This window comes from Pristis pectinata, chromosome 3 (assembly GCF_009764475.1).
Source record: "Pristis pectinata isolate sPriPec2 chromosome 3, sPriPec2.1.pri, whole genome shotgun sequence".
NCBI classification, from domain to species: Eukaryota; Metazoa; Chordata; class Chondrichthyes; order Rhinopristiformes; family Pristidae; genus Pristis; species Pristis pectinata.
The window spans coordinates 15,923,851-16,068,029 of NC_067407.1; the positions used below are offsets into that span (position 1 = coordinate 15,923,851).

The 144,179-nt window shown below is 41.2% G+C and overlaps 3 protein-coding genes and 1 long non-coding RNA gene across 6 annotated transcripts; 2 read left to right on the forward strand and 2 right to left on the reverse strand.

The window, feature by feature from the left end:
- Positions 1 to 10,720: 10,720 nt before the first annotated feature.
- abcd3a (ATP-binding cassette, sub-family D (ALD), member 3a) lies at positions 10,721 to 68,166 on the forward strand. Its single transcript, XM_052011535.1, has 23 exons — positions 10,721 to 10,856; positions 13,802 to 13,835; positions 13,942 to 14,040; positions 27,025 to 27,113; positions 28,988 to 29,057; positions 29,273 to 29,370; positions 36,439 to 36,562; positions 38,120 to 38,176; positions 38,504 to 38,646; positions 45,399 to 45,468; positions 53,472 to 53,541; positions 56,250 to 56,347; positions 56,490 to 56,581; positions 57,793 to 57,884; positions 58,445 to 58,508; positions 58,846 to 58,909; positions 59,888 to 59,965; positions 60,058 to 60,123; positions 61,908 to 61,997; positions 62,527 to 62,646; positions 65,880 to 65,984; positions 66,538 to 66,594; positions 67,718 to 68,166. The coding sequence occupies exons 1-23, from the start codon at positions 10,747 to 10,749 to the stop codon at positions 67,793 to 67,795; spliced, it is 1,968 nt and encodes a 655-aa protein (XP_051867495.1). The 5' UTR covers positions 10,721 to 10,746; the 3' UTR covers positions 67,796 to 68,166.
- A 4,819-nt stretch (positions 68,167 to 72,985) lies between these two features.
- On the forward strand, positions 72,986 to 99,489 carry acp5b (acid phosphatase 5b, tartrate resistant). 3 transcript variants are annotated; one of them, XM_052012197.1, is made up of 7 exons: positions 72,986 to 73,265; positions 77,536 to 77,729; positions 78,275 to 78,402; positions 81,308 to 81,499; positions 84,654 to 84,801; positions 87,043 to 87,243; positions 97,462 to 99,489. In XM_052012197.1, exons 1-7 carry the CDS (start codon positions 73,172 to 73,174, stop codon positions 97,474 to 97,476), a joined length of 972 nt encoding a protein of 323 aa, XP_051868157.1. In that variant the 5' UTR covers positions 72,986 to 73,171; the 3' UTR covers positions 97,477 to 99,489. The 3 variants fall into 3 exon arrangements, with proteins under 3 accessions (XP_051868157.1, XP_051868158.1, XP_051868156.1); XM_052012198.1 differs by lacking the exon at positions 97,462 to 99,489 and adding an exon at positions 76,817 to 76,911 and having other exon boundaries at positions 87,043 to 87,310; XM_052012196.1 differs by lacking the exon at positions 97,462 to 99,489 and having other exon boundaries at positions 87,043 to 87,310.
- LOC127568452 (uncharacterized) lies at positions 77,737 to 91,933 on the reverse strand. The gene is made up of 3 exons (XR_007956010.1): positions 89,564 to 91,933; positions 84,582 to 84,747; positions 77,737 to 77,987 (listed from the first exon to the last, which is right to left on the reverse strand). It is a non-coding gene; the product is annotated as an uncharacterized LOC127568452 (long non-coding RNA).
- A 5,300-nt stretch (positions 99,490 to 104,789) lies between the features above and the next one.
- Positions 104,790 to 130,055, reverse strand: f3a (coagulation factor IIIa). The gene is made up of 6 exons (XM_052012069.1): positions 129,650 to 130,055; positions 127,301 to 127,412; positions 110,785 to 110,975; positions 109,503 to 109,681; positions 106,950 to 107,103; positions 104,790 to 105,435 (listed from the first exon to the last, which is right to left on the reverse strand). The coding sequence occupies exons 1-6, from the start codon at positions 129,711 to 129,713 to the stop codon at positions 105,299 to 105,301; spliced, it is 837 nt and encodes a 278-aa protein (XP_051868029.1). The 5' UTR covers positions 129,714 to 130,055; the 3' UTR covers positions 104,790 to 105,298.
- Between the last annotated feature and the right edge of the window lie 14,124 nt (positions 130,056 to 144,179).

Sequence of the window (144,179 nt, forward strand, 5' to 3'; positions counted from 1 at the left end):
GCTTGTCTTTATGAAAAATATACCCCACTGATCGACAACTGATCTCAATTTGTGATTGCAACATTATTGTACGCCTAATTGTAACACTGAATCACATCAGAATCAGGTTTATTATCACTGACATATGTCATGAAATTTATTGTTTTGTGGCAGCAGTACAGTGCAAGATATAAAGATATAAAAATTACTATAAGTTACAACAATAAATAAATAGTGCAAAAGAGGAATAACAAGGTAGAGTTCATGGGTTCATGGACCATTCAGAAATTCAATTTTGAATTCAAGGACTATGGCTTGACATGGAGTCATACAGCCCTTCAGCCCACTGTGCCCGTGCTGGATATCAAGCATGAATCTATACTGATCCCATTTTCCAGCACTCAGCCCATGGTTCAAATACTGCTTTAATGTGTGAGGGTGCATTCAGATTTCAACCACTCTCCTCAAATCCCTTCTAAATCTTTTATCCTTTATCTTAAACCTATGCCCCCTGGTTATGGTCACTTTTGCCAAAGGGAAAAGTTCCTCACTATCAATCCTATCCATGCACCTCATAATCATGCAATACCTCAATCAGATCTCCTCTCAGCCTTCTCCACTCCAAGGAAAACAAACCCATCTTCTCCCGTCTTTCTTCATAATTGCAATGCTCCATCCCAGGTAATATTCTAGTAAATCTCCTCAGCACCCTCTCCAATGCAATCACATCCTTCCTATCATGTGGCAATCAGAACTGCACACAATACTCCAGCTGTGCCCTAATTAATGTTTTATATAATTGTACCATAACCTCCCTGATCTTATATTCTATGCCCCAGCTAATTAAGGCAACTATTCTGCACACCTTTTTAACTATCATGTATCTGCACTGCCATCTTCAGGGAACCTTGAACATGTACACAAATGTCCCTTTGATCGTCAGTTCTTCCTAGGGTTCTACTATTTAGTGTGTCTATCTGAGCCTGATTGGTCCTCCCTCACGTTTTTAGGATTAAATTCCATCTGCCACTGCTATGCACATCTTGCTAACTCATCAATATCATTCTGTAGCTGAAGACTACCCTCTTCTCACTATCAATAGCACCACCAATTTTTGTGTCACCTGCAAACTGACTAATCATACCTCCTTTATTCACTTCCAGATAAGTAAGGTATGTAGCAAACAGCAAGGATCCCAGCACTGATTCCTGTCATACACCACTTGTCATAGGCTTCCACTCACAAAAACTCGACCATTGCCCTCTTTCTCTTATCACTGTCAATTTTGGATCCAATTTGTGAAATTGCTCTAGATCCCTTGTGAACTAGTCTTCTATGTGAGACTTTGTCGAAGGCTTTGTAGAAGTGCATGCAGACTACATCAACCGCACTACCTTCAATGACACACTTCGTTACCTCTTCAAAAAATTCAGTCAAGCTACTCAGATAAGATCTCTCCTTAACAGAGCCATGCTGACTGTCCTTGATTAATGCTAGGCTCCAAAGTGCAGCTTAACTCTGCCCCTCAGAATTTTTCCTATCCATTTCCCTACCAATGATATTAAACTCACAGGCCTGTTGTTACCTGGCTTCTCCCTGTTTCTCTTCTTGAATAAAGGCAACACATTTGCTGTCCTCCAGTCATCGGGCACTTCTCCTGTGGCCAAAGAAGGTGTGAAATTTTCTACCACAGCTCCAGCAATTTCCTCCCTTGCTTCCCATAGCAACTAGGCCTATGTCTCATCATGCCCAGGGGATTTATTCACCTTTAGGCCCACTAAGATATCAAATACCTTCTCCATACAATGGTAATCTGTTCTAGAATTCCACCATTCTCCTTCCTTAATTCTCCAACTACAGTGAGGTTCTCCATAATAACTTACAAACCCCTACACTCTCTGGTTAAAATTCCTCATCTTCCTTCCATCAGTTACTTAAAATACAAGCCCCCTCCTTTTCGTGGCATTGGTAGCGCCCCCATAAATCTCCACTGCACTTTAGTGTTATCATGTCTTTCCTATAATACCGTGACCAGGAATTGTATGTAGCACTCTAACTGTGGTCTAAATAGTGTTCTTTATAATTCCTGTATAACCTCCCTGCTCCTATACTCTAAACATCAACAAATCAAGGAAAACATCTGTATTACCTTCTTAATCATACTATTGACCTGTCCTGCTCCCTTTAAGGATTGTTTTGTTGCACTTTCCCAAAAGCATTACCTTAAGCTTCTCATGGTAAATTCCATTGCCATGTTTCTGTCTAGTTGCTTTACAGTATAGTGTATCTTCCTATAGTCTAAAGCTTTCCTTATCACTGTCAATGACATGGCCAATTTTTGCTCCATCTACAAACCTCTTTACTAAGCCCCTTAGAACTGCTGTCATTAATATATAATTCAAGAAGCAAGGTGCCGAGTCCTATGGAACCCCACTAGTTACTGCCTTCCTGCCACTCAGCCAAATTTGGATCCAACTTACACTCCCTTTTGCATCTCATTAACCTTTACTTTTTTGTCTAGCCTGTCAAGTGGGACCTTGTCAAACTAATTGGACACAATCTTCCCTTAACAAATCCAAGGTAACTGTCCTTGATTAATCTGTGCGTTTATAAATGATGGTTCATACTACCCCTCAGAATTTATTCCAATAGCTTGCCCACTGCTGAAGTTAATCACTGACCTGCAATTACTAAATTTGTCCCTGCCTCTCTTTTTAAACAAATATAAAACATTAGCAGCTACCCAATCATCTGACACCAGTCCTGTAGCCAAGGAGGACTGAAGTGATGGTCGGAGCCACTTGCTTCTTCCAGCAGCTTGGGATATATTTCATTTGGACAAGGAGATTTATTCACTCCTCAGTACTTACTCTTATACTTTGTTTATCCCATTCATTAATCCTGCATTCTTCTTCCTTAATTGCAACATTGGTATTGTCCCCCTCTTTTGTGAAGATAACCACAAAGTATTCATTAAAAACCTTTCCCATATCCTCTGCCTCTTTACATAGGTTACCCTTTTGGCCCCTAATAGGACCTACACTTATCTTTGTTATCCTCTTGCTCTTTACACACTTATAAAACACCTTTGGATTTTCTTTGATTTTACTTTTCAGTAATTTTGTTCTTTAGCCCAACCCCTATAGTTTCTTTTGATGATCCTTCTAACATATCCCTTCCGACAACCCTGATACTTTCTTAAACCAATATTGCCACTTTCAATTTTATCTCCATCTCTATCTTGTCTGACAACCAGAAATGTTAAGCTGTCATTCTTGTCCCTCTGTAAGTCATGTTTCAGTAAAGCTTACATAAAATACTTCCATACGTATATCTGTGCCTTCGGCTCATCTGCCTTATATGCTATATTCCTTGCTTTTAAATTAATAAAGTTAATATTCTGAAACATTATTTTGTCCTTGTGTTTTCAAAAGTATTACTCATAACTACAAAATTGTTTCACATTCTTATCAAATCGCCTCATAAAAATGTGAGCTATTTATTGGGAGTTTTTGTTGTATATTTGAATCTGTGTGTATGGAGGTTATGGATGTTCTAGCTGTGATAAATTTGTGTTTCTAAAGATGTTTTATATAAAGTGATGGGAGTACTGACTAGTGGCATGTAGAAAATTTAGGTGGCACGTACTGGGATTTAAAAGTAAAATTGTTCTGAATTAGGCATTTGATATTTATGCATGTAATTTAATGTTTCAGATACTATGTTTCATTTTGGAATCTTTGCATTCAATGGATTTAATGAATCATCAGACTTTTTTTAAAAGTTAAACAACAGATGTATTTATTATTTAGAGCAGATCTTTCTTGTGCTATTCACTCGATTGTTTATTTTTGTATAGCTTAAACTCTCACCAATTTGCTTTGTCGAAAAGTGGATGGGCATGATGTTTCTATCTTTCAGTCAGGCTTCATGACTAGGTCTCTGTGAACATTCATTTTGATGCTATTTTAATTAATAATCCAATTAAACTAACAGTAACACTTGTGGATATTTAAAAAATATTCTCTCTCTTTATTCTCCTACTATCCTCCTCTGAAAGTACCAACTAATGTGGAGTACAGTACCTTCTTATTGTTCAGCACCAATTCATTTGTCCTGCAGATAATTATTTGATTCAGGCCACCTGAATGTACTTCTTTTACCTAATATCCAGTCTTACTTTCCCCAGGAGTTGTTGGATCTTGAACAGTCTTCCATCTTCCTTAAATAAAGTCAAATAATTAAGTACCAATTGAGGAAGAATCACCATATTAGTAGTCAACTAACCATATATATACATATATCTATCTATCCACACACACACACACACACACACACACACACACACACACACACACACACACACACACACACACCCCACCCCACCCCCCCCCCACCCCCCCACCCCACCCCCCCCCCACCCCCCCCCACCCCCCCCACCCCCAATCCATAAACTGGAAAGTAAAGAAATGACTAGCAACAAATAGTGTCCATAGCGATATCTACCAAATGACGCAGCTTTTGATTAATTCCAAAACATTTTAAAATAATTTTCTGCTTTGAACTCCTGTGACTACACCACCACCGTCACCTCCACCATCAACCCTTCCCAGACACCTCTCCAGTTCTCTGTCCATCTTTGGAGACAGTGATGCACCGCCAATGGTGGGAGGATGCAGTTTCATCTAATACTTAAACAGGTAATTTCCAGTATAAATCTGAATATCAAATCATAGAATCTTACATCACTTAAGGATGCCTTTCTGTTCTCCATTTGGTTCCACTTCAATGCACTGCTCTTTCACTGCTCCACAAATATTTCCTTTTAAATTCTTTTCTGTAAAGTATTATTGAATCTGCTTTGGCAACCCTTTCAGCTCATGCATTCCAGATCATAACAATTTGCTGTATGTAAAGCATCTTTCCTTGTTTCTCATTCGGAGTTTTTGTCAATTTTATTAAAAATGTTTGAGAGTGATATAGAAATGAGAGAAGATATTTTTATTGGGATTGATTGCATGCATGTGCTCTGGTCCAATTATCCCCTGCACTCCAAGCGAGATTTGGACTCGACTCAATGTATGTAACATCATGGAAAATCAATTACTGTAACATTATCAATAGTTTATAAAACCTTGCAGAAACTACAGATGGAAGGCAGTCTTGGTGCTAAACAAGCCCAAAGATCTCAATAAATATGCAGGCATATTAAGCAGATGTAGGGCAGTGTATTGAAGAATTAGAGTTATCTTACCATATTACATTCACAAGTAAACAGAATTTGGCAGATGATTCTTTACAAAATCTAATCATGGATTAGATGCTTTCATTTTTGCTTATTTAGTGTAGTTTAACCATAATTTACTAGCCTTTAGATTGTACAAAGTTAAGTATGTGACAAATGGTAGTTGATTGTGTCTTTGTGGCATGTACCAGTTACGGAAATATAGGGTCAGGCTACAGGGGGAATGGGAATGCACAGCTGCAGTTCCTGAGTCTGGCATGATTCCAAGATGGGGTCTTAGTCGATGAACTGGAACTGTTTTTTTTTCTCTCTTTTCATTGTTTCAGTCTACGCTCTGTGGAATAAACAGGAATTTCACACAACTCACCCAACATTCCTATGAGTCACTTTTCAAAAGATGATCTTCAAAAAATGAATTTCACAAACAATACAAATATTCACTCTATTGTCATGTCATTTTATAAATTGCAGCACTGCAAGTTGATGTTAGCAATGTAAATCTTGCAAAGATGCTGGTTTTAACAGACACTTTACAGTTAATCAGGTCTCTGAGTTTTTGAGTGGCAAATACCTGATAATTGACAAGTCTACCTTTAAATTAATTTGCAAATATTATTAGTATCATAACATAAAATGTTGACTTAATGTTTAGATTGATATAATTGAATTTCTTACCTTGGTACACATGAACCTATTTTTAGTAAATATTCCAATGTGAAGAATTACTTTGATTATACGGAACTAAAGTGCTGCAGATGCTGTAGATCTGAAATTGCCACAAAAATGCAGAAATATTTAATAGGTCAGACAACATCTGTGGAGAAAGAAACAAGTGATAACATTTCAGATCAGTGGCTTGCACTGTTCTTCATTGAAATGGTGTCATGGAATCTTTCACAACAATAAGAGAGGAGAAATGTCCATGATTTAATGGCTCATCAATAGCACCTATGACAGTGCAACATTCCTTGGTTTTGCACTGGAGTACTAGCCAAGATATTTGTTGAAGCATCTGGAAGAGGGCTAAAACTGGGATATGAGGGAACAGAACGAGACACTAGGGACCTCCTTAATCAATCATATTAGAGAACATAGATAGCATGTAATTAGATTGGGTATATTTAATGTCACATCAATTGTGGAGAGAGAACTAAAGAGCAAGAAGATTGGCTTAGAACAAAGAGAGGGAAGGAGAAAGAAAAAAAGAAAAGTGTTAAATTTTTTATAGGTTCAACAGCAATTAAAGCCGAATGGAATAAATTTCAAACACTGGCTGCATCTCTAAAAGGATCTTTAACAACTTATCTTTAAGATTTTAAATAGCTTCATGATGAGTAGCATGGGAGACTAAGCTCCAACAATATAAAACATTGGTCAGACTTCAAGAGGGATGGAACCTTTGAGGGGGTTCACGAAGAAGAGAAACAAAGCAGAAAGTTGAATATTTTCTGTTGTCTGATTTGTCCTTTAAACTGTAAAGGTAAGGAATGGCAGGGCAATTCAGCTGAAAGGAGCATGTATTCTCTGCAATGCGAGAAAACCGGATGAGTACGAAGTGTCCATGTATCACTTAAGACCAGCCCTAACTTTCTGCACAAAGATCACATCTGGGGAAAAACTTCTGGACTTCACATGTATCTGAGAGGACTATTTGCCTCACCATTACTTTGACAATTACAGGTCTATGTGTTTCAAGTGTCTGAACACAAACTTAGTGCCATATTCATCATCAGGCTTTTTAAAACAATTGTTCCCTTTCTGAGAAGGTGCTACCACAGCGGACCTGAGCAGCTACAATGAGAGAGAGACTGGTGAATGGGTACAACGTGCAAGAGGTAGGTGAGAGCAGAGACGGCAGACTTGCAGCAAAAAATGGACTGAAACTGGCAGTGGTTTGAGAGTGTTATGTCAGTGTTTAAAAGTGACAAAGGAGAAGGCACCAGTTGATAAGTGAGTAGCTGGTGAATATTTTCTATTGCCTAATTTCTGCTTTATAAGCTATAAAGGTAAGGAATGGAATCAGAATCAGGTTTATTATCACTGACTTATATGATGTGAAATTTGTTGTTTTGCTGCAGCTGTACAGTGCAAAGACATAAAAATTACAAAAGTAGATAAATAGTGCAAAAAAATAATGAGGTAGTGTTCATGCATTCATTGTCCAATCAGAAATCTGATGACGGAGGGGAAGAAGCTGTTCCTGTCACTGAGTGTGGATTTTCAGGCTCTTGTACCTCCTTTCCAATGGTAGTAACAAGAAGAGGGCATGTCCCGGATGGTGAGGAAAGAATCCAGGTGTCTTGGATGGAAGGTAATTTGAATCAGAGTCAGAATCAGGTTTATTATCACTGACATATGTCGTGAAATTTGTAGTTTTGCAGCAGCAGTACAGTGCAAGATATAAAGACATAAAAATTACTATAAGTTACAAAAATAAATAAATAGTGTAAAAGAGGAATAATGAGGTAGTGTTCATGGACCATTCAGATACTTGAAGCTGCTCACCCTTTCCACCGCTGACCCCTCAATGAAGACTGGTGTGTTTTTTCCCCAGCTTCCCCCTTCTGAAGTCCACAATCAATACATTGGTCTTGCTGATGTTGAGTGCGAGGTTGTTGCTGTGACACTACTCATGCAGCCAATCCATATCACTCCTGTACGTTTCCTCACATTACTAACATTGGGGAGGAGGTACAGGAGCTTGAAGACCCACACTTAACACTTTAGGAACAGCTTCTTCCCCTTTCTGAAGTCCACAATCAATACATTGGTCTTGCTGATGTTGAGTGCGAGGTTGTTGCTGTGACACTACTCATCCAGCCAATCTATATCACTCCTGTACGTCTCCTCACGTTACTAACATTGGGGAGGAGGTACAGGAGCTTGAAGACCCACACTTAACACTTTAGGAACAGCTTCTTCCCCACCGCCATCAGGTTTCTGGACGGTCCATGACCCATGAACAATGCCTCATTATTCCTCTTGTTGCACTATTTATTTTTGTAATTTATAGTAATTTTTATATTTTACACTGTACTGCTGCTGCAAAAGAAAAAATTTCACGACATATGTTCTTTGATAATAAACCTGATTCTGATTCCGAAGATCCTTGAATGTGGCCGCACAGGTAGACACCATGGTAAAGAAGGCATATGGCATGCTAGTATTCATTAGCCAGGGCAATGAATACAAGAGCAGGGAAATTATGCTCCAACTATATAAAATATTGGTCAGACCTCAAGATGGATGGGACCTTTGAGGGGATTCACGAAGAAGAAAAACAAAGCAGGAAATTGAAGCTAGAAAAGTAGTGAGTGAAATAAATAGAGGAATCAAAGGCAAGCAGCAAATGAAATTAAAGTACAGAGGGAATTTAAAAGGGAGAGATTAAAGGAATGCATTTAAATGCACACAGCAATCACAACAAGTTTGAACAGAAGTAAGTGGATATAATCTAATTGACATTATGGAAATGGGGCTGCAAGGTGACCAAAGGTGGGAACTAAATGTTCAAAGACATTTAACTTTAAGGAAGGATGGGCATAAAGGTAAAGAAAATGGGGCAGTGCTTTTGATAAGAGATGTGATTATGATGATAATGAAAAACAATTTTGGTTTGGTAGATCAGAATGTAGAATTAGGATCAGTTTATGTGGAGCTAAGGAACAGCAAAAGGTATTTTAAACAGTGGGGGTTATTTATAGGCCACCAAATAGTTGTAATATTGTTTAATATTGAGCATCACATAAACCAGGAAATAAGAGATGAGTGCAAAAGGGTTAGTACATTAATGCAGGTAGACTGGACGGGGTCTTTGGAGAAGAGTGACCATAATATGATAGAATTTTACATTGAGCTTGAAAGTGATGTGGTTCATTCTGATATAAGGGCATTAAATCTAAAGAAAACTATGAAGGTAGAATGGCAAGTTGGCTGTGGTTGTTGGGAAACTACAAAAGGTATGACCAGGGATATTTAAATATATATACATAAAAAGGTAATATAGCAATGGCTAGCATTTAAAGAAGTATTACATAATTTGCAAGAAAAATCTATTTTTTTTAAGGTTCAAAACCCCAACAAGAAAAGTGCTCAGTGGCTGACAGAAGAAACTAAAGATTGCATTAAATCAAAGGAAGAGGCTTACAAAGTTGCCAAGAATAGCGGCTGGCATAAGGATCGGGAACATTTTACAGCAAAGGAGGACCAAGAAATTGACAAAGAAAGGCTGGTTGGAGTATGAGAGTAGACTGGTGAGAAACATAAAAATGAACTGGAAGAATGTCCATAGCTCTGTAAAAAGGAAAAGATTAGTGAGGTCAAATGTAGGTCCCTTGCAGATGGAGGCAGGAAAATTTATAATGGGGAATCAGGAAATGACCAAAAAAAATACTGTGTGTGTGTCTTCAGGGAGGAAGACAAACAAAAACCTGCCAGGGACACAAGAGAATCAAATGGTTTGGAAAGAACATGGAACTAAATGAGGGGTAGACCATTTGGAACTGAGATGGGGAGAAATTTCTTCACTCAATGAGTGATGATTCTTTGGAACTGATTACTCTGAAGGCTCAGCTACTGAGTTAATTCAAAACAATAATTTCTCTTAAGAAAATCAAGCGATATGGGGATAGTACAGGAAACTTGAGCAGAGGTAAAAGATTAAACATGATTAAACACGAACAGCAGAGCAGTCTCAAAACGCCAGATGGCCTACTCCTGCTCCCAATTCTTACCTTTTTTGTTTTCCCATGAACCGAACTTTACATCAAATGACTTTAAAAAGTAAACATAAATCAAAATATCATTACACTCCAAATCCCTGCTGTTCGCTGATGCTTGAAGATCTCAAGCGTGCTGACACCGCCACCACCCCCCCCTCTCCAGGGCCACACTATCACAATCCCTGCTGTTCACTGATGCTTGAAAACCTCAGGCATGCTGACAAACTCGCCCCCCCCAAACACCCACCCCCCCAACACATACACACAAAACAACCCCCCTCCACACACAAACACAACCCAACACACACACCCCCAACACAAACAACCCCCCTCAACACACCCCCCACCTCCCCTCCACACACACACCCCCACCTCCCCTCCACACACACCACCACCACCCCCCCCACACACACTACACCACACACACCCACCAACCCAACACACACACACCACCAACCCCCACTCCCCACCACCCCCAGCTCCTCTCCAGGGCCACACTATCACATTTAGAGGCGACCAGGACAAAAAAAACAAACAAAATATATAATATATAGAATGTCACTAAAGATTAGTAGTCCGCGACTTTAATGCACGCACAACTTGAATCTGCTGCCTGGGAACCGGAGCAATGCAATGATTAAATGAAAAGGGAATACTCTGGGAAGAAGGTCACGCTTATTTGTGGTTGCTTGCCCCATTGATTTAGATGCAAGTGAAAGCGTCCCCTGAGCGGCGGCGATTGATTGACAGCTGGAGTGACGTCTGTCCCGCCAACGCTCGCGACGCTCCCCGCTTAACGCCATGGCGGCTCTCAGCAAACTCCTGACGGTGAAGAACTCGGCTCTGGGGGCTACCGCCGTGCTGGTGCTGCTCGCACTCGCCAGGCGACGGAGGAGCGGCACGCTGCACAGGTACGGGGCCGTGGATCGGGTGCCGAGTCATGGGCCGGCGCTGGGATGCCGAGTGGTGCTGATGGAGGCCGCGGGTTTAAGCCGGCCTAGTCGCCTGTGGGTGAGAAGGATGTGTTTGCACCGGCTGCAGAGAATGAATAGGCAGCGGCGCCCGCTCCACAGTCCTCGTCTCCCCCCTGACTAAACAAGGGCTTGAAGAATCTGCTGATTTGGTTTTTGTTAACGCGTTACGCAGCAATCAATAATCAACCTCGAAGCATTGTTTTCATACCCCCTTCCCTTTGAAGGATGGCGGTCATCCATTTGAGATGGTCCACTTTTATGGTGCTTAATTGTTTCAGATTTGTTAGTTTTTAAAATATAATTTAACATTTATGGGGGGGGGGGATTGCAAACTTTAGGACTGCAAATTTTAACACGTCAGAGAACACTTGATAATACTGTTTTCTGGTGCCCTGCATTTGGTTATCTCTTGATCTTATCGCAGTGATTCTGTCCTTCTGTGCAGACATTTTAATAATATGTCAATCTGCAGCATCCTCAGAGCATCTGAATTATTTTTTAAATGTATTTTGTGGGATGTGGGCATTGCTGGCAAGGCTAATGTTTATTTCCATAATTGTCATCTGAGAGGGTGGTGATAAGGCATCTTCTTGAACTGATATAGCCCTTTGGTGTAGTTCTGCTCACAGTGTTGGGTAGGAAGTTTCAGCATTTAGAACCAAGAATTTAGGTCCAGTTGAGTTTCAGGTCCCTCACTATATTGTTGGTAGTGGTTGCAGTAACTGTAATGTTATTGAATGTCAAGAGTAGTTGGTTAGAGTCTCTTTGGTTGAAGGTGGTCATTGCTTTGCACATTCATGGCTCAAATGTTTGCCACTTGCCAGTTCATGAGTAAATGTCATCTAAATTTTGCTGCATGCAAGTGTCAGCTACTTCATTTGCTAGGGAGTTGCAAATGGAATTAATAAGTTATCATCAAGCATTCCTAATTCTGACCTTATGGAAGGAAGGTCATTGATGAAGTAGCTGAGGATGTCTTGCAGTGATTTCTTGGGGGTAAGGTGATTGATTTCCAACTATGATCATCATTCTTTGTGTGAGGTTTGATTCCAATCACTGGAGTGTTTTCCAATTAAGATAAGATATCTTTATTAGTCACATGTACATAGAAACACACAGTGAAGTACATCTTTTGTGTAGAGTGTTCTGGGGGGCAGCTGGCAAGTTTTGCCACGCTTCCGGCGCCAACATGGCATGCCCACAACTCCTAACCTGTACGTCTTTGGAATGCGGAGGAAACCCACGCAGACACAGGGAGAATTCCATTGACTTCAGTTTTACTGCAATGCATTGATGCTGCACTTGGTGAAATGCTGCCTGGATGTCGAGGGCAGTCATTCTGGAATTCAGCTCCCCCCTCCCCATGTTTAAACAAAGCTGTGATAATGCTTGGAGTTCTGTTGTCTTGATGAAACCCAAACAGGGCATCGGTGAATATTGGTAAGTTCCACTTGATAGCACTGTCAAGGAATGCTTCCATCATTTCGCTGATGATTGAAAGATTGATTGGATTTGTCTTTTTTTTTGTAAGTTGGTCAAATGAGGGCAATTTCCCACATTGTTGGGTAGATGTCATTGTTATAACTGGATTGGAACAGTTTGGCTAGTGGTGCAGCTAGTTCTGATTAGACAAAGGTTCAGTGTGTTTCTTAATTTGGATGAAGTGTTTAAGAACTGAGGAACCAAATGTGTAGAATACATTAAAAGATTGTACCTTTGTTGCTTCTGATTTGCAAGACATTGCAATGTAGAGTAAATACCTTCATGAATGTCAAATATCAAAACATTTCTAGTATGAGGACTGGCATGTTTACTTTAATGGAAGACTTGACGTTGAGCTTCTGTGATAAAGTTCAGAATGTTTAAGCTGCTTGGAGATAGTGATAATTTGGCACATTTTCTATATTTTGCAATCAACTTCTGCGCTGTTTTCATAAAAATGATCAAAACTAATATTTTAACCTTCTATACTTTTCCTTCAACAATTCCAATGCTAGGTAGCATGACTGCCTCTTCTCAACCTGTCCCATTCATCTAGAAATTTTGAAGTTCTTATCATTTCCAGTTTAAAAGTTATATTTCTATTTTAAGTGAATTAACTGTTGGGCTCCTCTCGTTGCCTGCTTGCTGCCTAGCACCAACCACAAGGGGTTCCTGTGTGGGACTCACTTCAGGATGGTGAATAGAAAAGTTTGAGGTACAACAGTGAGTAAAACTGAACAGTTAATCAGCCATTCAGCTAGGAGGGATAGATGCAAGATAAGATTGATTTATTAGTCACATGTACACTGAAACACACGGTGAAATGTGTCTTTTTGCATTACTGAGAATGTGCTGGGGGCAGCCCGCAAGTGTCACCACTCTTTCGGCACCAACATAGCATGCCAACGACTCTTAACCTGTACGTCTTTAGAATGTGGGAGGAAACTAGAGCACCTGGAGGAAACTCACGCAGACACGGGGAGAACGTACAAACACCTTACAGACAGCGGCGGGTAGATAGAGATGGTGGGCTTGAGTGGGTACTTTGGGTCCTTTAGAGTCTGATGTTATAAAAGGGCTGAGGGATGTGACAAAGGAACAGGGAAAAGTAGGTAATGAGATGCATATTGGAGTTGGGAGCAGAGAAGCTGGACAAACAGGCTGAATTGCTACACTCTGACATGGCATTCAACAGGTAATTCAGAAATGTAGTTCCCAACAAGATGGATGAAAGGAAAGAAACAATAAAGCAAAAAGATGACATCATATTATGTTTACTTTTCTAGAAGATGACTTTGTTAGTTTACCCACTGAAAATATGGAATTAATGCTAATATTATTTATTCCTAAATATGAAAGCTTCTGGTTAACACTTTAAATTGTTAATCTTTTCATTACAGTAAGCTTGATGGAAAAGGTTCTCTTCATTGTGAGGTGAGTCAATTGTGAAAATATATTGCAATTTTAGTTATTTAAACAGCCTTGATTGCTCAACATAGTTGCTTGGAAAAAATGTGCCCCCTCTTTTTATTCTCTCCAGAAAGAAGGGAAAAAAGAGAAAGCAGTTGTAGATAAAGTTTTCTTTGGAAGGATCTGGCGAATTTTGAAGATAATGGTGCCTGGAATGTTTTCACAAGAGGTAAATATTTTGTATTTACTCACTTGAATAATGTAGCAGTTTCATAAATTGGGCATATTAAAGTGAAAGTAGGTAGATATGACAGACTTGCTTCTTCATTAATTGGGCAAACAATTAACCCGTGGCATTCATTTCAGTTATTCAGGGAGTAAGTTCAATTTGTTGCTGGTTTCCTCTCCTATTAGCCAAGAGGTGATGCAAACTGGTGGCTAAGCAAAGATCTAATGATAAGAAGGAAAATTCCCCCTCAGTTTGAGCTTCATTTAGATTTATTTTGATTATTTCTCTTTTAGATCATAGGAATTGGTTTAACTTTTAAATTAAAATGTGGATCAACTAGCAGCTTCTGGAGATTAGTTGTAGGCCACTTATATTTTAATGACCAGTGTTCAGATATATCATATGTTAATTGAAGTACTTAATTGTTGTGAACTAAGTTAGATTCAGTTTTGAATTTCTTCTTTCTCCTCGGGGCCTGCTCACCATTTAGTAAGATCAAGCTGATCTGATCCTAACCATAGAACGATACAGCACAATACAGGCCCTTCAGCCCACCATGTTGTGCCAACTTTCAAACCACTCCTAAGACTATCTACCCCCTTCCTCCCACATATCCCTCTATCTTAAATTCCTCCATATGCTTATCTAACAATCTCTTGAACTTGACCAACGTATCAGCCTCCACCACCACCCCAGGCAGCGCATTCCATGCACCAACCACTCTCTGGGTGAAAAACCTCCCTCTGACGTCTCCCTTGAACTTCCCACCCATTACCTTAAAGCCATGCCCTCTTGTACTGAGCATTGGCGCCCTGGGACAGAGGCGCTGGCTGTCCACTCTATCTATTCCTTTTAATATTTTGTATACCTCTATCATGCCTCCCTCATCCTCCTCCTCTCCAATGAGTAAAGCCCTAGCTCCTTTCGTCTCTCCTCAATCCATACTCTCTAATCCAGGCAGCATCCTGGTAAATCTCCTCTGCACCCTCTCCAACGCCCCCACATACTTCCTATAATGAGGCGACCAGAACTGGACACAGTACTCCAAGTGTGGTCTAACCAGAGTTTTGTAAAGCTGCATCATTACTTTGCAGCTATTAAACTCGATCCCACGACTTATGAAAGCAAACACCCCATAAGCTTTCTTAACTACCCTATCCACCTGTGTGGCAACTTTCAGTGATCTGTTGATATGAACCCCCAGATCCCTCTGCTCCTCTACACTGCCCAGAATCCTGCCATTTACCTTGTATTCCGCCTTGGAGTTTGTCCTTCCAAAGTGTACCGCTTCACACTTCTCCAGATTGAACTCCATCTGCCACTTGTCAGCCCAGCTCTGCATCCTATCAATTTCCTTCTGTAAGCTTTGACAGCCCTCCACACTATCCACAACACCATCGATCTTTGTGTAATCTGCAAACTTGCTAACCCACCCTTCCACCCCCTCATCTAAGTCATTAATAAATATCACAGAAAGTAGAGGTCCCAACCTCTAATTTTTATGAAAAAGTAGAATTTTTTTAATAAAAATTTTTATGAAATTTTATGATATTTTTTATGAAAATCTAAATGAACCTTAACTCCACATTCCCGTCTGCCTACTGTAACCTTTCAGCTCCTTGCATGTCAAGTATCTATCTACTTCTGCCTTTAAAATATCCAAACACTCTGGCTCCAGCACCCTTTGTGGAAGAAAGTTCCAAAGACTCGCAACCCCTGAGAGAAAAAAATTGTGCTTCATCACTGTCATAAGTATGTGATTCCTTATTTTTAAACAATTACCCTTTACTCTAGATTCTTCCATATCCATCCATCAAGATCCCTGAGAGGCATAAGTTTCTGAAATCTAGTTTTTAAAAACTATTTGGACTAATGAATAAATTTGTAGTTCTAATGCTGGTTACTGTATAGCATGTACAAAGTGGTGAGGATGAAGCTACAACTGCTCGTCCATTGAAGTTAGTGTACTGCAGGGAAACTCAAATTTGGTTTCTAGTTTTTGGTAACATTGAATAATATCAGTCTAACCTTAATATAAGGTTTTATAAATCCAGGATATAAATCTTGGAAGAAATTTGCCAAGAACCCGGCTTCTATTTGCAATTCTGTTGTAAGATGTTCAAAGATGTATTAAGTGAAGTGACAATCAAACTTTGCCAAAATGTCTAATAAAGGATTTCCACTGTCTAATAGAGCATTTGCAAATTATGTTATGACAAGGGGAAAATATTATGCTTGCAGCAAGCTGCTGTGTCAGAATATTACAACAGTGCCCAGAAATTTCATTGCATGGAATTGCAAAAAGAAAGTACTCTATAAGCTATTCTTACCACATCAAAATTATTTTGCTTGGAATTGCTGGAAAATTAGGAGATCATGGACCTGACTGTATGATATGGTCAGAGCTTCACAACGTGAAAATGTACAGCCAGCTGAAGTACTTCAGAAGTGTATTCACTGTAAACCTGGCAGTCGAGTTGTACATAATGATGGATGCTGTTTCAGTGATGTCAGTTGTAGAATAAATATTAGCCAAGGTAGTGAGTAGGAATCCCTGTTGCTTGCAATGGACTCATAACCCTAATTCATTCACTTGAGATGGAAGATGGGCCTTCTGTTTAATTCCTCATCTGAAAGAGGAACCATTGGCAGTCCCATACTCTTTCATACATGCCAGCCTAAGGTCCCTGGAAGGGGACTTCAACTGTCAACTTTCTGAGTCATGTTGTGGGTGTTAACCACTGTCATGTCAACACGTTTATTCTCAAATTTTGAAAAATAATGGGATTTGCCATTTGTGATCTCTTCCTTCTTTCACTTAAATAAAAGTCTAGTTTATATTTTACGTATTGATACTCATAAAATGTGTGGAGGATATTTAAAAATAATAGCAACGGCACCAATTTTAACAAACATTCATCCTTGGAAATTTACAGGTGAAAAATACTATTCTAATGTTGAATCTTTCCTTTTATCCCTTCTATCTTTAAAAAAAAGTGTGTTTAGTCCTTTTGATTATAATAATTAAAGTAGCAAGAAATGCATGATGTGTTCTGAGCATCAGATCCTTCACCAAATTACATGCTTTTTGTAATGATACAAGCAGCCTCTTGTGTAAAATCACAAGATAATTAAGAATGAAAAAGATATTTTGGTTCATCCATTCAGAATGACCCTAAAATCTCTCCATTGCATCACCCAATCAGTTCTTAGGTGACATCAGAATTCTTGATTGGATTAACGAATAAAGCAGCACAATCTGAATGCCTTCAGTGAAGAATAATCTCATTATATCTCTGCTAAATTGGTCTTTTATTAGTTTGAATGTGTGGCTCACTTATTTTACAATTATCCTGTTTTTAAATCATTTCCCCCATATAACAAGCAGGTCACAGTTCTCTCTGTGTAGTTCTGCAGCCATTTTTGTAGTTTAGATATTAATGATTATTGAAAGGTTTAGAGAAATTGGTGTAAACAAAAACTGGGGATGTTCTGAAATTGGAGGTACAGCTATTTCTTTTAAAGCCCATGAGATGCATAGAAAATGGCAGATGGAATTCATTGTAAGCATTAGGTGATAAATTTTTGTGGGAAAAAATGAAAATCACCACACTCTAATTTAAATTAGTATTGTTTTTTTGGAGGCAAAAGAACAGGATTATGAGTATGCAAAGTATTAATGAAAGCACCTTATATATTGGTTAAGCTTTTTTTTTAAACTAGATTTCTAGTTTGTTTGTCCAGACCTATAGAATATAGAAGCAAGAAGTAATGTTAAACCTGTGCTTAAACCTTAATTAGACATGAATTAAAAATTGCAGAGCATTGAGTTCCACACTAAAGGAAAGTTTGAGGTTTTATGGAGGGTATATTGCAAATTTACCAGCATACATTGAGAAAATGAAACAAGAAAGGCCTTGAAAGTTGAGTCTTTATTTTGTCGGAACAGCACAGTTGGTGGTGGACTAAGGGACAGGACCTTGCTAATTAATAGACGCGTTTATAATAAAACAATAATAGGAAGGGTATTAGAAGCAAGCTGTTAATAGGAGTTTAGTGGTTGGAAATGAGGAACTATGGAAACCAGATTAAATGTAAGAGATATTGAATGGAGTGACACATTGGCATAGCAGCTAGTGCTGCTTCTGTACAGCTGCAGGGACCCTGGTTTGAAACCTGTCTTTGATGCCACCTTGTGCAGAGTCTGCATCTTCTCTCCATGACCATGAAGGATTGTTCTGGGCGCTCCAGTTTTCTCCCATGTCCCAAAGACAGGCTGATTGTTTAGATTAATTGGCAACTGTAAATTCCACCCCCCTCCCCCCCCCCCCCCCCCCCCCCCCCCGTGTAACTGCCGGGTGGGAGAATCGTAGGGGTTTTAATGGGCCTGTATGAGAGAATAGGTTACAGGGAAATAAATGGGGGAATGGGGTTGTTCTGGGAGCCAACGTGAACTTGATGGACTAAATGGATTCCTTCTGTGTTGTAAGGAAATATGAAATAAGTAGAGTGAATCATGTTACAGCTGTACAAGATATTGGTGAGACCGTACCTGGAATATCGTGTGCAGTTCTGGTCGCCGTGGTATAGGATGGAGGTGATGAAGTTAGAGACGGTGCAGAAAAGACTCACAAGGATGTTGCCAGGACTGGAGGGCTCATTGTAAGAAGAGACTGGATAAGCTGACACTGTTTCCCTGGAGTGAAGGAAGCTGATGGGTGACCTTTACAGAGGTTTATAAAATCACGAGGAGCACAGATGAGATGAATTGTCACATTCTTTTTCCTCGGATAGGGGAGCCTAAAACCAGAAGGCATAGGTTTAAGGTGATAGGGGAAAGATTTAAAGGGGACCCGAGAGGTAAGTTTTTCACACAGAGGGTGGTGGTTTATGTTAAGATATATATTAGTCACATGTACATCAAAACACACAGTGAAATACATCTTTTTGCGTTACTGAGAATGTGCTGGGGGGCTGACCACAAGTGTCACCACTCTTCTGGCACCAACATAGCATGCCCACAGCTCCTAACCTGTACGTCTTTGGAATGTGGGAGGAAACCGGAGCACCCCAAGGAACCCACGCAGACATGGGGAGAACGTACAAACTCCTTACAGCCAGTGGTGGAATTGAACCCGGGTCACTGGCGCTGTAATAGCATAAAGATAATAGCTACACGACTGTGCCACCGCAAGGACGAGCTGCCAGAGGAAATGATAGAGGTGTGTACAATTACTTTGTTTAAAAGAAAAGCATTTGGCCAGGTACATAGTTAGGAAAGGTGTAGAGGGATATGGGCCTAATGCAGTCAAATGGGATTATCTCGGGAAGACATCTTGATCAGCATGGATGTGTCGGACCAAAGGGGCTGTTTCCGTTATGTATAACTCTATGAATAGGACTAATTGGATTGCACCCCAGGAAGCTGGCATGGACCTGATAGGCCAAATGGCCTCTGTTATAATGAGAAAACAAGGAGAAGATGATCTTCTTTATGCAGACATGAAAATGGGCACTGAATGAGTGTGTCCTATAAATGTATGGAACTTTATTGCAAATTGTTGTGTGGATTCCATCTATTAGGAGGCACAGTGGATGTAATCCTTACTATATAATAACTCCAAGAAAAATTCAGGGAGCAACATCAACCATTACTCATGCCTTTTTCGACTTTACAAACAAGAGACACAATTGAGAATCCTTTGCCATATTTTGCTGCTCTCAGAAATTCGTCTTCTTTCCAGTGCAGACAGGTCACACAAGTCAGGGTCACTACTTTCCCCGTTTTCCATGCTGCATCATTGCATCTCACCTGCAAAGTATTTTCTGCTGGTGTGTCGCTAATCTACAGAATGATTGGGAAACTTTGCCAGCAATACTGCAGAAGCAAGGGCTTCTTCACTGAGATGCAATGTGCGTCTGACTCTTGGGTTTCAGCACTAAGCTTCCAGTGATTGTTTAAGGAAGTATACAAGAGAACAGGCCTTGCACTAAACATCTGCAAAGCAAGGGACCTCTGCTAATCTGCCCCTATTGCAAAACTACTTAAGAATAAAGGTGCATGATGATACTCTGGTAAAAGCAGACTATTTTCAACATATTGGGGGGCAGATTTTCAGGAAAGGCAGGCATCATTTAAATTTACCACTGCTTCTGGTGTGCCAGCATTTGGCCTTCTGAAGAAAAGTGTGTTCAAAGATCAAGACTTCAAACCAGGTACAAAGCTCATGGTCTGCTGGACAACAGTGGTCCTCACCCTCCAGTATGCTTCAGAGATGGAGATTACCTATAGCAGGCACCTTGGGGAACTGGAGAGGTACTAGCAATGTTATCTCAAATCCTCTGGCAACATAAGTGACTCAACATCTGCATCCTTTCCTAGCCCAAATGTTGACACTCCAGTCATACACAGCTGGCTCCAATGTGCAGGCCACATTGTTTTGCCTGCTCAACATCAGACTCCTAAAACAGGCACAGCAAGTTTGGTTACTGCTAGAGATTACCAGGAGAACAGAGGAAATTTTTCAAGAATGTTTTCAAAGTCTCCTTGGGAGAGCAAAAATAAAACGTCCTCACTGACTGGTGAGAATTCCTGCCTAGTGACTGATTAAGATGCAAAAGGAACATCAAGCATGACAATGAGAACCTCATTTACCTTCATTGGAACATGTAGAGCCCAATGCAAACAGTGCACCACCTCCCATGCTAACCTTGCCTTGTTAAGTACCTCCAGTTCCATAAGTGGTAGAATCTACATATCCCACATTGCCTTCATCAGCCACTTCAGAACTAGAGTCGAATGCAAGGCTACCTCGGCCCCGAGGGATTACCTAAGAAGAAAGAGTCATAGCATCAATGTGTGAGCAATCAAAGGACAGTCTTTCATTGTTGGGTTTTACAATCCCTTCTGAAACTTGATCTATATATGCAAGCCTAGCGGCCTTGCCAAGAATGTATTCTCTCAGAAGCTAAATTTAGCTTTTTAAAATACCAAGATACCAAGGAAGCTTAATTTTAGATTAAATATGAGAATGTTAATATTGCTTATGAGTTAAATATATAAAAAAAGTTAACTGACATGTCTAATATCTTTATTTAATTCAAATGCAAAATACTGGAAATCTGAAATAAAAGATGCTAGAAATACTCAGGTAGTGGAGAGAGAAAAACAGTGTTATCATTTTGGGTCTGTGGTCTTTCATCAGAACTACAACTTTATTTATTCACTTGTAATTAAAGCTTCTGGAAATAAAACTTTATGTTTAAACTCAAATGTATATTTAAAGTTATAATTTCTATTGAAATAGTCATTACAATTGATGACTAAATCAAAGATTTGCAATGTACTTTGCTTTTTGAAAAAAAAATCATAACTTCCTAATTTCTTCCATATCTATTAGAGTCAGGGAAGAGCACCTCTTTTTGTGTAAATTTTAGTGGGAAGCCTATCTTGTTTGATGCTGTATAGTAATGATTTGTAAAATCATTCTTAATTGATTAAAAAGACTTTCATTGGGTTAGTACCAAAGGGATGCGTGGGGAATTAGTACCCTGAGCTCTTGGCTAATTTAAGGAAAATCAATTTTAATTTGAACATCAAGAAAATGAGCAAGAATCTAACGTAAGGTCATGGAGTCATATAGTACAGAAACAGGTCCTTTGGCCCACCATATCTATGCTGACCATCCAGTATCTATACTAATCCTATTTACTAGTACTTGGTCTGTAGCCTACTACAGCTTGTTGATTCAAGTGCTTATCCAGATGCTTCTTAAATATTGGGAACGTACCTGCTTCCACCACCTTAGGAGGTGCGATCCAGATTGTAACACCTGGGTGAAAAAAGTTCTCCCTCAGATCCCCTGTAAACCTCTTATTCCTCACCTAAAACCTATGCCCTCTGATCTTCTGTAAGGAGGAAAAGTTTCTTACTATCTACCACCTTTATGCCTCTTATAATTTTGTATACCTCCATTAAGTCACCTCTCCGTGTCCAAGGATTTAAAAAGAAGTTCATCAAGTCTCTCCTCACAACCAAAACGTTCCATCCCAGGCAACATCATAATGAGTCACAGCAGGCCAGGGAGCATCCGTGGAGAAAAACAGGCAGTCAACCGAAACATTGACCTCCTGCTTTTCTCTATGGATGCTGCCTGGCCTGCTGAGTTCCTCCAGCATCATCGTGTTTTTTGTCTAGATTTCAACATCTACAGTCCTTTGTTTCTCTATCCTAATGAATCTCCTCTGCACCCTCTCCAGTGCAATCACATCCTTCCTATAGTGACCAGAAATGCACATAATATTCCACCTGTGGCCTAATAAATGTTCTATAAAGTTGTATCAAGATTTCCCTGTAATTATGCCTGGGTAATGAAGAGAAGCATCCTGTATATGTTCTTTACTACCCTATCTACATTTGCTGCCACCTTCAGGGATCTTTGGACTTGTATACCAAGGTCCCCTTTGTTCCTCAGTGTTCCCTAGGATTCTACTATTCATGATCTATATTTTCCCCTTATTTGAACTGCCCCACTCCCTACCCCCAATTGCATCACCTCACACTTATCAGGATTAAATTCCATCAGCTGTGGTTCTGCCCGATTTACCAACTGATCAATATTGGTATTGGTTTATTATTGTCACTTGTACCGAGGTACAGTGAAAACCATGTCTTGCATACTGATTGTACAGGTCAATTCATTACACAGTGCAGTTACATTGAGGTAGTACAAGTAAAAACAATAACAGTACAGATAAAAGCGTCACAGCTGCAGAGGAAGTGCGGTGCAGGTAGACAATAAGGTGCAAGGTCACAACAAGGTAGATTGTGAGGTCAAGAGTCCATCTCATCGTATAAGGGAACCATTCAATGGTCTTATCACAGTGGGATAGAAGCTGTCCTTGAGCCTGGTGGTATGTGCCCTCAGACTCCTGTATCTTCTGCCTGATGGGAGAGAAGAGAAGAGAGAATGACCCGGGTGGGTGCGGTCTTTGATTATGCTGGCTGCTTCACCAAGGCAGCGAGAGGAAAAGACAGAGTCCATGGAGGGGAGGCTGGTTTCCGTGACGCGCTGGGCTGTGTCCACAAATCTGCAGTTTCTTGCTGGCCTGGGCAAAGCGGTTACCATACATGCATCCAGATAGGATGCTTTCTATGGTGCATCGATAGAAGTTGGTGAGTGTCAAAGGGGAATTATTACCTAATTTCTTTAGCCTCCTGAGGAAGTAGAGGCACTGGTGAGCTTTCTTGGCTGTGGTGTCTACGTGATTGGACCAGGACAGGCTATTGGTGATGTTCACTCCTAGGAACTTGAAGCTCTCAACCCTCTCGACCTCAGCACCATTAATGTAGACAGGTGCATGTACACCGCTCCCTTTCCTGAAGTCAATAACCAGCTCTTTTGTTGACATTGAGGGAAAGGTTGTTGTCATGACACCATGTCACTAAGCTCTCTATCTCCTTTCTGTACCCTGACTCATCGTTATTTCAGATATGGTGTACTATGGTGGTATCATCTGCAAACTTATAGATGGAGTTAGAGCAGCATCTGGCCTAAATCCATGAGCATATAGGGAGTAGAGGAGAGGGCTGAGGATGCAGCTTTGTATGAGGACGCAATATTGTTCTGTAACTTAAGAATATCCTTCTTGATATCAACGACCCCACCAATTTGTGTGTCATCTGTAAACTTACTAATTGCTGCTCCTACATTCACATCAAAGTCATTAATCTCTACAACAAACAACACCAATTTCTGTGGTACAGTGTTCTAATCACAAAAACCGCCCTCCATCACCCTCTGTCTCCTATTACCAAGCCAATTTTAAATTCAAGTTGTCAAGTTGTCTTGGATCCGAAGGATTCTAAACTTTGGGACCAGCTAAACATGTGGGACCTTGTCAAAGACTTAAGTTCATGTAAACCTCGTCAACTGCACTGTCCTCATCAATAAATGTATTTAACACATCAAAATATTCTATTTATTTAGATAGGATCTCTCAACAAATCCATGTTGACTGTGCCCGATCAACCCTTGCTTATTTAAGGGCGTGTGTAAATGTCTCTTAAACTTAATGATTATATCTGATTCCACCACTTCCTCTGACAGTGGGCTCTAGATATCAACTATTCCGTGTGTGTTTTTTAAAAAAAATCCCCTCAGATCCCTTTTAAAACTCTTCCTTTCAGCTAAGCCTATGCTCTTTTGTTTTTGATGTCCCTGACTTCGGGATAAAGATTCTATCTACCCTGCCTCTGCCTATTTGTAAAGTTGCAAAACATCCCATTTTACATGCTATGCCCTGACCTCTGAAGGCAAGCAGACAGTATGCCTTCCTCACCATCCTATCTATCTGTGTTGGGATTAAATTCCATCTGTCAAGATTTGGCCCAACTTTCCATCTGATCTAAATTCTGCTGTGGCCTTAGATAATTTTCCTCCCTATCCACAACTGTACCAACTTGCATGTGCACCACAAACTTACTAATTATGCCTCCTACATTTATATCCAGATCATTATAACACAAAGAACAAGGGTCCCAACACTGATCCCAACAGTGTTGTAGACTTCTAATCACAAAAGCATCCATTTACTCCTACATTCTGCCTCAGAAAAGCATCCTTCCACCAGTACCCTTTGGATCCAATTAGCCAGCTTGCCTTAGATCGCATATGCCTTAACCTTCTGGATAAGCCTACCATATGGGACCTCGTCAAATGTCTTGCTAAAGTCCATATAGACAACATCGACTGCTTTGCCTTTATCAACCTTCTGAGCTACCTCAAAAAAAACTCAATCAAATTAATGAGACAGAATTTTCTCCACACAATGCCATGCTGACTGTCCTTGATCAGCCCCTGCCTTTCCATATGTGTCTTAATCTATCCCTTAGGATTTTCTAAAGTACTTACCCTTCCACTAAATAAAGGAACAATGTTAGCTATCCTTCAGTCTTCCGGCACCTCTCCTGTGGCTAATGAAGATGCAAAAATCTCTGTCAGGGCCCCAGCTATCTCCTCCCTTGCTTCCCATAACTACCTGGAATAGATTCCATTTGGCACTGGGGATTAATCAACCCTTATGCACCCCATGACTTCTAACACTTCTTCCATTTTATTACAAACCTGTGCTAGATTATCCACACGCTCCTCCCTGAACTCATTATCTTCCATGGCCTTCTCCTTGGTGAATGCAGATGAGAAGTATTCATTTAGGATCCTGCCCACATTGCCTGGCTCCACACACAGATTACTCCCTTTGGGGACCCACTCTTTTCCTGGATACCCTCATGGTCTTGATATACTTAGAGAATACCTTGGGATTGTCTTTAATCTTACTTGCTAAAGATATTTCGTTGTCCTTTTTTACCCTTAAAATTTCTTTCCTAAGTTCTCTCCTGCACAGTCTATATTCCTCAAGTCTCCCTTGATACTAGTTGCCTTTACCCCTCATCGAGCCTTCAATATCCTTTGTCATCCAAGGTTCCTTAACCTTGCCATCTTTGCCTTTCATCCTTGCTGGAATTTTTTCTGGAATTGTCTCAAATTATGAAACAGTTTGGAAAAATTCCTGTGTCACACCACTATTTAAGAAAGGTAAAATAGTAAAACCAAAGAATTCTGGACCAGTTATTTAAAGTCTAATGTCAAGAAATTACTAGAGGCTCTCATTAATGTTATAATACATAAATTCTTTGAAAATTTTGAATTAATTAAGGGCTATTTTGGTTTGTGAAGGGGGATGTCATGTCTCATGTCTTTGTTTTAATTAAGAAGATTGAAGTAGTGAACAAGACATTGTCTATGGATGTTATTTATATGAACTATGAGAAGGCATTTGATGAAGCCCTTCAGGAGAGAATGTTGGCAATTTGTGCTATTGAAGGTAATTTATTGTCTTAGAGGGGGAATTAGCGGAGTGGTAGGAGAAATAGTATGGACAATGAACAGATAATTGAATTGTTAGGATGTGATCAGTGTTGCCCTCAAGAATTTGCATTGGGGCTGCAACTGTTCACTGAATTTTTAAGTAATTTAGCTGCTGGAATAGATGACAAATAGATTGCTGGTACCGTAAGTTGCGTAGATAGTATTAAAAGAGATAATAATTGAATAGGCAAACCTGTGTCTTGAAATTGAAGCTGGACAGAAGTTGGTGCATCAGTAAATTAAAAAAAAGACTTCTGGCAAAAATCTTGGAATTTGCATAGGTGTTAGGTAATGGAATTGTTGAAAACTGACTTGGGAGCATCAACTGTGGGTGTTTCCTGTTTCTCCCCAGCCACAACCCTCGTCCTTGCTCTTTCAACTTTAGGAGCTGTCCCAGGTCAAACCAAGAACTAAACTTGGGATCTTTCTAGTCTGTTTAGTTCAATGCAGAATTTTACTTACCAAACCCACAGGGGAGTATTCAGGGTCCTATACAAATTCTATTGCTTATATTATGTAGTTTATGTACATGCTTGTCTTAAAAATGCAAAGAATTGAAAAAATTATTTTGCTTCTATTCCCAAATTTTGATAAAATGTAAATTAATTTTCCCTGCTCTGCATTTTCCTCCAAATTGTGTATATTTTCCAAGCCAGGAAGGGAATGAATAGAGAATATTCTGAGCTACTTGTTAATGTGGGCCTCAATCTAGTTGCTTGGCTGTGATTATTTTCTCTTTCTCTCTCTCTCTCTCTCCCCCCCCCCCCTCCCTCTCTCCCCCCCCCCCCCTCCCTCTCTCCTCCCCCCCCCCCCTCTCTCTTTCCCTCTCTCTTCATCTCAAGAGGCCTCAATGTGGTATCACGTTGATTAGGTTGGGGGATCAGAGAAAGAAACTATTCTGCAGCTGGTATCATCGTGTTAGAACGGCACTTGTAAACTAGGAGAAGTAGCTGAAGAGGATGTGAACCTTTGAAACCAATAGATGGGTTGGGAGGGGTGATGTTTTGTTTGAGCAGTTGAAAGCTTACTTGGATGCCTGTTTTACTCATTCTAGTCTGCCTACCTGTTACTCATTGCGGTGATGCTTGTTGCTCGAACTTACTGTGATGTCTGGATGATTCAAAATGGAACCATGATTGAAAGGTATGACTGTGGAGGGTGTTACTTGAATCAATACCTGCATTTGGGTACTCTAAACTGGGATAACACAGAAAGGAGCAAAAAATAAACTGCTGGAAGAATTCAGTGAGTCAAAAGCAGCATCGGTGGAGGCAAAGCGATGGTCGATGTTTCAGGTCAAGACCCTGCATAAGGACTGAGATTGTAGAGGGAAGATAGCCAGTATATAGGAGTGAGAGGAAGTGTTGAGACAGAGGCAGGTAGGTGATAGGTGGAACCAGATAAGGGAAGGATGGTGGGCAGATGGAGCCAGGTGAGGGGAATGATGAGTCTAGGTAATGAGGGAATGTGGAGGCAGGTGAACAAAAGGAGAGACACCCTGGGTATGGGAGAGGAACACAGGGAGTGGGCTACTTGAAACTGGAAAATTCAATGTTCATACCATTGGGCTGTAGGCTAGCCAAGCAGGATATGAGGTGCTATTCTTCTAGTTTGCGTTTGGCCTCACTGAGGGAATGGAGAAGGCTGAGGACAGACAATTCGGTGTGGGGATGGGAAGAAGAGTTGAAGTGACATGCAACTGGAAGGTCAAGCCGACCGTTGCAGGCAGGTGCTCTGCGAAATGGTCGCCTAGTCTATGCTTAGTCTGCTTATGTTGAGGAGACCACATCCATCCCTTTGCCTCCACAGATGCTGCTTGACCCACTGAGTTCTTTCAGCAGTTTATTTTTTGCTCCAGATTTGCGCATCTGCTGTCTCTTGTGTCTCTAAACTCAGAGAGGAACCACTTTTGATGCCTTCACTGCCACTGTTATCAGAGTGTTTGTCCAAAATCTAGAACTGAATGAGATATTTCCCTTAAATTATCAGGGAAATTTAAGGGAACTAAATATTTATTGAAGCCAATATCATTGGGTTTATGCAACAAATTACATTCCCTTGCCACTGACAGTTTCTGTGACAGTTGTCTGAAGCTGAACCATGGCGTTCATAACCTTGGTGTCACATTTATCATTGAGTCTTCTCTAAGACTCGAGAGGTACCGCCTCTAAGACTGCCTATTTCCGACTCTGTAACATAACTCCCCTTGGCCTTGCCTCAGCTCATCTGCTGCCAAAATCCTTATTCATACTTTTTATTAACTTTAGATGCAACTACTCTAATACATTCTTGGATACCCTCCATCGTGTTACTTTCCATTAACTTGAAGTCATCCTAAGCTTTGCAGCCTGTGTCTTAGCTTGCATAAAGCTGCATTTATCTATTAGTCCTGTTCTTGTTTCCAATTGATCAATGGTGCTATTTTAAAAAAATCCGTCTTTCTTTTCCTATCCATTTAAAACAAGTATGAATTTACAGATATAGGATTGTATCATCTCGTCATGGGGCCGTGATCTGCAGCAGCAGTGCCTGGGCTTTAGCATGAAATGTTTGATTATACACAAGTAGATATAATGATTCAGTGATGTTGGTTGTAATTCCTGTCTTTGCATAACTTTTTCTACATATGGATAATTTCTTTATGACATCAAGTATTTTTATTTTATAGAAAGCCCTCTCATTTGACAGTTTTATCCTGAAGACTTCTTAGAAAGTGTGAACTTCAGAAGTTGTCAACTTACAGTATAATTACCGTTAATGTGTAGGATTCACTGCATATTATTGTGCAGGATTTTGATGTTGAATGAGTGAAGAGATGTTTGAAAAGCCTTTCTGAGGGAAGCTCGTGATGCAAAATATATGCCATTTATGGAAAAGCAGTGGTGGCACATGATAATGACTGAATATCTTCATGCCAATTGTTTAGTTTCTCTGAAATACATACGGTTTAATCAACATTTATGTTTGGATTACATAAATTTTGCTCTGACAGCCTGTATGTATGTCATGGTTTGCAGTGCAATTATTGGTCGGAGCACCAAAGATTTCAAGAGATATCTATTCAACTTTGTTGCTGCAATGCCAGCTGTAAGTATATTTTTTGTTATTTTTAAATCAATAATGGTAGATAGCTCAGGGTCAAAAGTGAATACATGCTTTGCTATGACCACATTCCTATCATTCCACAGTTTACTTTGTAATCAGTACATTTTAAAGGTTACAAATGATAGTGCTCTAAATTACAGCTAGTGTTTCTTTAATTCTGCTTTTGTATGATTAGTTCTCTATTTATATTACTTCAGATATCTTTGGTAAATAATTTCCTGAAATTGGGCTTGAATCAACTGAAACTTCGATTCCGAATACGGCTCACCAATTACCTGTATGAGGAGTACTTAAAGTAAGTTTCTGGCAAATGTAACAATGTATTGTGGTTGCTATATTTGTATAGATAGAGATCAAAGTCAAAAATAAGACCAAAAAAAAGACTTTTCTAATACTGCTTGTATTTTGGAATACTTTATAAAGGATCGATTTTAATCTATAGGTGGGACCTTCTTGGGATTTGGCATCAGAGACCAGCCTGGAGCAGGTCTCTTCCAACAATTAATTGCAAGTTTAAAAAGCTGTTACAGACATAGGATTCTTTAAATTACCATACATTCCTCTGTCTCCCTTCCAGATTTTACAATCATTCGAGACAGGCACCAAGTATGTGAATTTGACGGATTTCCACATTAAATTAACAGTGGTTTCTGGGGCTGGGCGGGGATGAACTGTGTCTAGTGTTGCAACTTAGGGGAGAGGAAGTGTTTATCCACTGGCTTTTTGAAACAAACACTGAGCCTTTTACGTTTTGTTTGAATGGTCTGGAATATTGTCTTCAGAATATAATGGTCAGATTTCAAGAACAAGCTGCTCCTGTGTTATGTTTTCTTTTCACTCTTCCACTTGTTTAGTATTTTTCATATAGTGCCTGCTGTTACAAGAGATTGTTTGGCCATTGCTGCCCTTGGATCTTTTCATATACATTGGGGCTAATTGTGGCCTCATCCACACTTTGAAGCCCCTTCCCATCCAATCACCACAAGTCCCAACCACAATCTGTCCCTTAATGTTGGAATAAAATGCTGGCAATCCTAGTTTGGAGGAGCTTGGGGTAGCAGATTTCCTTACCTGAAGAACTTCATTAAACCAGAGAAATATTTATGACAATCTAGTAGCTTTGTGGTCACTATACTATTTTAATGTGAGTTTAGGAAAAGTGTAGTGATAATGATATATAGCACATTTTTCAGAAGATCAAGAAAATAGTTCTTAGAAGTTGCATCTTGCTGTAAAAATTGTAATATCAGCAGAAATGTTATGCAACGTGACAGATCAGAGCGTTGTAGGCAATCCTAATTGCTTTCGTATAAAATTGACAGCTCTGCTTCAGGAGTTAGACCAAATCAATATGTTGTCTTGTAAGTCATGCTCCATTAGAAGTGCAGGTGCCTAGAATAAGAGAAATCTCTGATCAAGTACACTGTCTCCTCCTGAGTATTTGGCTGCAAATGAAGAAGCCAAAGAAATGTTGCTTAATTGGTGTGAATTTACCAGTGCTGTTACATGGCACAGAACACTACAGCACAATACAGGCCCTTCGGCCCACAATATTGTAGCGACATTTTATCCTGCTCTAAGATCTATCTAACCCTTCCCTCCCACATAGCCCCCTATTTTTCTATCATTCATGTGTCTAAGAGTCTCTTAAATGTCCCTAATGTATCTACCCCCACAACCTCTGCCAGCAGTGCCTTCTACGCACCCACCACTCTCTGTGTAAAAAAACGTAGCCCTGACATCCCCTTTATACCTTCCTCCAGTCACCTTAAAATTATGTCCCCTCGCGTTAGCCATTGTCACCCTGGGAAAAAGTCTCTGACTGTCCAGTCGATCTATGCCTCTTATCATCTTGTACACCTCTATCAAGTCACCTCTCATCCTCCTCCTCTCCAAAGAGAAAAGCCCTATCTTGCTCAACCTATCCTCATAAGACATGCTCTCCAATCCAGGCAACATCCTGGTAAATCTCCTCTGCACCCTCTGTAAAGCTTCCATATCCTTTCTATAAAGAGGTGACCGGAAATGAACACAATACTCCAAGTGTGGTCTGACCAGAGTTCTATAGAGATGCAACATTACCTCGTGGCTCTTGAACTCAATACCCTGACTAATGAAGGCCAACACACCATACGCCTTCTTAACAACCCTATGGACCTGCGCGGCAATCTTGAGGGATCTATGGACGTGGACCCCAAGATCCCTCTGTTCCTCCACACTGCTGAGAGTCCTGCCATTAACCTTGTATTCTGCCTTCGAACCTGATCTCCCGAAGTGTATCATTTCACACTTATCTGGGTTGAACTCCATCTGCCACTTCTCAGCCCAGCTCTGCATTCTATCAATATCCTGTTGTAATCTACAGCAACCTTCTACACTATCCACAACACCACCAACCTTCGTGTCATCTGCAAAATTACTAACCCACCCTTCCACATCCTCATCCAAGTCATTTATAAAAATCACAAAGAGCAGGGGTCCCAGAACAGATCCCTGCGGAACACCACTGGTCACCAACTTCCAGGCAGAATACGCTTCATCTACCACCACCCTCTGTCTTCTATGGGTGAGCCAATTCTGAATCCACACAGCCAAGTCTCCCTGGATCCCATGCCTCCTGACTTTCTGAATGAGCCTTCCAGGAGAAACCTTATCAAACACCTTACTAAAATCCTTGTACACCACATTCACTGCTCTACCTTCATCAATGTGCTTTGTCACATCCTCAAAGAATTCAATCAGGCTCGTGAGGCATGACCTGCCCCTCACAAAGCCATGCTGATTGTCCCTAATCAGCCTATGCTTCTCTAAATGCCTATAAATCCTGTCTCTAAGAATCTTCTCCAGTAATTTGCCCACCACTGAAGTAAGACTCACTGGTCTGTAATTCCCAGGGTTATCCCTACTTGCTTTCTTAAACAAAGGAACAACATTTGCCACCCTCCAATCATCCGGCACTACTCCTGTGGCTAGTGAGGACGCAAAAATCGTCGCCAAAGGTGCAGCAGTCTCTTCCCTAGCTTCCTGTAATAACCTTGGGTATATCCCATCCGGCCCTGGTGACTTACCTATCCTAATATCTTTCAATAGTTCCAGCACATCCTCTTTCCTCACATCGACATGCCCTAGCGTATCAGTCTGTCGTACGCCATCCTCACAAACATCAATGTCTCTCTCTCTCTGGTGAATACTGAAGCAAAGTATTCATTAAGGACCTCCCCTACCTCTTTAAACTCCAGGCACATGTTTCCTCTTTTATCCCTGATCGGTCCTACCCTCACTCCAGTCATCCTCTTATTCTTCACATATGTATAGAACGCCTTGGGGTTTTCCTTGATCCTACTCGCCAAGGACTTCTCATGCCCCCTTCTAGCTCCCCTAAGTCCAGTCTTACACTCCCTCCTGGCTACCTTGTAACTCTCCACAGCCCTGTCTGATCCATGCTTTCTAAACCTCAGGTAAGCTTCTTTCTTCCTCTTGACAAGATATTTTACATCTCGTGTCAACCACGGTTCCTTCACTCTATCATCCTTACCCTGCCTCATGTTACTATAAAACTTTAAAAACCATTGGACTTTTATGGTATAACTTAACTGTACACGTACTTCCAAGGTATTGAATAATTTGAAGAATTAGGCCTCTATTATTCCATTCTCTTTAGTTCTGTTCCATTTCTGTCAAAATTCATTGAATTCCGTATGCAGTAAATTTCCTCTGCAATCTGTGTCATTATGAAATATTTTCCTTATTTCCTTTTCCAAGTTCCTTACTTTTGTCTTTTCAATTTTGGTGCTTTTAAAATTGCTGAAGGAAATACTTGACAATTTATAAAGATGGAAAGTTAACACATCATGCAGACCACGCAGCATGCATCCTAGTTTGTTGCCTGAAGTTAACGTGACTCTGGCTACATCAATGACTTAATTCGTTGGGCACTGATTAGCTCCACAGATTGGAAGTTAGCAAATATTGTTGATGTTTCAGAGGTAATTGATTCAAGTTAACCAGGGACCAATTTAACCTTTCACCAGTACAGGTTAAGGTAATAGTGATCATGCTTTGGGATAAACTATCAGCTCTCCTTTCAGTTATATTTAAATTTAACATGCCGATGATGTCTACAATTACATGGCCTACTCATGAATGACTTTAACTTCACTCCTAGACTGACAGATAGAAGCTCAAGTCAAAGCACTAAAATTGCTTCTTTTATAACTTATGATGCATTGTGGGTTTGATTTGCAAAAACACAATAGGGTAGAAATTAGTCCTTGACCATATCTGCCAAACAAACCTTATCAGGCCATATGTACATATAGCACAATGCAGACCTACAGATATGGTTGTTAAATTTGCAAATGACACAAAGGTAGGCAGGTAAGTAAGTCGTGAAGAGCACTTAAGATAGCGGCAAAGGGATATAGATTGGTTGAGTGAGTGGCAAAGACCTGCCAAATGAGAAATTGTCATTTTGGCAGGAAAAATGGAAAGGCATGTTATTTAAGTATTGAGGGGTTGCAGAGGTCTGAGATGCAGAAGGATCTGGATGTCCTAGAGCATGACATGCAAAAGGTTAGTATGCAAGTACATCAAATAGTTAGGAAGGTTAACAATGTCAACATTTATTGGGAGGGAATTAAATACAAAAGGACAGGAATGCAAGAGGCCGCAGATGCTGGAATCTGGAGCAATTTTTTTTAAGTTGATGAGAGTAAGAACAAGTTCCACCAGGGGGATGAGAGTGTTAGTGGATGGGAACTGGTTGGGGTTTTGTCCCAGAAAGAAGAAGAAGACCCTAAGACTTTACTGATGGGGGATTTTTTTTAGTTATTGAGAGTAAGAAGAGGGCCCAGATGCAGGGTCATGACCCAAAACGTCAACTAGCCCTTTGCCTCTACAGATGCTGCTCAACCTGCTGAGTTCCTCCAACAGTTTTTGCTACAAGAGGAGAGAGATTTTGTTTCAATTACATAGGAATTAGTCAAATCCCAGTCTATTGTGTAAAGTTTTGGTCTTTTTGTTTAAGGAGGAATGTTAATACATTGGAAGCAATTGAGAGGAGATTTACTAGACTGATACCCAGAATAGGTGAGTAGTCATAAGGACAGGCTAGTCTTTTTCAGCTGGAGTTTAGAAGAATGGGGGGGGGGGGGGCAGATTTGATTGAAACTTACAAGATCTTGAGAGATCTTGACTGGATGGATATGGAGGGAACGTTTCTTGTTATTTGAGAATCTAGGACCAGGGGTCACTGTTCAAGAAAAGGGCCGCCCCCATTTAAGACAGAGATGAGGCAAAATCTTTCTCTCAGAGGCTCAAGAGTCTTTGAAACCTGTCATGGAAGCAGAGTCTTAGAATATTTTTCAGTCAGAAGTATTTGTATCCAAGGGAGTGTAAAGTAATTGAGGAAGACAGGAATGTGAAATTGAGATCACAGTCAGATCTTATTAAATGGTGAGCAGGTTTGAGTCCTACTCCTAATTTTTCTGTATGTTTTCTGTAGGTTAATTTATGGCATGTTTAATGCATGGTCTGAAGACTAATTTCTTCCTTAGTGGGAAATGGCATATTTTGATATTAAATCTTATATGGCATGTTTAATGCATGGTCTGAAGACTAATTTCTTCCTTAGTGGGAAATGGCATATTTTGATATTAAATCTTAACCTATGTTGAATTGTCACTCCATCCACCGTTATGAAGTGCTTCAAGAGGCTGGTCATGGCACGCATTAACTCAGCTCCCAGACAACCTCAATCCACTGCAGTTTCCCTACTGCTGAAATAGGTGCATGGCAAATTCCATCTCCCTGGCCCTACACTCATCTCTGGAGCATCTGGACAGTAAAGACACCTATGTTAGACTATTATTTATTGATTACAGCTCCACCTTCAGTACTATAATTCCAAGCACACTCATCTCCAAACTCCTAGACCTGGGACTCAACATCTGCCTTTGCAACTGGATCCTTGACTGCCTGACCAACAGATCGCAATCAGTAAGGATAGGCAGCAACACGTCCACCACAATTATCCTCAGCACTGGTGCCTCACAAGGCTGTGTCCTCAGTCCCCTACTCCACTCCCTATATACTCATGATTGCGTGGCAAGATTCTGCTCTAACTCCATCTCCAAGTTTGCAGATGATACCACTGTAGTAGGCCGTATCTCAAATAACAGTGAGTCAGGGTACAGGAAGGAGATAGAGAGCTTAGTGACATGGTGTCATGACAACAACCTTTCCCTTAATGTCAGCAAACCAAAAGAGCTGGTCATAGTCTTCAGGAAGTGGGGTGGTGCACATGCTCCTGTTTACATCAACGGTGCTGAGGTCGAGAGGGTTGAGAGCTTCAAGTTCCTAGGAGTGAACATCACCAATAGCCTGTCCTGGTCCAACCACGTAGACGCCATGGCTAAGAAAGCTAACCAGTGCCTCTACTTCCTCAGGAGGCTAAAGAAATTTGGCATGTCCCCTTTGACCCTCACCAATTTTTATTGATGCACCACAGAAAGCATCTTATCCAGATACATCACAACTTGGTATGGCAACTGCTCTGCCCATGACCACAAGAAACTGCAGAGAGTTGTGAGCACAGCTCAGCACATCACGGAAACCAGCCTCCCCTCCATGAACTCCGTGTACACCTCTTGCTGCCTTGGTAAAGCAGCCAGCATAATCAAAGACCCCACCCACCCTGGACATCCTCTCTTCTGCCACACACCACCCCCCCCCATTGGGCAGAAGATACAAAATCCTGAAAGCATGTACCACCAGGCTCAAGGACAACTTCTATCCTGCTGTTATAAGATTATTGACCGGTTCCCTAGTACATTGGGATGGACTCTTGATCTGTATTCTACGTTCTGTTATTGTTTTTGCATGTACTAGCTCAGTGCACTGTGTAATGAATTGATTTGTATGAATGGTACGCAAGGCAAGCTTTTCACTGTACCTCAGTACTTGTGACAATAGTAAACCAATTCCAATCTACCTCATTATGACCTTGCACCTTGCTGTCTACCTGCACTGAACTTTCTCTGTAACTGTAACACTTTATTCTGCAGTCTGTTATTGTTTTACCTTGTACTACCTAAATGCACTGTTGTAATGAAATGAACGGTATGCAAGACAAGTTTTTCACCGTACCTCAGTACACGTGACAATAATAAACCAATTTACCCTTGAGCAATTTCCTAGTTAGTTATAAACAACAGTTGAGCCCAGAAGTGTGTTGTGCAGTTTATTTAGTTGATTGAATTTAATGGACTAATATAAATTTATATAATAATCAATGAAAACATTTCATGTAAATAATAATTATATAGACTGTTAATTAACCACATACATTGTTTTCTCCTGACAGAGGTTATACATACTATAAAATGGGTAATCTTGACAACAGAATAGCAAATGCGGATCAGCTGTTAACACAAGATGTGGAGAAATTTTGCAACAGTGTAGTGGACTTGTATTCAAATCTCAGCAAGGTGAGTTGTACTCATCAATATAAAATACTCTTTATACTGGAAATATGAAATAGAAGCTGAAAGTGCTGGAAATGCTCAATGTCAGGCATCAAGTGTGGAGGGAAGAAAAAAATGAATGTTTCGGGTCAATAACTTCTCACTAGAACCCATTTGTGTATCACTTCCCTTTATCCTCCCCTCAGAATTCACACAAATTATAGACAAAATAAGATGATTCTAAACTAGTTGTGTTAGCTCAACCACCAATGAAATACTTAGATCAGTAACTAAATCAATATAAAAGATCATTTTAAATAATTATTTCAGTAGTTAGATATCTGTATATTTAAACATGATTATCACGAAACCCAGGGACTTTAAGCTGACACAGCAACAGAGGGCACAATGAGTCCGAGAGCAATTATATTGGACTGGAAGCTGCAGTATTGTAGATTCCCCACACCATTTTATTACTTCCTATGAGATGGAATATTCTAGTGCTCTCATGATCTCTAGCTATTCTTTCCCATTTAGAGTGTTGACTCTCAGTGGATACAAAACCATATAAGATGACACATCATTGAAGTGGCACTAGTCAAAGTCAAGATTGTAGTTTTCTACAATGACCTATCCCTGTCCTCTTTACAATGATCCTCATGTTCTCTGTGATGATCGTATGATTAAAACTCTTTTAACATCTCCCTTCCTGTTCTTTGTTCCATTATTATCTATCCAATCAAGGCAAGGTCATTTCCATGATTCTTTTACATGTTCATGCACCTTTATGCTATTTTCCCATGTACCTATACTACTTTATCTAAATGGCGCACCTTGGCAACATCATACTCTTCCAAAGAATGCTTGTGACCTCAAAGTTGATTTTGCTTGCATTCCCTCAACCAAGAATATACATTGTATAAGCACTCTGGCTTGTATTGCTAGAGTGTTTGTGCAATATACATTCTTAGCTGAGGCACAATTTTCTCTGGTTAAACAGAAGCCAGGAACCACTGTTTTTGCCACTAACTTCATACCTTTGCCTTTGATTTCATTCTCCTTTACTAAACTCCATTGTTATCGGATGATTGGCAGTGCTTGCAATTTCAATGTCCAAATCAACCTGATTCTGAGATTTCTCCATCACAAAAATTGCCTACATAAAGTAACCCTGTCTACTTCTATCTCCTTAACATTGCCTGGTCTGCTGCCAAAACCTTCACCTATAACTGACGTTTCCCTATTTTCACTTTTGTTACATTGCTCTTGCTGGCTTTCATCCTCCACCTTCTGTAAACTTCATCTGATGCAAATTTCTGCTGTTTATTTTTATATAATTTCCAGTCCAAGGGTCTTCAACCAGATTTTTTAGAAAAGCCTGTTCCACATGTAATTTTGTATTCTGAAGAAGGCACTGCATCCAAAGCATAAACTTGACCTCTCCACAGGTAGTAACAATTTGCTTATGTATTTTGGATTTAACTCCAGCATCTGCAATATAATATTGTGTTTTTAATGTTGATTCACTATGTTCTTTTCAAGCTATTTCACAAGCTAATTTTTGGCCTGTTTCCTTTCTAGCCACTCTTGGACATCATTCTGTATATATTTAAATTGACAAGCGCAATAGGCGCTCAGGTAAGTTGAGTATGAATTAATTTTAACTGATTGACACTGAAGATACTTCATTTAACTTAGAACTATGATAACTTTTTTTTAGGACATCATTTGGAAAAAGCACAATCAAAAAAATTTAACTAACACATAATACTCATAGAATTAAGTAGAAATGATAAATCTTCTAGATTTTAATACAGAAAGGCTAATAAATGCATTTGAGTAATTTAGTTTTGTTATAATTCTTTATTTCTTTTTGCATCTGAATTTTGGGAATATCATCCTTATGTTACTGCAAAAAAAGGAAAAGTATATTATTTTAATATAGATTTATTGTTCTCTCTTTAGGGACCTGCAAGCATGATGGCTTACCTGATATTTTCAGGTCTGATCCTAACTCGACTCAGGAGACCAGTTGGTAAAATGACAGTATCGGAACAAAGATATGAAGGTGAATACAGATACGTCAACTCTCGACTTATTACAAATAGGTGAGAAGATATTATGTAAAACTAGTACCATTTAATTTTAGCCTTTAACATTTTTTTTAGACATTAACTTTTAGATATTCAGATTTTTTGATATTAAAGGAATCTTGGGATATGGGGTTAATGCATGAAAAGTCGTGACGAGTTGAAGGATTTACCATGATTATATTAAATGGCTGAGCAGGCATGAGGGGCCAAATGACGCACTTCTGCTTTATGTCCTCTCCTTCTAAAGAATTCCTTTAACTGTTTTCAGTGGAGCTGTTGTGCTAAAACATTTCAATGCAAGGATACATATGTCTTTACCTCCCTATCCCACTGTCCCTTAACTGTTTTCATTTTTTTTTTCTTGAACCAAGTGCAGAAGTTGTGTGAATGATGTGTTCTGGGATACTGCTGTGCTTCTCCTACGGCATGTTGAAAATAGGAAAGTCCAGGACATAGTCTATACTCTTCTCTATAATGGATTAGCCAGTTAGTGCTCAAGTATATTGTTAAATTGAAGTATGAAAATGCTTAAAGCTAAGTATAAAAAGCTTGCTATTTGTGGGTGGGGAATGGGGGCATGAGGCAGAACAAAATCAACCAGATAATTCTGCAAGGCTGGAAACACAGAAGTTTTGTCATACTTGGGTAGGACTTTGGATCGTGTTGGAACTGCCAGCTTCTACCCTTGTGACCACGTGGAAATTCTAGACTCCTGAGTGAAGCAAACACTCATCATCTCCTCACAGGACAATTGTACTCTGTTGTTGGACTCCTCATGCCAACTGGGAAGTGTAAACATCTGCAGATCTCTCAACATCTAAGTTGAGAAATATCCCTACTGAAGCTGCGCCTGGTCCAACAGACCCATTTATTTTAACAGGAAGAAATGACTGTAGGGAAAAGCACAAGTACAAAGTAGTTTCAATTTTTTTATATAAAAATATATCAACTGCCAGAAACATTAAAAAAAGAGTTATTGACCTGTTTCTCTCTTCACAGATGCTCCCTGCTAAATGTGTCTTGTATTTTTTTTAAATTTTATTTACAGCGTGGTAACAGGCCCTTCCGGCCCAATGAGTCCACGCCGCCCATTTTAAACCCAAATTAACCCACCCGTACGTCTTTTGCAATGTGGGAGGAAACCGGAGCACCCGGAAGAAACCCACGCAGACACGGGAGAAAGTACAAACTCCTTACAGACAGGGACGGGAATCAAACACCGATCGCTGGCGCTGTAATAGCGTCATGCTAACCGCTACGCTACCGTACCGTGGATGCTGGAGGAACTCAGCAGGTCACATAGAATCTCCACAGATGCTGCCTGACCTGCTGAGTTCCTCCAGCATCTTGTGTGTTGCTCCAGATTCCAGCATCTGTAGTCTCTTGTGTCTCCATCTGGCATTTTCTGTTTTGTTTCAGATTTCCAGTATCTGCAGTTTTTTGCTTCAATTTCTCTTTTATAAAATTGATTCAGATGTACTTAATTGTTTCCTGGTGTATTCAATTGTTTCCAAGTGTTTTGCATGTTTCAACTATTTTTACTCCTTTAAAATGTTTAATATTTTAAAGAAATACTCTTGTATTTTACTAGCTTTGGAATGTCTTTAAGCCTGGAACATGGTTTAACTATCTTTGAAGGAATTCTAGGTGTGGAGTTTGTCACCTGGATTATTGTGTTTATTATGCTGAAAAAGCAGGGATGTCCTCGAAATGGAGATACAAAAAATTCTGCACATGCTGAAATCTGGAGCAATACACAAAAAGTACTGGAGGAACTCAGCAAGTCAGGTAGCATCCATGGAGGGAAATAAACAGTTGACGTTTCGGGCCAAGACCCTTCATCAGGACTGGAAAGGAAGAGGGCAGAAGCCAGAATAAGAAGGGAGGGGGAGGGGAGGGGAATTGAAATCAGTAATAACGCAAGCAGGGGATCGGTGAGTTAGGTGATAGGGGAGTCCAGGTGAGAGGGGGATGGTAAGTGGGTGGGGGAGGGGGAGAGGGAGAAGATGAAGATGTAATAAGCTGATAGGTAGAAAAAGCAAAGGGCTGAAGAAGGAGGAATCCAGTAGGAGAGGGCAGTGGACCATGGAATAAAGGATGATGGAGGGGAGGAGAAGAGATGGGCTGGTCATCAAGATGGGGGAAGGGAGCTACAGGAATAAGGGAAGACAGAGGAGTGGGGGTGGGGGGAGAAAAAGAGGTGGGGTTACTGGAAGTTAGAGAAGTCGATGTTGAGGCCATCAGGTTGGAGACTCCCAAGCCGGAATTTGCAGTGGCGTTCCTCCAGTCTGCGCCTGGCCTCAACGTGGCAGCAGATGCCATGGATAGACATGTCAGTTGTGGGAGTGGGTTGAAGTCAGTGGCCACCAGGTATTGCATTATAATTGTACTTCTGCTGCTCATTAAAATTGCAACAAGAAATATACCTATTGAAATTTTCCTGTTTTAATTTCTGGGTCAGTTAGATGCATTAACTTAAAGCTTCTGTAAAGTGCAACTAAATTGAAATCAGTAATAACGGGCAGACTATATTTCTGGTTTTACCATATTGATTGTGAGGGCCCTGTAATGCACTTAGTCCTGCTGATCAGTTGGTAGTTATCTTCCCAGTAGAAGATTGTTCTCAATAAAGGAACCTTTAGGAGACATTGATCATAATATGATGGAATTCACCCTGCAGTTTGAGATGGAGAAGCTCAAATTGGATGTGTCAGTATTACAATTGAGTAAAGGTAGCTACAGAGGCATGAGAGAGGACCTGGCCAAAGTTGACTGGAAGGGGACCCTAGCGGGGATGACGGTAGAGCAGCAATGGCAGGAGTTTCTGGGAGAAATTTGGAAGACACAGGATCATTTCATCCCAAAGAAGAAGAAGCATCATTCTAAAGGGAGGATGAGGCAATTGTGGCTGACAAGGGAAGTCAAAGACAGCATAAAAGCAAAAGAGAGGGCGTACAATATTGCAAAAATTAGCAGGAAGCTCAAGGATGGGAAGATTTTAAAAACCAATAGAAGGTAACTAAAAAAGCAATAAGTGGAGAAAAGATGAAATATGAAGGTAAGCTAGCCAGTAATATAAAAGACTATACCAAAAGTTTTTTAAGATGTATAAAGAGTAAAAGAGAGGAAAGAGTGGACATCGGACCACTGGAAAATGACACTGGAGAAGTAGTAATGGGGAACAAAGAAATGGTGGATGAACTGAATAAGTATTTTGTGACAGTCTTCACTGTGGAAGACACCAGCAACAAGCCAGAAATTCAAGAGAGCCAGGGGGCAGAAGTGAGTGTAGTCGCTATGATTAAGGAAAAGGTGCTTGGGAAGCTGAAAGGTCTGAAGGCAGATAAGTCACCTGGACCAGATGGACTACACCCCAGGGTTCTGAAGGAGGTAGCTGAAGAAGGGAGGGAGGCAAAAGACATGAAATTATACATTTGTGAAAGGATGATGTTTTGGGGTATTTGGATGCACATGATAAAATAGGCAGAAGTCAGCATGGTTTCCTTAAGGAGACCTTGCCTGACAAATCTGTTGGAATTCTTTGAGAAAGTAACAAGCAGGTACCACACATGAGCTGCTAAACAAGATGGGAGCCCATGGTATTACAGCAAAGGTACCAGCATGGATAGAAGATTGGCTGACTGGCAGAAGACAAACAGTGGGAATAAAGGGGCCTTTTCTGGTTGGCTGCCGGTGACTAGTGGTATTCCACAGGGGTCAGTGTTGGGTCTGCTACTTTTCATGTTATATGTTAATCATCTCAAAGATGGAATTGATGGCTTTGTGGCCAAAGTTGCGGATGATACAAAGTTAGGTGGAGGGGCAGGTAGTGTTGAGGAAGCAGGAAGTCTTCAGATGGACTTGTACAGGTTGGGAGAATGGGCAAAGTGGCAGCATAAGGAAGTGTGCGGTCATACACTTTGGTAGAAGGAATAAAGGCATAGACTATTTTCTAAATGAGAGAGTTCAGAAATCGGAGGTGCAAAGGGTCTTGGGAGAGTGCAGGATTCCCTAAAGGTTAACTTCAGGTTGAGTATGCAGTAAGGAAGGCAAATGCAATGTTTGCATTCATTTTGAGAGGACTAGAAAGCAAGGATGTAATCTGAGACTTTGTAAGGTGTTGGTCAGATCACATTTGGAGTATTCTGAGCAGCTTTGGGCCCCATACCTAGGGAAGGATGTGCTGGCATTGGAGAGGGTCCAGAGGAGTTTACAAGAATGACCCTAGGGATGAAGGGGTTAATGTATGGGGAGCATTTGATGGCTCTGGGCCTGTACTCGCTGGAGATTAGAATGATGAGGGGAGATCTCATTGAAACCTATCGAATATTGAAAGGCCTGGATAGTGTGGACGTGGAGAGGATGTTTCCAGTAGTGGGAGAGTCTAGGACCAGAGGGCACAGCTTCCGAATAAAAGAATGTCCCTTTAGAACAGAGATGAGGAGGAATTTCTTTAGCCAGAGGGTGGTGAATCTGTGGAATTCATTGCCACAGATGGCTGTGAAGACCAAGTCATTGGGTATATTTAAAACGGAGGTTGATATAACGGTGTCGATTTCTTGATTAGTAAGGGTGTCAATGGTTACAGGGAGAAGGCGGGTAAATGGGGTTGAGAGGGAAAAATAAATCAACCGTGATTGAATGATGGAGCAGATTTGGTGGGCCAAATGGCCTAATTCTGCTCCCATGTCTTATGGTAAATTGGTTTATTATTGTCAGGTGTACTGAGGTACAGTGAAAAACTTAGTTTTGCATGCCATCCATATAAATCATTTCATCACATCAGTACATTGAGGTAGTACAAGGGAAAAGCAATAACAGAATGCAGAATAAAATGTAATTCTTAGAGTCATAGAATTTAGATTTAAAAGAATAGAACAATTATAATAGAAGTAATGAGTAGATCTGCAGAGAGCAGCTTGAACGAGTCGCCACACTCTGGCACCATCTTACAAAGAAGAAGCTCAAGGATCTGAACAGGCTTTGAGGACAGCTGGCTATCTGCCTCTGATTTTTTTTTTCTCTTGCTTCCATTACCTTCGTGGGTTGACCAAATTAACAAGTCAGCCAGTGGATGGCCTGTGGGAGAGAGAAGGGAGGAGGTCACGACTGGGACAAGGAAGAACATAGAACATAGAAAAACTACAGCACAATTCAGGCCCTTCGGCCCACAAAGCTGTGCCAAACATGTCCCTACTCTAGAAATTACTAGGCTTACCCATATCCCTCTATTTTATTCAGCTCCATGTACCTATCTAACAGTCTCTTGAAAGACCCTATCGTATCAGCCTCCACCACCGTTTCCGGCAGCCCATTCCACGCACTCACCACTCTCTGAGTAAAAAACTTACCCCTGACATCTCCTCTATATCTGCTCCCCAGCACCTTAAACCTATGTCCTCTTGTGGCCACCATTTCAGCCCTGGGGAAAAGCCTCTATCTACCTGATCAATACCTCTCATCATCTTATATACCTCTATCAGGTCCCCCCTCATCTTCCGTCTCTCCAAGGAGAAAAGGCCAAGTTCCCTCAGCCTGCTTTCATAAGGAATGCTCCGCATTCCAGGCAGCATCTTTGTAAATCTCCACTGTACCCTCTCTATGGCTTCCACATCTTTCCTGTAGTGAGGCGACCAGAACTGAGCACAGTAAACCTATGTGGGGTCTGACCAGGGACCTATATAGCTGCAACAATACCTCTCAGCTCCTAAATTCAATTCCCCGATTGATGAAGGACAATACACCATATGCCTTCTTAACCACAGAGTCAACCTGCGCAGCCGCTTTGAGCGTCCTATGGACTCGGACCCCAAGAACCCTCTGATCCTCCACACTGCCAAGAGTCCTACCATTAATACTATATTTCGCCAACATATTTGACCTACCACTTCTCAGCCCAACTGTGCATTCTATCTATGTCCCTCTGTAACCTCTGACAGCCCTCCAAAATATACACAACACCCCCAACCTTCGTGTCATCCGCAAACTTACTAACCCACCCCTCCACTTCTTCATCCAGGTCGTTTATAAAAATCACAAAGAGTAAGGGTCCCAGTACAGACCCATGAGGTATACCACTGGTCACTGACCTCCACTCAGAATACGACCCTTCAACAACCACTCTTTGCCTTCTGTGGGCCAGCCAGTTCTGGATCCACACTGCAATGTCCCCTTGGATCCCATGTCTCCTCACCTTCTCCATAAGCCTTGCATGGGGTACCTTATCAAACGCCTTGCTGAAATCCATATACACCACATCTACTGCTCTCCCTTCATCGATGTGCTTAGTCACATCCTCAAAAAATTCAATCAGGCTCGTAAGGCAGGATCTGCCCTTGACAAAGCCATGCTGGGTATGATGGATCGAGGGGAAGCTGAATGCTTCCTTGAAGAACAAGAGAGAGCACGATTAGTCCTCCTGGCCTACATAGGATGCTGACAAAGCTGAATCCTGCTTTCCTTTCAATGCCATGTTTTTTGACCCTGAAAGACTTGCAGGCCAACTAGAACATTTAAATTGGAACTCATTTAAATATGCAGTGAAGTGGTCTGCCTTTCCACAGCATGCTACTTGGACAGCTAGGGAAGCTGTCCTTGTTAAAATGATGGCCGGTATGTGTATGTGATGGGGTTGAATTTCCTGTTTTCTGTTTGTAACTCTTTCCTGCTCACTGATGGGGAGGTGTTCAATATTGAGAGAGAGAGAGATGGAGAGAGCTTGCAAATAAGAGTTCAGAATAAAACTATTGGCACTTATATTTTTACAGTGAAGAAATTGCCTTTTACAATGGAAACAGTCGAGAAAAACAGACCATACACACCACTTTCAAAAGACTGGTAAGCATCCTATTTATTTTGTACAAATATTTATAAAAGTTGTAGTTCAATAGATTACGTAGTTAGTTTTTAACTTCATGAAGTGTGAGAGAATTTTGACCAATTTCTGATAATATTCAACAACACTGGAGGCTTTTCTTAGATTGTCATGTTTGTTATCTTTTAAAAGGAGCCCTGTTCTCATAATATTAAAGAGGCCCTTCGGCCCACGATGTCTGTGCCAAACATGATGCCAAATTGGACTAAATCACTTCTGCCTGCATACGGTCCATGTCTCTCCATTCCCTGCATGTTTACGTGTCTATCGAACAGCTTCTTAAATGCCACTATCATATCTGGTTCCACCACCTACCACTCTCTCGGTTTAAAAAAAACTTACACTGCACATCTCCTTTAAACTTTCCTCCTCTCACCGTAAATGCACGTCCTCTAGTATTTGACATTTCTGCCCTGGGTAAGAGATTCTGTCTGTCTACCCTATCTATTCCTCCAATAATTTTAAAAACTTCTGTCGGGTCTCCCCTCAGCCTCCTACAGTCCAAAGAAAACAACCCATGTTTGTCCAACTTCTCGTTATAGCTCATACCCTCTATTCTAGGCAGCATCAGAGTACAAAGTTAATGGCAGGATTCTTGGTAGTGTGGAGGAGCAGATGGATCTGGGGGTCTATATCCACAGATCCCTGAAAGTTGCCTCACAGGTGGATAGGGTAGTTAAGAAAGCTTATGTGATGTTAGCTTTCATAAGTTGAGGGATCAAGTTTAAGAGCCGCGAGGTAATGATGCAGCTCTATAAAATTCTGATTAGACCACACTTAGAGTACTGTGTCCAGTTCTGGCCGCCGCATTATAGGAAGGATGTGGAAGCGTTGGAAAGGGTGCAGAGGAGATTTACCAGGATACTGCCTGGTTTAGAGAGTATGCGTTATGAGGAGAGACGAAAGGAGCTAGGACTTTACTCTTTGGAGAGAAGGAGGATGAGAGGAGACATGATAGAGGTGTACAAAATATTAAGAGGAATAGATAGAGTGGACAGCCAGCGCCTCTTTCCCAGGGCACCAATGCTCAATACAAGAGGGCATGGCTTTAAAGTAATGGGTGGGAAGTTCAAGGGAGATATCAGAGGAAGGTTTTTTACCCAGAGAGTGGCTGGAGCATGGAATGTGCTGCCTTGGGCAGTGGTGGAGGCAGGTACATTGGTCAAATTCAAGAGATTACTAGATAAGCATATGGAGGAATTTAAAATAGAGGGATATGTGGGAGGAAGGGGTTAGATAGTCTTAGGTGAGGTTTAAAGGCCGGCACAACATCGTGGGCCAAAGGGCCTGTATTGTGCTGTACTGTTCTATGTTCTATCCAGGTAAACCTCTGATGTACCCTTTCCAAAGCTTCCATATCCTTCCTGTAATGGGGCGACCGGAATTGCACACAATATTCCAAGTGTAGCCTAACAAAATAGTAGTTAATCTTCTGCTTCTAATTAAAATCTCAAGTGGAAATATGCAAGATTTGAATATTCCAGTTTTATTTTTTGTGTCAGTTAGGCGATTTTTCTTTGTTTTTATTAGTGTTTGTTAAAATCAGCTATTTTCAGTTCTTCAAAAAAGCTCCAGTCAATACATTGACAACTGTTGATTTCTATGATGTGCAATTAAAATTGACTGTAATAACAATTGCAGATTAGTTCAGGCTTTGCATTAACAGTTTCTTCAACAAAACACTTATTTTGCCAGTCTTCTGCTCTTCTGCTCCTTTTACCTTTGTCATATCACTGACCAGAACTTTCCATAAAGAAGCCGGGGGTGACATCGTGGCACAGCTGGTCGAACTTCTGCCTCACAACTCCAGTGACCCAGTTCAATCCTGACCTCTGGTTCTGTTTGTGTGAAGTTTCCACCAGGTACCCCGGTTTACTCCCACATTCCAAAAATGTGTGGGTTGGTAGGCTAATTGGCTATTGTAAATTGCCCTTAGTGTATAGATGAGCAGTTGAATCTGAGGGGGAGTTGATGGGGAATGTGGAAAGAATAAAATGAGTTAAAGTAGGATTAGTGTAAGTGGTTGGATGGTCGTCAGGGGCTCAGTGGACCAAAGGGCCTGTTACCATGCTTTGTCTCTTTCTGACTGTAACTGGAGCTCGTTAGTAGACCACACGATCACTTTGAAAGCCATGTGCAGTATCATAAAGCAAAATGAATGAAAGTGTAAAATTTGCATTGTTGATATTTACTTTTGGCATGGAGTTTGTTGGTGAGGAAATATAAAGCACAATTTTCTAGATTGGCCTTTGGGATTATGTATTTCAATCTTTTGGATTAAAAATCACAAAATCAAAGTCGTAATTGTATACTAGTCTAATCTGCTGTCAGTTTCTAGTCATTCCTATACGGTTCATTTCAGTTTATGTGCCAAGTTTAATAGGATAAAGATTTGCAATGAGCCATTCGGCTTTCAGTTAAATATTGCCCTTCTCGATGCAGTTATTTAGTCTGTACCAGGCTTTCCTTTGAACCTTTCAGCACAGATGTAGACAGTTTGGCCCATCATGTTTGTACTGGTCCCTCTTTAGTGGAACCCCAAAGTGGTCTGAATTGACATAAGAACGTAAGAACATAAGAAATAGGAACAGGACTAGGCCATCTTTATTAGTCACACGTACATCAAAACACACAGTGAAATACATCTTTTGTATAGAGTGTTCTGGGGTCAGCCTGCAAGTGTTACCACGCTTCCGGCGCCAACATAGCATGCCCACAACTTCCTAACCCGTACGTCTTTGGAATGTGGGAGGAAACCAGAGAACCTGGAGGAAATCCACGCAGACATAGGGAGAACGTGCAAACTCCTTACAGACAGCAGCCGGAATTGAACCAGGATCACTGGCACTGTAATAGCGTTACACTAACTGCTACACTACCATGCCTGCCTGTACACTACTGTGCCTGCCTGTACACTACTGTGCCTGCCTGCAAAACATTATGGAAGTTCTGGCCATGGACTCAGATCCACCAACCTGCCTTTTCCCCATAACCCTTAATTTCCCTACTATGCAAAAATCTATCTGTGTCTTAAATATATTTAATGAGGTAGCCTCTACTGCTTCCCTAGGCAGAGAATTCCACACATTCACTACTCTCTGGGAAAAGCAGTTCCTCCTCATCTCTGTCCTAAGTCTACTCCACCAAATCTTGAGGCTATGTCCCCTTGTTCTAGTCTCACCCACCAGTGGAAACAACCTTCCTGCCTCTTTTACCTATCCCTTTCATAATTTTATATGTTTCACAAGATCACAAGACAAGGGAGCAGAAGCAGGCCATTCGGCCCATCGAGTCTGCTCCAAGGAAGGGGAAATAGAAATGAGAAATGGGGAATGGGGGAAGAAGAAGAAAAAAAACTATTCTAATCCCAATTTCCGGCCTTATCCCCATATCCCTTGATATCCTGACTATTTAGATATCTATCTATCTCCTCCTTGAACACCCCCACTGATCTGGCCTCCACTGCTGTACGTGGCAAGGAGTTCCACAAATTCACCACCCTCTGGCTAAAGAAATTTTTCCTCATCTCTGTTTTGAATCTGTACCCTCTAATTCTAAGATTGTGCCCTCTGGTCCTGGACTCACCCACCAAGGGAAACAGCCTAGTCACATTTACTCTGTCCTTTCCTATCAATATTTTAAATGTCACTATGAGGTCCCCTCTCATTCTTCTGTACTCCAGTGAGTACAGTCCAAGAGCCGACAAACGCTCCTCATACGTAAGCCCTTTCATTCCTGGAATCATCCTCGTAAATCTCCTCTGAACTCTCTCCAACATCAACACATCCTTCCCAAGATGTGGGGCCCAAAACGGCGCACAATATTCCAAATGAGGCCTCACTAGTGCCCCGTAGAGCCTCATCAACACTTCCTTACTTTTATACACTATACCTCTCGAAATGAATGCCAACATAGCATTCGCTTTCTTTACCACCGATCCGACCTGGTGGTTAACCTTTAAGGTATCCTGCACGAGTACCCCCAAGTCCCTTTGTACTTCCGTGCTTTGGATTTTCTCTCCTCCTAGATAATAATCTGCCCGCTTATTTCTGCTTCCAAAGTGTACAACTGCACATTTCTCTACATTGAATCTCATCTGCCGTTTCCTTGCCCATTCTCCTAAACTGTATAGGTCCCTCTGCAACCTCCTATCTCTTCAATACTCCCTACTCCTCCCCCTATCTTGGTGTCATCTGCAAATTTAGCCACGAAACCATTTATTCCATCATCTAAATCGTTAATGTACAAGGTAAAAAGGAGCGGTCCCAACACCGACCCCTGCGGCACACCACTAGTAACCGGTAACCAACCAGAACGAGATCCTTTTATTTCCACTCTTTGCTTCCTGTCAACCAGCCAATGCTCCACCCATTCTGTTATCCTACCCGTAATTCCATGACCTCTCATCTTATTAATCAGTCTCTTGTGAGGCACCTTATCAAAGGCCTTTTGAAAGTCTAAATACACAACATCTACCGCCTCTCCCTTATCCACCTTACCTGTGATTTCTTCAAAAAACTCCAATAGGTTGGTCAGGCAGGATCTTCCTTTCACAAAACCATGTTGGCTAGGACCTATCTTGCCTTGCGCCTCTAGGTATTCCATAACCCCATCTTTGAGGATAGATTCCAATAACTTTCCCACCACTGACGTCAGACTAATAGGTCTGTAATTTCCTTTTTGCTGCCTCCCACCTTTCTTATACAACGGAACTTCATTTGCGACCCTCCAGTCCTCCGGAACCACGCCGGAATCTATCGATTTCTGGAAAATTATCGCCAATGCCTCCGCTATCTCTAAAGCCACCTCCTTCAGAACCCGGGGATGCACCTCATCCGGTCCGGGAGACTTATCAGTCTTTAGCCCATTTAGTTTTCCTAGCACCTTCTCCCTAGTAATCTTAACTGAACTCAATTCCATTTCGTGAGACTCCTGACTAACCGGCACATTGCTGATGTCCTCCACGGTGAAGACCGATGCAAAATATTCATTCAATTCCTCTGCCATCTCTCTATCGTCCATTATAATAGCTCCTGCACCGTTATCAATTGGTCCTATATCAACCCGTGTCTCTCTTTTACACCTTATGTATTTAAAAAAAACTCTTAGTATCCTTTCGAATGTTATTCGAATGTTTCTGTAAGATCCCCTCTCATTCTTCTGAATTCCAGCGAGTATAATCCCAGGCAACCCAATCTCACCTCAAAGACTAACCCCCTCATCTCCAGAATCAACCTGGTGAACCTTCTCTGCTCTGCCTCCAAAGCCAATATATCTTTTCTCAAGGAAGGAGACCAGAACTGCATGCAGTACTCCAGATGTGGCCTCATTAGTACTCTGTACAGTTGCAGCATAACCTCCCTGCTCTTAAATTCAATCCTTATAGCAATGAAGGCCAGCATTCCATTTACCTTCTTGATGATCTAATCTGATCTTCTATTTTTCCTTCGAAAGTGGATGACCTCACATTTACCAACATTGTACTCCATTTGCCAGACCCTTACCCACTCACTTAACCTATCTATATCTCTCTGCAGACTCTATGCATCCTCTGCACAATTTGCTTTTCCACTCAATTTAGTGTCATCAGCAAACTTAGATACGCTGCACTCAGTCCCCTTTTCCAAGTTGTTAATGTATATCGTGAACAGTTGCAGGCCCAGGATCGACCCCAGTGGCACTGATTGCTCACCACTGATTGTCAACCAGAGAAAGATCCATTTATCCCAACTCTCTGCGTTCTATTGGTTAACCAATCCTCTATCCATGCTAATACATTACCCCCAACTCCATGCATCCTTATCTTATGGACAAGTCTTTTATGTGGCACCTTATTGAACGCCGTCTGGAAATCCAAGTATACAACATTGACCTGTTCCCCTCTATCCACTACACTCGCTTTATGTTCAAAGAACTGCAGTAAGTTTGTCAAATAGGACCTGCCCTTCCTGAATCCATGCTGCCTGATGGAACCACTTCTGTCCAGATGTATCGCTATTTCTTCCTTAAATGATAGCTTCAAGCATTTTTCTGACTACCGACATTAAGCTAACTGGCCTATAGTTACCTGCCATTTGCCTACATCCTTTTTTAAATGGTGTCATGACATTCGCTGTCTTCCAGGAACAGATGTAGGATAGCATTTTCCCTTGTAGGTTCAGTAACATGCTCTTCAAGAAAGCTGTCACAGATGCATTCTATGAAGTCCTCTTCAAGACTGCCTCAACCAACTTGATTCGCCCAATCTATGTGCAAGTTAAAGTCCCCCATGACAACTGCCATTCCATTCTTACAGATATTTCTTGGTTTATTGCCTATGCCACTGTAACGTTATTATTTAGTGGCCAATAGACAACTCCCACCAGTGATTTGTTTTTCCCTTTCTCTACCCAGATAGATTCAACATTCTGCTCTCACTATCGCCCTGATCTCATCCTTAATTAAGTGCTACCCATGAACTCTACCTCGTTATTCTTCTTTTGCACGATTTTATTTATTTATTTCTTGTTAACTTATAGTAATTTTTATGTCTTGCACTGCACTGCTGCCGCAAAACAACAAATTTCATGACATATATGTCATTGACAATAAACCTGATTCTGATTCTCCCTTACCTTCCTGCCTTTTCTTCCGTATTACCTGACATCCTTGGATATTCCCAATCATCTCCACCCTGCAACCACATTTCTGTAATGGGTACTAAATCATACCCTTTTGTACTGATTTGTGCCACAAGTTCACTGACCTTGTTTCAGATACTACGGTCATTCAGATGAAGTGCCCTTGCACTCATTGCCATTTTGGAATCTAGTAATCGTTGTGTCTTTTGCATTTGATTTTTCTGTAGTCCACTCTTACTTTTCACTTTTCTAACTTTTGTTTTGGTCTCTGCATTGCTTCCCTCTGTTTTTCTGCATGGATTCCCATCCCCCTGCCATATTAGTTTAAACCCTCCCCAAAAGCAGTCTGTTGTCATCTTCAACTTTTAGTATACAATTCTCTCAAAATATGCAAAATCTGCTTCAATAAGTGCTTGTGGCAAAACATGCTTTAGCAACTACATGTTACAAAATTCTGCCTGCTTTCTCCAATTCTTCAACCATTTGAATTGATGATCCTACATTGCAAACTCAGCAATCAAATAAAGTGTCTTTCTTCAGTCATATTAATTGTGGCAGCGAGTCCGCATTGGTTCATGCAATACATTTATAATACCAATGCCATTTAATAATTCCTTATTTTAATAAACTTTAGAGCCTAACTTTCAGATGTGTTAGATACAAACGGAATTAGTGGATATGGTGTTAGTGCAGAAATGTGGCACTGAGGTAGGAGATCAGCCTTGACCTTGTTAAATGGCAGAGCATGCACGAGGGCCCAAGTGGCCCAATCCAGCTTATAATTATTATCTTCTTATGTATATAAATGGATTATTTCTTAACCCGTTCAAACTAACAATGTTATATTTTTGATACAGATGCATTATTGTAACAAGCTTCTACTATAATACTATATTTTGAGAGTTAGGCAACTTGTATGAAAACTGTTCTGGTAGTGTAGCTTATGATGTATGTGATCTTTGTGATTTTTGCTTATCCTTTACACTTTAATTTCGCAGAAAGACAAATGACCTACTTGTAGTGCTTAAAAACTCGGTCTGTTCAGTTTATTCTCACTGTGCATTGTACATTCCTTTACTTATATATCACAATAGTTATGATTTGATTGCCCATGAAAATTAAAATACTCCTGTCTGGACTTCAGTCATCTAATACATTAGCCGATTTGATTCAACATTTCTCATAGATTTCACACTATTTTAGTTCCTTTAATCCATCTTTTTTTGTCTGCAAGTTTGATCATGTACCTTGCATCATTTCACTTCCTGATCTATTACTGGGCCATGGTTGCATCTTTTTCTTTTACCAATACAGAAGGATTTGTACATTGCCTTTTTTCTCATTAGGTGGATCACCTGCACAATTTCATTGTCTTCCGTTTCACCATGGGATTTGTGGACAGTATAATTGCCAAATGTAAGTGTACACACAGTCAGAAATTGTTTTTTTTTTTCAATCCTAAACTATTCCAGAGAATTTTCCCAAAAGTACTCTGCCATTTCAAAATTTGAGAAGATCTTGACATTAACTGTGATGTTCACTATAGAATCTAAAGTCATACTCTACTAAGCTTAATTTAAGATGGTTATTGTGTCTTAAGCTGAAATTGATTTCCTTTATAGAACAGAGAAATGTTGCACGTAGAAGTCTTCAAGCCTTCCAATGCCTTCAAGTAGGGGTTCAACAGTTTGGCACTCCACACACAATTGGAATATACTTGCATCCATGGACTTAAGTTAATAGGATTACTGGTTAAGAAACTCATAACACGGTGTCACACAGAGAAACTGAATAACATTGTTCAAGTTTCAAGCTGCTAACTTTGAAACACTTAGGTATCTGGAAAGATTTTGGCATTGAAGTTATACTTTGTAATTTGTCCATTAGTGCAGAGACCACAATGTAATCTATTAGAGATTGGCTATCTTGTATTCAGACATATTGCAAATTTGACTGCTTTAATTAGTGTCTGAAAACCTTTAAAACTTATGTTCACTGTGACCTCTGTAGTTAGAAAATATATTTGGCGAACAGCCTGTCATATCAATATTTCTGAAAGATGAGCTGAATGTCAAGAGAAGCCTTTCTAATCTAGTTTCTAAATCTGAATCTAGCAAAGTGGTATCAAAAAGGTTGAACCTGGTTTGTTTGTTTCTTGCACTCGAGACTGTTACTCTTTTGCGATGGAGTGTGAAGGAATGCTTGTAGCTGCAACAGGTTGTGGCTAGACATTTATTCATGAATCTCCAGAGAACAGTGCTATACTATTGAAAATCATGTTAACTTGGAATAGAGCAATCATGTGCATATTTCTTGGTCCATTAGTGTCCATTGGGAAATCTGTTGGTGTGATATTTTGGTGTGACAATTTGCTCTGCTTGCCACTTTTACTCTGATGTAAAACTCTCCCAAATGATATCAAATGTAGTGCAACACACAAAACTGCTGTGAGATTTTCAACCTTTCTGGTCTGAAAATTGACGGGTCTTATTTAATTGTGTCCATTCATAAATTGGCAACACTCCCCTGTAGCTGCAAGAATGTTTCTTGTATGGTGTTATATCCCTTTAAGAGTTGCTAGCGACGATTGGAGTTGCTATGTTAGATTGTGAGAACTTGTAACAGGAAATGCAAAGCTGAAACCAACAGTGCCAATTTCTACAGGGCCTTTCTTTTCATGGGGCTTCTACACACAGTGGTATAGAGACACACAACATTGTTCTATTGTTTATCAAAAAATGGTATTGAGTAATTTCTTGACCATATTCTTGAAGAAAGGTACACTTTCTTCAATGTAATTTCAGCCAAATGTTGCTGCTTGAGAGTGTTTGTTTCTCAGTCTTTTGCATGTTATATTGGTGACATTTTCATTCAAAGTTGCTGAAGGGCCAAAGGTAGGCTTGAGCTCTTGACAGGGGAGAGTGAAAAAACCATTTGACCAAAATAGCAGTGTCTGGTATGAATTTCTTAACCAGTTAAGTTGGCTCCAGAATGTTGTAATTGCAGTGCATGATTCTACCGCAAAGATCAAAGAACAGGCTGATTTGCTTCTCAATGAAAAATGATGACTGAGATAATTGATTCCTTTAGAAGAATGTTATTGAGCTGAGTCCATGTTCCAAGCTGCCGGCCGTTGACTTTGCAATGATTACATTGTCTTGTCAAATAATAATAAATTCATGGGGACAACCTGAGGACACATTATGAATTTAAAATGCAAGTGAATGGGTATGGAGAGTAGCCAGGACAAGATCTTCCTTCCTTCAACTTCTTAAAATTTGTTTTTTCCCTCTGCTGCTGTTGGTAGAGAGCAGGATCTGAATACCATCGTCTGCAGAAAGTATACGAACTCAATTTATGAAGCTTTTGCTGGAGGCTATTCAGAGACTAATACCATGTTCACCATGTATTATACAGCATATGATTAAACAAATAGAGGGTTGTAATGTTAGATCTGAGGTGTAGATGGACTGGCATAACATAGAAACAGGCCTATTGGCCCACTATGTGCATGATGACCATTGAATACCCATTTACATGAATCCCCTTTTCCATCACTATCCATAACCATCTATGTCCTGGCAATTCAAGAGCTTGTCTGGATATTGTCAAAGGTCCCAATATCAATCCCTGTGGTACACCACTGGCCACAGGCTTCCAACCATAAAAAGAACCCTCTACTATCGCTCTCTACCTGTTATAATGCCAGTTTTGGATCCAATTTGTCAACTTGTCTTGAATCTCTTGGGCTCTAACCATGTGGGTGCTTTATCAAGGCTTTCTGAAGACCCTGTAGACGGCATCAACTCTACTGCCCTCATCAATCTGCTTCAAAAAATTCAATCAAATTAATCAGACAGGATCTCCCCCTAACAAAGCATTGCTGACAATCTTTAATTAATCCATACTTCCAATCATGTGTTTGTCCTTTTTTTGGTTTCTTTTAAGGTAATTATGTAACTAGGAGTGAAAATGTTAGGATACAAGCTGTGCGTTTTTAAATTATTGTTGGATTTACTTAACATATTACTTGGATTGATAAAATATGTTTACAAAGTATATTGTATTAAAGCATTGACTGGATCTTATAAAATTAACCGGTTTGTTTCCATTTTTTAATATAGATCTTGCTACTGTTGTGGGTTATCTAGTAGTAAGCCGACCTTTTTTGAATCTCTCCCATTCTCGCCATCAGAAAAGCAGCCATGCTGAACTACTGGAGGTATGTGTGGTTTAGATTTCTCAACTGCAGGTAAAGCCAGAAAGGATGGTTTATTTCTTGAAAAAAACAAAACAAAAATGTTTTTTGTTCATTTTGCTAAAATCAAGAATTCTTTTAAATTGATCAGACTTTGCCTTCTTAGGATTACTATCAAAGTGGTCGTATGTTACTGAGAATGTCTCAGGCTCTTGGGAGAATAGTGCTGGCTGGTCGTGAGATGACAAGATTATCTGGGTAAGATTGGTGTTTCCAGCTAGATTTACAGTTCTTATTTCTATGTCTTTTCCATTAGTTTACTATTAATTCAAAATTGAAATTGGTATGCTGTTTCACATCTTCAGAGGAAAAATGTACAATAATCTGAGAACGCAGTTGTTCGGTGACGTGTTACCTGCGGCATATAGGAAAATATATTGATTGGAAGTAGGCCAGTCAGCGTCTTGAGATAGTGATGCATCAATTCAGATCATATCTCATGTTTAGCAATAATCTGTTTATATGACCAACTTCATAAACACTGTGGCTACAAGAGCAGTAGGGTGTTCTGTGGCAAGAGACTCTACTCCTCACTCAAAGCTTTTAAACTATCTTCTGACAGAAGTCAGGAGTGTGATGGAATACTTTCCACTTTCCTGGATGAAAACAGCTTCACTTGTACTGCTGATATGGTTAACAATATTAAGGGCAAAACTCCCATCCACAATTCTGTAAGCATCCACTTCCTCCACCACTTCCAGTGTGTACCATTTACAAAGATGCACTAGCAAAGCAGCCTATTCAGTTTTTCTAAGATCTCAGGCAGCATCCATATCTGTTCTGCATCCTCTCTAGTGCATTCATGTACTTCCTATAGTGTGGCAAGCAGGACTGCATACAATATTCCAGCTACAGCTGAACCCCGCTTTTATAAAGTTGTACCATAACCTCAGTGGTCTTATGTTCCATACTCTGCCCAATGAAGGCAAGTATCCATATGCCACCTTCATCATCTTTTCTATCTGTGCTTCCACCTTTAGAGATCTATGGACATCACATTCAAGTTTATTGTCCAACACCAAGTACACCAAGTATTGTACATGAAGTGGAAAACTTTGCAGGAAAATCTTTTACAGGAATGAGTTCCTAGCCATTAGTGGACAGTCGTGAGAAATACAGACTAGAAATGTTGATGTGTCCTATAAGAGGCCCAGACCGTCCACTGCTTTGATTCCATTAATGTTAGCAAACAAGACTTCTGGTCAAGTAATAAAGTGTACTCTAAATAAAGTACACTGGATAGAGGAATTTTTTACCTTTGAGAGAGGTAATGATCCTTGTATTTTACAGTTAATAATACTTGTTCTGCTTTAATATTTTTATTCTATCAGTCTTTTTAAAACTGGCAGCTTTTAGGTCACTGTAAAAATCTTATCAAATCTTTAAAACCTGTTCTGAATTCTATTTAGTTTCACAGCTCGAATCACTGAATTAATGCAAGTCTTGAAAGATCTGAATTGTGGAAAGTATGAACGCACAATGGTTTCTCCACAAGATAAGGGTGAGTAATACAGCACACGGAGAATTATTTGCTTGCTGGAGGACCGGTTTATGTAAACTTATACTTTGGCATAAACTATACCCTATAATTGGGTTTGTGTTCTGATGTTTTGGTTGATTAGTAGTTTGATAGCTCTGTGGTTCTGGATACTTGATCTGTGCTCTGTTGGTTGAAACTAGCCAGGGTGGCTTCGGTAACTCTTCAGTCTGGGGAAAGAAACAATCAGCCAAGGTTTACGTTTCTGTTTGTAATACTATATTGCTGCAAAAGAATGTGCTTATTTATGAACACCAGGCAAGGAAGAGATCAACTTCCACAGGGGAACACTCTCCCCACAGTCATCTTGTGACCTCTTGCACAAAGTATAAATCACTGCTGGCCCTTCTAGAACCATGTTGGATGACAAGTTGATGATTGCAGGAACAGACAAATTACTGGGGAGCAGAAGAATAGCTGAACGCAAAGAACCCTAATTTTTCCATGTATTTTTCCCTTAAATATGCACTTGCAAGATATATTGTACTTAAAGTTTATACACAATCTCTAATTTTCCTATTAAGGTTCAAAAGGTCAGCCTTTGATACCAGGGAATGGGGAAATCATTATTATGGATCATATTATCAAGTAAGTGTAAAGCTGTATACTTAACTTGTAGACAACAGTACAAACTTCACCAAGTCTGACCAATATTGGCTTTCTTTTACTTAATTATTAACAGTTGTTTTATAATTTTGCTTGTGGAAATCCTTTTATATACACCTCATTTACAAATATACAGGCCTAATCATTTATCCATCAGGAACATAATCTTTTTGAAGTCTCTAGGTTTGTTGATTTTGTTAAAGTTTGCACGATATTGAGGCAGAGTTTGACAGAGAAGGTTCATAGAAAAAAAACATTTCTGGCTTATCTGGTTTTCCTATGCTATTTAGTAGTAAAATGAAATGATTTTTCTTGTCAGATTTGAGCATGTGCCATTGGTGACACCAAATGGAGATGTCTTGATTCCAGATCTCTCTTTTGAGGTAAAGAACATATCTGTTATACTTCACTTCCTTTTGCTGTGTTACCTCTCTGTTACTGTGTTCATTTCTCCTTTTCATTTGAACTGAGACCAGCCTAAACCTTCTAATATTTGGTTTGCTTTGTGACTTACATAAACATAGTTTGCAGTCTTACTTGTGAATTGAGTGAAAAGTGACAATTATTGTTGAGAATAATTAACTGGAATGGATGGACAGACCACACATGCCGTGCTAATGAATAATAGTATAATTGTATGAGAAAGAGCATAGAAGGCTAGTTATTAGTCAGGCAATGGTACTAAGTGCGGAACCAACAACGTGTTACATAACAAGTTACATAAATCTGTAGTTGTAAACTATTACCTTTAAATAAATCGATTGTTTAACTTCTGTTCTTTGGCAGTAGAATTGTCTGAAATTTCAAGTAAATGTTGAAAGTTTTAATTTGAAAATGTCGAAACATTTTAGGGAATTAGCCTACAGGGAGTCCTCAGGTTGAGACAGGGTTCTGTTCCTGAGAACTGTTTGTAACCTGAACTACTTGTAAGTCCGAAATGAAGCAAAAATCAGGATCATAGAAACAGTGACTGAGAGTAAGCAAGAGTGGGAAGAGTGGCTGCCAGCCAGCCTCACTGACTCAGTGAGTGAACAAGTCCGCTTAGCGCTCCCAGCTCTGCTCACTCAACCCAGCACCTCAATTGTTGTGGCTCAGGGAAGCTGGGTATGGGGAGAGAAGGCTCATGGAAATGCTCCATTCCCACCCGACAGAAGATGCCTGCAGCCCTGCAACAGCCGGCAACTCCATCCTGCTGGTCTCCCAAGCGCTCACTCATATGTACAGGGTGATCATAAGTCAGGCCTTTGGGAAGGACCTGTATTGTGAAAAGTAATTTGTGTTTTACTCAGATGGACTGTGGAACTGTTTTCATTAAAGTGCTTTTTAAGGCAATTTTTATTAACTGTGTTATCATTGTTCAGGTCAGGTCAGGAGCAAATGTTCTTGTCTGTGGTCCAAATGGATGTGGAAAGAGCTCACTCTTCCGTTGCTTAGGAGAGGTGAGTGCAGATAAATTATATTGAATGTTAAAATATTTGCTTCTAAGTAGCATTAAGTTGGTAAGTTAAGCTATCATTTTTCATTTTGATAGTTATGGCCTCTTTTTGGAGGACGTCTAACAAAACCAGACAGAGGGAAGCTGTTTTATGTACCTCAGGTAGGACTGACTGATTCTTTTCAATCTTGGCACATGTTAACTATGTAGATCTTTTGCTTTCACACAAAAGCTTCCATCCAGCTCCATAGATTATTCATCTACAGTCTCTTACAATGAATGTATACTGCTGCCCCTTCAGATTTTATTAGTGTAATTGTTCTTAACAAATACAAGGGGGGAAAAGCTGTTTTTGCAAAACGTTCAATTTTCCCATTTATTCTGGCTATTTGAGGAAGTTCCATTCATTTCAAATGAAATTTGAGGATGAGTTATTGATCCTTAGAAATGCCTACAAAGGCTCATGTCTCTTAACAATAGTAAATGGAAGTGAAGCATTTGCATGTTCTCCTTGGCCTGCTTCATATTTTTTCAAATATTCAGAGTTGCTGCAGAACATGAAGGAGAATGATTGATGTTCAGAGGTGAATAATAATCATTTGGACAACTGCTGATAATTAGCCCAGTAAATACAGGAAAGATGGTGAGCTCACAGTGTCTGTCATTAGAAACTGTTTTTTTCAAAAACAAAGCAGCAGTTTGTGATACACTCCTGCTGTGGTATGAGCAGTTGTCACAATTTGCTAGATGTTTTCTGGCACTCCTCCATTTAGCCTCAGCAAAACCAAGAACAATAGTTCCTATCTCGACATGAGGTTCCCTCTTATGCTTCAAAAACTTGCTAGATTTGCACTTTGAATCCTAAAAATCCTCGAATCTCCGCCAATTTCTGTTTATTTTTAGAAAGAATATTTGGTCAGTTTTAATTCAGGAGTCAAATTTTTAACCATCAGGATTGAGTTTCATCCAAATGTGCTGTGTAGGTTGTCACAGTAGGTCCAATCTGCATGATTTTCCATAATTGGGTGCATCCAAAAACCAAAATGTTTTCTTGAATTGCAAACTAGGCTTAGCAAATCTTGGTCAAGTAGTCAAGTGCATGGCAGGGATTATTGAGTGGAAGTATCTAAATCTCTAAAATTCATTGAACAGCTTAGAGAAAATGATGTACTTAGATTTTTTAATCTCACCAATTTAGCATTGAGTTTTCATATTCAAAGCAAAATAATTTTAGTTATTCTCGAGCAATAGTTTAACATTTAAATATTGTTCAGAGTAGGTGACAGTTGTTTTGTAAAAATGTGTACTTTAAACCATTTATGTGCAGCTTACAGTGGGTGTTTTGTGTTCTCAGAACCAGTGGTCCCTAACATCTAACTATTTCACTCAACTAACACAGAATAGGATAACAGTATTAAGTCGTACATAATATCGGATAACTTGTACACTGTATTAGAATGATGTCAATTAATACAAATCTCCTAATCATTGACATCCATCCTACAAATCATTTATTTCTCATTTTGTTAAAATAAACAGATCTTCTAAGAAACATAAATGAAAGGCTATAAATTGCCATGCATTTTACATCCTGCCTACTTTAACTGTAGTTAGCCTTTCTCATGCTGTGTTTACATTTTAAAAGTATATGAAATTGCAAAGGTATGAAAATGCACTTTATTAGTTCAAGTTTTCTTAGTTATCTGGAATTAAATTTTCAAATAATATGTTTAAAAATTCTTTAACATATTCAGAACTGCTCACCAAAATTGAGACGTGTGTGCATGTAACTACAAAATATAAAACTTAAATCTAAGTTGTTTTATTTTAAAATAACTTTTGAATGATGAATTACTGTGCTTTTATTTAAAAATTGGTTTGCTAAAGATTCTAATGAATCAATTTTGATTCTCGTACTAAAACATCAAATATTTATTATTTTACAGCGACCATACATGACTCTGGGAACTCTGAGAGATCAGGTGATCTACCCTGACACACTGGAAGATCAGAGGCGGAAAGGAATATCTGATCTGGTATAACAAATAATACTACATTATTAAGTTAGCTGCTGTTTCCTCCTATATTCTTGCTTCTGCTACCTGAATGCAGCATGTATTAATGTTGGATTGAACTGGATGATGAGGTAGTGAAGAAAATGTAATGCTGTCTGTGGAAAATGGAGATCTGGAAAAGGTTCTGATGAAGGGTCAGTGAACTGAAATGTTAAATCTGTTTTTCTTTGCAGAGATGCTGTCTGACCTGCTGAGTCTTTACAGCATATTCTGTTTTTCCTTCAGATTTTCAGCATCAGCATTTTGTTTTATTCTTGATTTCTCAGTCACACCTCTCTGTTCTCCAATGAAAAAGCGTTTTTGTTTATTTGCAGTGCTTAGCAAGTAATCATCAAGTTATATATGTTTGAAAAAATGTATTAGGGCACAGAATTGGACTTAAAAAGTAGAAATAAATTATTTATCATTTATTATATGCACACCTGCATGTGTCCCATGGAAATTAGTAAATAGTAAATTTAATTTGATTGTGCAATTGTATTTGTCATAGGTCCTGAAAGAGTATCTGGACAATGTACAGCTTGGCCATATCCTGGAACGTGAAGGAGGCTGGGATTGTATTCAGGACTGGATGGATGTACTCAGTGGAGGGGAAAAGCAACGAATGGCTGTATGTTTATCATTTCATTTATGATTTTAAAGCTTTCGATGGAAAAGCAGGTATTGTTATATACCTGAGGTTTGCATCACCAGAGTGAAACATGAAACTGTCCCATAATGATTTTGAATGCATCCTTTTTTAATGTTTGAATATTACAAAATATTACATATTGGCTGGTTTATATTTCGGTCATGAAAAAGCATGCAATGTAAGGGTGCAAAATTCAGATCCATAGTGTATTTTACTTGCTAGACATGTTGTTGTAGCCCGAAAGTAGCATTCGGTATATCCACACTTTTTTTAGGTCTAGTTGTGTTGGAGGCCATATGGGTACTGAGGTGCACTTGGAGCTAACGTCCACCAAAGTGCAAGGAGTAAACAGATTATGATGCCGATCATCATCAGTGCAGTTTTCATGTCTGAACTGATATTGGGGGCTCACCACTGCAGATAATGCCCTCAATCATGCAAGGCTGACCAGGCATTCAGTAAAAGGAGAGATCCCCTGCAGGTGGTATTTAAAGGGATCAGCAACTACTTTCAAGATAGTTGTTAATTCTACGTGTTTGGTGCTTTGTGTAGTTCCTTGGGGTTATTAAGGTCTACAGGCAGTGATGTGGCAGATATTAAAGGACTTTCCCCTGGCTTTTATGGATTCAGGACTGACCATTTGCCCCAGATATGGGTGTCCATGAGAATCTTTCTACTTCTTTAACCCGATGACATTGGAATGCAGCACGAGCAGGAGAATGGATAAAGGTTGCTGGAAGAGGAGGAGAAGGGCTATCATTTGGAGGCTGTATCCATGCAGAATCTTCAGTTAGCAATTCTACTAACTGAAATAAGCGAGAACAGTATGTGAGACATCAGCATAGAAGTCCTCACTAAAATCTGCCACCATATGTAGCCATGATGTCCCTCCTCTATAAGAGGTACAATTCCTCCTGCTTTAGAAATAGTGGGGTTAGGGTTAGGGTTCAACGCATGTTACTATCTCAGTTTGTTTTGCCAGAGAAGGCTAATTTAGTCCCTAATCATTTCCTCTAAAGTTCATTCTCCGGTTATTATATCCTACCACTTCCTGCTGGTACAGCCCTTATGGCTGCTCTTTTCTGTCCAAGAGGTACAGACTTGAATAGCTAAGGAGAGAAAACTGATTTGCTCATTAACTGGAAAATCTGGCTCGACCGCATAAAGAACAGTCAAGCCTTAACTGACAAGGCTTTTCATTCTTCAAAGTACATCTGGAATGCAAAAATCACCCTTGCCTTCATTGCCGTATTGCACGTCTTCTTTAACTCTTCTCCCTGTTCACTGACAAATGTAAGAAGTTCAGGGATTTTAGTCACTTAAATTGAGAATATTGGTTAGCTGCTCATGTCTTGCCCATTCCTTCAGCAGCACCCAAGCCAAACTTGTATTGTTCCCCAAAGCCCTTAATTGGAAATTGCTGAGCATTCAACTTCCCTTCCTGGACCACCTGTAAACATGTAATAATAATGGTTCTCTTTTCTTAGGTACTGTCTCCCACCTCTTCAAATCTGCCATTGTTATCCCTGTCCTAACAAAAATTGATGCAGTCCCTTCATTCTTGCAAATTACTGCCTTATTTCTAACCTCTATTTCCTTTTCAAAGTCCTTAAACATGTGTCCTCCAAATTCATTTCCATCTTAGCCAGCACTCTTTGTTTGAATCCTCCAATCAGACTTTCAGCAGTGTCACAGTACTAAATGGTTTATATCAGAGTTCCAGATGACATCATTTGCGACTAAGGTAATGTATCTTTGTCTTTAAACCTGCCTGCAGCCCTTGACAAAGTTGAGAAAGCACTACCTTCTTCTACAACGTCTCTCCACCTTCACCAGGTGGGTGGGACTAAACTCTCATTTCAGTCCCACCAGAATTAACAGTCAGAATCAGAGAATTAACTGCACTGGTTTCTTTTCCCACACTCCCACCATACCTTTGGGGGCCCTCTTCAATTTCTTGTCGACATGCTACTCAAGAAAATAGCATAAGTTTCCACATGCATGCTTGCTCACCACCACTTCTCTGCATCTAAACCTCCTTCAACTAGATATCACAAGGACCAGATCCATTGTCTTCAGTCCCATCACAAACTCTGTTCCCTCACCACCAACTTCATTCTCCGTGGCAACTGTTTGAAATGGGATCAGACTTTATCCATTCCTGGTGGCTTAAATTGTTCCCAACATGAACTTTGGAAAATATAAATGTACTGTCATTAAGACTGCCTGACTTCATCTCTGTAACATCTCCCACATCTAACAGGCTTTGCTACAAAATCCACACTGACTTGCCTTTTGGATAATTCCTAATAACATTTAAACAGCTTATATAAATGTGCTCATTTCTTTATCTTCCCCACCCCCCTTCCTCCTTTCTCCTGAAAACAGATCATCCAAGACTTTTCTCATAAGCCAGCTAGCAGCATAGATAGAGGGTTACAAATGTATTATTTATCTATGTTTTATTATGGCTAATGTATACCTGAATGAATTTAAGGGGAGAATTGTGTTAACATATTTTTGCCTCATCTAATTCTTTCCTTCTTATTGTTAATTTTTCTGCTTTGATGTTCTGTCCTCCTGCATCCAGATCTCACATTGCACACTGAAAATGGATTTATGCTCTTGCCATTTTGTACAGGCTGTCAGAGGTTTACATGTTGAGCATCTACTTTTGCCACCATCCATTCCCTCCATCTTCTGCCTTGTGGAAATACTTGATCTTTGTTCATTAGACCTTCCTTTGTTGACTTAGATGAGTTCAAGAACTGTATGGTGAATGCGTCTTTTCATCCACAAAGGACAAAATACTAACTGTCAATCTACACAAAGATTGTGTTACAGAATCTCTCTTATCTGTACATTCAGAATTTTCTGAGTTGTAAAAGAGTTTCTTCCAGCAAGATAGGCAAAGTAAATGATCTGATTTAGGATCTCTATTCCAGCACTCTCATTCTTTCTGTGAAGTTTCACTGTTCAATGTATTTACCACTGTAATAGTTTTCCATAAGGCTTGTGTTGCAATCACTAGCTGAATCACATGCATAATTTTCTTCTTCAATTATATGTGGATTTTTCCCCAAGTAATCTTTACTATTGTTAAATCTGGAGGTCAAATGGCTAATTTGATTGAAAAGAATATTTGATTGAGGAAACAGTGGCTTCAGTGTTCACCTGCTAACATTGTTTCATTTCATTTATTTTTAACATAGATGGCTCGATTATTCTACCACAAACCACAGTTTGCAATTTTAGATGAATGTACCAGTGCAGTTAGTGTTGATGTTGAAGGCTATATCTACAGCCACTGCAGAAAGGTAAGCCATGATGCTGAAGGAAACATTACATAAAATTCATTTTGCATACAAAGTACTTACATTAAATTTCTTAATACTTCAATAAGTTCTCTTTAATTATAACTCGAATCAAAACTAAAATTTCAATCACATGTATCAGTCATTAATTGATGTATTGTTTATATAATGTTTAATTATCACTAACAGGAGCCTGAAAGTGGTTTAAAATACATCCTCTCTCTTCCCCCATTGCCCTTCTTCCTGTAGAAAAGACTTTCTCATGCCTCAAATGCATCTTAATGATGGTGCAGCTGAGAACATGCATGCATTTTTGTGAGCATTGCAGATGAAAAGCTAACTGTTACCTCTGTTGTTTAGTTTGTTTGATCTCCATTGCTTTGTGTTCCCATAATGAATTTTAAAGCATAAGCTTTGTAGTGTGATCTTTTTATATACATTAAATTGTACTAATTAAACTTCTGTAAAAGGCATGAAAGGTACAATCTTTGTGTAGATTGACAATTAATATTTTGACTCTTGTGATGATTGTAATCCATATGATTTTTTTCTAAAGGTTGGCATCACTTTGTTCACTGTGTCACACAGAAAATCTCTCTGGACTCACCATGAGGTTAGTAACGTAATGCCAACTAACTGGAAATACATAAGAAAATCCACGAAACAAATGGGGAATCCTTCTGCTAAAGAAATAATTAAAAGATCTTAACAAAGATACATTTCATCCTAGAGCATAATATTAAACAACTATCTTGTGGGAAACTGTCTCTGAGAGAGAGCGACCAGCAGACAGGATGAGTATTGCGTTCATTGCCAGATGTAATGGCAGAGTAGAATTTAGTTGGAACAGAATAAACTAAACAAAACAGAAGTGCAAGCACAAGGGCAGTTTATTTAAATTGAATTAGTTTAATCCCACTGGCATTTTCAGGCTGAATATTCACATGTTAACCTTCCACAGCCAAACTGGTATTATCCTCATTGCTTTGACTGTCAGGTACTATAGTTTCATTTGACCATGGACCATGAAGATCACATTAGTTAGCATCGTCTAATTTGGGTTCATGCCCTTGGAAATGCAAACCTAAAATAGGCACATTGGAGCATTTCATTTAATAAATATGTAATATTGTTCAGGTTCAAATCCATCTGAAAAGCCATCTTTAAGACAGAATGCAACTGTTAGATTCTTATCAATCTTAAGCAACTTAAAGTTAAACCACTCTTCCTGCAAGCTGTTGCAGCAATTGAGTAAATAGTGATACTTAGATGGGCTGCATTATGAAATGGGAGATAATATCATGATCAATTGTATGTGTTTGTGATCATGCATGCACCTTGTGAGCATTGCTGAAGCAAATATTACAACCTATACATTTTGTAGGAACAAAATAGTTACTTTAAATTTCTTAATAGCTTAATAAATTCTCTTTAATTGTATCTCAAGCTGCAATTAAAACTTGATTTAGATGGTTTAACCATTTACCAGGAGGAATTGGTGTGTGCTTATATTTAACTATCACTGTCAGTGATTCAAAAAAACACCCTCCTTTTCCCAACTGTTCTACCTCCGATGGGAAAGACCTGCTTGTATCTAAAATGTTTTGCAGGTCACCAGTACTAAATTCATGATTGCTCATATTAATGATAAAAGCTAACAATGTAATCTGTGCTTGGAATTTTTATATGATCTATGCTTTTATGATTTATTACATTGTTTTTCTTTTTGTTCTCAGCATTATCTGCACATGGATGGTAGAGGCAATTATGAATTTAAGCCAATTACTGCAGATACAGTAGAATTTGGTTCTTAAAATCCATCTGTCGATCTGTTTCCGACACAAGAAGAGGATTGACTTACAGAAGAAATCTGTACAATATGCATTCTACCCTGCACTAAATATTTCAGTTTGTAATTAATTCTCAGTTGTAAGGTATTGTAATAAGACTGAACAATTGATTAATTTGTAGTCTTGTTGAGAGCTGTATATTTGGAAATAATTAATATTGAGACCTGTAGATCCAGTAATGTTCACCTAGGAAATGTTTGAATTAATACTTTAATGAAGATGACTTGTAATGTTTTATGTACAGTATAAATGAAGTAATCTAGGAATGCACTACATGATGGCATGTTCTTGTTATGCAATAATTTGATATCTACAACTCATTTCCTAATGTTTTACAAAAAAAATAAAGACATTAAATATTAACTTTTGTGTGTCAATGTTGCATGAGTAAATATTTTGAACTTTGATCACTAAATTACTAAATTTGCGGGCAAGTGACTGAGGTGACAGTGGGAGAGCACTTTGGGACCAGTGACCATAGTTCTATTAGTTTTAAAGTAGTTATGGAAAGGGACAGAACTGGTCCACAGGTTCAATTTCTAAATTAGGGCAAGGCAAATTTTGAGGGTATGAGACAGGAGCTTGCAAAGGTTGGTTGAAGTAGCAATACACATTTATTGCATCCGGTGCAGCCTCCTCTACATCGGTGAGACCTGACGCAGATTGGGTGACCGTTTCGTCGAGCACCTTCACTCCGTCCGCTCCATCCTCCCGGTGGCCACCCACTTCAATTCCACATCCCATTCCCATACTGACATGTCTATCCATGGCCTCCTCTACTGCCACGCTGAGGCCAGGCGCAGGTTGGAGGAACGACACCTCATATTCCACCTTGGGAGTCTCCAACCTGATGGCCTTAATGTTAAGTTAGATTTCTCTAACTTCAGGTGACCTCACCCCTTTTTCTTCCCCCCCCCCACTCCTGTCTTTCCTTTTTCCCATGGCTCCCTTCCCCCGCCTTGATGACCTGCCCATCTCCTCTCCTCCCCTCCATCCTTTATTACGTGGTCCACTGCCCTCTCTCACCAGATTCCTCCTCCTCCAGCCCTCGGCCTCTTCTACCTATCACCTCTCAGCTTATTACATCTCCCCCTCCCCCACCCACTAGCTTCCCCCCCTCACCTGGACTCGCCTATCACATGATCTCACCTATCCCCTGCCTGCGTGTACTCTTCCCCCTCCCCCCACCTTCTTATCCTGGCTTCTGCCCTCTTCCTTTCCAGTCCTGATGAAGGGTCTTGGCCTGAAACATCAACTGTTTATTTCCCTCCATGGTTGCTGCCTGACCTGCTGAGTCCCTCCAGCACTTTTTGCATATTGCTCCAGATACATCCAGCATCTGCAGAATTTCTTGTGTCTCTGTTGGTTGGAGTTGGTTGTTTGTGAGTAAAGGGACCACAGGCAAGTGGGAGGGTTTTAAAGGTGAGATAATGAGAGCTCACGGTCTGCATGTTCCCATTAAGAGTGAAGAGCAAGGCAGGTAGGAGTAGGGAGCCCTGGATGAGAGGGATATTGAGGCTCTGGCCAGGAAAAAGGAGGCAGCATGGGTCAGGTACAGGTAGCTGGGATCAAGCGAATTCCTAGAGGAGTCTAAGGGATGCAGAGAAGATTCAGGAAAATCCAAAGAGATTTTATGTATATTAAGGGAAAAAGAGTAACTAGAGAGAGAATAGGGCCCCTCGAAGACCAAAGGGGGAGCCGCAGGAGATGGGCAAGGTCCTTAATGAATATTTCTCTGTTTTTACCGTGGAGAAAGACATGAAGATTTCGGAACAAGGAAAAGTAAATGGGAGGTCTTGGGGTAGTCCACATTACAGTCGAGGAGATGCTGGATGTCTTTAAAGGTATGAAGGTCGACAAATCTCCAGGTATATCCATGAACACTTTGGGAGGTTAGAGAAGAAATCGCGGGAGCCCTGGCTGAGATATTTAAATCAACATTAGCCATGGGTGAGGTGCCAGTAGACTGGAGGGTATTGAATGTTGTGCCCTTATTTAAGAAGGGTGTCAAAGAGAAACCTGGGAACTATAGGCAAGTAAGTCTAACATCTGTGGTAGGTAAGTTACTGGAGAGGATTCTGAGGGATAAGATGTATGTACATCTGGAAAGACAGGTTGATTAGGGGTAGTCAGCGTGGCCTTGTGCATGGGAGATCAGTTCTTACAAACTTGATTGAGTTTTTTGATGAGGTGACCAAGAAAGTTCATGAGGCCAGGGCAGTAGTTGTGATTTATATGGACTTAAGTAAGGTTGCAGATGGTAGGCTGCTCTGGAAGGTGAGATCACATGGAATCCAGGGAGAACTGGCTAATTGGATACATAATTGGCTTGATGGTAGAAAGCAGAGGGTGTTGGTGGAAGGTTGTTTCTCGGACTGGAGGCCCGTGACTAGTGGTGTGCCTCTGGGGTCGGTGCTGGGCCCATTGTTGTTTGTCATCTATATCAACAATTTGGATAAGAATGTACAAGGCATGGTCGGTAAGTTTGCAGATGACACTAAAATAGGTGGTATAGTGGACAATGAAGAAGGTTATCAAAAATTACAGGGGGATCTTGATCAGCTGAGTAAGTGGGCCGAGGAGTGGCAAATGGGGTTCAATTCAGATAAGTGTGAGATGTTGCATTTTGGAAAGTCAACTCCAGGTAGGACTTTAACAGTGAACGGCAGGGCCCTGGGGAGTGTTGTAGAACAGAGGGACCTTGGAGTACAAGCACATGGTTCATTGAAAGTGGAGTTACAGGTAGGGTGGTGAAGAAGGCTCTTGTCACACTGGCCTTCATAAGTCAGGGCATTGAGTATAAAAGTTGGGAGGTCGTGCTGTGGTTGTACTGGATGCTGATGAGGCCACACTTGGAGTATTGAGTTCAGTTTTGGTCGCTCTGCTATAGGAAGGATATTATTAAGGTGGAAAGAGTGCAGAAAAGATTTACAAGGATGCTGCCAGGATTTGAGGGACTGAGTTATAGGGAGAGGCTGGACGGGCTAGGACTTTATTATTTAGAGCGTAGGAGACTGAGAGGTGATCTTAAGAGGTATATAAAATCATGAGGGGCATAGATAGGGCGAATGCACTCAGTCTTTTTCCCAGGGTTGGGGAATCAAGAACTAGAGGGCATAGGTTTAAGGTGAGAGGGGAAAGATTTAAAAGGAGCTTGAGGGGAAACTTTTTTACACAAAGGGTGATACGTATGTGGAATGAGTTGCCAGAGGAAGTGGTTGAGGCAGGTACAATAGCAGCTTTTAAAAGACAGTTGGACAGGTACATGGATGGGAAAGGTTTAGAAGGCTATGGGCCAAATGCTGGCAAATAGGACTGGCTTGGATGGAGCATACCATAGAACCATAGAACAATACAGCACAATACAGGCCCTTCGGCCCACCATGTTGTGCTGCCCTTCGAACCACACCTAAGACTATCTAACCCCTTCCTCCCACATATCCCTCTATCTTAAGTTCCTCCATATGCTTATCTAACAAGCTCTTGAACTTGAACAATGTATCAGCCTCCACCACCACCCCAGGCAGCACATTCCATGCACCAACCATTCTCTGGGTGAAAAACCTCCCTCTGACATCTCCCTTGAACTTCCCACTATTGTGCGCAGTTTTGGGCCCCACATCTTAGGAAGGATGTGCTGACATTGGAGAGGGTTCAGAGGAGATTTACGAGGGTGATTCCAGGAATGAAAGGGCTTGCGTATGATGAGCGTTTGTCAGCTCTTGGACTGTACTCACTGGAGTACAGAAGAATGAGAGGGGACCTCATAGTGACATTTAAAATGTTGATAGGAAAGGACAGAGTAGATGTGGCTAGGCTGTTTCCCTTGGTGGGTAAGTCCAGGACCAGAGGGCACAATCTTAGAAGGTACAGTTTCAAAACAGAGATGAGGAGAAATTTCTTTAGCCAGAGGGTGGTGAATTTGTGGAACTCCTTGCCACGTACAGCAGTGGAGGCCAGATCAGTGGGGGCGTTCAAGGAAGAGATAGGTAGATATCTAAATAGTCAGGGTATCAAGGGATATGGGGACAAGGCCGGAAATTGGGATTAGAATAGTTTTTTTTTTCTCCCCATTCCCCATTTCTTTTTCCTTTTTCCTTGGAGCAGACTCGATGGGCCGAATGGCCTGCTTCTGCTCCCTTGTCTTGTGGTCTTGTGATCTTGTGATTACCTTAAAGCCATGTCCTCTTGTTTTGAGCATTTGTGCCCTGGGAAAGAGGCGCTGGCTGTCCACTCTATCTATTCCTCTTAATATCTTATATACCTCTATCATGTCTCCCCTCATCCTCCTTCTCTCCAATGAGTAAAGCCCTAGCTCCTTTAGTCTCTCCTCATAATCCATACTCTCTAATCCTGGCAGCATCCTGGTAAATCTCCTCTGCACCCTTTCCAACGCTTCCACATCCTTCTTATAATGAGGTGACCAGAACTGGACACAGTACTCTAAGTGTGGCCTAACCAGAGTTTTGTAGAGCATCTTGGTCGGCATGGAACAGTGGGCCGAAGAGCCTATTTCTGTGCTGTATAACGCTATGACTATGAAATGTTACATGAAGTATTGGATGTGGTTTGTATCTTTAACTGAAAACATATGTCATCCACAAAACACCTGGCACATGATTTCTTTTTTAAAAAAAGCTGCTAGAACTCAGATTTGTCTCCCATCACCTTTATCAGAGGTAATGCAACAGTCCTCGGTTTTTCCCAGCAGCAATCACACCTGCACATTTCAGTCAATATATGGAAACAAGAACATAAAAAATGTTGGGAATTTCCAGTGAAAGAAAATACCTTCCAATTGATTTCAGAGTGTCCCCATATATAATAAGGCCAAATGTGAATTGGATTTAGAATTGGTAACTTATCAGGAAAATGTCCTTGGCCAGCAAAAGGCAAAGAAATATGAAGGGTACTAAAGAACAAATGAGAACACCTGACAATCTGTGACACTGTAAATCAACATTCTATTGCCTTTGTTCTTGAAACCTATTGCAACACCCAATTATGATGCAATATTCTATGAGCCAAAACAACGTTATTTTACAACGTAATGAAAATTTTCTGAGTTGTGATATTAGTTTTACCACTTTAGTCATGACTTCCTTCATAAAAAGGAAGAACATATTTCAACAGTATATTTCTGGAAGTCCTGTCCTAACCGTCTTAACAAGCAGGCTGACTGCTAGGGTCAGTTCACTGGCTGCTACTGTTTGTTGGGTTCATGATTGTAGAACAACTGTTATTTTCTTTTAAAATTTTTGCATCATTTTTCTGCTTTGGAGTAAAGAATCAAGTACAGGTAAAATCAGGCTACACTACAAGTGAGTTGGGCACAGTCACATGCTTCCCTGTTGCTTGATCATGGGCCGGTTTCAACAAATGCTTTGCATGGCAATAGGTTATTTCCAATTAGTACAATCCTATCCACAAAGAGGTAAGTGGTGTTTGCCTTACTTATTGTGTATATGTTAACGTATGTTTTCTGTAAAGCAGAAAGTTCTAATTGCAACATTTAGAAATGCTTTGTTCAGAGGAAATTGCACAAGATAACAAAGGCACTTTTCGGTAAAATACCTCTAAGTTATTTGCCTAAAAGGTGCAACTAAAAGTGCAAGTTCCTTTCAATGTTATCAAGCATGTGTACCATAAAAAATAAGTAACATTCAAGAATATATTTTGCTTAAATTTATTTGAAATCAGATGTATGCTGCGTTTTTGTAATATATGTGTGGCACTATAAACATACCGAAAGGGATAGACTCAGAACAGATCCTGGAGCCTAGAAGTGAACTTCCATGAGGTGCTGCACACCAGCAGCAGAGTCATACAGCACCACCATTTGTAACCTCACGGCCGGGTGCATGGTGGTGGTGCTGCTGCCTTGCAGCTGCAGCAACTCAGGTTCAATCCTACCCTCCAGTGCTGTCTAGGCAGCGTTTGCATGTTTCCCTATGACTGTCTGGGTTTCCCGAGTACTCCAGTTTCCTCCCATATTCCAAAAAAAATGCTGGGTGGCAGGTTAATTTTCTATTGTAAGTTACACTTATAGTAGGTAAATGGTAGAAGAATCGGGATGTTGCTGATAGTCCATATAGAATATCGGGCAATTTTACAGATGCCCCATAGAAAGCATCCTCTCCAGATACATCATGGTTCGGTATGGCAACTGCTCTGCCCGTGACCACAAGAAATTGCAGAGAGTTGTAAACGCAGCCCAGTCTATCATGAAAACCAACCTCCCCTCTATTAACTCTGTCTACACTTCCCGCTGCCTTGAGAGAGCAGCCAACATTATAAAGGACCCCTTCTAGCCCAGTCATTCTCTCTTCTCCCCCCCCCCCCCCCACTTCCATTGGACAGAAGATACAAAAGCTTGAGAACACGTATCATCAGGCTCCAGGACAGCTTCTGTCCCACTGTTATCAGACTCCTGAACAAACCTCTTGTACAATAAAGATGAACTCTTGATCTCTCAATTTATCTCATCATGGCCCTTGCACTTCATTTGTCTACCTGCACCACACTTTCTCTGTAACTGTAACACTATATTCTGTATTTTTTTTTCCTTTCTATACTACCTTGTACCTTTGTATGGAATGATGTGTCCGGATGGCATGCAAACAAAGCTTTGCACTGTATTTTGGTATAAGTGATAATAATAAACCAATTACTAGTCCAGGGATAGGATTTTTCTGAGAACCACCATAGACTCAATGGGCTTCTGGCTTCTGGCCTCCTATGTTGTAAAGAAATATTAGAAAAATCCCTCACTTTACCATTATGCAGAAGGGTATACTGCAACCAGCAACAGTTGTACCTAAAAAATGAGGTGCTGACCTGGTGCAGCAGCAACACTGCACTAATATCTGTTAAATGGAAGAAACAGGATGCAATAGCAGAATTAAATGATCCCACAGTCAATGGATCTGCTCACATTTCTGCAGCCCTGCTACATCCAGCTGTGAATGAGGGTTGACAATTGCACCATGGTTGCTGTGTATGCCATCTGCAAATTGGCACTTCAGTTACTTAAGATATTTATTTATTAGTCACATGTACATCGAAACACACAGTGAAATGCGTCTTTGCATAGAGTGTTCTGGGGGCAGCCCGGAAGTGTCGCCACGCTTCCGGCGCCAACATAGCATGCCCACAGCTCCAAACTCGTACGTCTTTGGAATGTGGGAGGAAACCGGAGCATGCGGAGGAAACCCACGCAGACATGGGGAGAACGTACAAACTCCTTACAGACCATGGTGGGAATTGAACCCAGGTCACTGGCGCTGTAATAGGGTCATGCTAACCACTACACTACTCTGGCAGAACCTCCCGATCCCATGATCTCTACCACCAGGGTGGACAAGTGCTTCAGATGCAGGGGAACACTATCACTTGCAGGTTCCTCTGAAAGTCCCATACCATGCTGTCCTGGATTGTTACTGAGTCTAAATTCTGGAACTCCCATTCCCAACACTATTGTGGGAGTTCCTTCACTAGAGGAACTGTGGCAGTTCAAGGAGGTGGCTCACAATCATTATTATCAAGAGCAATTAGGGATGGACAATAAATGCCGCCTTTGCCAGTGATTCACCTCCACCGCCCCCCCCCCCAACACATCTGGTAAAATGAATAAATATTTAAAATAAAATGTGCTGACTCCCAGCCTGTTTCTTGCAAGGACACCATTCCATGCTTTGTTTTCACATCTCCATTTCTCCATTTTTGGTGATGCCATCTTCCAAATCAATACTTGCTATGTGTCCTTCTAATTTACCTGAAGGTTCCCCTCCACGTGACCAACAGAGCCATTGACCGTGCCCACTCCATTTCCTATTCCTGCTTCCTCTCCCCTTCTCACCCTCCAACCCACCAGCTTCCATATTCAATGGTGTATCCTCCTCCATTTTCGCCATCGCTGGTGTAACCTACTGCCTTTTCAGCATTCCACAGGGTTTTTTCTTTTTGCAACAACCTGGCCCATCCCCTCCAGTCCCTCTTCTCTTCCCGTGGTCAGGAGGTGCACCATTTGGTCCTTTACCTCCTCTCCCCAACATCCATGGCACCAAACGTATCTCTCCAATGAAAAAGTGATTCATTTGCACTTGATTTTAATTAGAATACTGCATTTGCTGCTTATGGTACAGTCTCCTCTATGCTGAGGAGACCAGATGTTCACACTGCAGGCATAACTCTAAACTTCTGCCCCCTTGCTACTCTGACTACAGCCTCTTATGTTGTTTGAATAAAAGTAAATGGAAATTTGCTGACTAGCACTTCATCCTCCAGTTCAGCACTTTACAACCTTTCAGACTCAGCACCAAGTTCAACAATTTTGGATCTTAACCATAGCTCCATGTTTTTTATGAACAACGATCGTAAATAATTCTCCTGGTATTGCAACCTAGTCGACGTACCATTTATTTCCTGATCACTCTGCATTTGCCTTTGATCATTCCTTTTAACATTTAACTTCTCCTATGCCCACCTCACCTTCCCTTTGCTTTCTTCCTCCCTTTCCCTTTCCCTTGAATCTCTAAATGGAGCTAATCCTATTTTCTTGTATCCCTTTCAGATATGTATCCAGTAATTCTTCCTTAGTATCTTCCTTACCACTTTCCTCAAAGCAACTTTGTCTCTCCATTTTGTATCACAAATATCTCTAACCTCCTTCCCTCCTTCCCATTATTACTTTTTGATACTAATTACACAGCAGTCTGAATAAGGGATGGACTGAATAATTTAGTCCTGGTATAAACGTATTTTTTTTGTGTGTTTGACTTTTAGATCGCATTTTTTGCCTTTTACAGTGGCTACTGTAACCTACTTGCCATGCACTTCCACTGTCAGCCTCTGCTGTTGCAGTTTGTATAGGCCCCTCTCACCTCCACATTTCCCATCTCTTGCTGCAGTTGCTGTGCTTTACATCACATGATGGAAAAACAATTCCTTTTGGAAAGGTAATAATATGTCAAAATTGCCTTCCAGTGAGTGACAGCAGTGTGGCTTTGGTAAACTGGATGGTAAAGGTGGCAGGGTTGTTCTCATCTGATGTTGAAACACCTTTCCAGCAAGTGTCACTGGTGAGTGACTAAGAGTAGCAATACTGGCAAATTTCTGTCCACTGTCTTCTAATGGCACCTGGTGTCAAAAATGAATTTCATTTAGCTTGTCCATACAAAATGTTATCAGTATTTAATAAGTTATAGTTATCCCTTTAACATCAAACTCTTTCACGGCAGCCCTATTTAAAGGAATTTAGTCAATAAAAGCAATAGTTTGGTTTGATGGGGTTCTATTTCTACCTTGGTCTTGTCAAATTTGCATTTATCAGTACAAAAACAGGGTGGAAGACAATACCTTTTTCACAGCCAACGCTGTAAAGTGAAACATGTCGAATAATATCAACAGAATGTCAAAGAAAATCCTCTTGGGCAACAGGCTATTTTTCAGTTCAGAAACAATGAATTAGATTAATCAATCACACCCTTGTACCTTTTTTTAAAGGTTGCAGTATTCAAATGTGAACTCCTTGTAACACATTGAATCAGATCCAGTGGTAAAGTGTTAATAATTGTCAGTAAAATTATTCACCAGCCTCTGAGTAGTTAAGAGTTGTCAACTGCTATGAATTATTTTGTTTGCTGATTCTGCACTTCACAACGCAGTTATAACTGGGCTTATATTTTGTTCTTTTTAACTGTAAGACAATGCCATCCGATTTATTGCCTTTGGAGATGGGGGAGGCCTCCCTGATCCACCATATGTGACTGACGTCCAGAGAGCCACAGCACATGAGATGGGGAAAGTTGCCCAAAAGTCAGGAGTAGATTTTGTGCTTAACGTCGGAGATAATTTTTACTTCCATGGCGTAACAAGCGTAAATGACTTCAGATTTAAGGTAAGTATTGTTGTTAATTCATTATAATCATATTTAAGAGGAGGTGAAACCTTTGCCCTTACAATAAACTGCTCTCAAGAATGCATTTCGGCTGAGGATTTACAGTAATGGTAGATTCCCAAAATATCTCAACGTGATGTTTGCATCTCCATTGCCGCTCATGTTCAGCTTGGAAAGTCGCTGAGGCCACACAAGTTCTATCTTGAAGTTAATTAGATAAGGCATCTGGTTTTACACTCCATTTTAATTATGTTCCTCCTGAAAAGAAACAAAACTCCAAATAATTATCTACATGTTGTTCATTACTAAAGTATTGGTGCCTCAAAGTTAACTTCTATGCTGTGAAATTTTCCCCCAATTGAGGAAGTTCGCCTGCTTGAAAAATCTTTGCAATTTTTGAGTTACAGTTTTTATTCAAATTAGTCTCAGTAAACTACTTTCTTAATGTGTTTTTCTTAAAATTTCCCTGTCATTTAGAAATTAAATCCCTTCCTCCATTACTGATATACGAAGTAGCTGATGTAGTTTTTTATTTGTTTGAATAGGAGACATTTGAAAATGTGTTTACAGCTCCCTCCATTGTCAATATACCATGGTACATTCTGGCAGGGAATCACGATCATTTGGGTAATGTGTCAGCACAGATCGCTTATTCAGGAATTTCTAAGAGATGGTAAGTGATTTGAACATCTGCTTGTTAATGCTAGTTAGTATTTATAATGAAGTGGTATCAATTGCTGTGCACATTTTCTTGGTGTCATCTTTCTCAGCAACCTCAAAATGGACACATTCAATCATTAATCTACTCCACGGAAATGATACATACGTGGCTGAAGCATCCAAAGAATCTGCATCAAATGGAAAAGTTTGCTTTATGAAATAAACAGATGTGCAAACCTAAGAATAATTTTAGCCTCCGCACCCTCCTGCTGTGATAAACTACTGAGTTTTTTAAAAAAAAACTTAGTCTTATATGTGAAAGTTAATAAGTTCATGATTATTCCTCTTAAAAGGAATGTCATTTAATCAAGATATAATATTCTGTGGACAGACACCAGCCCTCTCACCTCGCCTCCCCAAATTTTAAACGCAATATGTAAAGGTTTTTGACAAGATTTTGTGTCTTATTCCTGTATGTGTAATCTAAAAACCTTTAGATTCTCACTTGTTACATTTTCCTACAATCATGGGAAATTGGTTTCATTCTCTGCTACTCACTCCATGAAGTCATTTTTTTATTGAGTTGTTCGTGTTTTTGTTGTACAGTGAGAACTGGATAAGGCAGTGAAATGCAAAGCATCCTGCCAAGCTGGGTATATTTGCTGGGGTACACCTCTATATTGGTGGACCAAAGATGGGTTTTTGACTGTTTCAGGCAGGGGAGAAGCTCCAAGCACAACCCATTTGAGAGTCTGCACCTACTCAGGTTGTCATGAGAACAAACCAGGAAAAAAAGTATTGTGACACTGAATGTGCCAGTTAAATGAAGCATATGTTTCCTTCTCACAATGTATGCCATTGACGAGTGGAATTCAAGAGGATGGAAGTCATGTTATAGTTATGCAAGCTCCTAGTTATATCACATCTATATATAAAAACATTTTCCTAATTCCTTCAATTTAGGGAGGATATTTTGGAGAGATGGCAGCATTAATTTATTCGATGATAACTCGATTTTAAGATGTGTTCACAGGCCAATTCTACCTTCAGCCACCAAATAAAATCTCAGGAGATGGACCATTTATAGGTCGGTGTTCATTCCTCAGCTGTATTGTGGTTGAAGGTTTGCCACTGCTGTTTATTCTTGGAAATCCTCTTCAGTTCTCACATGAGTCAGCTACTTGGATGAACTTCATATCATCTCAGCTGCCTTGGAAGCCTTTAATGGAGCCATGTATTTAAAATCTTATTCCCTTTCCTGTCTGTTCTTCCCAAGATCCCATCAGCAGCTCATAGATTATTGCAACGAGCTCTCCACTTGCCCCCATGACTCTCTATGGAGTGAGTGGGAGGAAGAAGGATCGCAGTGGCCAAATGAAGAAGAGCAAATTGAGGGTGAGGGGAGAGGAAGATGACCAGACAATGAGCTCATGTGAGTTCCATGAGCTACTGATCAGGGACTGACTGGTCTTTCCTTTGTTGGGGGGGGGGGGGGGGGAAATAATTACAAAAACAGAGCCTCTCAGAACACCTTCTGAGTTTGTTCGTCCGTGGTCAGTGGCTGTTGGTGACATCGAGCACTAGTGCACCATTGATTTCTTGCAGCACAGGCTGGCCAGGAGAGTGAGTTCCCCTGCAGGAGCAGTGAGTGACCAACTGTGACAGGGGCCATTGCTGCTGAGATCCTGCCCCACCGCTGCCAAGTTTGCCCGAGGTCCAACCCAGGATTTTCAATGTGGGAGGAACGGCCCTCAGATGGGTCATGAAGGATAAGAAATGGGTCACTTTTACCATTCCTTTAGATACACCAGTGTGCCAACTGGTGAACCTGTCGTTGATGAACCATCCCAACCCTCATTCACACTCAGTGAACAGGTGCCCTCTCCTAGATGCTTAATAACATCACAACCACTGTTCTTAAGAAGCTAGAGGTGTCCAGGAAATTCCTGGGCACTGCCAACACCCCATCCAGCACGCCGAGTATAGTTTTTATGTATTTTCGCTTCTTTTGTGAACTTTCTAACCAAATGATTTCAATATTGTTTAAGCCTTGCTGTGATCCCTGCTGCGCCCTTCCCAAGGGTATTGGGGACCAGTGGTCTAGACTGAATGGAGCAGTGAGCTTCATCCACAGTGCATTTATTGCACGTTATTTTTCATGTTTCCTGATAATATAGGAGGCCACTCACCCCATCAAGTCTGGGTTAGCTCTCAGAGCAATCCCATTCTCCCATTTATTTCCCTGCAACCTATTCTCCCTCAGGTGTCCATCAACTCCCCTGATTCCCCTGCCACTCATCTACACCAGGGGTAACTCATAGCAGCCAATTAACCTACTAACTAGCAGATCAGATCACTGCTACTCAGACCACAGGCATCAGGTCATGGAGATCCATTGTAGCTTCTGACTTTCAAATAGATCACAGAAATCAAATGCTCAGCCAGAGAAAGCACTCTGAAGATTGTGGAAAACAGTCCCCAGTGGAGCAGCTTTAAGCAAACATTGAAAGAAAGCCAGACTATTTTCTGTAAGAATTGCTTGGGGGGATGTTCCTCCTGAAGTTCAGGCATCTGGCACCAGATACTTCCCAGTGAGCATGGGAGGGACCATTTGCCACCTGCAGAATTGTCCACCAGCCCATTGGATGTGGGAGGACCACAGTGTGCTAGCCCTCAGAATAATTCACCCCATTTTGTGCCCAATTAAAGACGGTTCTGATGTGTTTTGCAGCTTCTAAAGTTGACAGCATTTTATACATCTGTGGGAAAGCTCCGGCAATTAGAATGCAGTCTGCATGAAACGGCCAATGTGGCTTTTGTTCTCAAGAGTCCAGCGCTGAGTTTAGCAAGAGTTCAATTGTAAAGACCAAAACTTTCTACTAAATATGGAATTGAATGGTTTATACCCTTCGTCACAGGAACTTTCCAGATCTCTACTACGAGTTGACTTTCAAGATTCCTAATACCAATGTTTCTGTCACCATTCTGATGATTGATACCGTTGTGATTTGTGGAAACACCTACGCAGGCAACCAGCCAATAGGACCAGAAAATCCTCATTTAGCTCAGGAACAGCTTGAGTGGATCCGGGAAAAGCTGGCACGTTCCAGGTAACTTTCTGAAATCCAATTTATAATAAAGAAAAATCATATCCAGAGTGGTGTTTTACAGAATAGAGCATACCTCTCCAAAAGAGATCAAATTGAAGGCCAGATAGCGTGTAGTTAGTATCCATACAGGCAGGTGCTGGGGAGGAGGGGAGAGCAGATCCACCGGGGGATGGGTCAAAGGTAAGGAGAGAAAGGAAAAAAAAGTAGAAAAAAAGAGGCTAGGAAAGGGAAGAAGCATGGTGGGAGAGGGGAGTTGTAGGGAAGGGGGGTGGGGATTACTTAAAGTGGGAGAATTCAATGTTCATGCCATCAGGCTGCAAGGTTCCAAGATGGAAAATGAGGTGCTGTTCCTCCAGTTTGCGCTTGGAATTTTCCTGGCAGTGGAGGAGGCCGAGGACTGACATATCAGCGATAGTGTGGGAGGGGGAGTTGAAGTGACTGGCAATGGGGAGATATACATCGCGGTTACAGAGTGCAGGTGTTCTGTGAAACGGTCACTTAGTCTGCGTCTGGTCTCAGCAATGTAGAGGAGGCCACACTTGGAGCACCGAATGCAGTAGATGATATTAAGGGAGGTGCAGGTGAATCTCTGTCTCACCTGAAAGGACTATTTGGGTCCCTGGATGGAGGTGATGGAGGTGGTGTAGGGGCAGGTGTTGCACCTATGGCGGGGGCAGTGGAAAGTTCCCGGGGTGGGAGCAGGATGGGTGGGGATGGAAGAGTGAACTAGGGAGTCACAGAGAGGGCGGTCCCTGTGAAAGGCAGAAAGTGGTGGGGAGGGGAAGATATGCTTGGTGGTGGGGTCCCGTTGGAGATGGCAGAAGTGGCGGAGAATAATGTGTTGGATACGTAGGCTGGTAGGATGAAATGTGAGGGCAAGGGAGGCCCTATCCCTGTTGGGTCTGGGAGGGGTGGATTCTGGGTTTGATGGTTTGAGAAACTTTAAATGGAAACACTTCACTCGGGTGACCCATTGTGTATGAGGATTCAAGTGCCCCTCTGCAAGTTCAGACATCAGGTGCAGGACCTGATTTACATACTTGCCTGAGCACACTGGGAGGACCATTATCTGGATTGGGCTAGATCTCTCTGGGTCTGGTCTTCCACCTTGTTTCATGCCCATGGTCCCTGGCCACGTGCACTTTGCAGGTCTGGGTGCAGGGGGTTGATCTCACTGGTTCTCTATGACTCTTCAACTGGGAGTTGGCAGCAAGGCCTCAGTGCCAACTTGACCTTAGACGGCATGGCCTGAGGCTCACAATGACGGCAGGCAAAGCTGAGGGTAAAGCTTAGGCTTGTGTCAAAGCCCATAATTAATTTTAACAATTTTATCTAAAATAGTTAAAATCAATCTAAATTATTTTAAAAATTGCTGAAAATAAAATAATTAATTAACAGATCAAGAAACTCAGAAGCCATTAAAAAATTAAATAAAAACAATTTACTTTAGAAAAATTACTAACTTTAATTTTTGCTTCTAAATGACCTGTAACTTACTGCCCATGAGAGTGTTGGAAGTGGAGACGATGAATGATTGTGCAGGCACTTGAGGGAAACAAACTTGCAGAGCCTCATGGATACAGCAGGGTATTGGCACTGCTTTACAGAGAGCCAGCATGGACACAAAGGGCCAAATGACCTCCTTCTGTACTGTAATCATACTATAGATCTCATCTGCTGGCTGAGAATCCCCATTAAATTGAATGCAGTTTTCCATCCTATGCTTGCCTGATGTGGCATGGTTTCAGAGATGTTATACTGCAGAATAATACTCAGGAATCCCAGGATGATGGGGCACCATAGCTGGATTCTATGTGGAGCTCATGGACAGAGCTCAGTGATGGGTGTGGCAATATCTGTCACTCAGTAAATATGGGTCCCAAAATGAGTTAGGGACTTACTCCTGTTGGAATGGCTGAATGCCAATGGTCCTCTTCAGAAGGTTTGATCCCTTGGGGCAAATGGTAAGCAGACAGTGGTTTGAGCACTAGATATTTAGGTATTTAGTGTAGCAGTTAGCGTAACGCTATTACAGCGCCAATGACTCGGGTTCAATTCCCGCCACTGTCTGTAAGGAGTTTGTACGTTTTCCCTGTGTGTCTGCGTGGGTTTCCTCTGGGTGCTCTGGTTTCCTCCCACATTCCAAAGATGTACGGGTTAGGAGCTGTGGGCATGCTAGGTTGGCGCTGGAAGAGTGGACACTTGCAGGCTGCCCCAGCACATTCTCAGTAATGCAAAAAGATGTATTTCACTGTGTGTTTCAATGTACATGTGACTAATAAATAAATATCTATAGATCTGAGAACGTGCTGGGGCAGCCTGCAAGTGTCACCACTCCTCCGGCACCAACATAGCATGCCCACAGCTCCTAACCCGTATGTCTTTGGAATGTGGGAGGAAACCCATGCAGACATGGGGACAACATACAAACTCCTTACAGACAGTGGCGGGAATTGAACCCGGGTCACTGGCACTGTAATAGCATTACACTAACTGCTATGCTACCGAGCTGCCCTAACTAGGTATGGAGCAAGGAATGACATTATCAATAAATAGTACAGGAAGAGGCTATTCAACTTATTGTGCTAGCTCTACAACAGGAACCAGTTACTTTAACATGAGGCAATCTCTCTACCCGAACCCTGTGCTTCCTCAGCAAACTATAATGATATGAAGGCACTTTCCAAAAGACTCTATTGGGATATCATGTGGAATGGCAAAAGGCAGTTGGTCAGTCACCCTAATTTCATCAAACCCATGATCAGAGGAACAAGGATGAGCAATCCCAGCTGCCTATTCTCTGGAATTCCTTCCATAAAACTCTCACTCTCTCCCATCCTTTTTATGCTTCTTAAAACCTACTCTTTATCATCTGGTTGCTTGTCCCAATGCTTTTTTACATGGCTTTCTGTAAATGTCTCTTGATAAAGTTGCTCTCACTCACTTTGAGACACTTTACCATATTAAAAGAATGCAAATTATTGTTATGAAAATCTCAATACTTGTGATATTATTCAACGTCACAGACTGTGCAAGCATCCAGGAAAAAAAATAATAGAATGGTGTATTTTGGAATTCATACCTCAAACCCCTTCAATGAATAATGGAGTTTACACCTGTTAAATCCACTGCCATCTGCGTGCTTTTACTTCAGGTCTGACTACTTGATAGTTGCTGGTCACTACCCTGTGTGGTCTGTAGGGCATCACGGTCCGACTCCTTGTCTCATGGATCAACTGAAGCCACTTCTAAAGAAATACAAGGTGACAGCCTATATCAGCGGCCATGATCACAGCCTGCAGGTAGGAAACACTGAATTTATGGATACCGGTTTTGAAGTCCCTGATCCCAACTGATCTCAGAAACATGTGGGGCTGAGCTGTACTTAGGTGGAAGACTGCACAGGAGTGCCAGTCACTGACAACCTTACCTGGAGAGGAGATGGGTGCCACTGTACCACTGCCTGAGAATTCAGGATATTGCAATAGACCTGGGGTTGACTTTGATTTTATGTAAATTCTTGGCAGTTGCATGATTTTAATTTGTGAATCTTGGAATTGTGAATTGTGGAATTTTGTGAATACACTTCCTGCAACCATCAGCTTCCTGAACTGACCTGCACAACCCTAACCCTATCTCAGCGATGGAACATTACGGACCTCCTCTTACACTACCATGGACTTGTCTCCGATTGTGTCTTTGCTTTTTGCACTCAGGTCTTGTTTTTGCAGTCTTTTTTTCCCATCTCTCTTCACTGTCCTGTATAACATGTGTAATTTATATTCTGTGTGTTGTCTGTACCTATGTGCCTGTGATGCTGTTGCAAGCATGTTTTTCATTGTACCTGTACCTCACTGTACTTGTGCACATGAAAAGAAATTTGACCTGACTTGGGTAGTATCGATGTCGATAAGAGTCAATGCCCTTATTGAGAATGCTCCTACCATGGTTTTTTTTGGCTTTTTTAATAAGTTAAGTTGTTATTTTGATTTTACCAGTACTACAAATATCAAATGTACACATGAATCCACTTCTGTTATCCTTACTACCACATTAGCAGTATAGCATACCTCGTTACAACTCAGAGCTTTCTGTGCCTTCGTAAGGCTCCCAAGATTTCAGGGTCCACTAACCAAAGTGCTTTCCCTCTCAGGTAGAGGGAACAGCAATTTTTGTGTGAAGTAATACTACATTTCCATTACTTAATTAACAGATCTTTTCTAGTTTAATTACTCCTGCAGTTTTGGATCTTTCCTTTCCCTCACATATGTTGCAGGGTCAGGCTGCTCTGGAACAAATTCCATTCATTTGTGTTCAAGAATGTCCTGCTTGGTGTTATGATTTAGATCAACCTCAAAGGCTGATAAATAAAAAAAAAGAAATAGAAGCAGGAATAGGTCACATAAAGAAGCCTTGGGACAAGCAACCAGATGGTGAAGAGGTAAGCTTTAAGAAGCAAGATGGTAGAGAGGTTGAGAGTTTTACAGAAGGATTTGGCAGCTGGAGTTGCTCATCCTTGTTCCTTTGATCATGGGTTTGATGAAATTAGGGTTTCTGACCCACTAGACTTTTGCCATCCCACATTATTTCCCAACCGTAATAGACAGAGTCTTTTGGAAAGTGCCTTTATATCATTATTTTTTGCTTAAGAAACACAGGGTTAACGCAGAGAAATTGTCAAACTGAGCTAAAGCGATGACTGGAAGAAATGGGCGGTTCTGATACAGACAGAAGAGAAAGAGTGAGATAACTAAAGGGAGAGAATTCAGTATTGAATCCAGAAGGCTGCAACGTGCCCATACAGATAATGAGGTGTTGTTCCTCATGCTTGCATTGGGCCTCATTGGAACAGTGCAGACAGATAGGTGAGGCTATGACAGTGAATCGAAGTGGCAGGCAACTGGAAGTTCATGGTCACTTCTGCAAACAGAATACAGGTGCTCCGCAGACTATTGGTACACTCTGGCCTGCTGGGCATGTCCTTGCTACTAGCAACAGAATACACAGACAAAATGCATAACAGGACTAGCTTAGATGGGAATCTTGGTTGGCATGGACCAGTTGGGCTGAAGGGCCTGTTTCTCCACTGTAGGACACTATGACTCTATAATCTAATTCTAACTACTATTGTAACTGCTACATTAACTCATTTGGTCTCGGCCTATTAAAGATATTCCTTTTGTTCTACCTGTCTTCTCCACTGCTGAAAACTAAATAGTTTTCTCTCTCACTTCTGATGAAGGATCTCAGACCTGAAACATTAACTCTGCTTCTCTCCCCACAGATGCTGACTGCCCAGCTGAGTGTTCCAGCATTTTTAAACTTTTATTTCAGACTTCCAGCATCTGCAATTTTTGATTTCCCTATATAATTGCAGTAAGAGTTCTTTATACCTTGAATCAAATCCTCTCATAATAAAGGCCAAAATACCACTCAGCTTCTTAATTGCTTGCTGTTTACGAGCTGGTCTGTAGGAAGTCCTTGATGATTGTTGAGAAGTGCTGGTGAGATGGTATTTTAACACGTTCTGCTTTGCTCTGCAGTTTATTCGTGAGGATGATGGGACTGCATACATCGTCAGTGGAAACGGGAGTATCATCGACAAGTCCACGGCACACAAGGAGGACATTCCCGCAAGCTGGCTGCAATTCTACAATGCTGAGATTAGTACCTTGGGTGGATTCACACTGATCCAGATCACTCCTGAACAATTGTTTGTATCATACAGGCAGCCATATAACACGGTAGTTTTCCAAACCACATTACCTAGGCGTAATTTTTAAATCCAATGAAAATTAGACTTAAAAATTATACTTGTTTAATTTTCATAATTTCCATCATATGGCTCAATTGGTTCCTAAATCTCACATCTTAACTCAGGAAGATGGGAATGATAAGTTTTCACTATTTAGTTCCCTAGCATTTTCATGTATTCCAAGCCAAGAAACAGCATTGCTAGTGAACAGAGAAGTAACAAAACCCACCATTGGATCTGGTCCCTGGACACTCATGCAAATGCGCACCATGGTCCGGTGTGCAGACTGGGTCCTCACAGAGGCCTTGCCAAGTTTAAACTAGTTCAGACAGAGCCAGTGGTAGTATGGCTGATGTTCGTGCTAGCAGTCTTCCTGCCACAGGGCCCTAATCCTGACCCTTGCCCTAATGTATGGCAGCTTCAGCCACAAAGGGTTTTGTGGTTCAAGATGTGCCACTGATGGGCCAAAAATGTCGCAGACCAAGGGTAGGCTTTGCTTTGCGTCTAACATCTTGGTCAGCTTGCTTGTTGCACCTCCCTTCTGATACGAAAGGGGATGATGTGGCACAGAATTGGGAGCTATGGAAAAGGAGATGATAACATGACTGGAGTACAAATGGTTTGGATATTATCAGCCTTTGACAGTAGGTCATCAGCTTCTTATACCTTCATCTTATAAACCACACTAAAGGAAGCCATTCAGCCCACTGAGTCTATGCCAGATGCCAGGGAAGCAAATTCTTTAGTACCACTCTCACACAGGGTTGTTATTTAAAGCACCACTTTAAACCCATTGGTGATAATAATAGGATAATGATTGAACTTCTCAGATAGTAGAGGTGATTATTCATCTTCTCTCTGTAACTGGTCAGTATTGAACCCACAACTTGAAAATTCAGACTTCAGAAATATCAGTTAGGGAACATATGATTTTCCAATATTTGCCCTTCACATGTGAAGACCCCACCAGTAGCATAAAGTCTGAGTTTGACCCCCTGTATTTTAAAAACCTCACCCTTTCTAAGACAGAAATGACACTGAATAGAACTTTGAATGTCTTCTGAGAACTTTAATCATAGTGTAAGTTACCGCTGCAACCTGTAAGTCAATGTTGTATCCCTTACTGTAGCAATCCAATTGGTCAAATACATGCTTGAAATTAAGCATTAAATTAGTGTAATTATTTAGCTCCCATTTAAGCTTGTTCATAAAGTGCTCAAATCTAAAGGTGAGTTGTTAGGAAGAGCCTTGTAACTGGTAACATAAGGCCATATTACTGGGTTAGTAATTCAGAGGCCCCGACTAATGTTCCAGTGTTTATATCCCACCACATCAGTGGGAGAACTTAGAGTCAGACAAATAGTTCAATAGATATGGAAAGGAAGAAGTGGGTATTGGTAGCGATGACTGTGAAATTCTAGATTACTGTAAAAGGAATGGTAATGTACTAGTTTTCCCTGGTCCAGCTTACATACATTTCCCAGGTGACACAGACCCACTGTTAATGTGGTTAACTCTCAATGGCCCTGTGTAGTCATAGAAATTGTTCAAGTAGGTGGTTCACCAGCATGCATCTTCTCAGACAACTACGGGCGGCAATAGTTCTGCTTTTTCTAGCCATACCACACAAATCTTTGAACATGTTTAAATATTATTCAGTCTAAGGTTTCAAAGGACAAAACTCTGGTGTAAGGCAGTCAATTCCTCCACTCCAGTGGGACGCACAGACAATCTACCCTGGGGTTTGGGCAACTGGTATTTAGTCCTTGTTCTTGAAATCTTGCCTGGACAGCACTCTGGGAGGACTGTCCCCAGCTGGACCGCAGTGGCTTGAGAAGGCAATTTCAGTAACTTGGGGATGTGCAATATACACTGACCCCTTGCAGTGATACCCACATGTTGTAAAGAATAAGGGAGAAATACTCTCCTGTAAGTTACTCATTGGTGACCTTTGTTCTAGATCCGAGTATTATGGTCCTGAAATCAGAACTCATAAAAATTTTGCTGATATTGCTCTTCCCCTAACTAATCTTCTGAAGAAGGGAGTAAAGTTTGTTTGGACAGATTCTTGTCAAGAAGCATTTGAGAAGCTGAAAGCCATTTTATGCTACCATCCTGTGCTCAAAACACCTGACTTTGAAAAGCCATTTTCATTAGCAGTAGATGCCAGTGATGAAGCTGCAGGAGCTGTGTTATTGCAGAAGGGTGACCTTGATGATCTGCTTTATTAACAAGCCAGTTAGCTTTATTAACAAGCCAGTTTTGATAACATACTTTGACATCCTAATGATAACATTTTCATTACTTACCTGAAATTTTGGCACTGGGATGTGTCTCCTGTTTATAGAAATTTGCAAACATTCAAACTGAACTGAGTGCAAAGAAACAAAATGCAATGGCTAATTTTTAAAAGTTAAAGATGTTCACTAATTCCTTACAACAGAGATACATGTCATTTGTTAGAACTTCTACCTAGGGCCCATTGCTCCACCCTCATTACTAGTTTCCTTTTCCTGTTGTTTTTGTTTTAAATCAAGAATTGGACTCTGAACTCTTTAAAGTTCACAGATGTAGAGGGAGCACATTGTGCAACGCAAGCTGATAATCTGGTGCAGATTTTGCCTGGTTGCTGTCAAGTTCTCTGGAAAGAAGAGTCACATGGTACAAATGCTGGCTCCCACAGTGTCAACCCAGTAGACCGTGATACAAATCCTTGCAGCCTTGGGGTGACTACCAAAGTTTTAAGTGAGGGCTGGTTGTGGATGAGTGAAGGTGGGTCTGTGAGAGGAGGAGGGTGATATGAGGCACAGTTAGTTAATTCTGGGGAGATTAACTGAAGTAAGTCACTAGGTAGGAAGCATGGACAAAATGCCACATCTTACCATGGCATTGTAGAGTGATACAAGCTGTCTTTTGAGTTATCTCATCTTTGTACTTGCACATTGTGTGTGTGTGTGTGTGTGTGTGTGTGTGTGTGTGTGTGTGTGTGTGTGTGTGTGTGTGTGTGTGAGAGAGAGAGAGAGAGAGAGCTAGAGAGAGAAGGAATGAGGGAGAGAGTGAGAACAGAGAGAGAGAGAGAGAGAGAGAGAGAGAGAACAGAGGGAGAGAGAGAGAGAGGAAGTAGGGATAAATGAGATTACACCCCCATAAATCAGCAGTTTACAGAATGGATGGTGTGTGTTTTTTAAACCAGGGATTTGGCAAAACCTTGCTGTCATATCTGGAAAAGCTGGATGCAGGAAGACAGAGCATTAACATCTTACTAAATGGGTGAAACAAGTTGGGCTAACATTGTGCCCTTTCATAATGTTTCATAATCATTCATAATGGTCATGTGAGCAGGAACCGGGAAGCATGGGTAATCCGGAGAGAGCTGCAGATGGAGACTGCAGAGTAGAATGCTGGCAGAGTGAAGGCATGAGGTACGATCTGTGATTTCAGGCAGTGAGGGAAAGGCAGAGATGGCCAGATTTCAAACGGTTTTGAGCTGGTGGCCTTCCTATTTTTAGTTGGCTCAAACTCATCACAAAATGATTTAATGCATCCGAAAACCTGGGGATGGAGTAATTAGTTGCCCTGTGATTAGTGCCAAGATGTATGTATTGACTCAGTCTCCAAATTAGCAACGTCATGTGTCAAAAGTTATTAATCCCTTGAGTTCTCACTTTATTTAACTCGTTAGTAAATCTTTTATGAATATGCAACATGCGCTGTATTTTGTGCATCTCATTTTTGTGTTCAACTGTCTCTGGCATTTTAAGGGTTAACTTACTGGCCACACCCGCCCCCCCCCCCCCCCCCCCCCCCCCCCCCCGTATTGCTTCACTGCCAGCAGTAAAATCAGAGAAGATCTATTTTCTGCGGTGATAATTCTGTTAATGCTCCATGACACCATAAACATTCTCCCTCATATCAGTCTAAGTAGCAAAAAGGTCCAAGTGGAGTGGTTGTCGGGCAGGCATTAGCTGGCCCTGTGCTTTAGAGACAGGGTGTGGGAGCTGTACCAGCCAGACCCATGCATGGTTTATGTGGAGTCTGTCAGCACTTGTAAAGTAGCAGCTCCATTTACACAATTTCCTATTCTCAGTCCTTGCAACTTGCATATTTTTCTGAGACTGCCAATCACCTTCCCTGGCTGCTGCTCCGTGGATCTGTTGTACGTGTAACATTGTCAACCTGTCTACCATCCACAATTATTTATCTGCTGTTGACACATCCACATTCCTTTCAGGAGCTGCTCATGGCTTGTTTTCCACTAAAGCTGTCTTATCAGCCAGCACTTTGGCTCCTTGGAGCTTTGGTGTGGCTGCCTGTCTGCTCGCTTAGCACATGCACGCTTGACAGAAAGTTTTACATTAATGAGAAACATGGGGTATGAATCACTAGCATAATGTTGGCTGCCAGTAACTCCCTGGTGCTGGATACCTACTGTGGAGGAGAGTGCTTGAAGATGGGGAGGTCTCACTAACCATTCAGATGGCAGCATGGTTAGATGCAAAGAGGTTAGAATCTTTTTGGTAAACATTTCCCATGTCAGAAATATTGCCTAATTTTGTCAAATAGGAAATGTAGACCAATAGTTGCAAATAATCCATTGTATCTCAGATTCTCATAGAGATGCATATTGTGCTAAAACTGTTACCAGTGACTTTTAAAAAATTTTTAATAAAGTACTTCTTATCATATTCAATGGGTGTTTGGTGACTCAGGTTACAAGCTGTCTTTGAGTTACTTAAATGCCTGCAATATAGTCATCCTCCATCTTGGCAATGTATCCTGAGCTGTCCTGGACATGCTCGAGGACCTCTACAAGAGGCAGTGTCTCAGGAAGGTGACATCCATCATTAAGGACCCCCACCATCCCCCCTTCTCATCGCTGCCATCAGGCAGGAGGTATGGGAGCCTGAAGACCCACAGTCATGGTTCAACAACAGTTTCTCCCCCACTGCCATCGGGTTCTTGAACTGACCTGAAAAACGCTAACACTACCTTGAACTATATTTCTCTTTTCTCTCTCTCAACCTACACTAATGTCGTTCTGCTTATTTTCTCACGTGAGTTATGTATAATTTATGTTAACTTAAGTTTATGTCATCTTATGTTTGTCATGTACTGTGCTGCTGCTGCAAAAACCTAATTTTCATGGCATTCACATGCTGGGTATGCATGCCTATGACAATAAACTTGAACTTGAACCAACAGCCATTGTACAGCCAAGAACTGGCATTAGTTGGTGCTGCCCCTTACAAAGTTCTCTTGGTTAAATCAGTGATTCACGTATCAGAAGGAAATGTCAATGTAGAAACTTAAAACCATAGAAAGCAGGAGCAGGACGAGGCTTTCAGCCCAGAGTTGGGCCTGCTCCACCATTCAACACGAACACGGCTGATCATCCACTGCTGTACCTTATCCCTGCCTTCTCACCATACCCCTGGATTCATTTAGCATTAAGAAATATATCTACCTCCTTCATGAACATTTTGAATGACTTGGCCTCACTAACTTCTGTAGTAGAGAATTCCACAAGTTCACCTCAGAAGAATTTCTCCTCATCTCTCTTCTAAATGGCCTACCCCATACCCTGAGGCTGTGCTCCCTAGTTCTGGAATCTTCAGTCATCACCAGCATCTTCCCTGTGTCAAATCTGTCTCATCCTGTTAGAATTTTATAGGTCTCTGTGAGGTCCCCCTCTTGGTTTTTCTAAACTCCAGTGAATTCATCTTTCCTCAGATCACTCCTATCATTCCAGGAATCAGTACAATCAATCTTTGTAACACTCCCTCCATAGTAAGAACATCCTTCCACGGAGGAGACTAAAACTGCAGATGGAGTCTCAGCAAGGTCCCGTACAGCTGCAGCAAGACATACTTACTCCTGTTCTCAAATCCTCTTGTAATGAAGACCAACGTATCATTTACCTTTCCAACTGCTTGCTGCACCTGAATGCTTGCTTTCAGCAATTGGTATACAATGACACCCAGATCCTGATTCACCTCCCCTTATCCCAATCTATCACCATGCAGATGATCTATACTTCTGTTTCCTGAACCAGAGCGGATAAGCTCACATTTGTCCAGGTTATACTACTTCTGCCATGCATTTTCCCACTCACTCCAACTTGTCTAAATCTCATCAGAGCTTCTTTTCATTCTCCTCACAACTTATATCTGCCCTAACTTTTTGTCATCTGCAAACTTGGAGATGTTACACTCAGTCCCCTGATCCAAATTATTGATGTGTATTGTGAGTAGCTAGATCCTTGCAGAACTGATGATCCCTGCAGCACCCCACTAGTCACTACCAGTACAAGATCCATTTATTTCTACTCTCCATACCAATTTTCAATCCACATCCACCAATCCCATGTGCTTTGATTTTGGACATCAACAAAGGCCTTCTGTAAGTACAAATATGCCACATCCACTGGTTCTCCCTTATGCATTCTACTAGTTACATCCTCCAAGTACTCCAGTAGATTTGTTATGCATAGTTTCCTTTTCATAAACTCATGCTGATTTTATCGAATCCTGCTAATGCTTTCCAAGTTTTCTGTTAGTAGGCATTTGTTTTTAGAATAGACTTGAGCATCTTCCCCCACTCCTAATGTTTGTCTTACTAGTCTGTTATTACTTGCGTTTCTCTCCCTCCTTCTTCAAATTATATTTATCTTTGCCACCCCGTGCCTCAGAGTCTAAGGAACTTTGGAAGATGACTCCTACAACAAGATTGTCAGTTACATCTTTTTCATTGCACAATAGCCAGTCTAGTGTAGCCTGATCTCTGGTTGGTTCCTAATAAGGCACCACATGCACACTGCAGGGATTTGTTTTCCATTGTGTTATTACTAATTTGTTTTGACTAAAATACTTGTATGTTAAAGGTCACCTGTGACTACAGTTGTACTCTTATAGCATGCATCTCTAACTTCCAGTATAATTCCATCCCCTACGTCACTACTTCTCCCACTTTCACCCCCACCAACATTTCTCATCCCTTGGTGTTTCTTAGTTCCACCCATATAGATTCTACATCATGATCAAGGGATGGTGAAGTGGGAGCTTTATTAACTAAGTTGCTTGGCCATCAAGTGGTATTGCGCACAACAGGTAAAGAACATGAGATATGGCAGCAGGTGTGGGTCAAATGGCTCCATCGAGACCGCTGGTTCATCCAATAAGATCATGGATGATTCTTGATCTCAACTCCATGTTTCTATCTGCTCCCCATATCTCCTTTGTGTCCAATCATCCATCAATCTTGGTCCTGGACGTAGTCAACAACCAAGCAATCAATGGGGTAAATTCCTTGACCCTCAGTGTAAAGAACATTCTTCTCATTTCAGTCCTAAACAGTGGGTGTTTTATTTGAAGCAACCTCTCAGAGTCTCGTACCTCTCATTCAATTTACCTCATCTCCTGAAGTCCCATGCAAATAAGCCCAGACCATTCCATTCCTCCTCAATGGAAAATCCAACCATCCTAGGAATTAGTGCAGCAAAAGGTGGACTACACCAGTGTTTCCTTCCTCCAGTAGGGAAATCAAAGCTGCACACAGTTCTCCAGGTGTGATTTCACCAAAGCCTGTACGACTGCAGCGTTAATCCTCATAAACCTTCTCTATACAGTGTGAACATGCGATCAAAAACAAGAGTGTATATTGTAGGCAGTTAATACTTAATTAAGCAAACAGATGCAGCATGTAACTGTCCGCACCCTCACCAATAATATTGACTTTCCACAGCCTTGATCTGATAAATCTGTTGAATCGGTTTTTGGGAGTGTTGTGACTGCTATACCATAAAGTTCCACAAGATGGCTGCAGACGGTGCCGTTGGGTTGATAACCCGAGGTGTTTGCAGCACTGATAAAACAGAATCCGTTTTGAGATCTTAAAAACTTTCAAAGTGCGCCTGTAGTTAATTGGAATATATGGATAAAATGCACAAAATGTTTAAGGAACAGCAAATAGCTGTCTGAGAGTTCTACCCTTTGCTGGTAATTTTTTTTTACTTTGTCTGTTCTAATGCAACGTGGAGCAGTTGTAAATCGCTAATTCTGGTGTTTAGCCTTCCTTCAGGTGCCGAGTGAGAGGAGCAGTCACGTCCATGATAAGATCTTGAGAAATCCTAAAATTATTTCCATGCAAAGTACAATCTCCCACCAGGGAAACACAGCATTGCATAAAACGCCAGAGGCTACAGAATGTGGATTGCACATGCAGCAATAAACCTCACCTAACTTGTTTGTCGCCTTCTGCCGTGGTCTAGAGAAGAGCCACCACCTTCATCGTCTCCTCGCCTTATGACGAGAGGATCCTCAGGTGTATGCAGGCTCTCCACCAGAACAATAGAATCAGAGAAGTTTACTGCACAGGGGCTGGCCACTTGGCCCGTCTTCTTCGTGCTAGCCTGAAGCAGACGTCAGGCTCATCCCACTTCCCAGCTCTTGGCCAGTGGCCATTGCAGGTAACAGTCCAGGGACTTTTTAAATGTGTACAGTGTTTCTGCTTACCGCACCCTTTCAGGAAGTGAGTTGCAGATCTCCACAACACTGAGTAAAAAAAACAGCTCCTGTACAAACCGATCATTTACCTTGTATCTCCTTGACTGATGAAACCCCTCAGATGCGTTACCTCACACTGCCCCTCCTGGCCTTCCTTGCCCTGATGTGTAAACTACATTTCTGAATCTGCCCAGCCACCCTGGCTCTGCAGTGGAAAGGAAGGGCCTACACGTCCTTTGGTGTGACATTAAGGTGGAATGGATTCATTGAATGGCAGGCTCAGGTATTCCAAATCAGTATCAGGTTTAATATAACTGACATGTGTCACGAAATTTGTTGTTTTGCGACAGCAGCACAGTGCAAGACATAAAAATTACTTTAAGTTACATAAATAAATAGTGCAAAAGAGGAATAATGAGGTACTGTTCATGGGTTCATGGGCCGTTCAGAAATCTGACGGCGGAGGGGAAGAAGCTGTTCCTGAAACATTGAGCGTGGGTCTTCAGGCTCCTGTACCTCCTCCCTGATGGTAGTAACGTGAAGAGGGCATGTCCTGGACAGTGAGGGTCCTCATAGAGTTAGAGAATCATACAGCACAGAAACAGGCCCTCCTGCCCAACATGCTGGCCATCCTATCCACACTAATCCCATTTAACGTTGCTTGGTCTGTTGCCTTCCATTCCTTGCTGATTGAACTGCTCAGCTAGATACTTTTGATATGTTGTGAGAGTACCTGCCTGCACCACCCACACAGGTAGCGCGTTCCAAATTCTGACCATCCTCTGGGTGAGAAAGTTCTTCCTCGGGTCCCATCTGAACCTCTTACCCTTTACCCTAAACCCATGCCTTCTAGTTTTAGATACCTCTACTTTGGGGAAAAGTTTCCTACCATATACCCTCAAAAATTTGGATACCTTTATCAGTTCCCCACAGCCTCCTGTGCTCCAACCAAAATGAACCCAGCCTAATTGGGTCTCTCCTCATAAGTGAAATGCTCCATCCTGGGCAACATCCTGGTAAATCCCCTCTACACCCTCTCCAGTGCAATCAGCCCTTCCTACAGTGTGGTGACAAGAACTGCATACAATACTCTAGCTGTGGCATAATCGAGGTTGTTTAGACAAGATGAGACAAGGTGAGAATTTACCAGGAAAGGGTAGAACCCTCAGAGAGCATGTTGCTGTTCCTTAAACATTTTGTGCTTTTCATCCAGATGTTCGAATTAACTATTTGCGCACCTTGAAAATACTTGAAGGTTTTTAAGTTTTCAAAATGGACTTTTGCAGTCAGTATCAGACCCGCAAATGCCCCAAGAGTTATCATTCCGGTGTACCATAACCTCGTTGCTCTTATATTCTCTGCCCTGGCTAATGAAGGCAAGTATTCTATATCCCTTTTGCACCACCCCATCTACCTGTGTGGTCACCTTCGGGGATTCTTGAAACTGTACAGCAAGATCTCACTCTTCCTTGGTACCCTCAGGGGCACTGATGTTCTTTGTGGATGGCTGCCTGGTTATGTATTCCACTGAAATGCAACTTCTGGTTGTCTTTCACATTGTGTCTGTGAAAGCTTGCTATGCAAAATGGGCTGCTGTGTGTTCCATATTAGAACAGGGACTACATTCCATTGCTTTTAAGAGCTTTGAGGATGTTCAGAGGCCGTGAACAATCTCTATAAATGCATCTTTCTTTATTTTTCTACAGCGGTCTGCTTGGTGACCTCCCAAGCTCCCCTCTGCACGAACTCTGACGCACACAGAACTGGCCTGCTGGCATTCCTTCCTTCAAGGCTTTGAAACAGGGCAGCAAGTGACTTTGTTGAAAGTATCTGAGAGAGTTTAAACATGAACTTGCAGCGGTGTCACTCAGCACCCGGCCCAGACAGGCCGCTGATCAGTCGATAAGAGGTCCCAGCTCAGAACATGTTTGCATTCCTGCAGTTATGCCTTTTGTTGCTCTCTTTCAGTGTTATGCTTGGAATCTCTAACCAGGTTCTATAAAAGAGTAATTAGTGTTCAGTGGGAAGGCAAGAAAAATGAGTCAATTCAACATTCATCTGGGTTTAGGCTTGGAGCCAAATCAGATTGGCTTCACTTCCCAGCACACAATGCAGTCTGTCAATAGTTATCCTGTCACCAGTTGACCATCAGTCCATCAGATCCGTCCCCAGCTCTCCATCCAATGACACTCTTGCAGGCTTTTTGTCATTTCTGGATCTCCTCTGTCCAGCCAATCCCCTGAAAACTCTGTATTCAGTAGAATCATAGAGTTGTACAGCACAGAAAGGGATCCTTTGACACAACTTGTCCATGCCCACCGTGAGGCCTCTCTACACTAATCCTATTTGCCTGCATTAGGCCCACATCCCTCTACTCATCTCCTATCCAAGTACCTGTCCAAATGCCTTTTAAGTGCTGTAATTGCATCTGCTTCCACCACTTCCTTTGGCAGCTTGTTCCTTATAACCACCCCCCCCCCACTGTATTTAAAATTTGCCCCTCAGATCTCCACTCTCACTTAAATCTATGCCCTCTGACTTTCTACCCTACCTATGCCTCTCATAATTTTATAAACCTCTATACGGTCACCCCTCAGCCTCCTGTGTTCCAGTGAGAATGAAACCGAACTATCCAATCTCTCCTTATCAGTAAAGCCCTCCATTGCAGGCAACATCCTGGTGAATCTCTTCTGCTCTCTCTCTATTGTTACCACGTCCTTCCTGTGGTGTGGTAACCAGAACTGTACACAATACTCCGAGTGTGGCTTGATCAATGTTTTGCACAGCTGAAGGATGACCTCCCAACTCTTCTATTTATTTATTTATATATTTAAGATCTTTATTAGTCACATGTACATCCAAACACACAGTGAAATACATCTTTTGCGTAGTGATTTTGGGGGGCAGCCCCCAAGTGTCGCCACGCTTCCGGCACCAACATAGCACGCCCATAACTTCCTAACCCATACGTCTTTGGAATGTGGGAGGAAACTGGAGCTCCCGGAGGAAACCCACACAGACACGGGGGGAACGTACAAACTCCTTACAGACAGTGGCCGGATTTGAACCCGGGTCGCTGGCGCTGTAAAGCATTGTGCTAAACACTATGCTACCGTGCCGTCCAGCCAGGGCCAGCCCCCTGTACATCTCCTGCATCTATTGTACCATTGTCAGTCCAACTTTCAGACCAAATTGTGAGCCTAAAATCACTCTATCTCCTTCCATTCTTCCTCGTCTGACAGTCACCTAGCCCAATGTCCCTTTCCTTTTCCCTCATTATGTTCCTATGAGATGCCATGGGTCAGCACTGTATCAGTGCAAGCTGTGAATTGAAGCATTCCTGAATACAATACTGCAGCGATGAAATTATCTGCTCTGCCTGCCCAATAGATTCAGCAAGAGACCTGAACCTTTCTGACCCTCAATGCAATACACTCAGGAAGGTGCTCACTGAATCTTTATGAGTGGCTCTCAGTTCTGGCAGGTGCTGTATTCGGACCCCTGTAGTAAAACCAGCCAGGACTAGATCCCATGAAGAAATGTGCTAAAACTGTTTCTCTTTGCACTTGCCAGTGTTTCTGAGTAAATTGTAAAATTATTGATTGATCTAAATTGAATGCACTGTTTCAATATTGTATTGGTATTGGTCTTGGTTTGTTATTGTCACTTGTACCAAGGTACATTGAAAAACTTGTCTTGCATACTGATTGTACAGGTCAATTATTACACAGTGCAGTTACTTTGAGTTAGTACGGAGTGCATTGAGGTAGTACAGGTAAAAACAATAACAGTACAAAGTGTCACAGCTACAGAGAAAGTGCAGTGCAGGTAGACAATAAGGTGCAAGGTCACAACAAGGTAGATCATGAGGTCAGAGTCCATCTCATCGTATAAGGGAACCATTCAATAGTCTTATCACAATGGGATAGAAGCTGTCCTTAAGCCTGGTGGTACATGCCCTCAGGCTCCTGTATCTTCTACCTGATGGGAGAGGGGAGAAGAGAGAACATCCTGGGTGGGTGGGGTCTTTGATTATGCTGGTTGCTTCACCAAGACAATGAGAGGTAAAGACAGAGTCCATGGAGGGGAGACTGGTTTCCGTGACGCACTAGGCTACCATTCAATAGTCTTATCACAGTGGGCTAGAAGCTTCAGATAATCTGGTCATTTACTCAAGTGTTTTTTGTGAAACCCTGATTGTTATCATGATCAACAAAGCAAATACTTTGGATGTATTTCACCGGATGTGACATGCTTTGTGGCACACATCAAACAATTTCAGGGTGACAACACTCTGGTATCACAATGCTGACTGATTGAATTAATTCAAATCCATGGCTCCTGCGAGCACGTGATTCCTTGACTAACAAGATAGTCAAAATCTTTTCCTGTGGTAGGAGTATTGAAAAGAAGAGCTATAGGTTTAAGGTGAGAGGAAGGAGCTTTTTAAGATAAGATTTCTTTATTAGTCACATGTACATCAAAACACACAATGAAATGCATCTTTGGTAGAATCTTCCTGGGGCAGCCCACAAGTGTCGCCACGTTTCTGGCACCAACACAGCATGCCCACAACTTCCTAGCCTGTATGTCTTTGGAATGTGGGAGGAAACCGGAACACCCGGAGGAAACCCATGCAGACATGCGGAGAATGTACAAACTCCTTACAGACAGCGGCCGGAATTGAACCTGAGTTGCTGACGCTGTAATAGTGTCACGCTAACCACTACACTATTGTGTCTGCTCACATACTACACACATTACATGGGGAGTTGTTGATATCTGGAACTCACTGCCAGAGGAGGTAGTGGAATCAGATAAAATGTTTAAGAGACATTTGGGCAGACACTTTAAATAAGCAAGGCATATAGTCCAAATGCGAGCAAATGGGATTAGTGTAGATGGGTAAAACAGGTCACTTGTGCTGCACAACTCTATTACTCGATGACTGTATTAAATTATCGCGTTATGTACCTTTTGAGGTTAAGACTTATGATTATCAATAATACCGAGATCCGTGACCATGCAGACTGCAGCTTTTAGGCTTTCTTTCACTAAATTGGGAGAGTTTTTAAGGACTATTCTTCAAAAGAAATTGAGCTGTTTTCTGAAAGTCTGTGCCTGTGTGTGATTGTGTTTGTATACATGTGTGTCTGTGTGTATATGTGTGTATGTCTGTGTGTGTGTGAGAGAGAATAAACACAAACAATGCAATAAAATAGCTACACTCAGCCGCATGGAGGGAAAGTTTTGTCTTTTTATCACTGAGCGAAGAACCTTTACAGAACGGGTGGGAGTTTTCTTCCTTTCTTTTGAAGGACCGTCCTGCAAGATGATCAGCCCAAGCAATGCAATGGGGATGATGACACACTCAGTTGTCTACAACTGCAGCTGTCAACAGCTGCCTGACTTCAGGAGATGGTTAACTGCTGCTGGCACGATATAAAGCGACTGTTTCAGATTTGCTTCTTGCTTCACAGCTTTTTAAATAAAATCTTGCTATTTGTCGAATGCATGGGTAGAAATATGATAGCTATTCTCTCCAGGAAACTGCATCCCATTCCCTGAGGTTTGGCTCCTCTCTCACAGTGTATTGTGCATGGTATATATGTCAAGCATGCAATGATAAGAGTGCAGTAAAGCAGATCAAACTTGCCAGCAGGAATTCCTGATGTGAGTGTTCATTCGAATCAGTGGCATCTTGTGTGCTAACACATTGAAAACCCAATCACGAATCATTTCAATGGCACTGGTAATGAACAGTAGTGCAGTTCTCATACACAAGCTTTCGTACTGACAGTCTGTCACTAAACTACTTTTGAAAAGATTGTGGCAGATCCAACTTGTTAGCCGCTATTTATCTCTATACAAAATTATTTCCATGATGTCACCCACCATATTCCCCCATAGAACAGTTATAATCTTTAAAGCACTAATAGCCAGCAGTCCCACTCGATGTATGAAAGGGAGACTGCCACAGCGGTAAGGGACTCTTTGTAAGTTTGGGTCTATGTCACATTGCTGAGGATGCATTCCGATCATGGGAGTGCATGGTGTTGGCAAAGGAGTAGGGTATGCAAAGTGTTCTCATTCCCAGCATTAGCATACTTCCAATTGAGTGCCGATTTCATTAGGACAGGGATCCAACGTCACAGGTTGGCTTTCCCAGAAAGTTATTTTGTTTAGGGAAAAACAGTTCAAAACTAGAACAGGGCATAGAAAAATCCACCTGGTCAGTGTGATCAGACTATGAGTCACAGTGATTACTCAGTTGAGAATCACTGGGTACTAATCTCTGTTTGGTTTTGGTTGTCAAACTGCCTTTCATAGTGAACAAAAGAAGTTTATAGAAACCAGGATGAACACTGACCTAAGGTGGCATTAAAATTTCTCACCCTTATTGTGCTTTTCTATACATCACGTTCACACAATTTGTGGTGGTCACAAGCTACAGCTCGTTAGTGGTGGGAGAAATTTGGCCTTTAAGTATTAACAGAGCTACACTGAAAATATGCTATGCATTTTAGCTGAAAGTAGAAAAAGGATCGGAGTATTTTTCTTAAATGCCAGCTGATGGCCTCAATAAAAAATAGCCTCCATATGTACCACAAGGAAGGTTAAGAGGCAGAAGAGCATCATTCCAGGACGCTGCTTGGGGTGGTGTTACAGAAGAGGATGGATGTTGTTTCCTCTGGCACAAATGCTTGCACTGGATGAGAGACAAACTAATTTTCTAGACCTGCCAAGGTGAGTGTGCTCCCAATAGTGTGGAGGGAGATTCATGAACATTTGTGTCCACTCTTTAATGGAACTGGAGGAACAGTCTGCTGGAGGAACTCAGCAGGTCGAGCAGCATCTGGAGGGGGTGGGGGGGGGTGAGGAATTGTCGATGTTTCGGGTCGAAACCCTGTACCAGGACATAGAAAATTGCTGGCTGCAGCAAAATCCTGACGCACAAAAAATTCTGCAAATGCTGGAATCTGGAGCAATACACAAAAAGTGCTGGAGGAACTCAGCAGGTCAGGCAGCATCCATGGAGGGAAATAAACAGTCGACGTTTCGGGTCGAGACCCTTCATCAGGACTGGAAAGGAAGAGGGCAGAAGCCAGAATAAGAAGGTGGGGGGAGGGGGAGGAGCACACGCAGGCAGGGGACAGGTGACTTCAGGTGATAGGTGAGTCCAGGTGAGGGGGAATGGTAGGTGGGAGGGGGAGAAGATGTAAGAAGCTGAGAGGTGATAGGTAGAAGGGGCAAAGGGCTGAAGAAGAAGGGATCCGGTAGGAGAGGGCAGTGGACCATGGAATAAAGGGTGGGGGAGGGGAGGAGAGGAGATGGGCTGGTCATCAAGGTGGGGGAAGGGAGCCACAGGAATAAGGAGTGGGGGAGGGAAGCAAAAGAAGGGGTGGGGTTACCAGAAGTTAGAGAAATCGATGTTGAGGCCATCAGGTTGGAAACTCCCAAGGCGGAATATGAGGTGTTGTTCCTCCAACCTGCGCCTGGCCTCAACGTGGCAGTAGAGGAGGCCATGGAGAGACATGTCAGTATGGGAGTGGGATGTGGAATTGAAGTGGGTGGCCACCGGGAGGTCCTGACTGTTGTGGCGGACGGAGTGAAGGTGCTCGATGAAGCGGTCACCCATCCTGATCAAAATCCTGATGCAGGGTTTCGACCGGAAACGTCGACAATTCCTTCCCCCTTCCCCCACAGATGCTGCTCGACCCGTTGAGTTCCTCCAGCAGATTGTTTGTTGCTCCAGATTGCAGCATCTGCAGTCTCTTGTGCCTCCATTAATGGAACTGTTTTACTTCTATAACACTGCATCCACCCAACTGTCCATAAGATAAGATATCTTTATTAGTCACATGTACATGAAAATGCACAATGAAATGCATCTTTTGCATAGAGTGTTCTGGGGGCAGCCCGCAAGTGTCACCACGATTCCAACGCCAACATAGCATGCCCACAACTTCCAAACCTGTATGTCTCTGGAATGTGGGAGGAAACTGGAGCTCCCAGAGGAAACCCATGCAGACACGGGGAGAACGTACAGACTCCTTACAAACAGCGGCCAGAATTGAACCCGGGTCGCTGGCGCTGTAATAGCGTTACGAAGGTAAACAACATGTTGGCCACACAAAGAACTTGCATGCCACATGTTCATATGCAAATATCAGATGATTACTGCTCTGGGCATTTAGGAAACACCCACTTCCAACTTTGGTAAACATTGTTGATTCATATTTGCTATAATATTAAGGTATGAAAATGCCCAGGCAAGTGAGGGTCATGGTGTAGGCATCAAAATCAAACTTACAGGCTTAAGTTTACAATCAAAATACAATGAGTAACAGGCTTATTGTTTTGCTGCATAGTTGGTTAGCTGTTATCAGAAAATTAATGGAAGGTCTTTGCACAGGCAGACACCTATGAGGCAAACATTATTGTCAATTGTGTTCAGGTTGACTGTGGAGTTCTGTGCTTTGGCCAGTGAGACACCTCCCTCTTTGCTACCCAATGTTAATTTGATCTCCAAGCTCCCTAATCTATTACAGAAAAATAATTTCTTAATATGCAGGCAATTCAGCTATTTGGTTACTTATCAGCCCGAGCTGGTCACTTTAAATCTGAGCTGCAGTGAAGCAAGTAATTAGGGTTTTGTGGGTCCAATTGTGTAAAAGAGGTCATTTAATCTAAGCATTATTATTATAGCCCTCTTGTGGAGTTTTTCCAATGGCGTCACATCACCCACCAGGAAAGGGGGTTGAAAGTAAGCAAACAGTTCTCATTATATATTTGCTTGGATGTTGAAGAAAGGACACAGAACTGTAATGCAAATCAGAAGAGAAAATTGGCAGCAAGAGGGAGAAAGGAAAATGATAAAGATATAAGCACAGAAGCTCTGTGATATTAAGTTACTGATACAGTAGTACCCAAATTCAAAGCATAGCTCAATGGACACTCATTGTACAAATCTCTCATAACAAAGTGGCGCACATGTTAAAATAAAAGAGTCGTAACACTTTCATTGTTCCCGTCACCATCATTTATTAAGTACTTGGTTTATTTTTACTAAAAAAGTTTAAAAGTACTCATACAAAAGATATATTCCCCTTTGAAAGATATTCAAGATAAATAAACACCAATATACATAAGATTCCTTAAGGTGCCCATCAATGGAAAGAAAACTAATTAAAACTTAGTTATTAAATACATTTACAACATCCATATTTTCACAGCATTATAGTATTACCCAGAAACCAACAGAAAAACCATATATGAAAGTGCCTTATTAATCATTGACAGAGTTTCCTAATTAGTGCTTTAGAAAATTACAGAAACCATTCTGCATATGTTCAGTACGTGGATAAGTCCTATAGTTTCACAGAAACAAATCTTTCAATCCTCCATTCACCTGTGAATGATGAGCCGTGACTGTAAGGTACAAATGTAAAAGAATCATTTTGCTTCCTACCATCAGTTTAAGTAAAGCCCCCTCAGCTCATGGAACAGGGCTGTCAAAAACACACTTCTTTCACGTTATGCCTAAACCGTCAAGGGATTGGCTTCAGGAATGTTGTGAACAGTCTTGCGTCGGCACAAGAACACTGTTATCCCAATAAATATACTGAGGATCAGCAGTACTCCGAGTCCCACTAAGGCATAGGCACCAAGGCCATAATCTAGATGGGAAGAGAGGGAAAAAAATGCATGTAATAATTGTGAGAAAGGGAAATGAACTGTGAATTCTGGCAATCAAACAGCAGCAAAGTACAGGAGATAGACACAATGAATCTGTTCATAAATGAACAGTGGGAATGACATCTCAGGTTCCAGTGACAGGTCATTGACCGAAATATTAACTTTAATGGATCCTGGCCTCCTCTAAATGTCCAGTCCTCTGGCTTTCTATGGCAAAATTAACCCAGTGAATGCTGGTGATTTATTTAAGTAGCTGCTCAGATCACTTTGGCACATATATCCATTTATCATTAGTCCAGGGCACTGCAACAGCCATGCCACATAAGACCTTACTACAAAAACACTAACTATTTGGTAAAGCTTCTTCAGCATCGCCTTTCAACACCCTCATTTCTACCTCCTCCATCAACAAGGTCATAAGGCACTTGGGAATGCTGCCGCTTACAAGTTAACCTCCAAGTCATGCAGCATCTTCCTTAGGAGATATATTACTGTTAGTTCAGTGTCACTGGGTTTAAATCATGGAACTCCTTACCAATGTAAGTAGCACAGGTACTGTCGCAGTTCAAAGAGTGGCACACCACCAACTTCTCAGGATAAGTTACTGATACACTAAAGGGTTGGTCTTGACCAAGGTGCCAATTTTGCAAAAATGCAAAAGGGTGGCCCTTTAGGAGAAACGTATCTTCTGGAGAAGTAATGGGTAATCTTAAACATTAATTTAGTTGGTGTTTAAATGTGTTGTGAAATGATCATCTTTAAAATGCCACCAATCGCCTCTGTCTGATGGTCTTAAAGACTGAAACATTTGATAATTTGGTAACTGAGAAAATAACCTGGTGCTGAAATTGGGCTCAGTTAAATTGAATAATTTCACAGGTACCACTACAGTTACTTCTTGATCCCCTCTATGTATCAGTCCTGCTGTGGGGCTTTCAACCTGAAATTATTCAAATGCATTTCTTTTAATTGCCATTAAATGGCAAGGATGCTATGGGGTGCCCAGGACCTCTTGAAACCAAGACTTCTTTTTACTTAAAATAAATTGAAAACTATCAGTGATGTTTCCCTTCACATATTGAAAGGTGTGCATGAACATCTCTGATAAATTTGGACTTGAACACAAAAAAAACTAGGCTGCATGGAATGTCACAGTGTTAACTTTCAGATGGGACACTACACGGACAATCCATCTGCTCTCTCAAATGGGCAAAACGTATCAAATTCATTATTCTGAAGCAGGGGAGTTACCACAGTCCTACCTGATACACTGATGTGAACATAGTTTATCTGGTCACTTTCACATTGGTGATTGTGGGAGCTTGCTGTGCACATGTCGGCTGCCGTGTTACCCACAATAGTGACCATACCTCTAAAGTACTTCATTGGCTACAAAGCCAATGTTTAACAACACTCTGAAAGGATCCTGAAATTTGCATTGTACATGCTATCTTTATTTTAGGAAGCAGAATAGAAAGTCTCAGGAAGGAAATACCTGAAAGAAAACCTTCTGAAGAATGTGTGCATTGGAATGAACTTTCTTGGCCGTTCTTATACAGTGATCTGATATAGGGTTGAATGGAGAAGCAGTAACTGAATCCTGGGTCAACATCCATTAATAGCACTTGACCTTTTACAATTTTAGTTTTCTGTTAAGAAATAAAAAAGTAATTATTAATGAGAACACAAGTGGCCTTCCTTAGTCTAGCGGTTAGCGTAACGCTATTACAGCACCAGAAACCCGGGTTCAATTCCTGCCGCTGTCTGTAAGGAGTCTGTACGTTCTCCCTGTGACTGCATGGGTTTCCTCTAGGTGCTCCGGTTTCCTCTCGCATTCCAAAGACGTACGGGTTAGGAAGTTGTGGGCATGCTATGTTGGCGCCAGAAATGTGGTGACACTTGCAGGCTGCCCCCAGAACACTCCACGCAAAAGATGTATTTCACTGTGTGTTTCCATGTACATGTGACTAATAAAGATCTATCTATCATCTCTTTTCCCTGTACATTGATGATGGTAATCATGGTATTTCTGCTCCCTTATAGCACCTAACAGTGTCATCACCTTGGCTACAATTTTCCCCCTGCTCTCACTTTCACGTGGTCCTTCTCTGACCCCTCCCTCCCCTTTATCTCCAAATCAGGGTTAGTGACCAACATCCACAGCAAGTCCATGGACTCCAATCTTCTCTACGCCTCTTCCTACCCTGCTTCTTGTAAGGACTCTATTCCATTCTCACAGCTTCTTCAGCACGGTTGTACCTGTTCTGATGACAGCACTTTCCACTGTAGAATGTGCATGGGACTGACCTGCCAGGCCTGTTTTCCTGCTCTGTCATTTGCAATTACTACATTCCTTTGTCTGTGTTCTTTTGTCTATGAGCTCACCCTCTAACCACTCCTATTGACCAGATAATCTTGTTTGTAGCTTATCCCCATGGTCACCTTGGTTTTACCCTATCAGAGACATCCCCCCCTTGCCCACCATCCCTGCAGTTTAACAAGATTCTGAACCTCTGAGGAGAGACTAAGGGAGCTAGGGCTTCAGTCTTTGGAGAGAAGGAGGATGAGGGGAGACATGATAGAGATATACAAAATATTAAGAGGAATAGATAGGGTAGACAGCCAGCGCCTCTTTCCCAGGGCACCAATGCTCAATACAAGAGGGCATGGCTGTAAAGTAATGGGTGGGAAGTTCAAGGGAGATATCAGAGGGAGGCTTTTTACCCAGAGAGTGGTTGGGGCATGGAATGCGCTGCCTGGGGTGGTGGTGGAGGCAGGTACAGTGGTCAAATTCAGGAGATTGTTAGATAAGCATATGGAGGAATTTAAAATAGAGGGATATGTGGGAGGAAGGGGTTAGATAGTCTTAGGTATGGTTTAAAGGTCGGCACAACATGGTGGGCCAAAGGGCCTGTATTGTTCTGTACTGTTCTATGGTTCTTTCTTCCCAGTTCTGACAAAAGGTCTTTGACCTGAAATGTTAACCCTGTTCCTCTTCCCATAGTTGTGACCTGACCTGACCCACGGAGTATTTCCAGTATTTTCTATTTTTATATTAGATTTCCAGCATCTGCAGGTTTTTTAATTTTCACTTTCCACATCAACGCTTTCAAGATGTTTTCCCTTTTCCTTAAGTAGGGCTTCCCCTCCACTTTAGTTGACTGGGCTTTAAACTGTATCTGTTCCATTTCCCAAATTTCTGTTCTCACCCCATCTCCTCCTACCCAGAGTAAGGATAGAATTCCCCGTCCTCGCCTTCCACCCCACAATATTCAACGGATTATCTTCTGTAATTTCTGCCATCTTCAATGAGATGCCACCTCCAAACATGACCTGCTTTCGCCTCCTCTTTCAACATTCTGAACGGATGGTTCCCTCCACAAATTCCACTCTTCCATCTCCAACATCCACTTCTTGTGCAACCATTCCCAATCTGTTCTCTATGGTTTTGGCCTTCTGCATCGTTCCAATGAAGTCCAATGTAAGCTCAAGAAAGAGCACCTCATCTTCCAGCCAGGTATATGGCAGCCCTTGTGGACCCAGCACTGAATTCAACAGTTTTTGATAACCAGCCTTTCCAGTTTTCCTCTTTCCATATACATTTCTGTTCCAACATTCCCTTTTACTTCCGATTTCTAGCAACTGTTTTGTCCTGTCTCACATAGTTCCAGCATTGTTTTCTCTCCCTCCTCTGTCCTTATCTATTTACATCTCCTACAGACAGATTACAGTTCTACTACCCTTCACCATCCTTTCTCAGCTGACACCAATCTGTGCCATCCACGTTCTTTTGTTTTTTTATCCTATCACAGACATTCTCTTTGTTTTCTCCAACCTTTCCCCTTCTGTGCAACTTAAACACGCTCATTTTCTACATTTTCCCAGTTCTGATGGAAAGTCATTGACCCGATACGTTTTTCTCTCTGCCTGTCTTGCAAAGTATTTCCATCATCTGCAGAGTTTTGCCTTTTTAATTGTTTATGTTGTCGTTTTGTTCTCAATGTATCCCTGGAGTATCTTTCAAATTTAAAAGAAACTTTGCACACACCTTGCCACTTGTGCGATCTTTCCAATAAAACACTTTGTACTCAAGTTCAGGTCCATAGATATCCCGGAGTGTTTTTGGAGTTTTATTTGAAAATCTGATGTGGGTCAGTGGATCTTCTATTGTCAATTGAATTTCAGTTTCATTTTTGACGATTTTGAAGCTTGCTTGTCCAATCTCAGCTAGAGTACAAAGAAAAGCCAACTTAATAAACAGAAAGAAACTTTCTAATAAGAATATTCCATCAGGGAGGAGGTACAGGAACCTGAAGAGCTACACTCAGTGATAAAGGAACAGCTTCTTCTCCTTCACCATCAGCTTTCTGAATGGTCCATGAACACTACCTCATTATTCCTTTTTTTTTGCACTACTTATTTCTGTAATGTATAGATTTTTATGTATTTGCACTGTACTGCTGCCGCAAAACACCAAATTTCACATCATATGTCAGTGACAATAGATCTGATTCTGATATAAAATAATATAGCATATTTGAACAATGTTATACATTTAATGTAACAGATACAATACAGGTATCAGTGTCATTCACTGTTTTATTCTAGAATAAATCTTGCTTTCCTCTCTTACAGTGACTCTCAGACTGTTACCTGTGGCTCAGTTTTATGTACTTACACCTCCAAATGCAAGGTCACAACAAGGTAGATTGTGTGACCTTGTACCTTATTGTCTACCTGCACTGCACTTCCCCTGTCGCTGTGACACTTTACTCTGTACTGTTATTGTTTTACCTGTACTACCTCAATGCACTCTGTACTAACTCGGTGTAACTGCACTGTGTAATGAATTGATCTGTACAATTTTTCACTGTACCTCGGTACAAGTGACAATAATAAACCAATACCAATACCAAATTGTAGCTTCAAAGTACTATTCTAAAAATTTGAACAAAAAGCTCTGGAGTTCATAATTCATGGACAATGTTGTCTTTATATTGTTATTGGATTGGATGCAACTCTTCATTACCTTTACATACTGTGAAAAGTTACACACTATTAATATTTTTATCACTGCCTTCTGCAGGATTTTATATAATAGAATGATAGCGCAGGACGTTCATTCCTCAAGCCTGTTCTGCCATTCTATGGTCTGTTGAACCTCAGCTTCAAAGTGGACAGCTTTGCTCTGAATTGGTCACCTACTGTGATCTATTCAAACTTTTTTTCTTAAAGTACTACTTTCACAGTGAATGCAGGTGATGGTGGCTATTGTTGAAAGCATCGTAGTACGAGAGCCGTTACGTTCCAAGAGTGCTCATGAGACTTACTGTCCTTCAACAGCTGGATCTCAGGAGATTTGGTGAAAGGAGGTTGTTCGTTTTCCTCTGTGATAGTGACATCAAAGCTTAGCACCTCTGCGAAATAGGTGGCATTTACGTTCTGCATCAGGCTGGTCAAGTCACAGCTTGTAGCTTCCATCTGGGTACATTCAGGCTTTTTTTTCCAGTCAGATTTCTTGCTATGAAAAATTGTTAATTCAATATTAAAATGAAAATAAGCATTGGGTTCCTGTCTGAAACAAAATTTAAAATCAACAGTTTATTGTTCAATGTACACAGCTTCCTCATTTCAGAAAACAGCAGCATACCAAACAGTCTGCAGGACCTGAGCTTTCTGTCACTGGAGTGGATGTTACTGAGGTTGCAAGGTTGTTAACCACGGAAGATTAATACATTTAATCCTCCTTCACACATCCCACCTCTCTTCCAACAGCTTCTTCTGATTACAAGCTGCGGAAGGTGTATACGCCTACCTCTTACTCTCACACCCATCTCTCCACACCAAAGCTCATAGAGTCATAGAGAGATACAGCACAGAATCAGAGCAATCAGCCCACAAATTCTGTGTCGACCATCAACCAAAGATCTGATGGCAAGATCCGGCCTATAAATGGAGTATGCTTGACAATGACAATAAGTTGCATTTTTGTAGCTCCTTTAATGTGGTGGGATGCTTCAAAAGTGGTCAAAATCTAATCATCGAGTCCAACACCATTTCACGGTATTGAACACATGCTCATGGAGCTGATACAGGCAAAATACTTGTGGTGTGGAAAGAAATGGAACTAATTAATGCACCACAGAGCAGAATGTATCCACAGGGTAATTTAGTGAGAGCTCTCCGGCTTCTTACATCGAAGAAATTGAAATAATATTTCCTGTTGGGCTGGGTAATGTTCAGCTCATGGATAGGCTCCTGTTAGCATTGGATTTGGTATTTTATTCTGATTCCTGGTGGGGAAGGAATCTCTTGGCATGTTTTAAGTAATGTATCATAGAAATAAATATAACAGGAAGAGGCCATGTTGGTCATTGTGCCCCTGTGGTTGTCTAGCCCAATCCAATTTCCCAGCTGGGGTCAGGGCCTCACTGCTTGAAATGGGCGTGAAGGCAGGAAGTCATATCACATTTAAAAAGTACATTGAATTGCACGTGAAGTGCTGTTCTATTCAAGATTATATGGAACAGCACTTCCAGTGCATATCAAGGTACTTTTTTAAATGTGATGTGGGTTTCTGCCTTCACCAACATTTCGAGCAGCGAGTTCCAGATCTCAGAGTACCCTTTGGATAAAAAAAACCTTCCAAATGAATCAATTCAAACTCTAATGTTAAACATTTCCTCAGAAATTAAGGAATGCTTAAACCCCAAACATAACACAATTTTCATAGGAAATTTCACCCGCTTTTATTTTTAGCTGAGATATTGTGATAAAATGTTCTTTCAGCATGATAGAAAAGATTAGCCCTTGAAACAATTGCACACTATTTTACTTGTCGGTGATAGTTCATTATCTGACTGGATCTACATAAATAACCTTGTCAAGTACAGAAATGCAGATTTTAATTTATGGAGAAACAAAGGACTGCAGATGCTGGAATCTAGATGAAAAACACAATGATGCTGGGGGGACTCAACTGGATGATGCCTGGCCTGCTGAGTTCCTGCAGCATCATCGTGTTTTTCATCTTAATTTATGGACTTTGTCAATTCTACTTTCTATTAATACACCTTGTTAGAATTAAATGCTACATTTTCAAAGACAGATAGAAGGAATTTAGAGAAAGTCATTGGGTGAATGCATTGTTATCGTGATCACAGCTTTGGGCCTTGATCAATGCCCATATTGATCACCATCAGTACTTCTTTACTTGTGATAAATCCAAGAAAATGTACACATGGTCTACTTCTGCCTCAAAGATTCTTTGACTTCTCCCTGTGTGGTTCTGAGATGTGGACATAGCAGGTACCTGAAGGCACTTGAATTCCCACCAATGCTGTTTCTACAAAATCGTCCAAATGCACGAGCCAGACAGGTAAACCAAGATCAGAGTGCTCTCCCAGGCCAACGTCCCCAGGATCAAGGCTCTGATCTACCAACTCCAGTGGGATGGCTACATTGTACAAGGAGATTTCCGAAAGGACAGAGGAAACCCTTCAAGGGTATTCTTGAATCCTCCTTGGAAGCAGAGTAATACCCTCAAGGAAATCATTGGCCCCTCACTCAAAGTGGAGAAGGTGCATCCAGGAAGGAACAGAGCACATCAGGTGTCTATGTGGGAGCACAAAGAGGCCTTTTACAAACAACGTCCCAAATGATCCACCCACTCACCCCATCAATCACCCCGCCCTACCTTTTCCCAAGTCTGAGGACCCCTCAAAATCCACAAAACCGGAGTGGAAACAAGTCACCGTCAATCCAAAGAAACTGCTTCAGAGGAAGGCTTCCTTTCACTGGTTCTGCTGCTTTGTGGTAAATTGCTCAAATTTCAAGAGCTCTTGAGCAATGTTTCTTACGTTGTGCAATGTCCACGTGATTCCATTCAGTGCACAAAGGCTGCACCTTTCTACATAGTAATCATGCTGCTAGTGTCTATGTTTTAGCTCAGCCTGGCATTGCGTAGCAGACTGCTAAAAGAGGGAGTTTAAATATTCATGGGCTGGATGGGTAGGTAGGAGACATAAGGCCTCTATTTAATAATCACTGGACAATATTTTGTCTACCAGAGATGGTTTTGGTTTTCACAGGAAAAGGGAGTGAATTGCAAAATTTGATTTTAAAAGACCTTGATTCCCACTTAATAAATTGGAGTTTAGCTTCAGTCACCATGCAACAGTGGCTCCAGTTGTGGAACTATATCCAAAGAGTTGGCTATTCTCCAGTACATTTCTACATTACCACTTGCCGGCATAGGTTGGTTCAATTAATAATAGCAGTAGCGCTACAACTGGGCCCAGGAACAGAAAGGAAAGAAAGGATGTCAGACCATCTGTAGCTGACGTCCGTCTCGGAGCCCATGCTGGGCAAGGTCCATTTGTGAGAACTTTAATGGCAGAGTGAAGCCAAGTGGTGATGCACAGTGCACAGAGGAAAATGGTAACTAGGGGAGGTGCTCCAGAGCTACTGGCTCCTTTGGTACCTTATCACCAGCGTATGATGCTAATGAGTGAGGAAGGCCACAATACAAGTACAAGTCAATGTCTTCTAGCTCCTGTCTTGCAGTTGTTTCCGGTCCCACCAGTTTGGCTGAGGCTGGTTAGAATACAATGTTTCCTCCCAAGTTGACTCAGTGGACACCAATGTCCCTGTTATCTTCACTCACCAGCAAAACTGCTGAGACTACCAGGGAGCAAGTGGGTTAGTGCTTGTGCCTTGCTAACTATAGAATTTAGATCAGAGAAGGAGAAAGGCTATCTTACTTCCATGTTTCAAAGGCTTTCTGCCATTGACACTGGAACCGTTTGCAAATACAACCTGATAACAGCAAGTAAAATGAACTACTCTCTCACATATAATAAAAACTGAAAATGCTGGAGACACTCAGCAGTCAGGTAGCATCTGTGGAAAGAGAAACCATCAATGTTTCAGGCTGGGATCCTTCATCAAAACTGACAAAGGGAAAAATAGTCTGGGTAGCAGAGAAGGCAGGGGAGCTCGATGGCTGGAACAGAGGGAATTTTTCTGCAAGTGTGAAATGATGTGGCAGTTTAGGGAGTTTTGTCAGTGTAATGTTGTATAGTCAGTGTAATTTGTTTTTTATTTACAGCGTGGTAACAGGCCCTTTCGGCCCAACGAGTCCGCGCCGCCCATTTTAAACCCCAAAATTAACCTACCCATACATCTTTCGAATGTGGGAGGAAACCGGAGCACCCAGAGGAAACCCACAGGAGAACGTACAAACTCCTTACAGACAGCGATGGGAATTGAACCCTGATCGCTGGCACTGTAATAGCATTACACTAACTGCTACGCTACCGTGCTGCCCCAATGTAATAACCACTACATTACCACCTGCTCTTTTCTTCTTCATAACCTTATCTAACCTCCCTTTAAATACTTCTGTGCTACTTGCTTTAAGTACTCCCAATAGTACTTCCTAATTCTCAGAACTCACTGGTCTCTGATTTCACTATTTCACTTTTGGTGTGTATTATATAATAAAGGCCCATTTTGCTCTTCTCTACAAGAGAAAAGAGACCCATCTTCTCCTGATAGAAATGACCACAGTTTTGTGGTATCACTCATGTAATTTTAATCTGCAGACTCTTACTGATCCTGTACCATCATATTGTTGTAAAACTAAATATGACTTCTGGTGTCTGAATATTAAGAAGATTAAGAAATGACCACAGTTTTGTGGTATCACTCATGTAATTTTAATCTGCAGACTCTTACTGATCCTGTACCATCATATTGTTGTAAAACTAAATATGACTTCTGGTGTCTGAATATTAAGAAGATTTTTTGCAAACAGCATTGCGAGTAAAGATTACAGAAGGAACATTGTAACACTGTTCTGTGAATGGATGAGTCACAGTAAATTTCATACTACAAGTGTTTCATCAACAAGAATGTTTTACTTCCAGCTAAGCCCGTTTAGTTTACTTCTAAACATTTGAATATCCTCACAGAAATGCTGGTGTTTGAGCAATGATAAACCTCTCATACTTTACCCTTACAGGCCCTAGGAATGGTTAAGCTTTAGACAGTAAATCTTAGTATTTGTTCATTGTCATATAGACATTAGGAGAGATAACCTTGGTTTATATTTCTTTCTCATGGACACTGCCATTAATGATTAGTTGCTTGCCATTGCTTACATTGAGATCAGCTGAACAAATATCATGGATTAATCTGAAGAAGATTTTGCTATGTGTGTCTAAGAATCAGAGATTTTACACTTTGACAAATCAGCCTTAGCTTTAAACTAAAGAAAACAGCAATTAACTGGTTAAATAACCACAGCAAAAAAAATCAAGTATTTAGTCTCTTCAGCTGTACTGAACAGAGATAATCAGAAAAAGGAATGCTGTTTCACAGGAAGAGATGTTAGTGGGAGTAATCTAAGGGTTGGCCAATTAGATTTTGATGAGCATCTTAAGGGGAGGGAGGTGAAGAGAGAGGTATTTTGGGATCGAATTTGGAAGGATGATGCTGACAACAATGTTGGAGTGAAGAACTGAGGGAAATTCACTCCAGGAGAATCAGAATCAGGTTTATTATCACTGACATATGATGTGAAATTTGTTGTTTTGCAGCAGCAGTACAGTGCCAAGACATAAAAATCTGTAAATTACAAAACTAAGTATATAGTGCAAAAAAAAGGAATAATGAAGTGGTGTTGGTGGGTTCATGGATTGTTCAGAAATCTGATGGCAGACGGGAAGAAGCTGTCCCTGAATCATTGAGTGTGGGTCTTCAGGCTCCTGTACCTCCTCCCTGATGGTAGTAATGAGAAGAGGGCATGTCCTGGATGGTGGGGGTCCTTCATGATAGATGCCACGTTCTTGAAGTGCCGCCTCTTGAAGATGTCCTTGAGGGTGGGGAGGGTTGTGCCCATGGAGTGATGGAGATGAAGAGAATGGTGGAGGGTGGAGGATGGAGGGGATGTTGGGGAGGTGGTTAAACTCCCTCTAATGTGCTGGAGGAAGTTAGGTATGAAGAGAAGTAATTTCTAACTATATCATGTTTAAACTTGGAAAAAATTAGGAGTGGTACTGTTGATCCTTTGCTTAAATTTGAAGGTATTTGGAGTCCATTTATTCAATATTTTCACATGATATAGATCCCCTTGTAATAACCTTTCAACTTAGAGGAACGGAGTTGACGACATAATATTGCTCTGTTTCTACTAAGAAATTTTAGTCCAGTTTTTTTTCTGTTTGTTTTTTTTCTAGAAATTTTTTTTTGTTTAGCTTAGTTTGGTTTGACATATTGTTTATAATTTTTCTTATTGATTTGGGGATTTTTTTTTCTTTCTTTTATATTTATATAATAAATCTTTTTCTTTCTTTTATACTATATTCATTTACTAAAAGATCGTTGGATCTACAGATTTTATTGTTCTTTATGATTATCCATGCTATGATTGGTCTCCTGATCTCTTTGTGTTACATGTATAAACATTGATGTTATATATTAATCTATATTAATTTGAAAACTAATAAAAAGATTGAAAAAGAAAAAAAAGAAAAGAAAGTAATTTCTGATTCTTAGATGTGCATGTTTAGCTGATCTCAGTGTATGCAATGGCAGGCAATTAATTATAGACTGCAGAGCCATGGGGACAAAATATAAGCCAATGTTATCTCTCCTAATCTCTCTATAACAATGAATGAAAACTGAGATTTATTATCCAAACTTTACTCATTCCTAGCGGCCGTATGGGTGAAGTATGATCGGTTTACCGTTGCTCAAATACCAGCATCTCTGCGGAGAAATTTGAGCCTTTAGATGTTTTTTAACCACAGGGATTTGGAGGTTTAAATTGGAGGTGTTGGGCAACCTACAATTAAATGTGTGGAGAAAAATCAAAAGTGAATGGGATTTGTCCAGGACAGAACAGGTGCGCTGATGCTTATGAAAAGATAAACTGGTTGAATTTTGGAAAAGTCAAGCCGAGAAGTAACTAGATAAGATTTCTTTATTAGTCACATGTACATTGAAACACACAGTGAAATCCATCTTTTGCGTAGAGTGTTCTGGGGACAGCCTGCAAGTGTCGCCACGCTGCCAGCGCCAACGTAGCATGTCCACAACTTCCTAACCCATACGCCTTTGGAATGAAGAAACCGGAGCACCCAGAGGAAACCCATGCAGACACAGGGAGAACATACAAAGTCCTTACAGACAGCATCGGGAATTGAACCCGGGTTGCTAACGCTGTAATAGCGTTACGCTAACCGCGACACTACCATGTCTGCCCTAAGGCTTGGATGATGGTTACGTAGCCAAACTTACATCGAGAAACACATTTAATTCATGGTAAACCAATAATGAACTGACATTGACTAAAAATTGACCAAAATTTCCATCCCATCATGCCACAAGGAAACAGAGGACCGTTTATAAAATAACTTTTAAAACTGGTTGTGAGTTGAAGATTCCACAAAATGAATTCAATCACAAACAGGACTAACCCAAGGACACAAGTTACTTATCTGTTTTCTCCACAGAACTATTGTGGTATAACTGTGTACAGATTTCCACATCAATAGATAAGTGATCACTAAAGTAGGAACTTCTCAAGGTCCTGATAAACTCAGAATTCTTCCCTCTCTAAACAACTTCTGTGAAAATTTATGGCAAGGATTAATTCAATCAGTCAATGCGTGGATATAGACGAGCTTAAGAGGGAGGCAGATACATCAATCAGTTATCAAAGGAGTGATTTTTCTATTATAAGAAGCATCGGGCAACTTGTACGGGACAGCAGACGAGATTAATCATCCATGGAGATGGGAATAAACTCCTTTGAGTGCTTACTGGGGTGAGCTGCATTCAGAATCAGTTTCAGAGAAATACATTCAGGTTGGTGTTCAAAGGGACTTGTGTATCCTTGCAAGTTAACATGCAGATACAGCAAGCCTTTCAATTTGTTATGACTTAAAAATACTCAGTGTTTCTAGTTCTTTTTTAAAAGCAAAGTGCGTGATCTTACATTTTTCCACAGCACATTCTAACTCCCATGTCCTTGTCTGTTCACTTTGCCTGGGCACCTCACTGAATGTGTCTGACAACCTGCACTGTTGTTACCTTTAGCTCCAGACAGCGGATTTGTGGCCTGCCCCAAACGTCTGGTTGGGACAGTGGTGATCTACCTTGGGACACTGTCCTGGCAGGGATGATCAGAGATTGTGTCTGTGGCAGCAAAGCACTTTTTGATGTGCAGTCTCGGCTGAATTCATTATTCAAAGACGTTGCACTCGCACTAATTATTGAAACTGGTAAAGGAGACAACTGTCGGACCTTACTTACATCCCTTTTATGCATCAATCTAACATCAGCAGTTAATTGTGGCAATGAAGCATTAAACATTTGCTCAAAAAACAATCTTCTAAACTCTTTAGTATTTCATGAATATCACTGATTGTCCACAGTAACACTGTCCGACCAATGGAAACAACTATCCAGTGTTTATCTATTCAAACTCTTTCATTCCTGAAGGTTTGTTTCTATTAGTCCCTTGCTGATGGATTTAGTTTCTGTTGCTGCTCAATTTATAATTGCAGAGACAATATTAACAACACCTATTTGTGAAGTAGGTTTTATTTAAACTCGTCTTTATGGCTAGATCATTGTGGGTACTTAATTAGGAAGTAGATAGTTTTTGAAAAGTGAGAGAATTGAGGCAATGGGGAACTGGCACAAATGAGAAGCTGAAGTGTGGAGTTGATATTGAATGGTGGGGCAAGTCTTGAGGGGCCGAGTGGCCTACTCCTTTCTTTTTATGCAAGGAAAGGTGCTGCTTCCTGCATTTTCTTGGTGTTGCCACACAGCTGAGAACAGTTACAATGGACAAGCCACATCATCTAGCCTGACACTAGACTCCCAAATTGGACACTTTATTCCAAGCACTATCACAGGAACACACTATCAGGCAGAGAAAGGACAAAAATTCAAAGATGTGTTCAAACAAAATGAAACATCCCCACTGACTCCTGGGAACCTTTGGTTCACTTATAAGATATCAGTTCTATAAGGCACTTTTTGATGGAAATGTTTCGAACTCATACATCTACACAAACTCTTACAACAGCAACAAAATCACCACTCTGGAAAATTGACTGCCATTCTACCCCAAGCCAATCATTAGAATCACGACTGCAGCATCGAGCACTTTGATTCACTGCTGCAGTTACTTGATGCAATAAAACATCAGACAGACAAAGTTCACGTACAGGCAATTAGACTCAGCCTGCACTGTTGAACAGGCATTAATCCACTTAAAATGAATTCAGCAGCTACATCAAACGTCGAACACAACAAAAGCACATTCAGCCTTTCAGAAGTGCTGGCCTCATGAATACAGTTAACACTAGCCTCAGACCTCCTGCTGAAGTAGTTAGAAACACGCTTTGAAGAAAAAGTTTCTAAAAAGAGCTGATGCATTTACTTATGAAATTGCAATCTAACAAAAATGCTTTGAAACCACTCCTTGCTTAATCTCTGCCCTATTGTTTCAGCACTATTGCCACACTGCATTCTGGGCTTTGGCTCTTTGCTCCAGCTTTTCAGCTGAAAAGTAGATCGTGAAGAAAAGCAGGACAGAGAGGGTGGGAGATGGGGCTGGGGGAGGGGACGGTGGCCAAGGGAAGGGAACTGGAGCCTGGAGAGAGGGGAAGGATTACTGGGGAGAAAGTTAGGTTTAATGTGAGAGGGGGAGGAGTTTAAAGGAAATTTACAAGGCAGGATTTTTTTTTAAACATAGAGAGTGGTAGGTGCCTAAAACATGCCACCAGCAAGGTGGTAGAAGCAAACAGAGGGGATAGAGGGATATGGACCTTGTGGAATTATGCGACTGGTTCAGATTGGCATCATGGTCAGCACAGACATTGAGGGCTGAAAGGCCTATTCCTGTGCTGTACTGTTCTAATGTTCTAATTGCCTTTGGTTGTTAGTGTTCCACATATGTGAGAGCACTGGCTGTGGGCTACACACATTTTGTTATGTTGACTGACTGCTGTGGGGAGAAGGATTGACTAAGCAGATGGCCGATACTCTCAAATAGGTGTGGCACTAGCACCCACAGAGGAAGTCTCCACCCACCAATGAATGTTTAATAGTAATCTTCCAGGCTTTATTGTGTAAACCTGGTATCCACTCCATCATCATCTGATCCAGATAATAATTGCAATGTATTGTTTGCACAGGACCATTGCAATCAAACAATTTGTAATTGCTTTGAGGTTCAGGTGACCCTGGTTTTGAAGTGTAGTCATTGTAGATTAAGCAGTTTCCCATTGATTCTGTGGACAAGCTCCACTCCTGCAGGAAGTTTGTTGAAGGTAAGGTGCTACATTACAACAAGGAAGGTTAAGGAAAGTTTCAGGGCAATGACACAGCTTTGTTTGAAACCAGTCTTCCTTGAGATTGGTTCTGTTGTAAACCTGTTGCATAGGATCATGTCTAGCATGCCGTCATGAAGCAAAGGTAAATTGGAGATGAATTTCTGTGCACAGCCAAATTTGAGGAGGGTGCTCCACAGCCCCCCCCCCCCCAACTGATGAAATCAAAGGCTTTAATGAGTTTGGAAAAGGCCAAGTGTAGTGGCTGGTTCTGCTTCCTGCAATTTCTTGGAGTTACCACACAGTTGAGAACAGTTACAATGGACAAACCACATCTTTCTTATGCCTGACAGTAGACTCTCAAAATAGACACTTGATTCCAAGTACTATCATAGACTCAGAGTTATACAGTACGGAAATGCCAACCAAGATGTCTATCCGAGCTAGTCCCAATTACACAGGAAGACCTTACCAAACAGAGAGGAAAAGATTCAAGGATATGCTCAAAGTCTCCTTGAAGAAATGAAACTTCTCCACTGACTCCTGGGAACCCTTGATTTATGACCACTCAAAGCAGAGAACAAGTATTCGGGATTGTATTGAGATCTTCAAGTCCATGCACTGCGAGCATACAGATGCTCTGTGTAAATAGCAGAACAGCATACCAACTCACAAAATATTCATCAGGCACCTCCTGCCCTGTTGACAGAAGCACCCGTGGCTCCCACACTGGCCTCATCAGCTATTTCAGAACCCACCAACCCAGAGTAGGACAAGTTATCCTTAATCCAAGGGTACTGCCAAAGAGAGAGCATTCCTGATCTCCTTAAATACTGAAGTCAGAAAATAGCTACAAACTACTGTGCATCTTAAAGCTTCCTTTGAATTTTCTATTGGGTTTATTACTAATTTCCTTTTATAATGACCTTTTTATTTTGGTATGCTCTATGAGTAATGTTGTCCCTATGCAGCTACACTGCCGAACAATTTCATTATCTTGCAGACTTTAATCAGCATTTTTCTCTGGAAAAAAATAACCCCAGGCTGCCCAGCCTTTCACATTAAGCAACACCTCCCACCACTATGTGAAACTTCTTCTTGCCTCCTTATCCTGTCTGCAATATTGAGACAATATACTGCACAGAGCACTGCACAGTTTAAGCAAGGCTCAATCAAGAATTACTTGCTTTTCAATTCAATTACTTTAAAAAGTGAAATCCAGTGCTTTGTTTGGTTCACGACACACATATCAACCTGCAACACCGCTTGCAATGATTTGTGTATTTGTTCCCCTAAATGTGCCATCTTTCCTTACAGCACAGAAGGAAGCCACTTGGCCCATCCGATCCATGCCTGCTCACAGAGCAATGTCATTCCCTGCTAACTTTCCCTGTAACCTATTCTCCCTACATTTGTATCAATTCTAACACCCACCTACACTACATACCATTTACTATGGGCAATTAATTGACCAGTCGGGTCAATGGGAAACCAGAGCACCCAAAAGAAATGCACAGGGTCATAGGAAGAACATGCAAACTCCACCCAGCACCAGAGATCTGGATTGAACCCGAGTCGGTGGAGCTTTGAGGCAGCAGCTCTCTGTGTTGTGCCTCTGTACCACACTTACCTTTCCAATCAGATTCTCATTATCCAAGCAGCATGTGACCTCCTAATCTTCTTACCAAAATGTACTTGCTCATACTTCTGAAAGGCCAATTCCTGGTTTATTGTCTTCCTGCATTTTGTTGCCACCCTGCCATGTTTAATCATGTTGCCCAATGACACAAGCTTCAAGTTTTAAAAATCGCACTCCTGATTCCAGAGTGCAAATATAAACAGGGAATAGCAGTCACAGTATAGAACATAGAACACTAGAGCACAGCACAGGCCCTTCGGACTACAATGTTCTGCCAACATTTTATCCTGCACTAATATCTATCTAACCCCTCCCTCCCAAATGTTAACACTTCCCTCCATTTCTCTATCATTCATGTGGCTATCCAAGAGTCTCTTAAACGTCCCTACTGTATCTGCCCCCACCACCTCTGCTGGCAGTGCGTTCCATACACCTACCACTGTCTGTGTAAAAAAAACTTAACTCTGACATCCCCCTTATACCTGCCTCCACTCACCTTAAAATTATGCCCCCTCATGTTAGCCATTTTCACCCTGGGAAAAGGTCTCTGACTGTCCACTCGCTCTATGCCTCTTATCATCTTGTACACCTCTATCAGGTCACCTCTCCTCCTCCTTCTCTCCAAAGAGAAAAGCCCCAGCTCACTCAACCTATCCTGATAAGACATGCTCTCCAATCCAGGCAGCATCCTGGCAAATCTCCTCTGCACCCTCTCTAAAGCTTTCACATCCTTCCTATAATGAGTTGACCAGAACTGAGCAATATGTCCAGTGGAACACCACTTCACACCTTTTGCAGCCTGTGTGGCTTCCCTTAGCATTTGCCTTCAGTTTCCAGCCTTTGACCATCCATTCTGCCACCAGTTCCTGCACTTTGTACACTCTGATCTTACTGTCCAGTACCTCATTGAAAATCCAAGGAAGTTACATCTACCACATTATCTTCGTCTGTTCTTCCTGTTATTTCTGTAAAGAACCCAATAAAATTGGTCAAGTGCAACATTCCTTGTCTAAATCCCTACTGCTGACTCTGTGTTATTTCTGGTTTCTAGATACTTTTCCATTACTTCTTTATGTAAAGATTCCATTACATTTCCTGCCAATGATGTCGAAGTTAAACAGATTTGTAGCTCCCTGGACTTGTTTTCTTGTCTCTTTTAAATACAGTAAACACAGTAACTTTAGTTTGTCCCCTGGCTACATTCCCATTTCTAATGGATAACAGTACCATTGCTGTCTCAACCACAACATTATCCTTAACATGTCTGCTCAAGACAATTTAACTTTGAAACTTGTGGCCAAACCAGTAGAACAAGTTGAGGGATCAAGTTGCAAATGCTCCACTTCAGCCACAGCTCGAGGGTTGCGTTCAATTCTGTTTGCCAAGAAACAATTCAATAATTGAAGTACAACGTAGAGGCAAGCCACCAGCATTCTGGGCCAGAGTTATGGAGAAGGATGGAAAAAGGGACCTTATAGAACATGAAACATAGAACATTACAGCACAGGAACAGACCCTTTGGCCCACAATGTTGTGCCGACCTAACTAAATTAATAACCAAATGCCCACACAATGTCCATACCCCTCCATTTCCTGCTCATTCATGTGCCTATCCAAGAGCCTCTTGAATGCCTCTATTGTATCTGCCTCCACCACCACCTCGGCAACACATTCCAGGCACCCACCACTTCCTGGATAAAACACTTGCCCCGCACATCTCCTTTGAATTTACCCCCCTCACCTTAAATGTATGCCCTCTGGTATTAGACATTTCTACCCTGGGATAAAGATATTGGCTGTCTCCTCAATCTATGCCTCTCAATCTTATAAACCTCCATCAGATCTCTCCTCAGCCTCCACCGCTCCAGAGAAAACAACCAAGTTTATCCAACCTCCCCTTATAGCACATGCCTTCGAATCCAGGCAGCATCCTGGTAAACCTCTTCTGCACCCTCTCCAAAGCCTCTATATCCTTTCTTTAATGGGGCGACCAGAATTGAATGCAAAACTTATGATCTTATTTAGAATAAGGTAGTTTTTAGAGCAAGTTATAGAGGGAGGTACAGACTTAAGCTACCAATGGATAAATGTAGGATTGATATCAGAAAGACTTTTCCCCACACAAAAGATATTTGTTGCCCAGGTTTCAAGATCAAGTTGTGGAGGCAAGAAACCTGGAAGGAATAATTACATGCTCCAGTGGGTAAGACAGAAATACTGGAGTCTTTCTGGATGAATGCTCTAAATGACTGAAACATTGGGAATAAAGGTGAATTCAGGGATCAGTTTAGACATGTTGCAGATCTTTGAAGAGTGAGACTGCATGTTGAATCCTGAATCTCTCCTGGTTTCTTCTGTCTACTCACTGGTGATGCAGGTTTTTGTGTGCACCAGCAGAGACCGGAATGTCCTGACTTGTTGCCAATGCCACACAGTCATATAGGAAGCACCCTATATAGCTGTGCCCACGATAATCAGTGGTGTTAATATACAGCACCAGTGAGCTCAGTATTCCCATGATTTAATGGTGCTGTCAGTTACCCCACATGTGCCTCTGTGTGGATGTTGGCAGAAGGAGAACCAGATTACTTTTCCAGCAACAGTGAGACTGAGGAGAATCCAGATTTGTGCTGGAACCTCTGGAAATTTATAAAAAAAAATAGTACTGGGAACTTCAGAAGAAACTCCACAGCCATGTGTACACATTGAACATCATGGCTGTATAGGTGTCAAGTCAACTCATTATTTCATGACCTCAGGAGTTGCTGACAAAGAAACTTCCCACGTGTGGCAAGTGCAGAACCCAAAAGGAAGGCTAACATGCAACCCCTTGCAGAGGACATTCTAGATGTGTTGTAGGATTCCTCTTGATTTTATGTAATGTTCTTTATCTTAACTTCCCCATTGCTTCTCAGCGATAATACACTATAAAATTGGGCCATTGGGTCTCTTGGTCTCATTCAGCAGAGCCAGTCCTTACACATTTGCTTTCCCTCTTGATTTGCAAAGGGCTTTTGCATAGGAATCTGCTGTCAGCAAAACTCTTGAGATTAAAAAAACAGCACCCTTTTGGATTTGTATGTTCAGCATAAGCAGATTGGCATCTCTATTGTTAATGAGCAGCTTCAAGTCTGAACCAGACTGCTGGTCAGACTATTGAAATCAATGCCAGTTCAGGGACAGAATGTAAGTAAGGTGATAGGAATTAGAGAGAAAGAGGGGTAACAAGGGCAAAAGGGAAATGTCTCATTTTTATTCTTACCACATTTCCAACAATAATTACAGCCTGGAAGAAAGATCTCCGTGACTGAAGAAGTTTATTTTAAACACCAAGAAGATCATTTAGCAGTGATTAAGACATCCCTTTATTAAAAATTCACATACTGAAATAAACAGGCCACGCTTTTTTGACATGGGAAGTAAGAATCTAGTATGTCAGTATCGCAACCTTGTGGAATCCATGCTGTTAATGTTGAGAGTCCCAACATGATTTCAGTATTACACAGCCTCTGGAGGAGCAGAGCAATTCAAACACTGAATTCCTGAGTTCTGTGTTTAAATGCGCGTGTGTGCAGCACATGAAAATTGCTCAACAACCAACATTTTAATAAGTTTATTACAGCAATTTTGAACTACAAGGTGTGACTCCCAATTGTGTACAATGTTAACCTCAGCCAGTTCTATGTCATAACATCCTGTTTGTCTTCAACCTTGAATGTAGTAGGTTATAAGAGATAGAGAATACCTGTGTCATGAAACAATGGAAGTCTTGTGATAGACTTAATTGATTGCCAAACAAAGCTGTGTATCCATTGGAATTGAAAGGTAAAGCCGAGTCAGAGTAGTGTGGGAGTGCAGTTATTTGGTAACTGAAATCATGTTTAATTTTCAAGGTAGTCCCTCAGGACTTGCACTGCCCTCAAATTTTATTGCCAAGTCTAGTTGGGTGGATTCTTAGAGATCTCATTATATGCTCTCCCCTACCTCCAACCACTGTCTAGCTAAACAACCAAAGCCCACCCACCTGTTGCCAAGAGGTTTAAGGACAGAAGTGTCTGAAGGAAATTATTTGAAAAATCCATTTTAAAGGATCCTATGATATTTTAAACAGTTTTGTTATTTGTTGTAGTATCCTGGGGATTAACCTTTAATGCCTGAGAATTTGCAATTCCACCTGAAGCCCACTTTAGGAGTACGCTTCCTTCAAACCATTATTTCTGAGCATAAATATTTCAGAGCGTCAGAGGCCAAGGGGAGACCTGATACAAGTTTATAAAACTATGAGAAGCAATAGGTAGGGTAGACAGTCAGAATCCTTTTCCCAGGGTAGAAATGTTGAATACTCAAGGGCATAGCTTTAAGGTGAGAGGGGGAAAGTTTAAAAGATGTGTAGCACAAGTTTTTTTTTTACACAGAGGGTGGTGGGTGCTTGGAACATGCTGATGGGGGTAGTGGTGGAAGCAGAAATGATAGTCACGTTTAAGCAGCTTTTAGATGGGCACGTGAATATGCAGCAGGGATTTGGATCATGTGCAGGCAGAAGGGATTAGTTTAATTTGGCATCATGTTCGGCACAGACGTATGTTCTGTGAATCTCATGAAGTTTACACTGAATCCTGTTCACAATGCATGAATATAATCCAAGGATTTAGAGGAAAACACTGCAACTGTGATTTTCTTTAAATCCTTTTGGAACAGTTCACTCGCCACAATGTTGGCTCACGACATCAATAGGTTGACGTATGTAACGTGATAGTTTGCAAATCACTCAACACATTTTACTGTCTTCCAACTACTGCTCAGAGAACTGGGCTTGCTCCATGAGCTCTGTACTTCCTATAGGAATGATTTACTTACTCAGTCAATCTCACTGTGTACACCACGTTTTCTGAAGTCTTTTCCCATTGTAGTGTTGTGCGGAAATTGAATGATTTCCACTTTACGTTAGTAACAGGTTTCAACAAAGTGCCTGAAGGTGTAATAAAAAAAAGACAATTCTTCATTCATCCAAGAACATTCACAAAACTGGTCAGTTTCCTCTTCCTCATAGGAGCAAGAGTTTAACAGTGAATTAGTGTAAGAGCTCAAAGGCCTAATGTTTAATTTACATTAACTTAAGCAAATAAATTATAAATTATAAACCCATAAGGGCTCTTTATTGTCTTCCAGATACACAGTGAAAAATACAACTTGAATGTTAAACATCTTTACGTCAGATGGATGTGATTTTACTGTTTTGTAATCAAAAAGCAAAAAAATTCTGTGGATGCTGCAAATCTGCAACAAAATAGAAAATGATGGAAATACTCAGTAGGTCAGGCTGCATCTGTGGAGAAACAACATCAGGTTGATGACTTTTCAGCAGGTAGATAACCTTTTGCCTGATAAGATGTCACTGGCCTGTCGTATTCGCTCTGCTTCTCCTCCCCTCCATGATGCTGCCTGACCTGCTGGGTATTTCCAACATTGTCTGCTTTTATCACTATTTTGGCTAATGTATTGCAACATCACAGTCCAAGTATCAAACATTACACCTCATAAAACACTTACCTGTTTAGTCATAGAGTAACCTGCATTGCTTTCCCTTCCCATTCCTGCACTGTTATCCCATGGCCCTCTCCTCGGCCCCTCCAGTTCTATGTTGCTCCTCGGGATTTCAATCTGTTTGTAACTTGCCAAAAAATTGTCAGCTTTGACTCTGAGATGAGTTTCCAACCACATGAGCTCAGCTTTACTATTTCCACTAGCCTACCCACACCTCTCCCCCCCCCCCCCATGCCTCAGCTCACTTCCTGCTGAAATCTCCCTCTGTGCTATTGTTACCTCTAAACTCGACTATTCAACATACTCCTGGCTGACTTCCCTCCGTGAACTTGATTCCCTCTGAACTTCCGCTGCCTGTAATCCAACTTGCTCCATGTTCTGTCCATCCATCACCTGTGTGCTCACTGACCTACACCATTCCCACTACAACACAACCTGGATTTGAAAACTCTCATTCTTGTTCACAGACCCCTCCATGCCCTCGACATTTCCTATCTAGTTCTCAGCTAGTTTTATAACACGATGAAATGTCTGTGTTCTTCCAATTCTGGCCTTCTGCACATCCTTGATGCTATTGGTTCCACCAATGCCAGCGACACATTCACTGAGCAGCACCCAATCTCGGGAATTCCTTCCATACATGCTCAATCCCCCTACCCTTCCTTGCGTGTTTGCAATGCTCTTTAAAACCAACCCTTCTACCAAGCTTTTGGTCACATCTCCTAATATATTCTTGTGATCCTTGCTTGTTAACGTTGCAACCAAGCACCTTGGTTCATTTCACCGCAGTGAAACTGCTGGTATGGCGTCCTTGTACACCTAAGAGACCACGGGCTGCACGTTTATGAAGATGCCATCAGCTACAAGTCCCACACTTCAGACTTATTTCCGGCTGCGGGAGTGTACGGGGAAAACAGTGCATGCTCTGGATACTACCGAACAGGTGAGTGCACTGAAGTGTATAATGTTTCATACAGTGGGCGCGGTGTCACTATCGAATAACCAAATTATACAAACAGAAAATGCTGGAAATCTATTCCTTCACCGTCGCCACATCTCAGTCGCGCCGCTCCCTCCCCAACTGCTGCGGGAACACCTTCCCCAGAAGCCTTCCAGAAGGTGGTTCACCACCTTCTTAAGGGGAACCGCACAATTAATCGCTAACCAATTATGCCCACACCTTGTGTATGGATAAAAGTTATGTGGATAGATAGAGCGTTGTTGCTCTATAACAGCAGTCAGAATGTATACATTACGGTGCATTTTTTTTAATCTAAGGAGAACCTGAACATCGCCCGAATTTGACTTGAATATGACCGGCGCTTCTACTAAGATCGCTCGGGCTCTTCACTCTCAGACCCCGCAGGCAACAGAGGGTCTGATTACACGTTGTTCTGTAAACTTCTTTTTAAAAACACAAAGTTTTCCTTTTAAAGAATTTTCTTTTAAAAACACTAAGTTGCCAGCCAATGAACCACAACTGATTTTTTTCCGTCTCAAACTACTTCTTCCATTCTCCTTTGATTTAAATGCACAATCGTGGACAACCGTAACACGATTAAATAGTTATATACGCAGCTGTGCTGTGTGTTCATTCACGGGCAAATCATTAAACGCGGTTGCGATAGGAGCATCGGACCCCGCACAGTTTGACCACATTACCTGAAGCGGGCCCAAAGTGAAGGCAAAGAATGACAAATCCCAAAGCAATGACACGGCAGTCCATGATGAGAGGAAGGGAAAGGGAGGGCGCTGTTAAAAAGCTGGGCAGGCGGCAGCGATTCTCTCCACAGGTGTCAGGTAACTTTCTGCCCGTGTTGGTGGTCTAATCGAGATGAAGTGCGGTCAGCCAGTCCTCCCAAGTCTGTCGTACAGTTCCACGCAACCTCTTCCAAAACTGCTCCCCATTGCAAGCCTGCCCAGACTAAAAAATGCTCAGAAATGCAGCGGGCAGCCCCCTTTTCCCGGGGTAGCCAATGGGAGGAGAGATCTGCCAGTCCTTGCCCCTCCTCTCCCAGCCATAGTTTGTTGGGAACTGCGATAATCGCCTCTTCCAGCAGCGCAGGAGCCGCGGTGTCCTCAGACTGAGCGCCCGCCCCGTTCACCTGGGCTGTACAGGTGATGGGACAAGGCGTGTCCATCGTGATTCACTTCCTTGTGTTCTGGTGGTTTCCAGCATGAAGGAAGGGAATATTGAGAATGGACCTTTCAGAAAACGTAAAACGTCCTCAACAAACTTCTTGAAATGTCTTTACCAACCAATAATACTGAAACACACACAGCGCGGAAGGAAGTATCGCCTGCGTTGTCTCTATAACCACAGAGGCTCATTGGATTATTCCATAATCTTTCACAATTATATGCGTTAAAAGTGACGGAATCTGTGGCAACCTCTCTTTTTAGTCAAGGCTTCCGGTTCTAATCAACCTCTGTGCAAAATATTCTTGCACTGTACAAAATATTCTTGCATTACCCTTGCACTTGCACAAAATATTCTTGCATTGCGATAATAAACCTGATTCTGATTCTAATTCTGACTTTGTCGTTGCATATTAACGAAAATAGTAATTTCATCATCGAATGGAAACAGGACTTCTCTAACCTCCTTATCAAAAACTATCAGCTTCTGGAATAGTCGTAATTGGTTTGAACTCGCGTTGCAAGAAAGCTCATCTTGGTTGGTATCAGAGTTATAGAGCTATCCAGGCATGGAAACCGGCCGTTCTGCCCAACTCGTCCATGCCGACCAAGTTGCCTAACTGAGCTAGCCCCATTTGCCGGCGTTTGGCCCATATCCCTCTAAACCTTTTCTATCCGTGTACCTGTTCAAATGTCTTTTAAATGTTGCACCTGCCTCTACCACTTCCGCTGGCAGCTCCTTCCATATACCCACCACCCTCTGTGTGACTAAGTTGCCTCTCAGGTCCCTTTTAAATCTTCTCCCCTCACTGTAAATCCATATCCTCTAGTCTTGGACTCCCTTACGCTGAGGAAAAGATTGTGGCTATTCGCCTTATCTATGTCCCTCATGATTATTACAGCGTTCTCTCAGACCCCTCCTGCTCCTCCCTATATCACCCTCTTCTCCTTCCCACACCCCGCACCCCACACCCTTCCATGGAACAGGCGTGCTCCAAACTGGACCAATATTCCAGATGTGCTCCAACCAGCGTTTCCTGAAGTTTTGCTTGCACTTTCTATACTCGATTTACGTTTCATTATACGGGTTATTCATTTGGCGATGAATGGAAGGTTCTGTGGGGCACCATCAATGTGGAAAATTGCAGAACGAAACCAGTCAAAGCAACAGATTACTTTTTTCATCTTTTACCAACCTAGAGATTGTATACAGACCTCAGGGGAGGCAACGCGTACTGGGGGTTGTAAGCAGAGGTTGGACAAACTTGGGTTGTTTTCTTTGCAGCGTCCAAGGCTGAGGGGAGACCTGATTGGAGTGAATAAAATTATGAAAGGCATAGATAGGGCAGACAGTCAGAATTCCTCCCCACCCCCCCCCCCCCTCCCGAGGTAGAAATGTCAAGTACTAGAAGACACGCATTTAAGGTGAGAGAGGGAAAGTTTAAAGGAGATGTGCGAGGCAAGATTTTTTTCTTACACAGAGTGATGGGTACTTGGAACTGAAGTGGTGGAAGCAGATAAGATAATGGCATTTAAGCGACATTTAGACAGGCACATGAACATACAGGGAATGGAGGGATATGGGTCATGTACAGCAGAAGGGATTTAGTTTAATTTGGCATCGTGCCTGGCACAGACATCGTGGGCCGAAGGGCCTGTTCCTGTGCCGTACTGTTCCATGTTCTATAATGGACTGAGGAGGCAGATGGTGCACATGGTTCCGTTTCCAACACATTTGAGGCAGAGCCACGCTCTCGGTTGTTCAGCTGCAGCCACGGAGTCCCAGAGGGAAATTAGCAGGAACAACAATCGAGAGACTAAGGAGAAATATGCCAGACAACTGAGAGCTTTACCATCACTAAGATGTGTTGAACTTTTGTAACGTCTGTCCGTAAAAAATCGCCCGACCTCGTTATCCAATCCCAAGTAGAAGGACTTGCCCCAGTCTTGGAAGGGTAGATCAGCGTTCAAATAATGAGTCGAGGTACATGTCCAGTTTCTTATTAATACGGAATGGACATATTTCTCTCACTCACCATGACTCTGACGCATACTTAAGCCAATATTGAACATTACAGAGATAATGGACAGTAATATCAGTGTATCGGGATCGATTTGTAGTTACGGATTTTACTCGCAGTGAGGCGACTGTCGCGGATTGCCGGGAAAACCTTGATCATAATACAGCAGCATTAATGTTCTAAAGCAACACAATTTAATAACTTGTATTGATAATTGGAGAAAATTGTTCAGGACACGATCTTTTTTCAATATGATGTAACCTTATTGGTAAAGCCAAGCTTTGCTGTAATAATGGATTATCTAAAAAAAAGTATTTCAGAGAAAGACGGAAGTCTGGCATGACATGACGGCTACTAAGTTGGAGAAAGTTGGGCTCTAACGTGTACGGAAAAGACACGGTAATACAGCAACAGTTGATTGCTGTACAATATATCTCAAGGCGTTTAAATCAAAACTGTTAAAAAGCCGAACAATTAGGATCCTTTCCACATTTATTCCAATAACTTGCCCAGAATTTAAAATATGAAAAATCTGGAATAGTTGCAACTGCCTGCATGGAAAATATAGGTGTGTCTGCAAAGATTTATTCAGCATTACCTTTTTAGCAAAACTGTAAAAGCATCTTTAAAATGACTCGCGATTTTCACTGAGTATACGAACCAAATGTGTGTAAAATGCTATTAAACGGTAACCACAGGAATTTATCCCCTATTGTGAGTAAGAGGGTAATGTAATTCCTAACTTGTCATATCGCAACTATGACACTTGGTTATGAATGTGGCCGTGTCTGGAGATGTGATTATATGAAATATTATGGGCCAAGTTTTCTGAATGCGCTGGGATTTCCACCAGTAACCACTATACCACAGTGGTTTTCAATGACAGGGAACATCTGTATCGGTTAGCATTTCCCAATCATCACCGCTGTCGTTTCAACGGGGAACCAACTATCCAAAAAAAAGTTAAAAGACAACCATCCAAAAATAAACAAAAAGAGATTTAAAAAATATTGTTAGTATGAAGGAGCAGAAAATAAACTATGTTGTGCAATAGATACTATTTTTCTCCCCCCAAAATCTGGTAAGAATTCCCGTGTGGATTCCATAGTAGTTAGACACAATGCCCACTGGCACTTTAACTAGTAAAACTTACCAAGACCCTTCTCAGCCGTGTTATCAACTAATATTTGACTATAAGGCATGGAAGGAGATGTTAGGGCAAAAGAAAAGATTGGTCAAGAGGTTGGCATCTTAAAGGAGGAAGGAGAGAGAATGTTGATGGAACGGATTGGAGAAGCAATGTCAGGGCCTTAGTGGCTGAAGACACAACTAACCATGGTGGACTGAAGCCATTTGTGGATGCTAGAAAGAAATGACTGGAAGTAAGCCAGGTTTCTCACAGGTTGTAGGGCTGTGGGAGGTGTAGAGATGGGGAAAGGCCATAGGGTTGAAAGCAAAAGCTTTTCAAATAAAGACAATGCCAATGGAGGTGGGTGTGATGTGCCAATGGGTTTTGAATGGGTACCAGTTGGATGGTAGAATGAGAGGGGTTGGCCAGGAGAGTAGCGGCATGTGTGAGGGCTTCAGAAGGAAGTGCGCAGAGGTGGGGCGAAGACGGGTGATGTAATGGAGATGAGATCACCTGCCTAGTAGATGGAATGGATTTGGAAATGCAACTCAAGTCGAGTAGGACATCAAAGAGTGAGAAGTCTGTTCAATGTCAGACAAAGGTCAGGGAGACGAATGGTCAACTGGTAGAGAAGGGAATTTATGGCCGAGAATGAGGGCAAGGATTTAAATTTTTGTCCCAATAATTAGTTGCTCATTCAGTATTTGATGGTAGATAAATTGCATGACATATCAGAGGCAATATATGTCATTGAGTCATACAGCACAGAGAAGGGCACTTCAGCCCACCCTGTCCATGTTGGCCATCAAGTACCCATCTATACTAACCCCATCTGCCTCCGCCATCCTCACAGGCAGTGCATTTCACCTTCTGCATGAAAAAATTCTTCTTAAATCCCCTCTAAACTTCTTACTCTTTACCTTAAACCTATGCTGTCTGGTTATGGATACCCCTGCTATGGGGAAAAGTTTTCTATCTTTGCCCTATCTATGGCCCTCGTAATTTTGTACACCCCTGTCAGGTTCCCCATCAGTATACATGTGGAACCTGATGTGATTTTACCGGATATTGCTTTAGGGCAAAATGTCAAGGAGAAAGAGAGACCCAAGTATACATAGGACCAGTTGGCCTACTCCTGTTCCTACATTCTGATGTGTGTTCTTGTGTATGGATCCTTGGAGAACTCTAATGATAGTGGTATGGAAGAAGGAAGTGAAGACTTGCAGATAATTTCCTGGCCACAGGTGTGGCGACTGAGTGCATCCTGGAACATTGCGGCCAGATAGTCAAAAGATTCACTGTTGAAGGCAATTCTGAGAAAGTAGAGCAGGAATTCTGCAGAGCAAATTGTACGGGTACAAAAGCAGTGGTGCATTTGGTGCTTAGGAGAGTGAAGTTGTGGCCAGAGCCTATTAAATGGCAACATCATTCAGATAACACCAGGAGAATATCCTTAGGCTCAGTGATAACAGTGAGAGATGAGTTCTGGGCTCATCAGTTGCTACAAACTTCAGCAACATAATGGAAAATCAGAAGTCCATCAGCTGAGTCTCAGTGTGTGATAGACCATAGCTTAAAATACATTGTTGTGTTCAGTGAACTACAACTGGTATTTAAATTTAGTTCTTAATGGAGACCATCTAGGAACTATGCAGAAACAGAAAGATTTGGGTGAATATAAATCATTGAAAGCTAGTGCACCAGTGCAAATAAAATCAAAAACTGCTGATGAATGGTTAGTTTTTATCTGGATTGAATATGGAATGCAAACTGAGCAATTAATGCCACTAAATGCACACCATATTGTCGATCTGCATCTCAGAATTATCCTTGGAAACAAAGGACTAAGAAAGTATGGGGAGTGTTTCACGGTATAGAACAAATAAATCCAGAACAGTAGATCAACTTAATCTATGGAAGTGTAACAAGCCCATTGATTCAAGGGGAGCAGAGGTAAAATTAAGATTAATAGCTGAAGATTTCTTTATGCAGTGATCAACGCCGTATAATAAATCCCCAAGTAGCACTATGGAGGTAAAAGGTCATTTCATAACTCATGGAGACTAGAATTCAAAAGTCCCTCCGTTGACTGAAACACTCTTTGATTAATCCTGGAAGGGGATGTAAAAGGTGGTGAGTGAGTACGAGGTTTTCTCTTTTAAAGCGACTCTGGCAAATGTATTTGTTTCTATGGAAATATTGACAAACTTAGGTCATTTCACATTCTCCTATTACTGTCTGAGTAATGTGACACAGATGTTTTTTTCCAGCCATTTCAAGCAATAAAATGAAACACAAGAATTCAACCCACTTCCATCCACCACATAAGGCTCTCATAATGCAATCAGATTTGTAAATAATTTATTACACATAACATCTAAATTTGTATCTTCTCTCACAAGATAGAGAACTATTTAGAAAGGCTATGGGGGTGTTAGCCAGTGTGTCCTTTTATGGAGGTATCCTGAGTGGTGAATGAGGGAAGGGATCAATTTCCTCTCAGCTGCCGACCATACCAACAGAGCAGGAATGTAGCTGCCAAAATCTGATCTCAGACTTAACAGTCCCAGCTCAACACTGAAATATGAACTGAAAACAGAAAATACTGGAAACACTTAATAGGTCAGGCAGCATCTGTAGAGAGAGAAAAACACATAGCAGTTGTTCTGACCAAGGTTCTTGGACCCAAAATGTTAACTGTTTCTCTATCCACAGATGTTGCCTGATCTTCTGAGTCTTTGTAGTGTTTTCTGTTTTTATTTCAGACTTCTGGCATCTGCAGTCTTTTGATTTTTATTTACTGTTGAGATAGGAATGTGCTGGTTCCAACAATAAATTAATTAAACAGTTGAAAATGGTAATCCAGGTGTGAAAACTCCATGTAAATTACAACTAAATGTATCCTACATCTATTAACCTTTGCAATGCAGTGAGATAATGAGATATTGTGGTGGGCTGGAATTGAGCATCCAGGTCTATTGAAGGTACAGTGATAGAATGGTTAATGTATTGGATTAGGCACTTAGGCCTGAATACACAGAAGGACCGAGGGCTATGATTTGAGTCTCACCTGGGAGCTGAAGAATTTAAGTTCAAGCAATGAAATACAATTGAATTGAAAAGCTAGCATCAGTATTGGTGACCACAAAGCCACAAGACTGCCAATACATCCCACCTAGTTTGTTAATATACTTTACTGGTAGGAAATCTGCCATCCTTACCTGGTATGGCTAATATGTGACTCCAATGTTGTTGAGTTTTAACTGGAATTGGAATTGGAATATTATTGTCACTTGTACCGAGGTACTGTGAAAAACTTGTCTTGCATACCGTTCATACAGATCAATTCATTACACAGTGCAATGAAGTAGTGCAAGAACATAGAACATTACAACACAGTACAGGCCCTTCAGCCCACAATGTTATGCTAACATTTTATTCTGCTCTAATATCTATCTAACCCTTCCCTCCCACATAGCCCTCCATTCTTCTATCATTCATGGGGCTATCTAAGAGTCTCTTAAATGTCCCTAATATATCTGCCCCCACAACCTCTGCAGGCAGTGCGTTCCACGCACCCACCACCCCCTGTGTAAAAAAACTTACTTCTGACATCCCCTTTATACCTTCCTCCAATCACTTAAAATTATGCCCCCTCATGTTAGCCATCTTCACCCTGGGAAAAAGTATCTGACTGTCCACTTGATCTATGCCTCTTATCATCCTGCAGACCTCTATCAAGTCACCTCTCCTCCTCCTTCTCTCCAAAGAGAAAAACCCTAGCTCACTCGACCTATCCTCATAAGACATGCTCTCCAATCCAGGCAGCACCCTGGTAAATCTCCTCTGCACCCTCTCTAAGGCTTCCACATCCTTTCTATAATGAGGCAACCAGAAATGAACACAATACTCCAAGCGTGGTCTAACCAGAGTTCTTTTGAGCTGCAACATTACCTTGCGGGTCTTGAACTCAATACCCCGACTAATAAAGGCCAATACACCATACGCCTTCTTAACAACTTTATCAACCTGCGCGGCAACCTTGAGGGATTTATGAATGCGGACCCCAAGATCCCTCTGTTCCTCCACACTGCTAAGAATCCTGCCATTAACCTTGTATTCTGGCTTCAAATTTGATCTCCTGAAGTGTATCACTGCACACTTTTCCAGGTTGAACTCCATCTGCCACTTCTCAGCCCAGGTCTGCATTTTATCAATATCCTGTTGTAATCTACAACAACCTTCTACTCTATCCAAAACACCACCAACCTTTGTATCATCAGCAAACTTACTAACCCACCCTTCCACATCCTTATCCAAGTTATTTATAAAAATCACAAAGAGCAGGGGTCCCAGAACAGATCCCTGTGGAACATCACTGGTCACCGAACTCCAGGCAGAATACACTCCATCTACCACCACCCTCTGCCTTCCATGAGCAAGCCAATTCTGAATCCACACAGCCAAGTTTCCCTGGATCCCATTCCTGCTGACTTTCTGAATGATCCTTCCATGAGAAGCTTTATCAAATGCCTTACTAAAATCCATGTACACCACATCCACTGCTCTACCTTCATCAAGGTACAAGGTAACACAATACAGAATGTAGAATGAAGTGTCAGTACAGGCAGTCAATAAATTACAAGGTCATGATGAGATAGATTGTGAGGTCAAGAGTCCATTTCAATGTTTAAGGGAACTGTTCAATAGTCTTATAAAAGCATGATAAAAAGCTGTCCATGAACCTGGTGGTACGTGCTTTCAGGCTTTTGTATCTTCTGCCCAATGATGGAGGGGAGAAGAGAGAATGCCCAGGGTGGGTGGGATCTTTGATTATGCTGGCTGCTTTACCGAGGCAGTGAGAAGTACAGACAGAGTCCATGGAGGGGAGGCTGTGATGTGCTGAGCTCTGTCCATAACTCTCTGCAGTTTCTTGTGGTCAAGGGCAGAGCAGTTGCCATGCCAAGCCGTGATGCATCCAGATAGGATGCTTTCTATGGTGCATCGATAAAAATTGATGAGTGTCAAAGGGGGACATGCCAAATTTCTTTAGCCTCCTGAGGAAGTAGAAGCGCTGGTGAGGTTTCTTGGCCATGGTGTCTACATGGTTGGACCAGGACAGGCTATTGGTGATGTTCACTCCTAGGAACATGAAGCTCTCAACCCTCTCGACCTCAGCACCGTTGATGTAAACAGCAGCATGTGCACCACCCCCCTTCCTGAAGTCAATGACCAGCTCTTTTGCTTTGCTGACGTTGAGGGAAAGGTTGTTGTCATGACACCACGTCACTAAGCTCTCTATCTCCTTCCTGTACTCTGACTCATTGTTATTTGAGATACGGCCCACTACCGTGGTATCATCTGCAAACTTGTGGATGGAGTTAGAGCAGAATCTAGCCACGCAGTCATGAGTATATAGGGAGTAGAGTAGGGGGCTGAGGACATAGCCTTGTGGGGCACCAGTGTTGAGAATAATCATGCTGGACGTATTGCTGCCTATCCTCACTGATTGCAATCTGTTGGTCAGGAAGTCAAGGATCCAGTTGGAAAAGGAGGTGTTGAGTCCCAGGCCTCAGAGTTTGGTGATGAATTTTCTTGGAATTATAGTATTAAAGGTGGAGTTGTAGTCAATAAACGATAGTTTAACATAGGTATCTTTACTGTCCAGATGCTCCAGACATGAATGTAGGGCCAGGGAGATGGTGCCCACTGTAGACCTATTTCGGCGATAGGTGAATTCTGTGGGTGGAGGTTTTCTGGGAGGCTGAAGTTAATGTGTGCCATGACCAGCCTCTCATAGCACATCATGATGGTGGATGTCAGAGCCACTGGGTGGTAGTCATTAAGGCATGTTACCTTGTTTTTCTTAGCTACCAGGGTGATAGTGGTCTTCTTAAAGCAGGTGAGAACCTCATATCAAAGTAGGGAGAGGTTAAAAATGTCTGCAAGTATCCCCGCCAGCTAATCTGCACAGGATCTAAGGACACGGCCAGGGACACCATCCGGGCCAGATGCTCTCTGGGGGTTCACTCTCCGGGAGACGGATCTTACGTCCTCAGTGGTGACCATGGGTTCAGGTGCATTGGAGGCTGTTGGGGTAGGTGATGACATACCAATCCCCTTCTTTCAAAATGTGCATAGAGTACAAAGTCCTATTCCTTCCCAACTGTTCTATACAATGGTCAATTAAGGGCAATTTAGGATGGACATTAATTGCTGGATTTGCCAGTGACATTCAGATCCCACATGTGAATGAGTAATAGGAAAAATTGCAGCTAATGCTTTGTGATAGCAAGGAGTTTGTACGTTCTCCCTGGGTCTGCATGGATTTCCTCCGGGTGTTCTGGTTTCCTCCCACATTCTAAATATGTACAGGTTAGGAGTTGTGGGCATGCTATGTTGTCGCCGGAAGAGTGATGACACTTGTGGGCTGCCCCCAGCACATTTTCAGATGCATTTCACATTGTGTTTCGATGTACATGTGACTAACAAATAAATCTTTAATATCTAAATAGGTTAACTGTTGTGAATTCTAGCTCTCCACTGGCTTTGGTCACACACATCTCCTTCACCCAACTCCCCTTTTTTATTCCTCTTCACTATTTTGCTCTGTCTTCCTCTTCTAACTTGTAGTGACATCTTGTAATTCTTGGTTATTGATAATTGATTTATTATTGTCACATGTACCGAGATAAAATGAAGAGCTTTGTTTGTGTGTCATCCAGACTGATTATTCCATACTCTACATCAAGGTATTGCAAAAGGAATAAAAAAAACAGAATGCAGAATATGGTGTTACAGTTACTGAGAAAGTGCAGTGCAGGTGGACAAATGAAGTGCAAGGGCCATGACGAGGGAGACTGAGAGATCAAGAGTTCAACTTTAGCGTACATGAGGTCAGTTCAAGAGTCTTATAACAGTGGGATAGAAGCTGTCCTTGAGCCTTTTCCAACATATTCCTCTGGTCACCACTGAACCAGCACACAGCGTGCCTGTTCTCTCTCTTGTAAATTTCCACTCCTTTGCCTCTCTCCTCATGTTTGTTTTCTTCAATTAGAGTATATTGTCAAACTTTAAACAAAGCCTACCAACAGGAGATCATTTTCAGTGACATGTATATCGGAGGGTGGGATCTGGAAAGCAGTGAAAAGAGGTAAAGTTTTTATTTAAAGATAAATAACACAGCCTGTTATACTATTTAGACCTTCAAAATAAAATAAAAGAATGCGTAAATTAATTGAATTAAAAATGCCGCAAAGCCAGGAGAATGTGTGGAAATGTTTGAGAATGAGGAAATACTTACTCTCCCAATCTCATTTTCACCCAACCTCTTGCAGAGTGGTGCAGCTAACTATGTGGGCTTCCTCCAGGGGCTCCGGTTTCCTCCCACATCCCAATGATGAGCAGATTGGTAGGTTAATTGGTCACTGTAAATTGCCTCTATTGTATGGGTGTGTGGTAAAATTTGGGGGGAGTTGATGAGAATGTGGGGAGAATAAAAATGGGATTAGTTTAAGTGGGATGTTTATGGTCGGCAAGGACTCAGTGGGTCGAAAAGCCTGTTTCCATGATATATCTCTCTCTGACTTTTTTTTTGTCATTTAAATACATTTTATTACACATGGAAATGAAGGTTATCTGTGCCTCTGTGATGCTTCATTTCTGTAGTATCAGAGTCATTTTTAACATAAGCCATGAAATGAATGATTGGAATTCTATGGACCTTCTTGTGATCAACATTGTAGCCTTAAATAAGCTTGTAAATCACATATTAAACTGTTTGTAAAATCTTGCTGAATATTCCTCTTTACATCTGTATCTTTTGGATATACACCAATGTTATTGATAAAGTGCCACATTGATGCTGGATATGTTAACTTGCAGTGCCACCATGCAGCTTAGACCACACTTTGTAAATTGATACTTACAGTGTGCGTAATTTGACAAACGTTTTTAGTAAGCAGCCACCACAAACAGTATGTGCTTGAATTTCCAACACATGAGCACAAGGCTGAACAATTTCTCCTCAGTTTTCTTCCAGTTTTCAGATACAGACTGTATTCATGCTGTGTAAATACTTAGACTGAGCAAAAGCCACTGGGCCCCGAGACACTAGTCAGCGTCACATTAAGCTTAGCTGTCTTTACTCAGTCATTCCCTGAGGATTCCAGGGTGTATCCTGTCTGATCCAGGTGCCTGAAAATCTTTTCGGCGATGACTTTCTCTCTTGCCTATTACTGACTTCTGTGTTAGTCATTGATCCTCAAACCAGATGGATTGGTTCTGTACTTTGCCCCCAGTTTTTATTTGTGACGATGGTTATGAGGAATTTCTTTTGTCTGCCAATTTGTGGCTCTCCATACTTACAGGATCTATCTCATATTTGAATATTCCGTCTGCTTGTCAAAAAGCTAACATATTTATTTGGCTCTTTCTTGCTTCTAGTAAAATGACTTTGCTTACTCACCCATTCTATATTCATTAAGATTCTTTATCGAGGCTTTGTAATATTCGCAGTTTTCATTCCCTTTTAATAATGGTAAGCTTTTTAAAAACATGTTTAAATTATTAGTGACCTGTTTTGTAAACTAGAATGTCCTGTGTTGCTTAAGTGTTTCAAAGTATTAATAAAATATTTCTTAACAACTTCATTTCTCTTGTTTTGGGTTCTTCTCCCTGTTTAATCTACCAAAAATTATTTTCACAGCTGTATCTGCATTGCTATATTTGCCCTTTACCCTTATTCAATATTAGGGTCAGCCATACCTCACATGCTCACCCTTGTTCTCCCAGACTATTAATGAGCTTAGTGAGTTGCAAAATACCACCAGCTGTAGACTGTCTGTATCATTTGTCACGGTAGGAAGCAGTCACATATCATCTCCACAAAATTGCTTTCTCACTCTCAGCTACACTTAATCTTTCTGCCTGGGATTGCTCATGATTATTAAATTGTAATTCTTCTCGGTTACCTTTACTTGCTGAACTATTGGCAGTCTTCTTGTGAACTCGGAATGGTAGTTGAACCTTCTTTTGCTTTGTTGTGCCGATTATTATAAATTTCCACTCAAGCAGCTTTCTGCTACCACTTGCTGTGCTGTCAGAACCATCTTCCCCACAGCTGCACCCTCACCATTACGAAGTTTCTGTATTTCCCTCATTGCATTCTTTGGATGATTGATTTGTTTCTGTAATGCTAACAAAATAAATACCTTTCCATGTCTTTTTCTTACTCCTGAGATGTTGACTGATGTTTAAATTCATTTTATTAGCTTAGTATTCTTGTGTGTCAACCTGCAACAGGACACAAAGATCCAGTCAACTCTGGGTCACACCTGGCTGCACTGTGACCTTATGGCATTGACAAGATTCTCTCATGTGTAAAACTGGCATTGGTCCCAAAATGGCAATGGCTAACATTTATATAAAGGTTTCAGTGTGATAAACACCCCATGTGGTTTATCTGGACTCTTTTCCATGTCTTATTTTGTGCAAAAGCAGGATGCTGCAGTTGCTGGAAATCAAAAATAAAAGCAGAAAGTTCTGGATGTGCTCAGCAGGTCAGTCAGTATCTGTGGAGAGAGAAATCGAGTTAACATTGCAGATTGATGACTTTTCATCTTTCACTTTCTGCCTCCATTGATACTACCTGGTCTATTAAGCATTTCAGCATTTTCTGTTTTCCACAAACCTGAATCAATCAATTATTTTTCCATCTCTCGTATAAATTCCATTCATTTTTATTATCCAACTATCTTCCCTCACTGCAGGTTGTCCTAGTCAAATTAAGGGTGGTCTAAACATTTACTCCTTTGAAAAATGCAATGCTTCCCATGTCATGGAATTGGTGTAATTCTTTCTGAACTGTGATCTTTTTCACTCATTGAAATCTTTTTCTCCCATTTATTGTTCTATAAGGTTTACTTGGTGGTTTGCCATCATCACACTTCCTCTGCTGATCCTGAGAACAATTAAGGGGTAAATGGAATCAAAATGGTTGTGGGAAAGACCTTTGCATGTAGTTTGTTTCATTAGTATATGAATGTTTAGCTGGTTTATGCATCACTTAGCTGTCCTCCAATTGATAACTTGTTAATCCACTTATGAGTTAATGTATCAGTTCAAGCTGCAGTCTGGAATATCACACAAATGCATTAAGCACCTGAAAGCTGAAATGCTCAAAAACAAATATTTGTATTTATGCAATAGTTTCACAACTTGAGAATGGTCCAAGTGCTTTTCATTCAATGATGTGCATTTGAAGTGTAGTCACTGTTGTATTTTTGGAAATGTAGTGGCCAATTTATGTACAGCCAATTTTACAGTCTGTTTTAATAATATTCTTTAGGGATGAATATTGACCAGGACAACTCCCACCAAGTTCTGCTGCTTTTATTATCTACCTCATTGTTTCTGGCAGTGAAATGGAGTCACTTACCCTTACACCAAAGCTTTAAAGCAGTTTCATTGCAGCTGTTCTGGTTACAAATCTGTTTTTATTAGAGCAAACAAGTTTTATTTTCTAGGAAGAAAACCTGCCAAGATCAAGCCTGCCCAGTAGGGGTCCATTATGTAACTGCTCAGCAGAAACAAAGGTCCACCCATCAATCTGAAGGAGATGGCAGTGGACAATGCTTCTTTCAGTGTTTTGTAGGTCACATGTTTTTCTACTATGTTTTCAGGCACACCAGTTATTTTTTGTGCTTTACTCAGGTTGTATTATACAACCTGATTAGAGTTTTTTTACAAGGGCGCTGCCCAACTAGGGATTGTGGCATTCATTTTACAATGCCCCACGTTTGACCCTCAAGCAGGCATTGGCTGAACATGCTTGTAGCAGTAATCAAGGCAAAAGTTGAACTCAACGCATCTAGATTAAGAAAATGGGGAAAAGAGTCCTCTA

Bases quoted from the DNA above. Each gene is read 5' to 3' on its own strand.
- abcd3a (XM_052011535.1), top strand. From the start codon at position 10,747: ATGGCGGCTCTCAGCAAACTCCTGACGGTGAAGAACTCGGCTCTGGGG. The intron at 56,582-57,792 runs GTAAGATTGGTG...AATTCTATTTAG, and splicing joins GAGATGACAAGATTATCTGG to TTTCACAGCTCGAATCACTG. The intron at 60,124-61,907 runs GTAGGACTGACT...ATTATTTTACAG, and splicing joins AGCTGTTTTATGTACCTCAG to CGACCATACATGACTCTGGG.
- acp5b (XM_052012196.1), top strand. From the start codon at position 73,172: ATGCTTCCCTGTTGCTTGATCATGGGCCGGTTTCAACAAATGCTTTGC. The intron at 77,730-78,274 runs GTAAGTATTGTT...TTGTTTGAATAG, and splicing joins TAAATGACTTCAGATTTAAG to GAGACATTTGAAAATGTGTT. The intron at 81,500-84,653 runs GTAACTTTCTGA...CTTTTACTTCAG, and splicing joins GAAAAGCTGGCACGTTCCAG to GTCTGACTACTTGATAGTTG.
- f3a (XM_052012069.1), bottom strand. From the start codon at position 129,713: ATGGACTGCCGTGTCATTGCTTTGGGATTTGTCATTCTTTGCCTTCAC. The intron at 110,976-127,300 runs GTAAGTAAATCA...AATTTTTCATAG, and splicing joins TACACAGTGAGATTGACTGA to CAAGAAATCTGACTGGAAAA. The intron at 109,682-110,784 runs GTAAGTCTCATG...TTTGTACTCTAG, and splicing joins GATCCAGCTGTTGAAGGACA to CTGAGATTGGACAAGCAAGC.